This window comes from Arvicanthis niloticus, chromosome 29, assembly GCF_011762505.2.
Source record: "Arvicanthis niloticus isolate mArvNil1 chromosome 29, mArvNil1.pat.X, whole genome shotgun sequence".
Taxonomy (NCBI): Eukaryota; Metazoa; Chordata; class Mammalia; order Rodentia; family Muridae; genus Arvicanthis; species Arvicanthis niloticus.
Window position 1 is genome coordinate 23,602,558 of NC_133437.1, and position 144,179 is coordinate 23,746,736.

The 144,179-nt window shown below is 44.7% G+C and overlaps 1 protein-coding gene and 2 long non-coding RNA genes across 3 annotated transcripts; 1 reads left to right on the forward strand and 2 right to left on the reverse strand.

Moving 5' to 3' along the window:
* Window positions 1-7,411: 7,411 nt before the first annotated feature.
* Window positions 7,412-103,610, reverse strand: Map1b (microtubule associated protein 1B). The gene is made up of 7 exons (XM_076927273.1): window positions 103,349-103,610; window positions 95,129-95,230; window positions 31,745-31,827; window positions 29,184-29,324; window positions 15,206-21,659; window positions 13,187-13,425; window positions 7,412-11,917 (listed from the first exon to the last, which is right to left on the reverse strand). Exons 1-7 carry the CDS (start codon window positions 103,530-103,532, stop codon window positions 11,762-11,764), a joined length of 7,359 nt encoding a protein of 2,452 aa, XP_076783388.1. The 5' UTR covers window positions 103,533-103,610; the 3' UTR covers window positions 7,412-11,761.
* A 151-nt stretch (window positions 103,611-103,761) lies between these two features.
* LOC143440450 (uncharacterized) lies at window positions 103,762-107,752 on the forward strand. The gene is made up of 2 exons (XR_013108139.1): window positions 103,762-103,901; window positions 106,214-107,752. It is a non-coding gene; the product is annotated as an uncharacterized LOC143440450 (long non-coding RNA).
* Window positions 107,753-129,824: 22,072 nt separating this feature from the next.
* On the reverse strand, window positions 129,825-132,788 carry LOC143440451 (uncharacterized). The gene is made up of 2 exons (XR_013108140.1): window positions 132,598-132,788; window positions 129,825-130,426 (listed from the first exon to the last, which is right to left on the reverse strand). It is a non-coding gene; the product is annotated as an uncharacterized LOC143440451 (long non-coding RNA).
* Between the last annotated feature and the right edge of the window lie 11,391 nt (window positions 132,789-144,179).

Sequence of the window (144,179 nt, forward strand, 5' to 3'; positions counted from 1 at the left end):
ATCTGGTGCAGATGGGACAGACAAACAGGACAAACAGAAGCTTCTTTTTAACTCTCTTAATTGCAAACAGGACCACTAACCTGAAAGGTATATTGTTCCTATCTTGGTCTCCTACTAACTTGTAAGGTTTATTGTTCTTATTTCTGTTTTTGGAACAAGTGTGTAGGTGATAGAATTCAGTGCAAACTGTCAGAAGATGGGATATTCCTGGAAACCTCTCTGGGAAAGGGTCAGGGGACTTTGGCCTGCCGTGTAATGTTGCCTTTAAGTAGCATGGGACATCTTTATTCAAGATTGTATCCTTTCATCAGAACTTATGGAAAGAAAGACATTACAATAATTCCAGAACATTTCTCTTTGGGGAAAAGGAGAAAGAGAGTCTTGTCCTCGTTATTTTTACTGTTTGTGGGGCAGCACACTTTTAGCCCTCCTCTATCAGACTAGGACAAGTAATGGTGACAGTCTTTACTCACAGTCCTCACAGATGTGCGGTATGCCAGCATCTTGAGGGAGTGCCATCATTCCATGCTATAAGAAAGGAGACAAAGCTAAGGAACTCCCCTGAGCCCAGTTGCTTGCTGCCCCAGCCTGCACTGTGTCCTCCAGTCAGTCCTCCAATCTCAGACAGGGTCTTCCAAGCTGACAGCATTGATGGGTAGAGGTCATCACCAAAAGTCAGGACTGGCATTCAGATTTATCAAAGGCAGGGTTTTCTCCATTAGAGATCCGGGATCAATCCAATGACAACCAAGGATGAATATTGTTGAAGCATCTTGCTTATTCTTTGGCTCTTAATTTTGCCTTTGTTCTTCCCTCGATACCCCTGTTGCAGTCCCAATCCTTGCTCAAAGGGAGGACATTCCTGTCCTTGCAGGAGCTTGCAAACTCTACCTCCTTAGAGTCTTATGTGACCATATCCCCCTCCTGGGAACTCTCAGCTTTTCGGCCTATTGTCCCTTACTCATGCACCTGTCTCCCAAACCAAGATGCCCTCCTCTCTTACCTGACAACTGAGGCTTCTGCCTGTAGCTATCCTCTGTCCCTCCCACTGATGTCTCCGCCTGTGAGAATCTGGGGCAGACTATCTGAAGTCTTCGAACTGAAATGCCTCTCTGCTTTTATCTCATACCACGACCCCTGTTGCAGCAGCTTATCCCCTGCTCCTCCCCCCTGCAAACCCTTCATCCATACCCTGTCACCCAAACTTGATCTGCAGAATCTGGTTCCTTACTTGCTTCCCTGCAACCTAGACTCCACGGTCAGCCTGGGAGAGCCCTGGTGATTGTATTAACATCTTTTCTTTCTTCCTACACTATTTGGGCCCACTTAGCATCCATGGGCCTACAGTCTGGAGCAGTCTTTATTATATCCTCTAACTGTAGCCCTGAGAATCTGGCCTTAGTTGGGAATAAGGTCTTTTGTGAAGGGTATCAAATTAAAATGAGATTACTGGTCCAATAAGACTAGTGTTCTTTAAGGAGGGCACTGTAAATGTAGGGACAAAAGAAAGGAACAAGAATAGACAGAAGGAAGAAACAAGGTGAGTACGGTAAGTGGAGCAGCCACAAGCCCGTCAACCTCCGAGGATGGCAGAGGCAAGGGAAGAGTTTCTCCTGGAGGCTTCAAACAGCTCAGCCCTATCATAGCTGGACTTCAGACTTTGAGCCTTCAGAATATTCCATCATCTCCTAAGCCCCTCGATGTTGGGTTCTTTTAACAGTAGCCGCGGGCATAACTGATACATCATGATTGGTTTCCTTTTCGTTTGCTTCGGAGCTGGTGTCAGTGTCCGGAGTAATAATTTGACGCTAACTGAATTTGTCTTCATAGTTATGGCTGTCCTCTGAACTTACTGGTCACTGTGGTTAGTGTCAGACTCGTTTTGACGTTAGCAGCCTTGCCACTCACTCCAAGTGAGTCCAAGACCCTTTCACCCTGAGAACCGAGGAGATATTTCCTGCTTTGTCAGGAAAATGGGGCTACGTCACAGAAGGGCCATGACCCTTCTGGACCCCTCACAGTGTCCTGCCCCCTGTCGTGTCTACATCTCCACTCTCTCAAGTGATACCTTTCTATCCTCTTCCTCCTTAACAAGGAGGACTCATTTGTAACCGCCATCCATACTAGCTGATGCTTCCGTCACTGGGAATTCCATTTCCCATTTTTCCGTGGCATCATCCCTACTGACTTCATCCATCTAGGACTGACTGACTCAAATCCCCCTCTATCCCATCATTAATCTAGCTCAACCTTCCCCTCCCTTATGTCAGCAAACAGCTTGAGAGTGTGGGTGCTGACCGGCTGGTGGCTCACTGATTAGCCCTGGGGAATTTGCCTCTTGGCCTTATCAGTCCGCGGTACAACATGGTGTTTCTTCAACTACAGAAAATTACTTCTTGGCGAACTTCTCCACTTGGTCCCACCTACCACCGTCCGACGGACTTGTGCTCTGCCTCACCCATACTCTGTGCACAGTTATTTGTTGAGCATGTCCTGTATGCATCACGCTATGCTAAATGCTATGTAACAGGCAGATATAGATATATAACAGTGATATAGATGCTACCTTCAATTAATTTAGGTTTGGGGGACTGGAGAGATGGCTCAGTGCTTGAGAGCATAGGCTGCTCTTCCAGAGGACCAGTGTCCAGTTCCCAGTACCCAGATGGTGGTGGGTCACAGCCATCTCTAGCGCCAGTTCTAGGGAATCTGGTGCCCTCATCTGGCCTCCTTGGGTAGTCAGGCACACATGTGGTACACAAAGATACATGCAGACAAACACACATTAAATAAAAATAAACCTTTAAAATGAACACCATCCTAGAGGCAGAGGGGGCTGGCTACCCACATCTGTCAACACAGAGCTAAGAAGTGTGAGGCAAAGGTCTAGTGATGGGGAGCTGTAGAAGAGCCTGGCAGGCTGGGAGACAGAAAAACACCAAGGAAGGGGAATACCTGCTACGTGCTTTGAATTAGCCTCTCAGGTGCCACAAGCTGTCATGTGTACATGGCCCTTGTGGGTACAGTCTTGTTCAGAGTAAAATGTGCTCTTGGGTGGGAGGGAAAAAAAAGCATTTTAAATTGAATGAAAATGAGCAGAGTGGGCTAAACCTATTAGAGCCTATAACTGTAGCGGGAAAATTTCCCCGCAAGTTGGGAGGAGCTAAGGTGGGAGGAGTAAGGAGAGGAAGAGGGGAAGGAAGAGGAGGAGCGAGGGCAGAGATGTAGGAGGATGGAGAGCCACGCAGGTATGGAGAGCAGTCCTGGGTAACAACTTATATTTAGGTTAGCTAATTGGGAAACACCTCTAATTGTGTGGGCATATTGTTATTGAACATTACCAAACATATAGAGCCTTTGATTAATATTTAAGCATTAGAGTCTCATTTCCTACCAGGCCCACGTGGATGTCGGGATGGTCTGGGCACAGCCCAGCTTTGTGGAAACAGCATGGAAGATTGGCAGTGCCATCTCCCACGCTGGCGTCTTGTGGGTGGCAGGGTCGGTGTCTCTGGCAGCCTGAGCCACGGCAGCAGCGAGAACACACCTCCGCTGCTCACTCATGGCCACAAGCCTAGGCTAGTCGGGAACATGGCAGCTGATTAAGAAAAGCCAGATTGCCGGGCAGTGGTGGCCTGTGCCTTTAATCCCAGCACTTGGGAGGCAGAGGCAGGCGGATTTCTGAGTTCGAGGCCAGCCTGGTCTACAAAGTGAGTTCTAGGACAGCCAAGGCTATGCAGAGAAACCCTGTCTCAAAAACAAACAAACAAACAAACAAACAAAAAACAAAAAAAAAAAAAAAAGAAAAGCCAGATTGAATGCCGACGGTTTTAAATATTTCCTGTAACATATAACCTATTCACCTTACCAATAAATAAATAAATAAACAAACAAACAAACATAAAAACAAAACAAAAAAAATTCAGGGAAATACAAATGTTTTATGTCCTCTCTGTTGGGCATTGTTGGCACCAACCTTGGCCTTGTGTTTAACTGCCATTTACCAGGCTATAGATATCTGATACAGTGGGACAACTGCAGATTATGAGTGTGGGTGTGTGCCATATGTTCCCCTTCATGTGTGTGTACACACACGTGTGTGTGGGAACCAGAAGCCGTCAATCATGCTCTCTTACTGAACATCAATCAATTCAGCTAGGCTGGCTGGCCGCTGAACTCAAACCATTGAGCATTTCTCTGTCTCTCTCTCTCTCTCTCTCTCTCTCTCTCTCTCTCCTCTTCCTCTTCCTCCTTCTCCTTCTCCTTCTCTCTCTCTCTCTCTCTCTCCTCCTCCTTCTCTCTCTCTCCTCCTTCTTCTCTCTCTCTTCCTCCTTTCTTCTTCTTCTCTCTCTCTCAATCTCCTCCTCCTCCTCCTTCTTCTTCTCTCTCTCCTCCTCCTCCTCTTCCTTCTTCTTCTCTCTCTCTCCTCCTCCTCCTCCTTCTTCTTCCTCTCTCTCTCTCTCTCTCTCTCTCTCTCTCTCTCTCTCTCTCTCTCTCTCTCATACACACACACACACCCCCACACTGGAGTTATAGATGTAGATCTTATTGAGTGACTTAGATTGTGACTCAGGTCCTCATGCTTGCACGGCAGACACTCCACCCACCACACCATTAGGCCAACCCAAGGTTGTGAGAAATCTCCGGCAGCCTTGAGAAGTGAACAGAGTTTAGCTCCTTTTTACCTTCACTGAAAACCTCCAGCTCCGACTGCCTCCTGGTTTTGCTTTCAGTACTGATAACCCAGCATGCTATTTTAAAATTTTTCTACCGCAGCTGAATGGTGCCCACTGAGGAGTCTTTCACTACTGGATATAAGGATCGTTTTTAGACGCCTGTGTCATTTTGGTCACCCAGGTGTGGATGCAGTCACAGGTTGAGCTGTATGCAGGTGTGCCTGAGAAAGAACTCAGGATGTGGAAGTGAGCCTGGCAGAGACACACCCCACAAGGGCTGTCCCCACCTGTTGCTGTTGCCTGGAGATGCTTAAGGCTCTTCTTCATAACCAATGCTGGTGAACTGAGGCTGGGACTATCTCCTGAGCCACCACTCGAGCGCCCTCTCCGTGCGACATTCTGATGGCTATGAGTGCTATGCTTCCTCTGCCTCTGTGGAGTGTGACCCTCTGCTGGGTCTCCTGGCTTCCTGTGTGCACTACTCTAGCAGGCTCATTTTCCTGAGACTGAGTCTGTAGTTCCTGGCATACCAGACAGAGCGGGCTAGGTGTTTCAGCTTTGCTCTGCATGGCTCTTCCCTATCTCTGGGCTCTTCTGTCTGTTTTGGTAGGTAAGGCAGAATATTGCTATGTAGCTCAGGCTAGCCTTATGCTCAGGATCACCCATCCTCTGCCTTGTAAATACTGAGATAGCACATAAGAGCTCCAGAGAAATGGGTACCATTTTGAACCAAATGGAACCACTGAGAAAATGAGAATATTCATTTTGATTTCCTCCTTGCCCTGCTCCTCACTGCCATGGGATTGAACCCAGGGCCCCACCCTTGTTCCTCTAGGCTCTTATGAACCATCCTCAGGGCAAGTTTGCCACCCCCCTTGGAGTGTTAACCCCTCCCCATTTTACTCTGACTGAATTCCCTGAACGCATCAGTGGCACTGGACTTTAAATTCCATGAAGACGGGGGCTTTTACTTTCTCAATTACTGTATCCAGAGAACAGTCATCACTGTGAGGAAAGCACTTATGTTTATTTACTGAGGAACATTTCCTCTAAGACTGAAAGTCTGGGGACCGGGCTGTATCATTCTCCCAAGAGAATGCCCCACAAGGAAACCTCTGTGGGTGATTCAGACTGAGTGAATCTTGTCAGATAGGTGTTTTATGGAGTGGGAGAGCATATCGGAGTTATCACTGACTCACTTGTATTCTATTTATCTGTCTCGAAGCGGACAACTAGGAGGTGAAGACGCTAGACGCCTACACCAGCATCCCAGCAAAAGCCTGCATTTATCGATTGTTCACAGCCAAGTGGCATAGTAAACTCTTTACCAGCATTGTTGTATGTAGCCCCTAAGAACGTGGTGAGAACTCACGTCTAACCTGGTTAAACATCTCAGAGGGCACAGGAGAGCATACTACCACATACCCCCAAATCCCCCTGGTCCAAAATATTAATAGTTCAGAACCCCTGGCTAAGACCTATGGCCAGGGTACCCAAGGGACTTCCTGAAGCGATAGAGGTTAGACTGGGAGAGCAAGAGGGGCTTTCTTTTCTGAGTGAATATGCATATGAAATACATATGGCAGGAACGTCATTATTCTTTCTGAACAAGATTCCTCAAGGAAATGGGCAAATGATGACCTATATGAATGTCCCGCCCAAGTGTAACTAGGCTAGAAGTCTAGAGTCCCCAAATGAAGATGCTGTTGCATGACCACGGGAGTCAGGGGCTCGGATTCTGCGGGCACCCAATATCCTGACTGGGTGTGGCTGAGCAGAGGTAACTCATCTCTGAAGTGGGCTCAACTTCGGCTTTAGTGAATCGTAGCAGCAGAAAATGTAATGTGAACGTGAACTGACAATGATAAATATTGTAGAATCCCACTTTATAAACAAGGGCCATGAGGAAGGCTCTCGGGGCAGAGTAAATCTAGAAGCTTGCCTTGTAGTCTAGCAACTTCTGGGCTCAAAAATAGCCTTTTCTCACTCTGATTTGGCCTTTGCTTATGGCCCAAGATACTTTTGCCTGTGCAATATTGAGGAAATTAAAAAAAAAAAAAAAAACCAACTTGTGGCAATGCTTCTCAGACCATGTCAATTAAATACCTTTAAATATTTACTTTAAGCAAGACCATTAGTTATGTCATGTGCTTATTGAGAGCGGGTACACATCAGATTCCAGATCTGCCCTCGACATGTTCAGAAAACAGGGAGTTTATTCTTGTCAAACACATCTGGAAATAAATTCCCATTATGAGATTTACATGATGAATCAAGGGCTATGGAGAAAATCTATATAAGATTTATAAAAAGAAACTTGTCTTTTGATTACCTAATGGTAGAAAAGCATTTGCTCCTCCCCCCCTTCATCTCCAGAGTTCAAAATAATTAATACTTAAATACTTAAAACATCCTTAGGACGGTCTACCACCACATGAAGGTTCTTCCCATGTGCTAGGTCACTGCTGGGGTGGCTGCCTCCAGGGTGTGGCTCACCAGCCATCAAATGCCCACTTGATTACAAACATCTTGTTCAGAAGTCTCTTTCTTGTGGGCACAAAGTCCCTCCCCTGAGGAGCTATTGGCTTGACTATAAAAGACACCAAAATAAGTTTCGAAAATCAGCTGGGGTCCTCTTGGCTGACCACCCATAGCCAGGGAGCCCACCATGAAACACGTGATCCTGGAGGCAAAGTCCGAGTGACAAAGGAGCCAAAGACGTCTCAACACACGAGTGAACTTTTGCCACTTTGTATTTTATTGTGGAACTGAGTTTCTGTTTTTTTTTTTTTTTTTCCTTTACATCAAATATCCTCGATAGAAGAGGGGATATTGCACACAAATATCATAAAAGCACTACATATTACTTTCACTGGAAACTAATTTTTCTACATTAGATATGACTGGATAGGATGGAGGTGATGCAGGGTTATAAGACATAATACCATACACAGCTGCAGACCGACACAAACACCATTCAGAACAAGAGAGAGAGTGAGCTTCTCCACAGCCGGGTTTAGGACTGCACGCTGCCTGCGGGCGCATGCGGGAAAGCAAGGACCGCAGCAGCGCAGGCGCCTGAGCGGAGCCACTTCTCCAGGGCTCCTGTTTCGGGAGCTCCACACTGCGGAGAAGCCGATTATTAGCTGTTGTTTCCCTTCCTTTTCAGTTTTTGATGCTGCCTTTGAAATGAATTCATAAAGTCCCGGGTTTTGTTTTGTTTTGAAATAGTGAATAGTTTTGATACCAGGTGAATAAAACCTAATTGCTACCAAAGCGGTGCTCATCCCTAGGCTGCTTTTGGTGTGTTGTTCAGCTGGTTAAATGACAAAAGCTTACAGTTCCTCTCACGTGGAAACAGAATCGGTTTCTCCTAAATCTCAAGTATGAAAGGAAAAAAGAAGAGAAGGAAAGTCATTATCCTAACTCACAAATGTCATTGCCAAGCAGGGACCTCCTGTGACAAATGACAGAGGAGGTGAGAAAAACAACTCCGGAATTGTAGCGCCGCTCCAGGAGCTAGGATTTGTAACAGAAATGGGAGGTGGTAAAATTTCCATTAGCAAATTGATTAAATTTATAAAACGAGTATTAGAAAGCTCCTAAATTTCATAAGCTATTGGAAACACTTAAAACATTCATATACACTGGGGAAACCATTCACTATGATAGTGTAACGCTAAGAAAAAAATTTTTTTTTCTTTTGAATTCCATGGAAAATGGTGTTTGGGGCGAGGGGTCGGTCACTGTGTCCAGTCCCATCACAAGACTGAGAAAGCATGCATGGGGTTCGGGGTTTGGAAAAAGAGGACAGAATTGGTTAAAATTGAAATGGAGGATTATCTCTAAGATTTAGTCTCTGTAGATTTTTGTTTACAAACACTACCAAAAAGGTCATAATCGGGAGTGCTAGCTCAATAGAATTCCATCATTTAAACAGGGTGGAAACGCCTTCCACTCAAATATTCAATCTATACAATTGAATTAAGAATCGTATGCACAAATCTTCTAGAAGTCTGTGTCGGTTTTTAGCTCTCACCACAAATGTACGCGGTCCATTGTGGTGGCTACCTCTAAACTAATTGTGTGCATATGGAACTAGCAAGATCAGATTAGCCACACAGGTAGGAGAGGTGCCTGGGAGGTCAGGAAAACCACCCATAAAGCAAGTGTACTTCACCCTGGTGTCCTGGGCTCCGTAGCCATCACTAAGGACAGGGGGTTGCAAGAGGATGCTGTCAGATTGTGTAGGAATCAGAGCCAGTGGATCAGTGACAGTTTTGAAAAGTATTTTCCCCATTAGATTCTGAAAAAAACAATAAGAAGTATGGGGTCGAGTGGTTACAACTGAAGGCTGGCTATGGCCCTTCTAAAGTATTTATATTTTTTGTAAAACAAAATAATATAAAGGCTAAATAAATTTAAGCTGGAAAAATGGAAAATAACTCTCCATCTTCTATGAGAGAAAAGTCAACCAGAGGTCTGGATTTGGCAAGAAGGCTAGAAACTGTTTCTCTTCTTGTGTGTTATGTGGACCAACCCAACAGCTACTATTAAGTCACTATCTTGTGTGTATTCAGCTTGTCTGATGAAGTGAGAAGCAGGTGAGCTTACAGTCAATGAAGTCCGTTTTCATCACAACGGCTTTTCCATCAGATAGGACGTTTCTGTACCTTTAACGTGTCACTCTTACGGGTTTGAAAGAAAAAGGTAATAAATAAAAGCTGCATTCCTAGAGACACCTAACAAAAATAGAATATTAACTTTCTTTAAAAAATTAAACATTTTGAAAATGTGATTCACAGCATTAAGTAGACTGCACGGGTCCTCGGTGAGGGAACCCTGGAGAAATATTGTTTAAAGCCTCAGAGTAAACAGCAGTGCGAAACATATACTTCACGGACGAAAATAAACTAAAATGTCAATTTTGAAATAAATAACTAACATAGAAAATAAAATGAGGCTGTTGTTCACTACGCTGTAGATCTGCAGGAGACACAGTGTGACCGAGCACAGCACAGCTGTCACTGAGAGGTCTGCCACCTCTGAACCCTGGTACGCGGACTTGCTGCTTGAAACTTGGCGAAAGTTCTCCTCATGGTCTGTCGTCTCAAGTCTGTGGTTCAGTGGTGACGGCGACGGACATTATGTCTGAACTCTCTACACGGTGAGCACAGGAGTTGAGAATTCATTTGTTTTTAATCTATTATTTCTTTCACTGAATGTTTTCCAGAAAAGACCCCCCCCCAAGCAAACTGATGCTGGGGTGCTTCTGAACTTGGCTTTTACCTCATGGTGAATAATCTTGAAAGGAGGAGGGGATAGCACTGGGTAATGCCCTGAATAGTAGCCTACCCTGCCACCTACCCACTCCCAAACAGCACAGACTCACACTCTCACAGTATGAGAGTAAAAGGGTGGGAGGTACCACCGTTTCCGGTAGTGACGGTTTTTTAAATAAATATCACGACTTCAATATCAGACTTCAAATCTTGCCAGAACCTCAAAAAACTTCAATTTTTGTCTTACAAAAACACTTAAAATAATAATTAAAAAGAGACCATCGCTTCAAATTTTTTCTTTGCTTTTTCCTGTAAATGAAAACATTTGTTAAAAAGTTCATCTATGAAAAGTTCTTGCGTAGCTAAAAAACAACAAAAACAAAAACATAAAAACAAACTTCTGTACATGTGTTCCCGTGTGTTGAAATTAATGGAAAATTAAATAGGCAATGTAAGACAAAAGAAGGCAGATACTGTACACTTGCTGAGAACTTCTTCCACCGTAAGATTCACTGTTTTCCTGGTTCTGATCATAGAAGCCATTTCAGTCTTGAACTTGAAGCATTAAAAAAGCTACAAAAGGTGCAACGTAATTGGCTAAGTGGCCACGGGTTCATCAGAGTGGTGATGTTGACCAAGCATGACTCTTCACTAAGCCATTGGGCCAATCAGATAAGCTTCTCGTACCTTCCCTCCCCACACGCTCCTTTACCTGGAGTATCTACAATCCTACATGGATGCTTTAAAAACTTGCTGCCTCACATTAAAAAATAAGTGCATCGGGTATCTTTGTACATTCAAGTCACTTCCTAAGGCAAAATGTCTCCCGTGTGCACTGCCAACTGCTTTGGTATTTGCTTCAGTTAACTGGGGTGGACTTGGGTGTTGCTGCATGCAGGTTGACTTGGTGTGGACTTAGGTAGACAAATGCTGGGAGCATGCCTTAGATCAACCTACTCCTGTGTTTGAAAAGTCTGAGAGTTCTGAATGGGGCTCAAATCACTCGCTCGTCCAGTCTACGCTTGCTACATTATGCCGTGTACAGCCTTTATAAGCAAAGGCGTTGAATTAAGGCGTGAAAGATCTCATGCCCTCGTAACAGGCTTCATTCATTCTGCTCTTTAGAAACATGCTTTAGGAGATTAAGACTCTTTCTGATGACTCTGACGATAATGGAAAACTCCACCTGTGTAGACCACAGACTAGCTGTGGTCTGAGAAAATGCAGATCTAGTCGCTGGTGTCTTCTCTATGCCCCATCCTGCCCACTCCTTCTCCCTGGGCATCTCATCAGAACTCTCCACCTTTGTCTCTTGCATCCTTTTTCTTTCTGATTCTTCCTCTCTCTCACTCTCTCTCTCTCTCTCTCCTGCAGTCTCTTTGTCCTTCTCTCCCGCCTCTCTCCCTCCCCTCCCGCTGACTCTCTCTTTTCCTCTCTCTTTCTCTCTCTATGATAAATGCCAATACCTAGCAGAAGTCAGTTGGGTGCGCGAGTGCATGGCTTCCAGGTGTTCAGCAGAGATGAACGGGGGGGGGGGTGGGGGGTGGGTGGGTGGGGTGGGGGTGGGGGTAGGTAATTTTGCAGTAACTTGAAATCTATCGTGGGAATATGGTTACTTCCCTTAGCGGTCGGCAAAAATTGAGAAATATCAGTGACTTGCATCACCATGACACAGTATAGCATCTGGCAGGTAATTGTTCAGTGACTTAATTAGATGAATGGACGTTCTAGAAAAGGTAGTTTCAAATTCAAGAATTTCTGGAAACACAGTTCAAATCCTGTGGTGTGGGCCGGCTGCGGTTTCTACAGTTCTATCTTGCATGCAGGGAAGGACTCGTCTTGCATGACCACTGTACTACTGCTTGCTAAGACCATGATGTTGAGATCCTGCTGCTTCTCATGGGTCTCCTGGTACCACTCCCTCATCACCTCGGAGTCATGTGTTGGGATCAGAGTCACCTACAGAGGGGGAGAAAAAAATGTTTAAAGAGCAGCAGGGATAGATGCCAGGAGTCAAAACAGAACAAGGTGTCTGTTGGATCACTAGCAAAAGGTGACAAAGGAAAAAAAAAATGTTGTTTTTCCTGAAAACTGCCAATGAAGTTTTCAACCAAGCTGTAAAAATTAGAAGGTTTTTTTTTTTAAATCTTTATTTATTTTTATTTTTTTGGGGGGGGGGTCATTGAGGGGAGGAGTTGGAGCCTAGAATCTGAATCACCTAGGAACTTGTGGTTCATTCATGTAAATTTCACCAATGGTTTTTTTTAACGCAGCAGTGTTGAGAACTGTCTGGGTTAGGTATCGTTTCCCACGTTTCCATTAACATGGGGCATATGCAGTACAGACTATACTCTTACTTAATGCAAGAAGTTTTATATTGTAGCTCAAACCCTCAGAAGCTCGCCCGCTGGCTAGAAAACAGAGACCGTGGGCTACAGGAGTAAGAGGACTGATCGGCACTTCTCACGTGAATACTGTGGAAGTATCAGAAAGAAATCTTTCTTTGAAGATGTGAGCGCAGGCTGCAGAACCATAAATCAGATAACCAGTGATCAGAGCCCAGTAGGAAAATGGAGGCTGGATGGTTCTTAGCCAGCCCTGAGGGGCTGGAGCTTAACAATACCCTGAGAGACAATGGCACCACTCTGGAATTTCACCTGGAGACTTGATCCTCACACACCTTGCCCTGTGACTATATTCCTAGCTTCAGTCTACTGGTGAAATACGAATGAGCAAAGACAATTCCTTAGCAGCAACTCCACAGGCTCAGGACAACTTTGAGTCACACATACAATACTCAGAATGGGTAGGGGGAGTGGCAAGGGCAGGGACAGCAATTCATTTTAGGTTATTTTATCGATGCATGGACTGCCTCCACTGCCACTGATAGTGAACCTGTCAAGAATGCCACCTTGAGCTATCTTGGCTATCTTGGGCTAAACTGACCTTTTATTTGAATTTTTATATGAGCTGCAGATTCCTAGCTGATTTAGATTCAAGGTTCCTACTCCCCCCCTCAATGAGGAAAAGAAAAAAAAACTTTTAATTTTTACAGCTTGGTTGTGGTTCCTGGAGAAGATCAGTTGAAGACTTCACTATCGTATTTCACATGCAACAGGTGCCACACGTGGATCCTCCATCACAGAGATGCCTGTTTAAACACGCTTCCTTCTCTTCGCCTCTAGAACTAGCTCAAATGCAGCTCAGACACGGGCCTCATGTTCTTACCTGCATGTTGCTTCCCCACTGAGCCTTCCCTTCCAGCAAGGCATCCAGGACAGCCCGGCTGGGCTCCTCCGCTGCAGGGTCGTTCCCACTCACCACGTAGTAAGATGACCTCACCCTCTTGAAGAACTCAACATCAACGTTCTTGCTGCTGCTGTGGTTGGGAATATAGCATAGGTCCAGGTACACGGGAAGGCCTGGAGGCACGGCGGACGACTTGGCCGTCTTAGTGGATCCTGGCCCTTGATAACAAAGACAAAGGAAGGGACATAGCAGTGTGAAGACTCGGACACATGCACGGATCCTCAGCTGGGGCCTCTGGACCATGGAAAGGATGGCAGGAGTCCTAGTTCCCTGGCACCCCCATGTAGGGCCTCAAACACTAGGAATCAGAGAAATTATACCACGCTTGTTTATCAGCCAATAGGAGACACTGAGAAGGAGACAGCATCCTTTCACAGACAATCCATTAGGAAGTAAAAAGAGTTGCCTGGACCTTTAAAAGAAAAAAAGGAATTAGTGCCAGGTGGTAGTGGCGCACGCCATTAATCCCAGCACTTGGGAAGCAGAGGCAGATGGAGCTCTGTGAGTTCAAGGCCAGGGTGGTCTACAAAGTAAGTTCCAGGACAGCCAGAGCTGGTACATAAAGAAATCCTGTCTCTAGAAAACCAAAATAAAAGGCCGGGGGGTGGGGGGTGGGGGGTGGGGTGTTAACTAAAATAGTACTCTTCATCCAAAAGATTTAATGTGTATTTTAGTTTGAAAAGCTCCAGAAGACGGAGGCTCAGCCTATGGATCCTGATGCTATGTGGAACTGAACAAGTAAACATGAATGGACCGATACGTTTTTCAACAGCAAGAGATTTCTGATCACCCATTGAAATTAATTTAAAATCAGATGTAACGATGCATGGGGTTTGTGGTCATGCTTGCAGCCTGGCTCACATAGCTCCATGGCAGCCCTGGTTCTGGTCCCACAGTGTGCCTGCTGCACACTGTGTGGCTGTCCTACTGTGCAATGCAATGGACGGGGTCTTAAACACACAACTCTTGTAGAGACAGAAGAGTTGAATTATGAATTAAGATTTCTCATAATTCTCTACCATTGTGTCAGGATGTATCAAACTAGTGTGTCTTTGGAGTGGCTCAGGCTAGAATGTCTGATTTAAAGATAAAGCTCTGCTATTTGAGTTGATGACTTGAGCTACAGGGCGAAATGTTGAAGAAATTTGAGGTTACAGCTGGGAATTAATCTCCAATAATTTTGGAAACGGCAAGAACCTACCTCACAAAACAAAATAAAAGTCTCAAGTCATCCCTGAGGAATGGAGACCACTGGGTATCAGTGGCAAATCAGGAACCATCAGACATTTCTACTTAGCTCCTGCTGAGTAGAATTCTGGTCTGAAAAAGATCACGGTGCTAGCAAGGTTACAGGTAAGAAGGGGAAACAGCTTTAATGTTTTCCTCTTTTTCTACTCCATAGTTATTGGTCAACTGGAATTACACTGTTCACGAGCAGGTAAGAAAACACAGACGTTTCAATGGGCAGATATTACCTAAATGACAGGGTTTTTTTTTGTTAGTTTGTTTGTTTTCAAATCTGTCTATTTTAAAAATTTTACAGAAGAAATAAATATTGGGCCTAAACAAAATTCTAGGTTTGCCAGGGAAACTCTGGTTTGCAATAGGCCTTTGGGGAGCTCCTGACCTATCACCCCGATGTGATTTTTAAAGTCAGCCTGCCTGAAGCCTCCCAGAGCAGCCTTCTTACTTCTGAAGGTTTGTGACAGGCTTGCAGCAGCTATCCAGAATGACACCAACCCAGCAACCCCACCAGATAGATCCCACCCACACGGGCCACATACTCTGCTATCTCTAAGCCACACTAGGCCAGGAGGTGAAGCTTTACATTGAAAGAGGAAGGCAGAGGAAAGGTAGAGGAAAGGTAGACCATACTTTCTGGTCCTCCCAGCAAGAAGACAAACAGAAGTAGACGGGCTTTCGGGTGACACCGCCTACCTGCCGTTGCGGTCTTCGCTGATTTAGATGCAGAGGCGTTGGCTGCATTCTTAGTCTCCTTGTCCTTTTCTTCTCCACGTGCGGCTTTGACCTCAGGAGTGGTGGAGGTCTTCGTAGCTTTTTCCACGGACTCTTTCTTCTTGGGAGAAGCCACTCTGGACACCTTGTCAGAGGATTCCTTCAAGGCTCCTGGTTTGGGGGAAGCTGCTAAAGGCTTGGACTTCCCATCACCCTTTTTGACAGGTGAAGAGGACTTGGTCTTCGTGCCTGGTTTCTTTGTCTTGGTCTTCTCCTTCAGGTCCTTCTTCAGAGCCTTGCCTAGGTTCTGGTCAAGAGCCAAGGCCTCTGGGTCCACCATGGACACATCAGGGTGGCGAGGAGAAGGGCTTCGGTCTTGCATGGGGGCTGGAGGTGGGTCCATGTGTTTGTATGTGACGGTTTTGTCCGTGGGGATGGTTTCTGACTCATCTTCAGAATCAATATTGGCATCGGCTGTGATGGAGGGGCACTCTTCCGTCTCTGGGGGAACATCAGAGTCTGTCTGGGATGGGGCTGACTCACTGACTGAGGTGGGTGGAGTTTCATCGCATTGTCTGCCCTGTTGTTTTCCTCCTGAAGGTGGCGGGGCTCCTCCAGACTGAGTGAGGGGCTTCTCGGATTCTTCAGTGGGCTCTTCACCAGCAAACCACTCGAGAGGGTTTGGATTAATGAAGGAAGGTGAGAGCTCAGTCTTGGGATGCTTGAATTCACAGGAGGACACTAGACACAAATCAACATCCTGGCGAGCCTCTGAGGGGGATTTCTTTTCTGTAGTGTAGCATCGGTCTGAGGTCTCATAGGAGTATGTGGATGCCTGTGGGGTCTTGGGGATCTTCTCCATGGTCTCGTAACAGTATGCAGAGGTGTCTGGACTTCGTGTTGTTTTTGTAGTTGTCTCATAAGAGTAGCTTTCGGACTCAGGGAAGCTGGTAATTTTCTCAGTGGTTTCATAGGAGTAGCTACAGTCACCAAGTGTGTGGCCACCATCCTCAGTGTCATCGTAGCCATTGCTAATGTCATCCAGGAGCCTTCTGGACCTCTCGGTCTTTTCATAGGTGTAGTCACTTACTTCAGGGGTCCCTGTCGTCTTCTCACTGATCTCATATGAATACCCACCCTCTTCAGGGGTCCGGGTGGTTTTCTCAGTAATTTCACAGGCGTAGCCACCATCTTCTGGGGTCTTGGTGGTCTTCTCAATGGTCTCATAGGAGTACCCACTGTCACATGGGGATTTTATGGTTCTCTCTGTCTTCTCATAGTAGTAACCGCCCACATCGTGGGTCCGGATGGTTTTCTCGTGAGATTCATAGTCATAATCTTCTTCATCTGGGGATCCAGTGGCATTCTCGGGCTTTTGATAGGCATAGCTAAAGTCACCGGGTGTCTTCCCTCCGCTGTCCTTCTCCACACTAGATGTAGTCAAATCTCTATCCAAGGCCAAATGATGTTGCATTGTATCAAATAACACTGAGGAGCGGAAGCCATAGGGCTCTGCCGTTGCTGCATCTATTGGCGGAGAAGAGGAGGTTTGGTGAGCGGCCGCACTCTCTTTTGTTGCAGAGGTAGAATCTGAAAAGCCAGGTGAATATAAAGGTGAGGACTCTCGTGGGGTGAGCGGAGAAATATCAGATTTTGGTGAGAGTTTCTCTCCTTCCAGGCTCTGCACATTCTCGGTTGCAAGTGATGCATATAAAGACATCTCTCTGGGAGGAACGACATCAGAGAGAGCATCTTCCTGAAGAGGAGAGGCTATCTGAGAAGGGGTATGAGCAGAAGAGGTGGACGGGGAAGCCTCCACCTGAGACACAGAGATGAGCTCCGACAGATCATTATCCTGGGCATAGGATGGCTCTTCCGTTGGCGGGATCTTATGTGACAAACTCGAGTCCTGGATATCAGAGGGACTATAGTCCACTTCGGTTGGCCCATTTTCAGTGATGTGAAGCATACTAGCACCCACAGTAGGGTGATCTGGAGACTGCCGACTAAAGTCCATAGCAAGAGAATGCTCAGGGGATTCCTGGCCAAATTCAATAGACATTGAAGATTGTTCAGATCTGTGGTCTTGAACTGGTGTCCTGGATTTGGCTGTCTTAGGGGAGAAGTCTGGAGGAGAAATCGACATTGGCCTAGGGTACTCTTCTTTAGATGGAGACATCTCTGTTTCCTGGAAAGTGGTAGGTGTTTGCACCACAGAAACCGACAGGGAGTCGTCAACCTCTGTGGAATGTGGAGAGCCCACTTCAGCATGCAGAGAAGGAGACACGTCATCTGTGGTTGGCTCTGGAAATGAGCTTGTAGCCACAGAGGCAGTGGAGACTGAGGCCACACCCTCCATGTGAGAGTAGGTGTCTTCTGCCACACCCTCATCCACAGGTGTGGCTGACTTGTCTGAGACAGTGCCTTCTGAAATGGACATCTTGGTGTCTTCTTTGAAAGAGCCAAACTGACTGACATCTACTTGTGTTGGAGATACATCTCCTCCCAATTTCCTTTCATCCAAAGCCAGAGCTGATTGAGAACTCATGATTTCAACATCATTGGTTTTCTTTTCTGGACCAAAGTCTTCCTTTATGGGTATGAAGCCTGTGCTTTTTTCTTCCTGTTTGTCTTGGTAAAGACCAGTAGAGGTCAGGTCAGAGACAGGGCTTTCTTTGTCTGGGAAGCCTTGCTTTCCATTCTTCCCTTCAAAGGGGCTTTCTGAACGTCTGCCAAGAGCATTGCTATCAGCACTTAGAAAGTCTTCATATGCGGACTCAGATCCAATAAGGGGAGGACTGCGTAAAGGAGACAGAACTTTCTCGATAGGAGACTCTGAATCAGGTACAGGTTCATCCATGGGGCTTATGGATGACGCTCTGTCATTCTCATCTTTGTCCTCACTGAATTCAAAGCTCACTGGAACTGTCTGCGGCTTTTCAGTGACTTCTGTAGGTAGGTGACTGGACTTTTCATCAGTGGGAGATTGGTAGTAAGGTGTGTGTCCAGCACTGCCTGTCACAGACTGAGATGGCGACACTACTTCCAAGGTCTTCTCCTCGGGACTGGCACAATGTTCTTCAACTACTGCTTGGGTCACTCCAGGGGACACCGACGTTGCCTCTCCTTCTGCAGAGACTTTAATCTCATTGGGTGTCAAAGAGAAATTCACGCTACGTTCACCCAGGGGAGTCTTCTCTATGGGTGATGGTGGAGAAGGGCTCAGGGATGGACTCTTGGCTGGGCTAAGTCTCTCATCTGAAACATCTTTGATGTCCAACTCAGCACTGGCTCTCACTTCTTTCTCTTCTGTGCAGTAAGCATCACGAAGAGCAGACTTGCTGAATTTGTCTTCTTCCATGGACGAAGGCGGTGATATGGTAGAGGCAGAGGCATTGTAGTCTTTACCATCAGTGGCATCTGTTTTTGAGCCATCTGACAATCCATTGAATGATGCAACAGCAGGTTTGGAGTACTCCTGAGAATACAGTGAAGACTCGTATTTGGTAATGTTTACAAACTCCTGAGATGGGGACTCTGTCTCCTCATTGTTGGTCTCGTCACTCATCACATCACGAGGAGTAGACATCTCATCCATTGGTGTTGGCTCACTAGATATCTCAATGGTAGACTGAGTATATCCAGAGGTGGCTGTGAATTCCTCAGGCTGGTCTTCCCGATTCTCCTCATCTGAAGCAGTGGCCTCGCTCTCAGAGCCTCCAGGTAGGGTCTCATCATGAATTGAAGATGCAGGTTCTCGGCCAGGAGACTGGACTCCAGGTTGCTTGGCCGGTGTGCCCAGGAATCCATATTGCTCCTCAGTGACTCCAGCCTCCGCAGCTTTGTCAGCCACAGCCATCACATAATCTTCAGCCTCAATTCTGTCCGGCTCATAGTCTTCCTCCCTGGCATCCTCTGCTTTGTCCTCCTCATCGCCTTCCTCCTCAGATTGTTCAGCTTCTCCTTTCTCAAGCACTTCATCCATGTCTTCTTCTGCCCGGTCGTCGCCACTGGCCACAGACTCCCTTTTCTCCTTGATGTGCACGTCCGCCTCAGCCTTTGCACTTTCGTCATCTTCTGTGGGGCTGTGCTTAGAGGCACTTCCGCTCACATTGTCTTCCCCATCCTCTTCGGGCTCCTCGGCCTCCTCAGTTTCTGCCTTCTCTTCATAGTCTCCGGTCTCTGAGGATTCTTCAAAACCAGCTCCTTCATCTTCAAACTTCTCAATGTCATCCTGCTTCTCAACTGGCTCCAGCTCCTCAGGGGTTTGCTCACACTCTCCCTCCCCCTCGGTTGTGGTGATCCCCTCATCAGGTGACTCAGCAGAACCTTTGCTGACTTCTGTCTCTTTCTGGATGACGTAGGCTTCTTCCGGCTCTGTTTCCTTCAGTTTCTCTTCATCTTCAATGAGCTCCAGCTGAGGCTTGATGTCCTTGGCCACATCAATCTCCTCAGCCTTTAGCTCCTCAAAGTCCTTGGTTAGATCCTCAGGGGATGACATAAGGGACCTCTCAGCTTCAAGTTCTTTGGCAGGACCACTGGCCGCGATTCCAGCTGCCGCCACTGCCGCAGCTGTGGTGGCAGCAGTGCCAATAGCCGTGGCAGCTGCTTCCGTGGTCTTGCCTTCCTTTTTAATGACCTTGACCTTTCCCTTGTCCTTGAGTTTCCCGGCAGCAATAGGCTCCTTCTTGGTGGACTCTTCTTTCTTGGCTACTTTTGGTTTTAATGAAGCTGGTTTCTTTGTGTCTGACAGAGGAGTCGATTTCTTTATGTCTTTGGAGATCTTCTTGATTTCCTTTTTGGGTTCCTTGTCTTCCTTCTTGGCTTCTTTCTTTTCGTCTTTCTTCACCTCCTTCTTGGCGTCCTTCAGAGGCGTCTCCTTCTTCACCTCCTTCTTCTTGATCTCCTTCTTCACATCTTCTTTTTTTGGCTTCTCGTCTTTCTTGAGGGGTGTCTTGTCTTCCTTTTTAGCCACTTCTTTCTTGGGCTTCTCCTCTTTCTTTTCTTCAGGTTTTGTCTTTGTTTCCTTTTTTGCCACTTTCTCTTTGGTGACTTTGGGTTTGCTCTCAGTGGCTTGCTTCTCAGCCACCTCAGCTTTTACCGGGGACTGCTCCTCTTTGCTGGGCACCTCCTTTTCTGTCGCTGAAGGCTTACTTTCTGTCTTGACCGGCTTATCTTTTTTCACTATCACTTTCTCCTTGCTTTCAACTTTGGGTGTTTTCTCTACTTGACTAGCTTTTGTGACTTCAGGGGCTTCCTCTTTGGACTCCTTCCTCACCGATTTACTAGGAAGTGGTTTTGTGGCTGGCTTCAGACTCTCTCGGCTGTCAGCCCGCTGTTTCAGTTTGACCTGTTTCACTGGGGGGGTGGACACCTGGCCAGTGAGATCTTTTTGGGTGGCCAGTGGCTGCTTTAGGAAGTCTAGATGTTTGAGTTTCTCAAGTCCTTCTAGGATGTTGTACTGGGTGCTGTTTCCAGGAAACAGAACCCGAATGATTTTCTCAGCAGGGTTGGCTGGATGCCACACAATCAAAGACGAGACTGAAGTGAGATAGGAAATTGGGATGTCTACTTCTTGACCATTGGGCAGGATTAGTTCGGCCTTGTCTTTGTTGGTGCCAGTCCACTGTTGCATAAAATACTGCATTTCCTTGCTGCTTTTGACTGGGTTCAGCACATACATCTCAAGTTTACCCACTCCCATTTTCTGGAAGAGGATGACAGGCTCAATGGTATTGCCTACACTTCTAAATAAAGGCTCTGGTTTCATGGACAGTTTGTTTAGATACTGGAGGGTGAAGCATGCTTCTTCAATGCTTCTCTTCATCTTGATATTGGGTTCTGGGTTTTTCAGATTTTCAGGTACATTGAGAAACACAACCCCCAAGTCAGGGGAGATGAGGTTTTTCATCCAGTCACTGTTGCTGGTGGAGCCCTGGGACCGCTCCTCTTCCAGCTCTGCGATCTTACGCTGTAGCATGCTATTGATCCCAGGCAAATTGTCATCCCCAATGTGGGTGAGCAGGATGGAGTCCACACGGTCCAAGTGCCGGATGAGCTTCCAGAAGCAAGACTTTCTCTCTGACCCCCCGTTAATGAGCATGTTGAACCCATTCACTGCAAACAGGGCCGAGTCCCCACGGCCCCCTGGGAAAATGTAACAGCAAGGCTTGGAGAGCTTCAGAAATCCGCCCGAGGTCGGGGGCTCCAGGATGTCAAAGGGAGAGGGGACTTCTACTGACTCTGAGAGATACTCGGTAAACTCAGAAAGTCCCTCCATTTCTGGCAAGATAGAAGCTGAGTTGAGCTTAATGTTGATGAAGTCTTGAAGATTGTGTCTGTCAAGGTTGGAGTTCTTCCAGTCTCCCTCCTCCGGGCAGAAGAGGGTGAGGCTGGCTTTGTTGGCAGGGTGGGTGGTGCTCAGGAGCTCCCCAATCTAGATTTGCAAACAGAAAGAAAGGGAAGAAAGCATTAGTGAGGTCATCACTGGCTTATCATCTCCATCACTGCTAGTTATTATAGGATCACTGACTTCATATAGGACTTGGCCCCAGAACTTGGGAGGCAAATGCAAGTAGTCCTCTGTGAGTTCGAGGCCAGCCTCGGCTACAGAGCAAGTTCCAAGACAGCCAGGGCTACACAGAGAAAACCAGTCTCAGAAACAAACAAACAAAAACCTGACCATTACTTGGCCATGGTTCTGATTACAATATTGAGAAACTTGAAGGTGGACAGCCTCTGTTCTGAGTCCCCATATGTACCCTCTGCTACCTGAGGCCTCTGCTCTAGGAGCCTCTCCCTGTATGTCCTTGACCAGGAACCCTGTTCCAGTTCCAAAACTAGGAACCATCTGGGTGACTGGTGTTTATATCACAATAGTTATAAAATAACTTGAATATCGCCTCTGGGTGTTTGCCATGCCAAGATGTCCTTTAACAAATACTAGACAATCCCAGGAGAACAGCTATCCATCATTTCACCATGGGTTAGAGTCCTTTCCTTTAGCCCAAGTCAGACAAAAAGCCAGCATGGAGAAGAAGGTTGGTATGAAGTCTCGACACTAGCTAAAGAGCTATTGGCAATTGATAGCTGCTAGAAAAGGGATAGCTAGTTCTCCTTAAAAGGGTGTGGCCCCTTACTAAATAGACCACACCCAGTGGAAGGCCATACACCCAAGAATATATGGGCAGCATACACCGGAGAAGGAGGGTTTGTTTGTTTGTTTAAATGAAAAAGAGGATACAAGGTTAACTGGTAGGGAGAGGGGACAGATGTGGGAGGAATTATAGGAGTGAATAAATATGTATGTCAAAGTACATTGTACAAAATCCTCAAAGAACTAATAAAAAATAAATAAAGCCTTTGCTTCTCTTAATTCACTGGGCTTGTCAAAAAAGGGCCAGATCAGTACATCTGAGGAAACCAGGTGCGTCTTGTTTCTCCTTTCAGAATTCAGTAGACATAGGAATAAAAAGTGCAGTGGGTTTGGTTTTGTTTTTCCCTCTGGGAGGCAGGTAGTTACTGGTTACCCACTGCTACAACGAAATACTAGGTTCTGTCACCCACGCTCACCGTGTGACTGGCCTAGCAGACCCTCTGCAAATAGAAATGCTCCTGATGAAGCCCTGATAACAAAGTAGCTGGGCAAACCAGTGGCCACGTTCACTCCTTTGTGTAAGTTTAACTCTAAGGTGAAAAAATAAAAATAAATAATTCCAAGGTGAGCCGCTCAGCTCTCTACATGATCTCAATGGATGGGGGGGACAAACTGACTGCGACTGAATCAGATCTCATTTGGCATAAACATTTTTTTTTTTCAATATGCCCTTCAGTACTTCCCATGGAAGAAAATATGGAAGACTGAATCAGGACCAAAACAACAAGTATGGCTTACAGAAAGTTTTCCTTTCCAATATCAGGGCCATGTGTTTTTATCGGTCTTGACTCAGCAAAGGTATACCATGTCATAAGCCCCAAACTTCTGTTTCAGCAGATCTCACACATCAGCTCAGAGGTTCAAGGGAAAAGGGCCTGCATTCTGATACAGATGATTCAGGGCCAAAACAAATGTTCATTTCTGAGCCACTGGCTCTGAACCCTTACCCTTGGCTTCTAGTCTCATTGAGTTCCAGAACACTCCATTCCAAGGCTATGGCTGTGAGGGTATGTATGCAAAGACAATGTACAGAACTGACAATTTCCTACAGTAGATTGCAGGGGAGCAGCCATTTTTGTTCTGTTAGACTATCCATCATAAATTGATGTCATAAAATACCAAAATAACAATGCTGTGTGCCATTTTCCTCTGACTTAATCATCTTCCATAAACCAGTTAAATGTCAACTCGTGTTTTGAGAACTAAGAAAACTAAAACAGCAAATGGCAAACACCCATGGGGGTAAAGGGAGTCACTGAATACAATATTTCTTATAACCGTATCCTTAGGGGAACTTTGTTCAGATTATTTGCTGGCCAAAGCAAAGATGAATACGGTTTTATTCTTATTGCATTTACTCACTTACCTATTTATTTATTTGTTGCCCATGTATATGTCATAGTGTATGTGTGTGGAGGTTAGAGGGCAACTTGCTGAAGTTGGTTCTTTTTTTTTATAATGTATGGGTTCTTGGGGGTGGGACGTCAAATGCAGGTTGACATGCTTGGTAGTAAAAGTATCTTTACCTATCTCATTGGCCCTTTAAATAATTTCCTACTACATTTTATCTATTTATTTTAAAATATAGTTTCTTGTCCAGTAATTGGCATAGACTCTCCTCACCACAATTTCAACATGGTAGGGCTCTCTCATTCCTAACTTTCACACAGCGCACATGAGAACTATTCACACTGTGCATTGTAGGGTGGCAAACCAAGGATAATCCAAACTGCCACGTCTTTCACAACAAAAATTTAAAACTAAGTTCAGTTCATTTTAATCTCTGAGATCCAGTCTAGCTGAGCTGAAGCAAATTGGAGGTCTAGTCTAGCTGTGTGCATCTGGGATTATCCAGTCACTAACTTAAAAATGGTTTTTTTTAAATTTATTGATTTTGTTTTATGTGTATGAGTGTTTTGCCTGTATGTGCAGTACTCATATGCCTGGTGCTTTTGAAGGGCAGAAAATGGTATCAGGATGGTTGTGGAGCATCAAGTCAGTATTGGGAACAGAACCCTATTCCTCTGGAAGAGCATCCAGTTCTTTTAACTGCTGAGCCATCTCACCAACCCTTCACCATTAGCTTTTTAAATGAAATATATAGTCATAATTCAAGGAGGAAAGTAAGAAGACTTGAGAAATATCCTACTTTCTACCTCTTTACTGTCTTCAGAGAGTTCCTATGAAATGCAGAAAATGACTCAAAAAAATCTGAGTAAGTCGGGGAGCATGAAAGACAACCAGGAGCCATTACTGCACAGAAAACTATGATTTAAGGAGACCAGAAAAGAAAGCCTTCAGCACTGCTGGACAATTCTCTATCCAGACAGGGAAAATTTAATCACTCTGGAAAAAACATCAGCATGCTGTATGCAACAGACAGAAGCACAAAGACAAGAGTTGGAGAGAGCCAGTTAAGGAGACAGATGGGATAGGCTAGGAAGTAGGAAGGATATCACAACATCCTTGGGGCTACCCAACAGAACTAAAGCCTCTGTGTTTTCCCATGGTACAACTCTAGGCCTGTGAGATAAGCATCAGGATGAGGACAGGAGTCAAGGGCAACAGGTATCTTAAGATACCCAGTCCGTGGTGATGCTCAATCCACACCTCGGCAGTGAATGGAGAGACCAGTAAGGCTTGACAATACTGGCAGTAGTAAGGACATGATGTCTAGTTGTTTGAAACCCAGGCAGCTTCCAAATGAACCGGGAAGCCATGTAACAGCAGCCACACAGCAAACCCTATTAAAATTAAAGTTTTGTTATCTTTGCTTCCCTGATGGAGAACCAGGCACAGTACACAGTACACTAGGTTATACTGCACTAATTTTGGACAGTTCAATACATGCCGTCTCCCTGTAGCGGTGACAAGTGCCTGCCAATGCTTATCAAACAAAGGTTGTTACCATGGTTCTCACAAAGATGGATGGTGGACATGAGTGGGAGTGATACTGGTTTGGGATAAGATTGTCTCTTTTGTTAATTACCTTTCCTGATTAAATGCAGGCACACTGAAAGAGGAAGGAAGATACAGGAATAAACGGCTTTACTGGATATATTAACAAAACAAACTATAATTTCTAAGCCATGGACTTCTAACTACATTTTCCTTTTTGATTGAATGACCTCCTTAGCTGAAGAGGAAATACTGTAGACAGAGTGTCTCTGGGCTTTGGCAAGATATATAACAGGGTCTTGGGACCGTGTGATAGCAGAATTACGTGGAATTATAGGCAGTGGTGTTCCTTAGTGTCAACCAGGAGGAATCTCTGCAGCAGGTTGCTCCAAGTTCATTTCTCTGCTGTTGAGTACTGACTGGGATGAAAATGGAACAGACATGCTTGTCAAAGCTGCGCATGGCTTCAAAACGAGAGGAGTGAGGGAGTATGGGACAGTGGAGCTAAGGTGTTTAGGAAAGCTGTGGACTTAGGACATAATGGCAAGGCAACTGTCAATAGGGTGGCATTCTAAAGATTTAAATGTCAGGTTCAACAGCCAGCAGATAAGGACGGGCTTGGAAGACGCAGCTTAACAACAATATCCATGGAAACGCTGGGGGATTTTAGTTGACAATCAGACGGATTTATATGAAGCCAAAGAAGCTTAAACTTGAAGGTCCCTTACTGGCCCGGTCATCTACTGAAGTACCATACTTAAAAGGTTTATTAATAATGGGTTTCCTTTTCTCCATATTATGTTAATTTGCAGAATGCCTCAAGGCCCATATTTCTTTTCCACTGACACCTAATCATGCTTGGAGAACATTTGAAGCTTTTAGACTTATTTATTAACCGGACTGAGAACTGCTCAACTTGCTGACTCTGGTGACACTAATCTGGTCAGATGATTTCTGGAAAATGAGGCCTAGGTTAGGACAGGACGGCTAACAAGTTGTATTTATTTATTTGTTTGTATTTATTCCTCTCTCATTCTCTCTCTCTTTCTCTCCCTTCCTCTCTCTCTTTTTTTTCTCTCTCTCTGTCTCTCTCTGTCTCTCTCTCTCTCTTTCTCTCTCTCTGTGTTGATGCTGGTTGTCAAAATCAAGGTCTTGGGAATGCCAGGCAAGCACTCTACCACTGAGCTGTATCATCTCCTACCTGAATTGTGACACTTTAGAGAAACCTGATTAAACAAACAAAAGTCCAGAAACAAGTCCTACTTGCTGGACCCTTCTCTTTGACTCCAATCTCTAGAGTTTTTTTCTTAATGCTTTCCCGCTAGAGTTAAGCATCTGTCTTCTGGGCTTTAAATACCCATAGTATACAAATGGATTACAAATGGGTATCTATCATCAACTTAGAGTTTCTTAGCTCCAGAGTCCACCTGTTTGATAATTCCAAGGTGTCAAAGAATGACAAGTTCTGAAAACCTGGATATTCTCCACACTTACTGTGACAGCAAACACACAGGGCCTTTGCATTTAATAGATAAGTAAAAAGAAAACAGAAAATACTTACTCTAGGGGATGGGTGGGAAGGATGCTGTGAGTAAACTCGGGGTTAAAGTTCCTTCTTGAAGACACGGTGAAACAGAAAGAAAAGCCTTTTCTATGGGAAGGTTGAAAATGTTCTTGGAAATGCTTGGTTTTCTAACGTTATGTTTTCTGATTCCTTTTAAGTTGACTAGTGTGTTTCCAGGGTTGGACAAATGGAGCAAGACTGAACAGCAAGTGACCTCAAAGGAGTCATTCTGCAAGACTTCTTCCAAGGCAACATTGGGTAATCATAGCCCCAAATATGAGTATCCATTGGTCTGCTCTAGTGGTTTTTAAACATTTTTTATTAATTTTGCCTGCATGTCTGTCTGTCTGTGTAGTACATGCATCCAGTGCACTTGGAGGCAAGAAGTTGTTGGGTCCCCTGACACTGGAGTCATAGAAAGTTGTGAGTTGCCATGTTGGTGCTAGGAATCAAACCTGGATCTCTGGAAGAATAGCTGGTGCTCTTAACCACTGACCCACCTCTCCAGTCCCTAGTCTAGTAATTTTTAATCCACCTTAGCTCTGTAGCATCCTCTTTTCAATGTTTAGGTAAAAGAAACACAGGCTGGGGTCCTCTGGTTTAGCGTGTGTGTGTGTGTGTGTGTGTGTGTGTGTGTGTGTGTGTGCATGAATTCCACCACCCCCCCCTACCAATGATCTAGTCTATTAGAGAAAATTGTGGAAGGCCTTTCTCATGCACTGAGTATGACTTCCTCTGAAGAAGGTGGGGTAGGAGAGGAGAATATGACCATCCATGGTATCTATAGTGGCTGGCGGATGTAATAACATGCAAGCCACTCAGAACCCACGTTTATGATTACAAACCCTGGAGAAGTTGCCCCTTCTATAGAACGTGCATTCTTTAGATAAGGTTTTCTTTTTCTTCATAATTAGTGGTAAAGCTGGGCACATGCACAGTCCACTGTACAACATCTCCATTGCCAGGACTTTTAAAAGTGATTTAAGTGGCAACTTCATAAAAAAAAAACCATTCTTCATTCTCAAAGAGGGGATTACTCGGGGCCCAGATGACTGGCATATGATACCTCCTTATGCAGAGTCTTGGTGATGATAAAATACTTTTCCTTACACATTTCCTTTGTTTGGCTTCATGGCAAAAACACAAACCTATCATGTGGCCAGAAGGAAAACTCCAGAAAGGAACTGCAGAGCTGTACAGGAATGCAGGAAGGCACCATTGTGCATGCAAATGAGCCAAGGTTGCTGAGGGCGGAGCTGATCTTACCAGCCTTGTCACTTGACCGATCAACGTGACATTGGCCACGATAGCACGATCCCCTTCCTGGGACAAGATGCTGACATCTAAAATGCCAGACAAAAGCCCAAGTACCTGTTGTAGCACATGATCTACGAACAGATCTTGAAAAATCTATTATAGGGACTGTTCGACAATTTCCCAGCATCCCTCCAGGGGAGAAAAAAAAAAAATCATAGTTCTTTCTCTGGCATTTCAGGGCAGTTGAGCAATGTGGCTGTGATATAGCAGGGCATTTGGCTCAGCCCTGGGGGAAGAGGAAGCACAGCTCCAGAGAAAGACACAGGCAAGCTTCCGCCTTAAAGTGGGAAGACAAGCCAGCTGTGAGTGAGCCCAGGGGCCTCTGAGCAAGGAGCCACTTGCCAGCCAGAGATCTTTCTCACTCTGGTGAGCTGGTGCTATTTGCCTCCAGGTACAGATGACCTCACACCCTCTGAAAGAACTGGGGCTCCACACACTGAATAAAAATGTCCCTTTTCCACACTTCCTTGCTGTCTCCCTGACCTGTGTGTGGAGAGGGGAAACTGTTGTGCTATCTCTCCAGGGTTTTCCTGCAGCCTCTAGGTGAAACCAAATGAAGCTGGACAGTTTGCAGAGAGGCCAAGCCACAGAGACCTCTCTGTGAAGTGTGGGGCTCAGGAAGACTGAATGCTGGGAGTCACATGGATGGCCCTTCCCAGCACAGGAGACACCAAGGCTGCTATCTCAGGAAGACAGATCTAAACGGCTGCAGTAACTCCTGGAAGTGCATACCTCAGTCTACTGCAGACCCCACCCCAGCTTCTCATACTGCCTCTCTCTAAATACAGGGTCCAGTCATTAGAAGTAAGAGAAATTAAATTTTGATCATTCAAATGTGCTCACACTGCCCACCGATATCTCCTCCAGCACAGTGGTGGAGGTTCTAATCATCCCTCAATTGTAATAGTAATCTAGCCCAGGTCTAAGCAATTTCAGATCATAGTTTCACTTATTTCAAAGAGGCCCCTCCTACTACCGTCCCCATGCATCCAAACAGTAGCCCAGACACGCTGTGCGAAACCCACCTCTTGATCGGTGAAAATCTCTATGAAGTTCTGGAAGGAGAAAGAGCCAGATTGGAGAATGAGCTCTCCAGTGTTTTCAAAGCACTGTCCGGTAAGTACCAGCAGTTTGTGGCGGGCAGCGTCAGTGATCATCAAACGCACCTGAAATACAACGCAGGCACAGAATAAGTGAGGAGTGGGGAGCAAGAGCTGCCCCCCCCAGCCCCCACCCCCAGTCTCAGGCAGTATGACAGAGTCTGAAGATTAATACCAACCAAATGCATTCATTTCAAGTGTCTAATTACTTCAGCTGGGGGAAAGGGGAGGGAGTGTTGGACAGAGCCCTGTCTGTAGGAGTTATTCATAAAATTAATCATTGCGGTTATTAGCGTGCTGGTGAATACCATGTTAGAGTTTTGCTTCAACCCCAAACAGCAGTGCTTGCCGACTTTCTCCCCTGGGTTTCCTCCTCTTTTTAAAGTGGTCTTCACAGCTGGCAAGCATTTGTTGCCCAGCTGTTATAAAAGTATCTACTAGCAGCCTGCAGCCTACATGTAGCCTCTGAGGATATGCCACTCCAGGTGCCCCAGCTAGCCTCAGAAAAGACCGTTTCCAAGTAGGCCTCAGGTTCCTACTCAGGACTCCTTCCTTCCAGTCCTTACAGAGCACACCACAACAACTGCAGACTCCAGAGCTTGCAGCAAGGTGCTTGACACTGAACAAAAGAAAAGGCGACCCCTGAATGGCAATCCAGGAAACCGAATTGAAAATAACTTGTGCTAAAGAACCTTTGCTGAATTTTCCGTGGCCAAGGTCCTACGCAGAAGCACCACCCCTAGCGCCAAGGTTCTGAACCCAGTTCATGAATGTTTAGCACACACTACGTGACCTGCATCATGTTCTGCACCAGGAAAAATTCAAAGCTAAATAAAGAGGTCATGACCCCTGCCCAAGAACCCCACAGGCCACTTATGGAAAAGCATGCATACCTAAGCAGTTGTCTTAGGCTTACGTGGTCCACAGACTAGCTTGATACTTCCAAAAAAAGGTTTCCCCCCCCCCCTTCCTGTCTCACAGCTAGGCAGTCTCCCTGGGCACACACTAGCCCTCCAGCTTTTAGGTGACAGAAAGTGCCATCCCAGTGTTTTCTGTGACTTCATGCCTTATTGGATTGTCAGAGCTGTTGCAGGCAGAAGTAGGTCAAAACAGGCCCGATTATGATACCCACAAACCAAAAGCAATAATATAAGTGGCAGCAACTAAGAAATGAACAATCAGACGTGGTGGATGTATGAAAAAGGATGCCACACGACCGTTGGAAGGTGTGTGTGGGGGGGGGCCCACATGCTACAACATGACTGGATCATGAAGCCACTAAGTTAAGTGCCACAAAAGAGGCCACATGTTGTATGATGCCATTTGTATGAAATGTCTAAAATAGAAAAATCCGGAGAGAGAAAATAGGGGTTGCCAGAAGCTAAGAAGCAGTGGAGTGACTGCTAATGGGTTTAGGAGATTTGGGGGAGTGACAGGCACATTGTGGAGTTAAACTGTGATGCTATCTCTTCAATTTTATAATAATTATTTTTTTTAAAAAAGCAAACACAAAATTATATACTTTCAGTGAATAGAGTCTCCGGTTTATAAATTGTATCCAAATTTGAAAACCTGTATAGTCTGAGTTGCTAAAGCACTGGCAGAAGACACCCTAGGCAAGGATGCTGCCATGGCCTTTGGCTACTTAAACGTTCAGGAAGTAACTCTGTCTCCAAGGTGGTGGGAGAGGAGTTCTATCAACACTTGCCTGAGGGACCATGGATGATGCTCTTGGCTTCCGCCAAATTCTTATGTTAGGGTGGGTCCTGAAATTCCCAGTTACTCTCTCTAGTAGTATTCTTATGTGATGCTAATGACACAGCAGCAGTGGCCAGCATGCACATCTCAGCCACCATGTGCCACAGTCTTTTCTAAGCCCTGAGCACTTCAGAGAGCATTAAGTAGGAACATTAAATCCAGGGGCCATCGTGATCTCCTTTGCACAGAGATGCAAACAGAACAGTAAGATAACTTGACTGAGGTCAGCGGCTTCTAAGTGGCAGACCTTGGATGATGAAGCCTGGTTATTTGATCTGGGCTAGAGACCATGTTTCTGATGCTTGTACTGGCCCTCCTTGCAAAGCTGAGTGGTGGCCTGAATCGCTCTGAGCAGGGATATTACTGGGATGATCGTCTTCTCTGAGTTCCATCCCTGTTTGTGCCAGCCTGGGGCTTGCCATCTATTTCCTCTGCTACATTCTCGCTCTGCATCCTGGCAACAACATACCCAGCGCATACTCCCATTCTATACCCCTCTACAGACATGCTTCCAGCTGGCACTGTCCGCTGTCTCCTTATTTGAAAGAGGCTTCTGGTGAGCTTGTGTTATGATACTGGATGCAGAGAAGCAGGCTCTGGGCAACAAGGAAGCCTGGGACTTGGGACACTTGTACATCTCTCTGCAACTCCGCCACCTGTCTAGTCCCTCTGATCAGTGAAGCCTCCATTCTTTGAGGCTCTAAGACCTCCCAGAACCGAATACTCACCTCAGTGCTGACTGCTTCATCTGAAGGGTTGATCAGAACTACTGTTTCTAAGACGTCACTTCGGTGATGAAGAATCTTTTGTCCTGAAGGCACAAAAAATACACAAAGAAGAGGCCTTTAGCTTTTCCAGATGAAAGCAGCTTGTCTACTTCTGGAAGGAACAGCAGAGAAATTTCCAACTCAGATGTGGCCCCGGAAACTGGGAAACACAGTGGATGCTACTGAGCTCAAGGGTGTGCACACAGCAAGCTGAACCAGAGCTGGTGTAGCCTGGGGCCCCTAGGCGTTTACACTGGGTCTTTCATGGTCCAGGGCTAGGCAGCCTCCTGACCCAATGGCCGGGTTTTCATTGGAGACCAGGGAGGGGTGCCAGGAAAACTCAACGGGGCTCTTGACATTTCCTTTTTCATGGTAATTGGGGATGTTTCTCCCCAACGGCCTTTCTTCTGGTGAGAACTGCGCGGAGATTAATTAGGAGCCTCATTGTGAAGTGAATGACGGCCAGAAACCCCGGCTAACAATTAACCGAGCAGCCAGAATGGCTGTCTGAGGCAGGCTTACGGTCTGTTGGGGTATTCACTAATTAATTCACTTGCTTGTAGGAAAGTGAAGAAACCGTGGGCAAAAGAGAAGTGGAGGGCAACCCTCCCACAGGACAGGGTGGCCAAACTACCCCACAAGACAAAAGTGAGGGAGAACTAAAAAGGTAAGGTGTGGTTTGAGATGAGGGAGTCTGCTTAAGAACGCTCTGCAGGACTCTTGATATCTCCTACTCCTTATAGGACCATCCTGTGGCTGGTCAGCCTCAGGCTTAAGTCAGCAGAGACCTATGGATTGCCTTCTACACACATTACCCTGCCTTGACAAGGAGATGAAAGCCATCTAGTGAATGTGACCAGAGTCGCTGATGTATGCTTTACCGGCAAACAAGGGACAGAGAGGGGTGTTCCCTAGGAAATGTGGGAGGAAGCCACGTGGTTGGGAGGGAGAACATGCCTGCTGTTTGGAAGTACAATGAAGCTTGGAAGACAGGAAGAAACAGAGGAGCGTCTGAGGGAGATACCAACAGAGAAAAACAGAAGAAAAATAGATCTAGGGTTCTTCGAAAAGCTAAAACAGAATCCCGTGTGACACCACAGTTTAATTGGTTGGTGCAACTGAAAGCAGAAACTTGAACAAATATTTTGTGCTAATGTTAATTACAACATTATTTTAATAACCAAAAGATAAAATGACCCAAGTGTCTGGGTTAGATGTGGTTTACCCACAATGAACTACTAGTCAGGCATAGAAAAAAAAAAAAAATCAAGCTTTGCTAATGTTACAAAGATGAACTAGAACATACTACATAAAGAAAAAAAAAGCTGGACACAAATGAATAAATAAAATAGGATTTCATGTCTATGAAATACTTAGAATAGGTAAGTTCAAAATAGTAATTACCAGAGGCTAAAAAAGGGGAAATTGGGGAATATTGCTTAACGGGTACTTTTCCATGTTTGGGATAATGAAACATTTTGAAAATGTAAGTGATGAGATTACATCAACCTTGTCGATGTAATGATCACTCCTGGGTTGTAGACTTAAAAAATAGTTAAAATGGCTAAATTTTCTTTATACATATTTTATCACAAGACGAAGAATCAATGTGACAGACAAGTAATCCCTGAAGAAAATACTTCACATGAGCACATGGTATATGCACTATCTCAGTAAAGCCATTAGAAAGGTGGCAGTTCCAGGCCTGACTCTGCTACAGATTTCCCCTTTGTATTATCAAGGAGCAGAGAAAACAGAAACAGCTGCAGAGCGACATTCTTACCATGTCACCATTATCCATCATTCTTGCTTTCCCTTACAGTAATATTGACCAGTAAACTTTAGGGAGGCAGAGGAGCGGCCCAAACTAGGCAGTACTGGTGCCAAGCCCTGTTCTGAGACGTATGCCATTTCACTGAATCCCATTAACAGCTCTCACGAGTGGTACCACAAGCATGGCTCACTACTGAAGACAAAGAGTTGACAGAAGACATCAGTAGCTCAGGACCCCACAACAAGTAAGTGGTCAGGCCAGGGTCTGGTCCCAGGTTACCCAGGTCCAGATCTCTTCTGATGATACCAGTTATCAGAACTTGGCTTTAGCAAATAGGATATCAGATGCTAAAGAAGAGTTAGGGGAAAAAAACCAAAAGACTAAAACAAGAGATGAGCTTAAAGAAGCAAGATGTCAGCAGAGAGTACCGGGTGGTCGGGCAAGGCACAGCACCTATACACAGCAAAGTAAAATTAAATAGAAACATGAAATGTCCTACTGCGAATGACCAGTCAAGAAGAAATCCCAAGTAAGAACAGTGTTAACTACTTGAGCAGGCAAAGACCCGAGGCTTAGGAAAAAGATGCCAAACCATGGAAAACACAGTTCATTTATCATGAATGCTACATTTTGTAATTAATTTAAAAATTGCTTTTGGGCTTTGGGTTGTTTTCCCCTTTGACAACCATATACACTTAAAGCTAAAACACAATTCAATAAACAGATGATGATACAGTGAAAAATTACACAAATCCATACGATCGAGTGGTCCTTCCATCTGTGGCCTCCTCGGAACAAAGGTTTGGGATCTGCGGTGACACAAACGCCAGGCAACATGAAGCTGACACTTAAATAAACGAAGGGCTATTTCTTCATCGTGTCCTTGATGTGAGTGCGCAGAGCACCAGAGAGCGCAAGACTGGGTATGACAATTGCCATTAACTGTGCTCTGGAGGAGTCACAGAAGCGAACTGAAGCAAGGTTTTGCAGAAGCATTCCCCTCCCCAAGAGTCCCTAATGGAGTCAGAGCCCTTTCCTTGCAGCTCACAATGCTGCTGACTGAACCCTTCAAAAGCGACAACAACCAGCACAGCCACACTCCTGCCCACACAGCACACCCCAGCCCTCCCCAGAGAGGTCTCCAGCTGCTCCCTGCCAGGAGCTTCTTACCGTCCACCAGACACTCTCTTCCTCTTTGGCTTCTTCTGTTGCAAAGCAGAACAAATGCCAAGTAGCAGCTGCTGGTCACCTCCACACTTCCTAAGTCACGTTTCAGAGCAGTCTGCTCAGGAACTCAGCTAATGATGCCCTGTCCATCTTTGTAAGAACTCGGAGGAAGGACACTGCCAATGCATGTGCACCAAGATGCCTTTTTGTAGAGTTGATTTGAATGAAGAAAGGAATGTAAAGACAGAGAGAGAGCTCCCAGTCTTGTCTTGGCTGGAATGCTGTCTAGATTCAACCATAAGACCGAAGGTCAGGCCTCTCCAGCATCTGCCAAGGAAGGCAAAGGCTGCGGCGGAGAGACCTGTCAGTTGCCCACACCCAGCATCTGTGGGTGCCCACTCGCTCTCTGGCAGCAGGCGGGCTGTCTGCTCAGGCAGCTGAGACTCTCACAAAGCTGCATATCTGGGGAATGTTTCACACTGGGAAGAGGGCCAGGCATTCTCAGGGAGAAGTCACCACCCTTGCCTGTAAAGGTCCCTATTCAGTTGCTTTAGGAAAATAGTTCCCAGTCTCTCCTCACCCGCTAGTCTGCCCTCCCCATAGATACCTCATAAAGAAACCAAGGGGTACCCTATGAATAGCTAACCCTCCTCAGCCTTGGGGAGGCTGGACATGGAGTGATGGAGTTCTGTCAGTCCGTTTTCATATGAAAAAAAGTCTTTGAAGTCTTCCTCAGAAAATTCCACATAGCTGTGTGGCTCGACCTGGTGAGGCGGGGGCAACAGAGAAGGCTGCTGTGTGACAAAGGGGTCTGCTCCACTTCAGAATCAAAAGAGAATGAGGACCCCTTGAAGCAGCAGGGCCCTTCAGACAATGGGGCTTTTGTCTGTGGTCTCCTAGAGCTGTATTTGAAATTCAAACAGTCTATACTTTGCAGTTATTACTGGGATTTTTTTTCCCCCTATTTTTAAAATTTTATTTAATTGGATCTACATGTCTTTTGAAGTTGGGTTGTTTTGGTGGTTTCTGTTCACATCACATCTAGGTGATTTCTGAAATCTTTTAAGATAAAAAAAAATGATGTTTTCATGCTTCCAGGTTAGTTATGGATCTCTTCAGGGAGTTTAAGATTTTCCTCTCAGCATGGGTGTGACACACAAAACATAGGCACCCTCCTGTGGTTCAGAGGTGGTTCATGGCTAAATTCAGGCACACTCATCACCGAGGACAGCGACACAGAACCTGGGCTGGGATACAGCTCAGTCGGCATACACTAAGGCCTAGGTTTGATCTCCAGCACTGCATAAATCTGTCATGGTGGTGCATGCCTGTAATCTCACTGCTTTGGAGTTGGGGGCTTGAGAATCAGAAGTTCAAGATCATCCAATTTAAAGCCAGTCTCGACTACGCAAGACCCTGTCTCAAGAAAAACAAAATCTAGAATCTCTTTTTACACATGGGTGACTCTTCACTCCCAGAGTAACTGGGAGAGTGAAGCATCCTTGCTGAGGCCAGAGAAACTACACAGCATCCTTGGTCCAGACTAAAGGTAGCTGAACAACCGCCTGATGAACACAGGACTACTAAAAAGCTTTTCTGTTGTTCTTATGAACACAACATCAACCTTGAACTCCCTTTCAATAATTACAATGCAGAACTTTATTTAAACAACTTCAGTTTAAACTGTCTGACAGAAGATAAAGCAGGACCTGAATCACAGACAGCCTAGATGGCGGTCAGGGAGATCCTACAAGTCCTTGCTACCCCATTCCTTCCCCTTCTTCTGACATTTCCCACGATGTCATGCCTTTGCCTTCCTCCAGTCTTTGCTGGCTGAATACTAGAGTGACTTTTTGATAAGGTACCCAACCTTGTGAACTCAGACCAGATAGACCCCATTGTGAAGATCAAAAAATGTCCTAAACTTAGGCTGGGAAATGCTTGGGCTAAAGACAGCCTGAGCTGCTTAATTAAACATAAGGTCTGATCAATCAAGGACTATGAACACCCTGGATGTTAAAGCAGGGAGGGAGGCAGGAAGAATTTGGACAGACCTTCACTCTCTCTCTCTCTCTCTCACACACACACACACACACACACACACACACACACACCCGCCCCACTCCTCCATCACAGTAGGGCTGTGGAGGGGAAACCTCTCACCTCAAACCTTTGCGCTCAAAAAAGTTTAGCTAAATGGATAAAAGGAAGAATCAGGAGCTGTGCTTCACAGTATGGAAATCCCAGCCCTGCAGTCAGTAGTTACCTATAGGTCTCTAGGCTGCTTTTAATAACATCTTTTAATTTAAAACCACAACCAAGCATCCTTACTCTAGGAACCCACATAATATGCAGGGCAGATGTGTGGTCAGTGTGAAGAGAAACAGAGCTGGTATGGAAGGAATTAACACTGGGAGGAGAGCAAGCCCTGTCTTAGCAGGAGCTGTGGCCAAACTTCCCTCACAGGGGAGAGGTGATGCCAGCAAGTGAGGATTCTGTGAAGGGCCCAAGGTGATAAGTCCCCTGTGAGCCTCTGCCCCCACCTGTGTTTCTAAACAGGAAAACAAGAGAGTATGGGTACATATAGGTTATTAGGAACAGGACTTCTTAGAGGCTACAGTTTGCAGAACCCCTCCCCCACCCTACCTGCCCACCCCCACCCCAAGACCCGCATCCCATTCAGGGTTAGAAATGGGAAGAAGCACCTAGAAGAGAGGCTGAAGCAACCTGGGAGCAAATAAAGCCACCTTCATGTTCCCTAGAGCAAGAAATCACCTCAGCCTAGAGAGACATGACCACAAGGCAGGGCGGACACGAAACCCTTTAAGGCTGCTTCTGAGAAGCTTGAGAAAACAAAGGTGCTGAGGGACTGGATATCTCCTGATTGCTGGGATCCCCAAAGACCAGCCTTGGCGTCAGCACAGAAAACAGAAAGCCAACTGTTTATCAGGAAATAATATGGCTTTCCTCTCGAGAGACAGAGCTGCTTGCCTATAGGGAGTTTGATTTCTCCAAGGCTCTCTCTCATCGAGTCAACTTGTTCATCTCTTCTGACTTATCTGTCTAACCTAAGGCTTGGGAAAGAACTTCTAGCCTGGTATCTGAGGCAATAGGACCGCAGGTAAAAGGCAGCCCAAGCATAATCCAGTGGAAAGATGGACTTTATGGGCATGGTGAGTAAGAGAACCTTCCATGTGGGAGGTGTCAATCTGCTTGGATCACAAACTAACTACAAGACTGAAAGTCCATCCCAGGAACACAGCAATCAAACCTTCAATGTGGAGAGTGATTTAGGATGGCTAAGCACTCGGTCTTGCAGGTGGAGACTGTGTTTAAGTCTCCTAACACTCCTAGGACAGCCTGAGTGTAAACATTCTCCACTCTTCATGGACTACAAACTTGAGGTCTAATGACTTGGCCAAGGTCAGGGATGTGACAGTATTCCTTTCACTCCTTCTCCTGAGTCACTCACCCAAAATAAAGGTTGCCCAATTGTAATACCAACACTTCCCTTTGTAAGAGGTTAACACACAGTGTGGGCCAGCTGAAAGCCATCCAAAGTCTGCTGGATGGCGTGATCAACCCTCCTACAGGTTGTTTCTGCTGAATGGTCAGCCAAGTTCTCCCCCATCCTCCCCCTCCCCACCCCCGATAGTCCCAGAAATGAGATTTCTTTTCTCTTAAAAATAAGTTTTTGTTTCTTCTCTGAGGCATGTCCTTGAAAGCCATGTTGTTCTTCAAATTCTGGCCATTTAGTTTTCAAGAGAATTAAAACATCAAGTCCCACTGTACACAAATCCGGGGCACATTCTAAATAATCAATTTCAACGTAAGTGAGACGATCTGTGCCTGGGAGCAGAGTGGCTTGTTTTCATCACCTTGGTTTTAGAGTTGCAGGAAATTCTGTGATTTGAGTCTGTATCTCACATTCCTCTCTCTTTCCCTTCCCTACACTCCCTTGCTGTTAACTGTCTTCTTTTTTCCCTGTCATTGGCTGTGGTCTCATTTTCCATGGCTGCTAGGCCTTTCATCCATCCTTCCCTTGGGCGCTCTGCCCTCTTGGACTTCATGTGTTCCCAACCAAGAAACAAATAACTAAAGACCCAACTCCCAAGGTTCTCTCTGTCCCAAGCTGGTCCAAGTCTGGCTTTGCCCTGCTGGTGAGAGAGTCCTTGTTTTCCCATATTCCCCCATGTCTTAGCTGAGCGTCAGGACAGGACTTGCAGGGGTAGGATGCAAGGCAGTGTTCTTACTCACTTTCGAAGTCGTCTGCCATGTTTGTCTCCCTCCTCGGCCCTTCCTTAGTCTCTTCATTTGCTTTTTAATAACTTCCTCCTACCATCACCCCCTTTTTTCTTTCTCTCTTTATTCATGTGTAATTACATGTCTGCACATATTTATGCACAGGTATGTGGAGGCAGGAAGAAGGTACTGGCTCTCCTGGAACTAGATCTGTAGATGGTTGTGAGCTGCCGGCTTGGGTGCTGGGAACCGGACTCTAGTCCTTTACAAGAAAAGCGAGCACTCTTTCCCCGCTGAGCCATCACTCTAGCCCTCTGGTTTCTAGGCCTCAGAGTTTTACTATGTAGCTCAAGCTAGCCTCCAACTCACGATCCTCCTGTCTCATCCATCCTCTTGAAAACTTAAGAGGGTAGCATTTGCCACCACACCCCACTCTTCACTAGGTTTTCAAAGCCTGGAGACAAACTGTCTGGGCTAGATGTGAGCAGTGGCAGAAGAAAGAAAAAAACTATCAAAAAAGCAGATAAAATAGGCTCCCCAGAGGTCACCTAAAGGAAAAACAACACTCACTGTGGGCACTAGCGGAGACTGACAGGATGGCCTGAGGTCCCATCATCAACAACACATGGACATCGCAGGGCACATCAGGTATAGATAGATCTGTCCTGTTCAGGCTCACCAGAACCACATCAGGTTCATTAAAATGGATCAGCACACATAACACATTGCAGTGCTCCCAATGTGCTCCTCTGTGTTTTTCTGTTTAGCCTGCTCCAAGCCTCTACAGCTACTTCCCTGGGCTGAGATGAGGTGGGATCTAAGAGCTCTCTCTTTCTCTCTCAAAACAAAACAACAAAACAAAACACCCAACAACAAACAACAACAAAACCCCCGACACAAAGGAAAATCATCTAGTTCCTTATGTACCAGCATGGAGTTCTTTCCTTTACCCAGAAGATGTAAGGCCTCCTCCCCATGAGTCTCCTGAGGATTGGCCACTCACATGCTGGATGTAATCTGAACTTGCCTCTCTCACATGGGACACCTGAAGGAACCCTGGTCTTTTTCCCTCTCTTCTCATTTTATCGAGAAGGAAGCTTCAGAGAAGGTCAGACCCTCGTGGCTCTACAGACCCTAGTTTAGAGATGTCAAAGCATTTTCTATGGATACTGGGGACATTTTTACTGGGGTTGGGCACCAAACACTAGCACTGCTTTGTATTTGCAATGCACTAGACAGTCATTTTGGTGTTTCTTTTCATGTTGTTTCTTCTACATACATATCATAAAAATGTATCATTGTAATCCCTCCTATTTTACAGGCAGAGAAGTTGAAGCTGAGGGGCCATCTCAATCACACAGATACAGTGAACTGTTTAACCAGGAGTTCAATCCATCTGGTTTCTGACCCTCATTTCTTTCACCAGCCTATCTGCTTCTCAGAATGTCTTAAGATTTTAAAATTAAATTAATTTTTTCTTGTGGTGCCGAGAAATGAACCCACGGTTCTACTACTGAGCTACACTCCCACCATGCAAGGATTTACTTTTTAAAAAATTATATTTATAGCTGGGTGTGCTGCACTCTAATCCCAGCACTTGGGAGGCAGAGGCAGGTAGATCTCTGAGTTCCAGGCCAGCCTGGTCTATAGAGTTAGTTCCAGGACAGCCAGGGCTACACAGAGAAACTCTACCTAGAAAAACAAATAACAAATAACACACATATAATATATACATATACATTTAGTGTGAGAGAGAAGTTGATGTGAGATATCTTTTCTTAGATTGAAGAATAATTTCAATCTCTGATAAATAATATTGGGGCCTTTTATTTTGAAAACTACCTGCTATGTGTTAGTTATGTGAAGAGTTAGTTAGAACCAGAAAATTACTGATACCGGCACTTTCATCTTAAAATTACATTTTCTTAGGTTTTCACAATTAGATGTAATTGCTTTTGTGGTTGTTGATTCTGGGATCATTGTTTGTTTGTTTGTTTGTTCTGTGTTGCTGAGTATTGAATGAACTAGGGCCTTAACCATGCTAAGCAAAAGCTCTACCACTGAGCTATACCCCTGGCCCTGTTCAAATTTATTATTTTGAGAAAAGTTCTCATTAAGCTGACCAGGCAAGCCTTGAGCTTGTGGTCCTCTCCTGTCTCAGCCTTTTGAGTACCTAGGCTTTGAGGTCTGGACCACTAAACCCAGCTAGACTTTCTTGAGAATAAAGTTTCAGAGAGTTTCTTAAAATCTTAGCGGCCCTGCTGCCATTGTTAAAAGAAGCATTTCCTATTTGTGCAGATAATGTCAACTGCCTATAGAGGACAGATTTGCTGGAATTTAATTCAGGCAAATCAGCAGGCTCTTCATAAATGAAGCTCTGGGGTTAAAATGGGAGTGGACACTGCCTCTGTCCTGAAGGGAACACAGTTTAATGGGGAGCCCTTCTAACTCAGAAAACCTAACTCTGAAACACTGTTTTATACACAGCAGGAGCTCAATCAATATCTGATAAAAGGATAAATAACAATGGCTATGATAGATTGAATATCTGCCCTAGGTCAACATTGACCTAAGTTCTTTAGGTCCATTATCTGTACGAATGTGCAGTTGCGACCTGCCAGGAAGACATTTTACAGATAAAGACAAGGAACTTGAAGCTCGGGGCTGTGACTGTCCCTTGGAGTGAGGACCAGAGTCAGTGGTCAGTCTATAGAGTCAGGTCAGGTACAGGGATACCATCTTATTTTATTATTTCATTTGGTTTTTTTTTTCCCCAAGACTGGTTCTCACTATATATAGCTCAGGCTAGCCTCAAGCTTGTTATTTAACCCAATTCATCCCCGAACCCTCAATCTTCCTACATGATTAGTCTCCTGAGTGCTTGAGATTACAGGCAGAGCCACCAAGCTCAACTGTGAGGCACCATAATTAAGGTATTAGATTGGGGAGGAATAAGGAGAGAGAGAGATAGTTGGGGGGAGTGCAGATAGCCAAGAGAGACTGATAACAGTGAATCACATGGGTTATACTGCATTTATCAGCCCCATGGGCTGCCCAGGTAGCTATGTCCAGTATAGACAGAAATATGGATCAGAAGCTTGGGTCAGATCAGGGTCTATTTTTAGCTGATGCTGTTGGAGAGTGCTTCATGCTTCTCTTTGATTACAGTCTAGAGAAATGCCCATAATTAAAGGGCAAGCAAAGGCAGGAAAAGGCTGATGGAGACGCTGGAGAAAACAAAGGGGAGGTGAACTCCCAACCCCTTCTGCATAGTTTCACCTCACACAAGGTAACCTGTAACTGCAGCCTGGTCTAACGGTGGATTCTAGCCACCTCTGCATAGAATTGAGGCAGAATTAGTCCAGACACCAAATAACCTAATGAGAATTAATGTCCAAATTCAATCTCAAACCCTCTTGCTTTGATCTCCACAGATATGTTAATAAACAGGCCTGCCAAAATGGGCCAGCCACCAACGTGCTTCATAAAATTATCCTACCCATAGACTATCCTTGGACATTCTGATTCAGGAAGTTTCGAGGGCCTGGGGCTCTGTGCTTCTGTAGTCTCCTAGGTGATTCAGATGGCTCTGAGTTTTCTTTAGGAAACAAGACAGTGTGACAGTGACTGCTCTGGGGATCAGCAAGGACACAGAAAGTGGCTTCAGTAACAGCATCTCTACATTGTTCTCCTGTGTCACTTGCCCAGTGTCTCAACATAATGCTAGAATTATTTCCTCTGGGACAAAAGATGATCATTAAAAGCTCAATAATGTTTCCTACTACCTACTGATTCTCAGAATCCATCAACATGTTTATTGGACATTTAATTTGCCACCCAAAACTCCAACCATTGATTAAATCCAAGGAAACGGCTGACCTTTAAAAAATCCTCCCCTGCTCCTCTCAGAAGCAAATTAACGTGCTATTACTCATCCCCAAAGCCATCTTGTCTGCAAAACAAAAACTGTGTTAGTTCTTACTAGTGTCTGGCTATTGAAGGGGAAAAAAGAAAAAAGGAAAATACCAGTAGAGGAGACATCACAAGTTAAACAGAATCAAGTAAAACAATCATCCCACCCTGGGCCAGTCTTTGGTTCTAAACCATGGAGAAATAGCATGAACTGGATTGGGTTTTCTCGTTTTTGTTTGGGAACAGGATTTAAATTATGCCAGGATCACCTCAAAGTCACTGTGCAGCTGAGTTTGAACTCTTGATCTCCTGCCTTTACCTACCGGATGCTAGGATTAAAAGTGCGCACCCCTGTGCACTTGTAAATCATTTCTTCAGTGCTGGAGATCAAATCCTGGGCTTCGTGTGTACCAGGCAAGTGCTCTACTGAATGACCCATATCACCAGCCTCATGAGCCAGAATTTGTTTTCCTAGGAAAAGTCAGGAAGGTAAAACTACCTGCAATGTCAGTAACCGACCTAGTGGCCTGTCAAGAAGGGGCTTCTTAGGTTCAAGATCTTAACCTAAGAGGATGAGACTCAAAAGACTGGAGACCTGAAGTTGACTTCCCCAACTAAAGTGAGGTCCCAGTTGCTACCATCCATAGCAAGTGACATACAGTTGGCTCTGCAGGCTCAGCCAAGACAGTGGCTCTCAATCTGTAGGTCAAGACCCCTTTGGGAGTGTCAAATGACCCTTTCATGGGGTTGCTAAGACCATTGGGAAACACAACTATTTACATTACGATTTACTGCAGTTATGAAGTAGTGATGAAGATAATTTTATGGTGTGGGGGTCACTACAGGATGAGGAGCTGTATTAAAGGGCTGTGGTATTGGGAAGGTTGAGAACTTACAAAATCTGGCCATCTCTCATAGTCTCCACCTACTTCTAGGGAATTGGGGTTTTTGTTGTTTGTTTGGAGGTGGGAGGGTTAACTTATCCATGTAGACCAGCCCAGCACCTCCTTTCTCACCCATGTGGTGCCTGCATTCTTAGGTCATGGCTGGATGCTTGGCTACTCAGACAAGCACACTGGTTTTCGATGACCACGGCCTTCCCTCTCCAGGAGCTGCTGAAGGGTGACAGTCGGCGTACTACTGGGTTCTTCGGTTCTTTACACTAAGTTGTACTTTCTGTCTGGGGAACCAAAATGCTAGGCATTGACTACCTGCAGCTTAATTAATCAACTTATCTGAGGTGGGTCTGAGTGAATGCCAGGTGTTCCTTCCATTTTAAAATATATGCTCTTTAAATCCAAGGTTGGGAGACAGACATTCGTGGTCTCTGCTGCATTGGCAGGCTCCACCTTTTCCTGGGCTAAGCTCACATATAAAATGAAAACGCACATTTGCTCGTGTGTTTTCTTCCTTACCCTTGCTCTCTTCTTTACTCTGAGGAAGTAATGGGTCATATACAGTTTACCTCTCTACACTATATGTTATCCTAGACAACTGAAAGGGGCACCATTTTAAATAAGACCCGATGAGCTTTCTGACCAGGAAGCCTTGGGTGGGTGTTTTTAGCCATTCTCCATTAATTTGTGTGTTTGTATCAATAAGCAAGGTCTTTTTTAGCCATGTCTGTCCTAGAACCCACTATGTAGGAAGACCAACTTTGTCAAACTCACGGAGACCTATCTGCCTCTGCCTCCCATGTCCTGGCCTAGTGTAGCCCTCTTTTAAACTCTGAAGAAGACCACACAACAAACTCACAAGTTAACTGTTCATATGGGATCTCCAAAAATTTTGAGACAGGAAATGCTCGGCGCTGTGTATGAAGTCTTTCTTAACAAACACAGAAAGTGAAATCCAATACAACGACTTCTCCAACTAAATCCACCAGCTCTCTTCGCCCAACTGAATCCAATCTGGTATTTAATAGCTAAATATCTATGGATTTTTTTTTTTTTTACCTGAACTCTGATCATTTTAGTTTTAAAAGAATTCAATTCACAAATCTCAAACGCTGGACCCACTGTGGTGAAAGCAACAGTACACAGAGGGGCCGGCAGCCAGGGTCGAATGAAGCTGTGGAGATCAGAAGAAGCCATTTTGCAAACCCCATCCCCTATTTCCCTTTGTTCCTCCTCTCTGTGCTCCAGACTCTACATTGTGGCATTTCTGCTTTGCCTCTGGTTTTGGAGCTTTCATACTGAGCATTTCTCGTGGAAAAAAAAAAAAAAAAAGAAAGAAAGAAAAAAGGAAAAAAAGGAAATCTAGCAATTAGCATACATTATGTGACTGCACTAATCTGGCAGATGCACAGACACGTCTGCATGGCAGAGCAGAGGCCCTGTTTTGTCTTGTTTCCTGGCCTGCCCCGCCCAGCTCACAGCCTGGCATTTGCCAACTGGAGATGCCCACCCCTTCTCTTCCTCTGGTTTTCAGTTCCCCAGCCAGCCACTACAAGGCCTTCCTTACTAAGTACTTAATGAGGTTTTAATTCGGCTTTGGGTCTGGAACAGGGCCAGCTACTGCTGCCGGGGGCTCAGATTTCCCTTTAAATATAATCTGAGAATAGTCATAAAGACAAGCTGGGTCATCGTTGGCTTCCTGGGGTGGGGAGGGGTTCCTGGGGACGGATTCCCTGGGCCTTATGTTATCACTAGACCTTGTTGCCTTTAGATGGTAAAGGGAAAGGATGTTAGGTGTTTAGTGAGGAAACTGCTTCAACCTTTCTAAGGCGTACACAGCTCTGGGTATCAGCAGACCCAGGTCCAGTTGGGAAAGAGAGAAGTACAGTGCATGCAATATGCATTGGGCCAATAATCATATGCAGTTTTATAGACACATGTCTACCATATAGCAGGGTCCTGGAATATTCTTCTTGCCCAGACCCATTAGAGCTATAGAGGGGTCCAAGTGCTTTTCTTAACTCCCTGGACTGTGGTATAGATGATGAAAAGCTAAGTGAGTCTTAATGTGCTGAGATATAACTTTACATGGTATAGCTTTTCTTATACTTGCTCAGCCACGGTTATTGTGTTATAGTCTAGAATTACAGAGCCTAGGACTGCAGCCAGAAAACCTAAGTTTAAGTTTCTTTTGCCAGCTGTGTGAGCCTTGAGCCTTGGAACAAGTGATCTCGAGCCAAATGAAGTAGTGGCCATAATAGTGCCTATTTCTAATAGCTGGTAGAATATCAGAGCTATGGAAAAGATATTTTCAATATCATGATTTCTTCTGCCGAGGACCACTGGTGCCCAGTTTTTTTTTTTTTTTTTTGTTTTGTTTTTATCTCTCTCTAAGGTACTTCTTGGCACACTTTGCTACCTCTTCTTCCAAAATGTTCTGTTGGCAGTGTGCATCATGCATGTGAGTGCAAGGGTTCTTGGAAGACAGAGCGATTGGATCACCCTGAAGCGAGCGTTAGAGGTGACTGCGAACAAAGTCAGGTCCTCTGCAAGAGCAGTGTGTTCTCTTAACCACTGAGCCATTGCTCCAACCCACAGAGATCGCCATCATTTTTTTTTTTTGCTCATTTCTTGTCAAGAATGAGGTCTGACTTGGACAAGAGAGTTGGCATCCAGCAACGAGCCAAGGTGTCAGTAGAACCAAGGAAATGGTCCCATCCAGCTTGTGACCAGCATTCTTTACAACTACAGGAAGAAACCCAGAACAACAGGAAAATTAGTGTCATTCAAGATGTCCCAAAGACTCTACTCACAATGCTCATGCCCAATTCACACTCTGAATTCTAAACAACAGATGATGTCTCTCTCGTCATAACTACCTCCTTTGCTTATCACTACCTTTCACATAAATTGTGAAATGCCTCCTACCTATCTTCTTAATCCCCAGGTAGCCAAACCAGTCTATAAACTCTGCCAAAAGGATCTTTCTGTATATGAATTAACTTGTGGTCAAGAGTTCAACTTTGCAAGCAGACCTCCTGAGTTCAAACTCAAGCTCTAGGGACCTGTGGAAATAGCTCAGTAAAAGCGCAGGCTGGCCAAGCATGGAGAGCTGAGTTCAACTCACAGATACCTAAGTAAAAAGCTGGGTACGCTTGCACATGCCTCCAACTCCAGATCTCAGAGGGTTTGGGGACAGAAGGACTGCTGGAAACTGCTGACCACCAGTCGAACTCCAAGTTCAGTGAGAGACCGTGTGTCAAGAAAATAGGGCAGAGGGGCTAAGGAGATGGCTCAGTGCTTAACAGCACTGGTTGCTCTTCTAGAGGACTGGAGTTCAATTCCCAGCACCCACATGGCTGCTTACAAGCATCTAAAACTCTAGTTCCAGATGTCTTCTTCTGATTCACGAGCGCGCGCGCGCGCACACACACACACACACACACATGAATTGCAGTTTAGCTCTAGTTTAACTGGGTTTGTTGACTCTAAGAAAGTTACTTCTTAATAACTCCATCTCTATGTCCACAAAGTGGTAAGGCTGATAGTGCCTACCTTGCAAGGTCCTATACAGAGTAAATGCCTTCTTAGGCAATGTGCAAATAGAAGAGAGGAAAAATAGTGTTAGCACAACGTGAGTGGTCAATCTAACCTTAACATTTCCTTATGGACTTGTGGTAATTTGAGAGAAAATAGCCCCCATCACCTCACAGGGAGTGGTACTATTAGGAGGTGTGGCCTTGTAGAAGGAAGTGTGTCACTGGAGGTGGGCCTTGAGGTCTTAGATGGTAAAGCCAGGTCCAGTGTGACACTCCCTTATTGATGTGTGTTGTCCAGATGTAGAACTCCCAGCTACCTCTCCAGCACCATGTTGGCCTGTTCCCAGCCACACTTCCCACCACGACAATAATGGATTAAACCTCTAAAGTGTAAGCCAGCCCCTATTAAATGCTTTCCCTTATAGGTGTCAGATGGTATCTCTTCACAGCAATAAAACCCTAACTAAGATGGACTTCAACATGGCCCTGCAGTTCCTAGTCACGAAAGTGTTTCCAGTACCTTCAAGATGCAGCTAAAGTTTTTAACGTTCTGGCCCAGAAATAATCAGCTGAAGGAGGAAACTACTGCCATCCCTGAAGCTCCTCTCTGTTTTTACACACAGTCAATCTAGTGAACTCCTGTCTTCCTGTGCACTTGATTGCTCCTACACATCCTGCAGGTCTTGCGGAGAGAGCATCTTTCTGGAAGGTATCCTTGTAGTGCTTGGTGCTTACTCATAAGTCCACAGATGCCACACTAGTTCTTCTACTCTGGGGCCAGAGATCTGATTGCAAGACAGTGTCTGGTGCTTCTTACAAACACAGGACTGCCTCTTAATGACATATTGCTGGATCAGACCTCAACCTGCCCAATGGGAGTATCTTGGGCATGAGGGGTCCAGGCAAAATGAGAGCCTGTGTTGTAAAGGTTGCCAGCTGCCAGCTGGAGGGCTGGTGGCCACGAACACCTACCCTTTCAAATCTAAGCTTCAAAGTTGTCCCCTTTCGAATGAAAGATGTAACCTATCAATGTGCTTCTCAGACTTGTAGCTTGAGACAATTGTAAGACAAAAAAATAAGAAAGAAATAGTTCTTGAAAGTGAGAGAAGAGAAGACCTCCGGCTAAGAGAAAAGCAGGCAAGATGGGGAGCCGAAATAAAAAATATACAAAGTAGAAAGCACAGGGGAAGGAGCACAGGTCAGTGTGAGAGGAAATGGGCAGCTGGGTAGGAGGCTTCCTTGTACTTCCTGTTAGGTGTGATATTCAACCCACCAAATACTACAGAGCTGTCCTGCAATGCGGGGGAGTAGGGACCAGCAGAAAATGGCCACCACCTTCTGGCACGTGCATACTCTGGAGGGAACATGAAGCTCTTAGGGACAGAAGAGAACCACCATGGGAGGACTTGGGGAAACTTTCTGAGTGAGACGGCACTATGAAATGCTTAACAGATGGGGGGGAGGGGGGAAGCTAGGCAAGAGGCAAGTGGTAAAGCTGCAGGCCCTGGGAAGCATCCTTTGGGTTGGAGTTAGGCAGTTCAAACAGAATTCCTGCAGCCTCTCACCCAAGAAATGGAGATCTGTATGGACAGATTCTGTTTTCCAGACTGTAGGCATAATGTTTTGTGCACCGTGTAAAGGTTATCGCTTATTCAACCTCTGATCTCTCTGCCCTCATGTCTTGTTTCAATCCGGACGTGGCATTGGAATCTCCTGTCTCAAGTTTGTGAAAACAACTCTTACCATTTATTCTCTGCCTTGTCAATAAATATATGATCACCAAGTGGCTGGGCAGAAGAGAGAATAGGACCAGGCTTCCGCCAGCCATGGAAAGGGGGAGGAGTTTCAGATCACCAGGAGGAGAGGGTCCGAGAAGATATCAAGAAAAAAAAAAAAAAACTGAAGCCCGAAGAGCCCGATCAATAATAATATGCAAGTTTCGTGGGTTCGTGGCTGGGAGGGAGCCAGATTAGCATATGGGTTATTATAGATCATTTAACTGCCCAATATTGAGGTACAGCTTGAGACAAATTTTGATTTTTCTCTGTGGTTATTGGGGACAAGCAAAAGTAAAGAAATACAGCTGCCAGATTAGTCTATTCCTTATATGAAAAAGAATTCAGTTTACAACAGACAAAGACACTAAGATTCAGAAAGGCTGGCTGTCCAGTAGCATACAGTAAGACAATGGCAGACTGACGTCAGGTGTATGTATCCAGATCCTCACGGTGTCCAGCACAGCCGCTGCAGAGGCTAAGCTCACTTCTACATGACCTGGAATCTTTTACCCTCTGTGATGGGACACCTCCCTCCTATTCCTGCCTTCTGTCGCACGGCAATGGGAGCACTAAGTTAGTGATAGCACCTCAAGCAGCATGAAAGATGCCTTTGATTCTTAATCTAGCTATTTCTCCAATTCCTCCCTGGCAGCCATGACTGAGCTGCAAGAGAAGTTCAAATTCAACGCTTAGGTTACTAGTTTGGGTTGGGACCCAAACAGCAGCATGGGTTCTCATCCACTTGGCTAAGGCTGTTGGCTTTAGAGCTGGCCACTTGTCCGGCCTTTCTCTTTGAAAAGGAACAGCTAGAAAACATAATTGCCTGCTTTCTAAGCCATTTCAAGGGGATGAAGAAATGGCTCGGCAACTAAGCGCTAACTGCTCTTGCCAGGGAACAGAATTGGGTTCCCAGCATCCACGTTTGGCAGCTCACAACCATCTGTAACCCCAGCTCCAGAGGATCCAACACCCTCTCCTGGCCTCTGAGAGTCCCAAACATGCTTACAGAGCACAGACATATAGATACAGGGACAACACTATTTTATACATATAAAATACAAATCATCTTTAAAAGGAGATCTTAATAAGCAACTTTTAGTATCTTTCTGTGATGCTTCATGCTTGGGTTCTAGTTTTCAGAGACCCCTTGTGGCAATCTGCATCAGATGGATGAAGAAGTCCCATACAACACACAAGATGGCTTCCAGCTAGGTGATAGTCTCCCCTCAGCAATACCTGCTGTGCTAGAATTAATATCCTACCCATGTGCTTTCATAACACGCAAAGGGCCCTAAGTCAAAAGGGAAGGGATTTTTAATGGTGATGAGTTTGTATTTTTACCCAAGTCAGATCACTCAATCCTGCCAGCAAGCAGGAAAAACCCAAGCCTTGCAGAGGTGAGAGAACCGATGTGACGAAGCAAAAATTCTATAAACAAAATTATACTTCCTTAGAAATTCTTCAAAATCACACCCTAGAGTGATGTCATGATGTGTGTAGCTGCAGGGAACAGGCAACAGAACATCTCAATTTATAAAAAGCTTTTTGGTTTTTGTTTTGGGTTAGCTTTGTTTTCCAAGTATGTCTTTCTCTTAAACTCACTTTACATTCATCTTTCCTCTGAAGAGTCAGAGAAATGGGGAGGAAAAAAAGGGGGGGGGGAAGGCTTCCAATGGTCTCAGAGCCTTTACGTCAGAGATTTTCAAGGTAGTTACTTTGAAAGTAGCTCTGAGGGAATTTTTTTTTTTAAATGTCCTTAAATTGTCACATTAACAATGCTTTTCACAGGGGAAAATTGCTGCCACTAACTTGGTTGTCTTCCTTTTCCGCACAGCTTGGCTAGTTGGCTTTCAGCACTCGTGATCACCGGCTATTAGCTCTCTAGTGCCAGACTTGGTGCCTCAGAGAATGTGGCAAGCTCGCCACACTGCCTCAGTCCAGACCCCTCAGCTTGGGAGCATCAGCTTGTCTCGAGGCTCTAAGCTCCATCTCAATTCTGATTTTCCAACCCCCCTCTCCTCATCTTCTCTTATATCGTTAACAGGATCACTGTGAGCTGAGGATAGAAAAGGGAGGGCTTAGAGTTAAGGACATCACACGCCTCCCTGTTCTCTTCCCTGTTCCTTCTGCTGTAGATAGATAATATTTCTAAAGGCACAGACAGCTGCCATTTCCTGGCAATTTATTAATTCTTGGTGTATTGTAACATCAGTTCCACTGGAGCTTCATTGTATTGATGGGGAAAATGAGGTACAGGGAAATCGAGTGATTGGCAAACCTGCCATTAAAGTGGCACACAGAGTACCACTGGGCCAAATGCTTTGGCTGACACGGGGTTGGCTCTTCTCTGTCCCCTGACCTAGGGTTCTTAAATATAGAGTCTCAACACTTTAGGGAAAGCTACAGGTTCCCCTACAGGACCACTGTGTTGCCCGGGCCTAAGGGCATCTCTCAACAGTTGTATGATACAAAGAGTGTTTAGTAGTAAAACCAATGGTAACTGTACTTCCAGTTTTTCTGACTTAAAAGAAAAATCGCCCATCTGTCTCTGGGCCAAGGCTAGACCCACTCCGAAGCTTAGGTGACACTGTGAGGCCCAGGACAAGTGAGCCTTCACTGATCTTCATGATCAGTCTGGCTTTCTCTTTAAGATGGAGAGACAGACTCTCCCAAGTTATACCCAGGACCCCTGACCTTGTAGTAGAAAGGGAGGGGGTCCTGTTGGTTTGCCCTATTCTCAGAGTGCTAAGAGTTTTCATAGGTCATTTTGTGGGTAAGGAGTGCTGACACAGCATTCTGCTGTGTAGCCTCAACAGACCTTGAATTCACAGCCACCACCCTCCCTTAGCCTTCAGTGCTGGGACTGCAGCAGCATCACCACATCCAGCTTCACGGGTCCTTGATACTCTCTATATTTATCTCAAGGAATAGGACTGGCCCTATTCAGTCTACTAAAGGCTTACAATGATACAGAATAAAATGATGACATCTTTAGACTACTACACTGATACAGCGGAACAATCACAGGGACATTTACGAACTCTTCCTACCTCAAAGGAGTACAAATAAAGAAAAAATAAGGTCTATTTCTAAAGAGTGTAATCAGGGAGTCTATTTCCAGCCTACACTCGTTGTTTAGATAATAGTCATGATTGTTTAAATAACTCCAGCTATTTCTAGCTGGGCAAATAAGTATAGGCTCACAGAAAAATATAACATGTAGTAAAAGACCTATGCTACCACTGCTCTTGATTAAAGATGTTACTTGCTTTTATGTCTTTTCAGAAATAGCCGGTAAGTGACTACAGGAAGTGTTTGGGTTGGGGAGGATTTATTTAGTTCCTAACACACGCTGGGAACCTCCCCTTATGCTTCATCCGTAATCTACAATAAGAAAATCTTTTCAACTGTCTGCAGGTTTCCATTTATGCTGGAACTGGAACTGGAAACCCAGAGAAACGGGGAAACGAAGGAATCGCTAAAATGCCTTTCCTTACTCAATTCAAAGACACATTTTTCTGCCACCCATAAAAATCCCCAAACTTGGGGTTGGAGAGATGACTCAGTGGTTAAGAGCACTGACTGCTGTTCCAGAGGTCCTGAGTTCAGTTCCCAGCAACTTCGTGGTGGTTCATGATCATCTATAATGTGATGTGATGCCCTCTTCTGGCGTGTAGCCATACATGCAGATAGAGCATTCATAGACATAAAATAAATAATAAATCTTTTTTTTTTAAACCCCCAAGCTTACACTGTTTTATTATAAAAGGCACTAGCTAAAGACAGGTGAAGGCTAAAGCGCCAGTTGGGTTTAATTCTGAAGGAGCCCCACCCTCTCTCAGCTGAAAACAGTTTCATGTGGACAGAGGCTCTGTGTAACAGACTCCTTCCCACATCTCAAGTTAAAATCACGGGTAAGTCCTGGATCTCACCTTCTTTAGCCCCAGGAAAGTGACCCCTTTATAATTAGGCTCCAATGTGAATTTAATATGAAATACTTTAACTCCTGGGGCCCCTGAAGTTCCTGCTGAATCTTTACAAAGGTTTCCTTTTTTATTTTCATCATCTGATGTGTTGGAAGCTTCCTCTAAAATCCATCAGTGGCAACTTTTCCTGGCCATTAAGAGAAGGAGAAGGCACTTTTCTCCAGGGCACAAGTTGAGTCACTGGTGCAATGGAGTTTACCACCAGATGGTCAATGTCAACATACATACGCATAACCCAGAAAAAAAAAAAAAAAAAAAAAAAAAAAAGACGGCCCAATCTAACGATGTGTCAGCCCACTGGATCCTGGATGGTTTTGTTCTTTCTAAAGTCCAAAGAGGCTTCAAAGGACTGCAAAGAAGAAAAGAGGCACAATGACCAACAGACTCCATTCTGACTAATTCCTAAACTCTCTTGAAAGAAAGTTCACTTCTCTGTTGTCTTTTACCAAGAGCTGACTTACTTTTCCCAGTTCTGATTGAAGAAGGTTTCTAACAGGAGTGAACTTGTCTTTGGAGACTGGCTGCTCTCAGCTCATAATTCAGTGTTACAACTTGCTAGACTTGACCTTGGGTTATTTCATCATTCTGGACTTCGGGTTCTTCATTGGCCAATGTTAATAGTACCAATTCCTAGGGCTGCTGAAGGGATCAAATCTGTTTTATAAGGGGTCTGGCATTCGGGGAGCTCAGTGCAATAGGTTAGCTCCAAAGGCTGTGGTAACTAGTCTTATGTGTAGTGCCCCAATCTCTTTCTCCAGAAATGAGCCCTTCAAATCCCAAATATACATCTTTATATGACTTCATTGACTAGGGCTGGCAAGATGGCTCAGCAGGTAAAGGCACCTCACATCAAGTCTAATGACCTGAGTTTGACCACCAAGGCCGACACAGAAGAAAGAGAGAACTGAGTCCCAAAAGTCATCCTCTGGCCTTTTGCACAAGTGCATGCTCATGTGCACCTATATACCCACAATAAATAAGTGGAGATTAGATAGATAGATAGATAGATAGATAGATAGATAGATAGATAGATAGATAATAGATGGATAGATAGAGATAGACAGATAGATAGAGAGATAATAGATAGATGGATAGATAGAGAGATAATAGATTGATAGATAGATAGATAATAGATGGATAGATAGATAGAAAGATAGATAGATAGATAATAGATGGATAGATAGAGGGATAGATAATAGATGGATAGATAGAGAGATAGATAGATGGATAGATAGATAGATAATAGATGGAGATATAGAGAGATAGAGATAGAGAGAGAGATAGATGATAAATGGATAGATAGATGGATAGATAGATGACAGATAGATGGATAGATAGATAGGTAGATAGACAGACAGACAGATGTTTAAGAAGAGCTTCCTTGGAGCTCACTCCTGTTTCCTCCTTCAGCAAGGCTCCATCATCACTAGCACACTACACCCTAGTTTCCCACCCATGAACATTTACTTCTAAACTGTTGCAGCAGCCAGAGTGATGGACGAAGTCAGCAGCAGCTTCCTCTTGCCTGGGTTGTACCTGCTGTTCATTTCCACTAAGCACCAGTTTTGCACCTCCCTTGGCAGTCACCGAAATTGCAAGCTGCTCTTATTTTTCCAGTCCACACAACAGCAGTCCTTTCTGAACTCATCACCTTCCAAGTCACCACTGAAAACCTTGCTCATTCAGCCATGTGGCAGCTTCCATGTACTTATGCGTCTCCTGCTGCTGTTAGTAAGGGGATCCAGTCACAATGTCTACACACTCCTGTCATTCTCCAGCTGTTTTAGCTGTCTGGACAGTTGGGTATAGCCAGGACAAAACGGAAGGCTAAAGCTGATTTCGGTTTCATCCTTAGGAGAGCCCCACCACTCCTTACTAATCCATCGTTAGAGGACGGAGGAACGGCTACAGGCAGAGAGCGAGGAAGAGCTAGCATTTACTAACTGCTTCCAATGTGCAAGTCGACCTTAAAGGTGTTTTGTACACGTTTATTTCCTTCACTACCATTCATTCTCCACTCACCTAGAAGTATTTACAGGAAGGTGGGAATTGCCTTTATGGAACTCAGTAGGGGATGGCTACAAGTCTTAATGTGAGGGTCCCTCCATCCACAGGGACCAATCATTTCTCAGGAATCTTATCAGGAAGGTGAGGCTGGCTACTCATTATTCCCCATTCTCAAGGGACCAGGATGAATAATTTCACTTAGTTCTGCTGTCCACTTGCCAGAGAGAGCCACTCCCTCCCGTGAAGTGGAAGGCATCCCTACCCTTCAGACCCCAGCTGGCTGTCCCCAGCATTCTATTTCCATCTTGTCTCTTAGCTCCCACACCCCACCACAGCTACAGCTGCTGACCTGGGTCTTGCCGCTATTTGCATTCCAAATAGGCGTATTACAAACAACAGGCGCAATAATAAAATTGGAGATTTGTGTTTAGCCGCAACAACAAAGCCTTTGGTTAATCCACAATACGATAGGAAGATGGGAATGCGGCTCAATGCTGGCCCTTCGCAGACTCAAGGGAACCTGTGGGCGACTGGCTAATCTGGGATTTCCAAACTGAATGAAAACATCTTTGGGTAGGAAAGTAGAATCAAGACAATGAAAAGGAAATTTGTTTATCTGCATACAGCTTCAATTAAAGTCAGGCAACCATCCATCCATCTGTTTAACCCACATTTTACTAAGTACTGGCTAAATGCTGGTCCTAACCCATTGGGTTATTTTGGGGGAGCTGGTTCAAAATCAGTTCCCTTCTACAAAGAAGCCAGCAGTGGTATGGTAGAGAAAAGCCATTTCTAAGTCCGAGGTCTGACCCACAACATGCTGCCTCTGTCTTGTGACTTACAAAGTCTCTTTCATAGATCTGTGCTCTCATCTGAAAAAGGAGTGAGAAGACGAGACAGAAGTTTGGGCTGGCTGCTCTGAGAGTCCCTTTCATGCCTTGAGACTCAGCTGAAGCTGCGGGGGTCATTTGGTCTTGCTCTGTGCTCTTCTGTATGTTAGAGAAAGTGTTGCGTCCTTACCATGCAATGAAATTCATGACGTCCAGAACCACACATGAGTCTCTTCTTGGTTTCTTTGTATTCAAATGTGAATTGGGTCAGTTCTTATCTAAGTAGATGAGATTCAAGTGAGGTAACCTACAAAACTCCCATTGCGTCATACAGCTGTGAGCTATTGCTGATACCCTGAGATTTAACAGCCTTCTTAGGATCAAAAGTCCACAGCTTGTCTTTCTGCTGTCCCCAAGCACCTCTACCAGATGTACGCTTCGAAAGAGGAAATAAAAGGATTTATTTATCTTTTGTGGATATGTGGTTTTTCCTGCATGTATGCATGTGTACTACACGTGTGCCTGGTAATCCTGGAAGTCAGACAAGGGCTGGGTTGGAAATGGAGTTACAGATGTTGTGAGTCACCATGTGGGCGCTGGGAACTAAACCAGGTCCTCTGTAAAGGAGGACTCTGTGTGTGTGTGTGTGTGTGTGTGTGTGTGTGTGTGTGTGTGTGTGTGAGATACTGCAGACATCATGTGAGGCTCAGGGAGCCTCATTTGACTCTTTCCATGTATCACACAGCACAAGAACATCAGGTGCTCCTAACCACTGAGCCCTCAGCCACTCTGCTTACCAGGTTTCTGGATTTAGTGCCAGTTAGTGTCCAATGGCTGTACTGTGCGCCATACCATTCTGTTCACAAGTTACTGTTTGAGAAGACCTCTGCTTGATTTTTGGTTTTGTTTTGTTTTTTCCTTTGAGAGGATAAGACTTAGAAATGTCTTGCCTCCCTCAAATGAGACATTTTGGACCGAAAAAAAAAATCTGTTATTTTTTTTTCTTCTTTTGTTTCTTTTTCAAGAGAAGGTTAAAAAAAAGTTTGGCACAGAAGGAGCAGAGGCTAAAGAGCAGGTCAGTGTGTGTCACAAGCCAGCTCTGCCGTGCTTCGTGGGACTCTCCTGCTGACTTTAGTATTGTGCAGAGGATGAAGAAACACCAGTGTTTCAGAAAATGGGGGAGAGAAAAGTGAAGGATGAAAATGCTGGGGGCTGAAATCTCATGGAGCCAAAGCCTTTAACGGCCTCTTGAACACGGCCCAGAAGTGTTGCTACTGAAGGCTACACAAAGGCTGTAGGAAAAGCAGATGAACTGCTTTAGAAAATAGTTCTAAGTGAGCACTGAGGGTACAGCTGAACATCAAAGTCATTCCCAATGCTGCCGTTGGGAATGTGACACGGAGAGGCCCAAATGAGGCTACCTGAGCCTCACATGACATCTGCAGGACCTTACACACTTACACACACACACACACACACACACACACACACACGCATACACACACGCCCTCTGTGTATATAGATGAATACTCTGTCCTATTTACAGAGAGATATTTCACCACACATGTTTGGTTTTAGGGTAGTTTGTTTTTAGGGTAATTATCATGTACTTTCCCAGGACAGGGACGCACCAAACCACAGCCTCAGCAAGTCACATTCCCCAAGCCGACACACTCTCACCAAGTCACCCTGTCAGCCACTGTGGTTAAGTCACGCCATATTAAGGGCCTCCAATGGTGTTCTAGCTCCATGGTGTAAATCCAAGCTTCTCAGTATAAACTCTTTCCCGTCTTGGAAGCTCCCAGAAGCAAAATGTAATAACAAAACAAACAAACATGGGGTTGTGACTCTTGAGGAGTTTACCAAGAAAGTCTGTGAGGCCAGATGACGTGTATAAACTGTTTAGAAAATAGTATCCACTACTACCCAGCCAAGCATGGAGCCGGTGAAGGGATACACTACAAGGGACACAGAGTGGGGCTACACCTCCAGTCACCAGATACTCAGGCTTCCTTGAGTAGCTACCATCGTCTTCATGAGAATATCCAACCCACCTATGCTATTTACACTATAGAATTATCTGTTCCTTGCAGCACATTGCTGATACCCACAAACTGCACAGTGCTCCTGTGTGACTGTTAACCTGAAGTGTGAACTTGACTTGGTTAAGGACTAACTGGAGGAATAGGTGTGCCCGAGGGTGTCCTAAATAGACTGGTATGTGTGTCAGTGGACTGAGTGAGGAAGGCCTGCCAGTATGGGCGGCACCAACCTGTTAGCTGGGGGTCTCCACAGAATAAGCCAGAGAAAAGGTGAACTTTTCTTTGTGAATGTGTGTTTTGCCTGAATGTTCTGTCTGTACAGCACATTCATTTCTTGTGCCTACAGAAGGCAGATGATTTTCAACCTGTGGGTCACAACCCCTTTGGGGGTCCAACAACCCTTTCACAGGGGTCATCTAAGACCATCAGAAAACACAGCTATTTACATTATGATTTGCAACAATAGCAAAATTATAGTTCTGAAGTAGCAATGAAATAATTTCATGGCTGCGGTCACCACAACGTGAAGAACTGTATTAAAGGGTCGCAGCATTAGGAAGGCTGAGAACCACTGTTGTAGAGAGGGTGTCAGAGCCCCTAGCAGTGAAATTATAGAGGGTTGTGAGGTGCCATGTAGATGCCGGAAATCAAACTCAGATCCTCTAGGATAGCAGCCAGTAATCTTAACCGCCGAGCCATTTCTCCAGATTCTTTCTAACCTTTTGAACTTTACGACACCACCAGTGGCTCCTGGGTGTTAAACTTTCTGCCTTGGAGTGAGAATTTATTGTTAGATTCTCTAGTTCCAAGGTTAGCCCACAGCCATCCTAGTGTCCCCAGCTTGTTGTGGAAATACTTATCTTCCACCATTTTGCAAGTCAACTTCCCTGAGTACATCCCCTCTCACAGCATGAGGCTATGTCTACAAATATACAAGCAGGTATATCTTCCCGTCCCTCCCTGATTGGTTCTGTCTTTCTGTCGATATCTGACAAATTCAACTTGGATTTCCCAGACAAAAACTTCCCAAACAAAGGACACCTGTCAGAAGTGCAGCCTTTGGCGGGAACTGGTGGGTGGCTCGTTAAAGCATAGGGAAGGCTGCTCACATTTGAGCAAATGATCCTGCTCAGTTCTAGTGAAATCCCTCGAGCGAGCCGATCTGGAGGTGGAGGGGCCCCGTAAACATACAAGAGCATCAAAGCCCAGGCTCATAGAGGCTCTTCACTCTCTGGCTGGAGACCTGCTTGTGTCCTGGGAAGTCCTGCCTGACAACGTTTATGAGCTCAGCTGGGCAGGGTGCTGGTTAGCAGAAAGATAGACTTCACTCCTCCTCCGGCAGTGCTCTGACGCTCTCCCCAACCCCCTGCTCCTGGCCAGGAGCCGTCTGTACTGACCAAATTAACTACAACTTGTGAAATGGCCCTTCTCTTGTGAAGACACTACCTCTGTGTCTGTTTATAAATAGATGAAGTTGTTAACAGCACACTGGAAAAGGACCAAAACCAAAACACTCAGCTGGTCCAAAAACATGTCAGCCTAACATCTCTTGGAGGGATGCCTCTAAGCATTGTACATGAGTCCTGGGACCATCCCAATTCCCTGGACCTAACTCGTGTTCTCTTTGGTCATGGAGACACTTCACATACATAGTTTTAGAAACTGATGGTGTGTGCTGCACTTGCATGTGACAGAGGGGTGAGAGGGGGCTGGGAACAGGAGACAGAAATGCAATAAATGAATTCCCCAGAGCTAGAAGGCAAAATGAAAAGGTAACAAAGATTTTACACAAACAGGATTTTGTTTTTTTTTGCTTTTGTTCAATATTCTAGTGGTTTTTTAAGCACACCGATGAATCATATAGAAGTTCTAACCTGCAGATTGTGGTTAGAAATGTTTTCATTTTTCAATTTTTTTTTAATTGAGGCATTTGTTATTTATTAAGACAGATTCTCACTCTGTAGCCCAGGATGAGATCCCAGGAGTGAGCCACCAGGCTACATTATTTATTACTGTTGGAAAAGCATGCACTGAAGGTCATCTTGTCGGCATATGTGGAAAAGGTATTATTATTTCTTTCTGTTGTTTTATTGGGCATCCTAAAGACTGAATAGTGTGAGCAAAGTGTCTCTGGGAGCAAGGACCCCAGCTCAGAATAGGACCCTTCTCTCCTTTGCTGTTATCCAAAGCCCAGCAGTTTCCAAGCAAAGGGGAAGGGATTCCCTTTATCTCTTTGACCAAAGGCCAACAGAAGTGACCCAGGAACACAAAGCGGGAAGGAGCTCCTTCTATCATGTCTTCAGCCATCAGCCAGGGAACACTGCTGTGTGTGGTCCCCCCCACACCCACCCCAGCTCCTTTCCATTGTGTCCTTGTAAATAGCCCCTTGTGACTCTAGGACTCGGTCACTTGTGGCTGATTTGCTTTGGGTAAGATTATCACAAAGATTGGTATCCAGAGATACTGAAAAAAAAAAATTAACAAACTAGCTGTAAACTTTAGCCAGTGAAAAACCTCACACCTGGACACGAGTCGGTAAATGATTCTTATCAAGTTCAATGTGGTCCCTGAAGATCTGTGACAGTTTCCTGCAGGGAGGATGACATGGGCTTGGCAGATCGGTACCCTCACTCCCAGGATCTCCTGTGAGAACGCTGGTCAGGCAAGCAGCACAGCCTGTTGCTAGGTAACAGAGCACAGCTAGCATGTTACCTCATGTTTGTAAATGGCAAGGAAAAGAAAGACAAATCTGTGCAAAAAGACCTCAGCAAACACAGAGGGAGCGCAAACAGGAGGCAGCTCAGTAAATCTTTGTCTATAGTCTGGTCAAACTTCACAGAACCAGACAACAGACATATCCACAGTGCAATTTCCTGACGATGTTTTGCTTTCTTATTATATTCACTCCTGGGGCCTTAGACAAGCTTTCTTCTCAGACTTTAGACGGTCTTGGTCTCCTTGTGGTTCCCTTGATGGAACCATGTTCCCAGCTTCCTGTTCCAGCAAGATCAGCAAGTAGTAAGCGGGAGGCACAGGGGACACAGAGCCCACCCTACCTCTGAGGGCATAGCTGTATGGTGGATGCTGTCTTCACTCAAAGTGTTATTTCTACACTAAAGTTAGAAACTTGTCCTTCACAGACCTGCTACTGGGTAACACAAGGCTCAAGGGTATGGAGGAAAGATCCATGGAAGAGGGAATTGCATTTCCAGATTCAAGAGAATACTTGCCTCATTCACGAGTGGCTCCACTCCCAGAGGAAACCAAGTATTCTTTATGTGGATTCAATAGGCGGGCATAGAGTAACTGACACATACCATGTCTTGACTTGTATGTACCTGTATGAGTCATGATCCAAATGGCATACGGAACTCTGCAATGGCCTAAGAAAATGTCACGGACAAAGCTGGAGAAATCTGTATTTTTAAATAATATTCTGGGAAGGCTGGTTTCTCCAACAAAAAGCAGCCTAGCGGAGCCAAAAGCCACAGTAGACAGAAGAGACAAGAACACTGTCACTACGACTGTCTCTAAGTTTAAAATTACTCAAAAACGAGACTTTAAGAAAAAGAGTCCACCTGAAGTGTCTAAGGTGATCAGTCACACAATTATATACTGGTCGGTACTTATTATCTAAATAGTAGCAGCAGGGTTTTAACCACTCAGCACTGCCAGATTAATATCAAATTTATTTCAGCCTCACAGCTAAGAAGTTCCCTTTAAGCTTTTTAAAACTGCATGTGTGCCCACTGTGAACATTTAAGATGTCTCAGATGAAGCAACAGCTAGGGCGAGTGTGGCCACTTACCCAGGAGCAGTCTTTATGCACTGTCGAGCAGGCCCAACATCACTTCTCCACAAGGGCAGTTTTCACAAAGCAGACACCCACATCTTCTGGGTCTTATTTCTTCACTTCATGTCTCTGGTAAGTGACGTCCCTGCATTAACTGTGCACTTTCTTCATGGTAGCCTCTCTGCTCTACCAAGCTCTATTCCACCACACCTGACCTAACCCAGTGCCAACTGTCACATGGTTAAGACTCACAGAGTTACGATGCCACATTATTGCCCCAGAGATGGCTGAAGGGACAAAGCCGCCCTGTGTGTCTACTTTTCTCTGGGCTTAAGTTACCTCTCACTGGTAAACAGGTAGGAGATGCCATCCTACGGGGTTTGTGGCCACGTCAGCTCATAGCCAGTTGGTGACACTAAAGGTAAAACACACAGCATCACCAGAAAAGAGGTTATAACATAGGAGTGCAAACTGAAAGTTGTGTTCAGTAATACTGATGTGAAAATACTGAATGAATCTTGCATCCGTAACTAATATGCATTAACCAACAAAGAGCTAGGCACGGAGTTCTAGGCAGCCATGATGTTGTCCTACACAAGACAGTCTGTTGACATTGGCGCCAAGTCAGCATACATGCTCAAAACTAAGTGTGAGTATGTCTCAGCTCAACTTCAGGAGAATAGTTGAAAAGTTAGACATGTAAAATATGCAAATGACCTAGACCCAGTTCTTATTGTAAAAAGAGAGATGAGATGTGGATACACACACACACACACACCACACATACATACCACCCCCACCCCCAAGGCCAACTCCTGAAGCTAACTTTATGAACTTAATATTTATAAGGATTAAGTGGCTGCATCAATATTTAGAAAGAAAATGAAACTGGAAGAGGTGAGCTTCCAGGGATAAATTTCAGTTTGTGCTTGAACCACGTCTTACTTCCTGCTTGGTCTACAATGCGTACCCATACCTTCCCCTCCCCCACCCTGTACTCTAGTCCAAACATCCCACTGTTTCCATGGTTCCAAACAAAGTCCTTAGGAGAACCCATGTGGACCCATTGAATCAGAGGACTCTACTGTCAGCTCTCTGGAGACATAACAGCAATCTAGCTGGAAAACCAAGTTCTCCAGTCTTCAAACCCTGCACCAGAGTCTCACTCAAGAGATAACAATCTTGCCAACTAACTACCCACCACTTCCTGTAAAATTCAGGGCTCTCCAGACAAGCACGGAGAGTATGCCACAAAAACAAATGACTATTTTGGAAAAGGGAAAAAAAATCTGAGATTTTCACATACCACCCCTCCAAGCTCTCAACAGGCTTAACTAACATATTTTTTTTTCCAAGAGGAAATAAATCGGCTGGTTAAAAACAGAACATCTCTTTCCAAGTTATTTTTGAAACAACAGTGATTCTCAGGACTTCAGCAGCCCACTACACTCCCAACCGTGTAGCTCTGTGAAATCTAAAGAGGACAAAAATGCTGCTGGGATTTCCAGAGAATTCAACCAAAAGGCAAAGTGTGATGAGCCAGACACTGTAGTGGATGCTGGTAGTGAAACTAGACGCAGCCTCCGCCCCAGTCAAGGGTGATGCGATAATCAGATAATCACGTGGTTTGTGGGACCCTCTGAAAATGCCTGGCAAAACTATCAGGGAAGGTGCGCTTCTGAAGATAAGGGTTCTCAGGTACGTCAGAACTAGGGTAACACCCTCAGGTACCATTTCTAAATGGTCCCATGTGGAGATTGTCAGACTGGTGGACCAAGAGCCCTGTACCTCCTGACTCTGCCTGGGCACCCCACACTTTATGTACTGCTCCTCAGAACCTTTTTCTCCATCGCCCCACACACCCTCCTACTTGCCCTTTGATTTTATTCCTGTCTCATCATCTCACAGGAATGTTCCCAGCATCCAAGGTGGCCTGAGGCCACAGTGATGCTTAAGACTCAAGCCAGAAAAGTTGGCTACTATTGAGCCTGTTACAAATGCAGATTCCTGGCTCCCATGCTGACACAGAAACTCCGGATCCTTACGGAGCTAACTGCCCCTCTGCCCTGCCACATGATTCTGATACATGCTTGAGCTATCCTAGGAAGTCTGCTGTTGATTTTAAAAGAAAATTTAAAACTACTGGGGTAATGTCTTAGACATCATTACCAAAGACCTCTTTCCCTACGCATGCCCTACTGTGGGTCCCTGGAGCCTCATGGCTTGCGGGGCTGTCTCCTAAACTCTCAGCAGAAAGGGAGGAGCAAGAATTCTAGAGTGCCATGTAGCCTCAGAGTGAGATGGACACTCCACAGCATAAAGTTCTGAAGAGTCTTCAATGAACTAGGTAGCTTTGTGAAATACATATTTGATTAAGATCCCCATCATAAAAATCTTTATTTCCCTTTAACTACTCTACAGTCTATAGGGAATCAATGTGGAATCTCTGTTATAAGTGGCATTAATACCTTTATAGCCAACTGGCCTTGCATTCAGGAAACTTACGAGTCTTTCCTCCTCTGTAAGGAAAGGGAGTCCTGGAGACTGCAACTGAACTCTGCTCTGCAGACACCAGTGGAATATCACGCTAACTTTTTACTTGAGCTAGCTAGAGGCCTTGTTTCCAGCATGTGACTCTGTCAGAGATGACCATAAGCGAGAACCTCACCTGGTGAGTCCATCCTGCCGTCAGCAGGCTTCCCGGCAGCGATGCTAGCTCCATTCCAATGGAGTAGCCCCAGCTTTCTCCCTTGACATGAATTACGTGTAGCCCTACCTTCCCACCTGGCCACCAGAGCACACCACTAATCTGCCACCCGTGGTAGGAGGAAGGAGTGAACCGGGACAAACGGAGTGGGCACAGTCAGCAGTGACCTCTGCCAGCCTTGCACTTTGACCTTTGGAGTCTTGCCAAGGGCTGGTGGTCTTTGGCAGCCACTTCCCTCCTCTCTTTGGGTATCTGACGAAAGTGACTGGCTCTGGAAGCCCTAGTTCCTGGAAGATGGGTCGCTGGAGCGCAGAGAATGGGGAACACATGAGCTTTAAGCTGTTTAGCCCGCAGACAAAGCCAGGTCTTCCAATGCAGCTTTCTCACCAAAAGTAGTACTGGCCACTTAGGTATAAGCTTGGATATAGGGGATGCTGAGACAGAGACTCTGACAGTATATGGCCCAGGCTAGCAGTCCTCAGTCCTGTCTTGGTCTCCCAATGTTGGGACTGGGATTACAGATGTGAACCACTACACGTAACAGAAATTCCCTATTAAAGACCTTCCCAGAGGTTATCTGAGAGGTTTTGGAATTGAGATCTTCAGAGTCTAAACTTTATCTCTGCTACTTCTTAACTGTGGGACCTTGGACCACTATTAAAACAGCCTGTGCTTTAGGTTCCTCAGTCAAACACTCCCACACCTTCTGAGCACTTGGTGAAAGTCACAGAAGTTTTGTTCTAGCTCTCGGCAATCAAGGCCGAGGGTACAGTTCAGTCAGAACACTTGATTAACACGGCCTAGATTTGATACTCAGCCAATCAACTTGATGTAGTGGCTTACATCTGTAATCAAGAAATAGAGGTGGTGGTAGAGGAGGAGGGGAGGAGAAGGAGGAGGAAGAAGAGGAGGAGGAGGAGGAAGAAGAGGAGAAGGATCAGGATCAGGAAGGAGTTCAAACCACACACTAAGCTCCAGTCCAACCTGGGCTACACATAAGAGCCTCTCTAAAAAACCCCTGAAAGTTGAAAAAGCCAAAGGTGCTGACATGGGCTTCTAATTCCACCAGTGGGTGGGGCTGAGGCAGGTAGGAGGATTGGAAATTACTGGCCACTCTGGGCTGCACTTGGAGACAAGTCAAAGATCTTCAAAGCTCTTCTGAAGGCTGGCAGCTTGACGGAAAAGTGAACAACCAAAATTGTCTCCGGGAAAAGACAGAACCTCTCCCCCAGACTGTGATCCTCTCCCAGAAATCCCTAGAAAGATGGCCTGCCTGAAATTATTTTTAGATTTAATGAAAAAGGCAATCTACTTCAAATTAGGTGAACTGGGTAACTGTGCTCCAGCCCTGGGGCACTATTCGGATGGATTGCTGACTTGGTTATCATGCTGGGCTGAAAGAAATTGATTTAAATGAGCTAATGAAAAATTCAGTCTTCGTCCTCACAATTAACACCCCAAAGCTCCAGTAGCTCAAATCAACAAATTACTTTCTTGTGAGAGAAAGAAGAGTGTGGACTTAGTACAGGTAGCTCTTTCCAAGTCCCCTCCCTGTAAGTTCCTTGTTTGGGAGATCTCTATTCAAACTACGTGTCCTTTCCTACACCTCCATTTCAAGGTCTCCCTGGACTCCTGAATACAGCTAATGGGTGTATTTTGTGGGTCAGTACTGGACCCAGGAGGAACAGTACACTTCCTGCAGAAGAAATCGATGACATTTCTGAAACATCAGGAATGGGTATAACCCAAGATCTAGAACAGGATCCTCTGCGGGGGGAGGGGGAGACTCCCCAGGCACCTTCTAATTAGCGAATGATTCAGGATCATGCAAATTTCCACCAACACTGCCTGCAGCCAACAGTGATACTCCCCTGCTCCTCAGAGACTGAGATGCCTGGAGTCTCAATAGAATCTTGTCAGGTGACATGAGGCCACTTTTGAGTTGTGCAACATTTCCCTTCAAAATCTTGCTGATTGTGCAAACACTGAATAATTACACTGATTCATGTATTATACACAACGTTATGCAGAATGACAGCCCGTTAGCATTGCCACGTCACTAATGACACCAGCAAGCTCGTAAGGCCGCCATCCATCAAGAGAGGAAAAGATCTCATTCAGAGTCATGACAGGTGCATTGACAATAGAAGCAGGACTTTTTTTTTTTTTTTTTTTGATATGTGGGTGGATGCTAAAGATTAAAACCATTAATATATGAGTATCATTCTCTTTGTGCTTCTCCAACAGTATTTTCTTTCAGCAAAGAAAAACAAAAGTTGGTGCTAGACAGCTGACACCCTGAGACCTTTCTATAATTAGTAAACACGTCCCACTGAGGTTTCTATGGCTTTCTTTAGAGGCCAGCGTCACCCTTGCAACAGACTGGGAGCTTAGTCTGCACAAAAGTAATTTCTCAAAAAACACTAATAAATTGAACTGAGAAGGGAATTGATGCCAAACAGTGCCCCCCATCCCCACCCACCCCCAGCTGTACTGAGAATGACTTTCACCCAAACAGAATAGAATTCACAGGAAGCTCCAGAGATAGGCAGGGACAGACCCTTCAGCACCACGCACAAACATCAACAGTCTCCGGCAGCTCCAACAGCAAGAGAAGAGAGGGGTCTGTGTCCTACCCAGAAGAAGGGATCCATTCTAGCACCTCTCCTACACAGCCCAGTTAGGGCCCAGACCACCCCTCAGCGCAGGATCATGTGGCGCAGATTCTCCCTAGCACCCACAAGCCCTCAATGTGAAAGAACTAAGCCTAATGCTCCGGGTACCAGAGACTGTTTATCTAGCTGTGTTTGATGCAAGAAACTCAGTTTAGAATTGAGTTATTTAATGACATGTCAGGGTGAAGGCTCGGTCGGAGCAGGCCAGTGTAGAACCCATCCAGCCAAAGTATGTGACGTTTGAGGACTTCATGCCAGGGAGACCCCCTGGCAGCTCAACTGAGCTCAAGTCGAGCACTCTTCTGCTTCTTTAGTCAGGAGTCCTTAGAAGCTGAGTCAGCTACTTGGTTTTGGGGTCTACTGCAGACTCAAGAGAGGGTCATAGAAGGAAAGTGTACTGTATTGACTGGTCTTTCCCCCAAAGTCACATCTATCTAGATCTTCAACATGTGACCTCAGCTGAAAGTAGGAGATCAAACAAGACTAGGGGGAGCCTTAAAGCAACAGTCGGTGTGCTTATGAGAAGGAAAACAGGGGACTTGAGAGCTAGCTCAGTGGTTAAGAGAGCTTCTTGCACTTCCAGAGGATCTGAGTTCAGTTCCCAGAACCCACATGGGGTGGCTGCCACCTGCCAATCTCAGCTCCAGGAGGTCTGACATCCACTTGCAGGCTCCACAGAGGCCCCAACTCAGGCACACACACATATAAATAATAACAAATCCTTAAAAAAAAAGAAGAGAAAACAGGCACACACAGGGAGAAGGTGGCATATGGCATCAGAGGCAGACACTAGAGCAGTGTTTCTCAACCAGTGGGTTGTGACCCTCAAAAGAGCATCGGAAAACACAGATATTTACATTATAATTCATAACAAGAGCAAAATTACAGCTATGAAGTAGCAGTGAAGCTAATTTATGCAGGAGGGTCACCACAGCATGAGGAACTGTATGAAAGGGTCGCAGCACTAGGAAGGTTGAGAACAACTTACACTCGAGGGACTGTTGTACAACCAAAGAGAGAGACAAGGGGCCACCCTTCAGATGAGGACAGGAGCAGGTTCCCAAAGAGTCCTAGAAGGAACCAGACTCACCAACACCTTGTCTTGGACTTTCAGCCTCAAGAATCCAAGACATAAACTTCCCTTTCTTGTAAGCCACCTGGTTTGTGACATTTTGTCATGGCAGCTTAAGGACACATAGAGAAAGTTCGGAAAGAAACTTCTGTAGTGTGGTTCCTGGGGGATCTAGGAGGGAGATGTTTTCCCTCCCTTCCTTCCTTCCTTCCTTCCTTCCTTCCTTCCTTCCTTCCTTCCTTCCTTCCTTTCTTTCTTTTTTTCTTTCTTTCTTTTTCGAGACAGGGTTTCTCTGTGTAGCCCTGGCTGTCCTGGAACTCACTCTGTAGACAGGGTTGCCCTCAAACTCAGAAATCCACCTGCCTCTGCCTCCCAAGTGCTGGGACTAAAGGCGTGCGCCACCACTGCCCAGCCGGGAGATGTTTTCAAAAGACAAATGAATTAAAGAACCAGATCTGGGATCGACCTGTCTGGTGGCAAGCCAGCAGATCCGCTGGTGATGGAATGATGTCATCCAGTGGTCATAGTATTTATAAAGACAACTTTGAGTTGGTCATTGAGAGGGTGGCTTTGGTGCAGAGTGGTCTATCAGGGTATCCCTGGGCTGCCTTACTCGTTCTCCTAAAAAGGAAGTGTGCTTGTTTTTGTCTCACACTAGGCACAACACTCTTACACTTGGCATCTCAACAGGGCAGTAAATTCCATTATTACTAAACTCTTGAGACTAAACTCTCATGTTTCCTTTCTGGAGGGAGGAATCCCAAGCAAGTCGTACTGATTATCTATGAAAGATTTCTCTATACTTTGCCAATATCGATATCTTCTTATAGCTACTTGTGGCAGAAATTTCCCTGCCCAATCTATTTCAACTAAGAGTACAACAGGAGGCCTGTGATTGGACAGGGAAAAGAGAGGTGGAGCTAAGAGTGGGGGAGAGAGATGCAGGAAGAGAAAGAGGGCAGCGGACAATGGAAGTGGACGTGGATCCACGTGGCTTTAAGTAGCACAGGTAGATATGAAACCAAAAGGTTAGGATAAATGGGATAAATGGTCTAATCCGTGTTGGCATCTTACCACTATCAATTGGCCTTGAAGTTATTGTGTGGGCATCTGGGATATGAGTATTTATTGATATATAAACTTGATTGGTTGACTATAAGCATTAAGAGTTTGATTTACCGGGTGATGGGTGTGGTGGCTGATCACGGGGTAGACAATTGTAGCGTGGGGCTAGCGTGGCTGCGAGGGGAGCCCTGGAGCTCTGGACCACCAAAGAGCCTGCCAAGATGGGAACACCCGGCTGACGTCAGGCAGCCTGCACCAGCCTGACAGTGCCGGCATTGGTGCAAAAACGTGGCAGCTGAGCTGGCAGCCAAGCCGGACGCCTCTTTTTTTAATACCTCCCACTACAAGTACTCAACACACACCCTAAGAACACCACTAAGAACCATCTATTAGTATTCGGATCTATCAAGGCCACAGCTATCCATATTCCACTGTAAATTTCATCTTCGAAAAACCTTATTTCTGGTGGGTGAGCTAGGAAGTCAGAAGTTGTCCTCAAACCACTTCCAAGCTCTATACCTCAATCTCCCTCCCATCTAGAAAGAAAGAAAACAGGAAGCTGGCTGCAGTAGTGCATACTTATAATCCCAGCATTTCAGGAGACAGCACGTCAGAGGAGCACTTCTAGCTGAGGCCAGAGAATGGGCATGAGTTTGAGGCTAGCCTAGGCTACATAAAGGGTCTATGTACAATCTGGGAAATGTATCTCAACCCAGTCTCAAAACAAAATGAAACCAACCAAACAAACAAAAACAAAACCACAGCAGAAAATTGTTTCATCATGAACTGTATTACGTATCAGATGGTGTATACCAGTTCTGCATTGGTCTTAAGATTCTTCCCTTCCACAGCCTGTACCACTCAGTTTTCCTCTTTATTCATAATATTTTAAAATTGCATTTAAATTTTTTTAAATGTATATGAGTGCTTTGCCTGGATGTATCTCTGTGTACCACATGCATGCCTGGTGTCTATAGAGACCAGAAGTGGGCATCAGATCCCCTGGAACTGGCATTACAGGCAGTTATGAGGCACCATGTGGATGCCAGGAATCTAACCCAGGTCCTTTGGAAGATAAGACAGTACTCTTAACCTCTGAGCCTTCACTCCAGCCCCCTAGAATAACACAAACACACACACACACACACACACACACACACACACACACTTGCTAGGAGGGAGTATGTCATGGCACATGTGTGATGGTCAGATGACAACCCTACATGGGTCCGGGGATTGAACTCAGATCATCAGGCTTAGTAGCTGGTACCTTTCCTGTAGGCCGCCAACCTTATGCAGCTGAATAAAACGGCACCGCAGAGTTGACACGGCTGACTAAAACTGCTTCAACTCTGCGGGCCAAGGGCGCACATTTGCGCGAGCCAGCCACTCTGAGGCGGCAATCCAAGATGGCGCCTGCCTAGGCTCTGGTAGGAACTACCAGAGGCCTGCGCATGCACAGTTCAATTTGGCTCCAGCCCCCTCCCGAAGGGGGCATGCAAATGAGGTACCACTAGGGTACTACGAACCTGACCAATCACCCCCTCCCGGGCGGGGTATGCTAATGAGTATGCTAATGAGGCATCGCAAATTGACCAATCGGACACCTCCATGCGCTTTGCCACTCCCAGGGCTGGGGGTATATAAGCAGCCCATTCTGGGCATTCGAAGCAGTCTCCCCAAGAAATCTAAAAGAGCGCTTCTAATAAAGGCTGTTGAAAAGGATCTGGTTTGTCGCGTCTTCCTTGCTGGACAAGCGGGGTGAGACACTTTCCCTACTAGGTCATCTCAATGGCCCCAATTAATCTTTTTTGTTTTTAAATTCAAACTTGTTTGCTACCTCTTAGAAGGTGGAAGGGTCATGGGGTCCTGTAGGCAGAGCAGCCCACTTGTGAGTCCATCAGACAGGTGAGCTGGGCACAGAGCCAAGGTGGGGAGGACCACCAACCAGCCTGTCGCTGGGTAGGGTCTCCTTTGCTTTGCCTTGTCAGCATTTTAGGATTTAGGGGTGGGGGCGGAGCTCCAGAAATAACAAAAGGCGGCCATTACGGAAGTACTTGGCAAGGCATCCCAGCTTTGCATGCTCTCTGCAGGGCTGTGCTGGGAGACAGGCAGGTCTCTCACTGAGGGTTCTTGATCCAAAGACACAAGGCACAGAGGACGGGCGGTCCAAGCAGCAGCAGATGGATGGAAAGTTGCCACCTTAACGCAGAATCAGGGTGGGAAGGACTGGACAGTGTGTTTTCTTCTTTATCTAAGCCTCTTAGTAACACGGTACCCACTGCCTCGGGGCTTTTCTTTCTTTTCTCTCTTTTTAAAGAGCGTAATCTTTTTACAAACCAAACACAAAAATAGTCTCAGAACCTCTCCTTATAAGGCATTTCCAAGCAGAAGGACTCTGAGCATTTCTTGGGTTCCGTGGAGGAAGTCCTAGGGCTTGGTCAGACTTTCTGACTGTGACATGGGAACAGACCTGGTGACTCACGTAGGACTGTGTCTGGTCTTTCAGAGCCACAACAGGTCAGTAGGAGGAAAGGTCATGCTCCATTTGTCCCTGGGTAAGAATCATGATTTCCAAAGAACTCCCTGAGCCCAGAGGTCAGGTGCAACTGTTGGGACAGACTCTGAATGGTGGCTCTGGAGCCTACTTCTAACTGAGCAACGGAGGCCATCACATTCCTGCTGATGAGTTGAAGAGCTACCCAGTCCTGCTCAAGGACCAATAGCCACTTACCTTCTGGAGCCCCAGTGGTTACTGCTTAGCTCCACCAGCCACACTTAGAAGTGACCAGAGGTGTCACAGCAATTAACAGATGAAAAGAGACCACTGAAAGAAAACTGCATCTTTCCTCTATTGAACCAAGTCAAAATGCAGTGTCACAAAAGACAACATGTGTAAACAAAACCTCACAGACAAACCACAAGCAGAAAGGAAAGCAAAAACCACATAGAGGAACTTGTGTTAAGAGAGCGGTGTAAAGGATTGTGGGTAGAGCACTTGCTTCGCATTCATGAAGCCTTGGGCTCAATGCCCAGCACCAAAAAATAGATAGACCCGATATTCTTAAATAAAAAATAGTGCAGGTAGCTCTGAGAGGTAAAATTGTGCTTCTGGAAGCAACCATACACCACTGCCACCACCACCATGGAGAGGAAGAAAATTGCCATCAACTCTGACCATGTGGGGAAAAAAAAAAAAGCTAAGATTTGAGAGGCTGTGGTTTTGTTCTGAGTGTCTATCTTGGACTTTCCTTTTCCGAGCCGATTCCAGTCCAGCATAGAAGTCACTGTGAACAAAGGGTGACAAGTAAGCGACTTAGCTCTAGGCAGGTAGCCCTGGGTGGAGGCGGGAATGCAATCATTCACTGTTAGTATCTGTGTGGCTGCTCTCACGAAGCCACTGGGTGAGTGCAGGTGCCCAGCAGCCTGCCATGTTCAGAGGGCTTGGCACACCTTGTGACTTCCAGAGCATAGAGCAGGGCACATAGGATGCAGCAGGATCTTGTACCCCCCAACTTCACTCCTGCTATGGCCTGTTTTACCCCCATCATGATCTTGTCTCACACGCTCATCTGCCAACGACACTTCTTCCCACCCCGTTTCTGTTTCTCTGCAAAGTGATTTATAGGTACTATTTAAAGATTGTCCTAATCTATAGGCTTTGGGTGGGGGGAATCTCTCCACCCTCCATCCTTTTGCAAAGGCTCAACGCCAATGGTCTTTCAAAAATGAGTACTGCAATAGCATGAGCAGAACCAGTGGATTTAACTTGCAGTCAAGTCCAACAGGCTAAAATAACACTGATTGCAGATAACAGAACGTACTACAGGTGGCAGGAAGAGGCGCTGCCAATGTTTAGTTAAACTTTTGCCTCAGTTTATGTAAGTATGACTCATCATGTGATTTGTATATTGGGGTCAAGGTAAAAAGTTTGTAAGACATTCCTATATAACGCATTTCTGAATGTTGTCTTTTGTTTTGCTTTGTTTTCGTTTGTTTGCTTTGAGGCAGAGTTTCTCTCTGTAGTCCTGGCTGTCTTGGAACTTGTTCTGTAGACCAGTCTGGCCTCAAAATCAGAGGTCTGCCTGCCTCTGTCTCCAGAGTGCCAGGATTAAAGGCGTGCACCACCACTGCCTGGCCCATGAATGTTTGTCTTTAAGGTAAAAAAAAAATAATAATAAGATTCCTTGAACAGAGAGAGCCCTTCTAATGGAGCAGCTACAATGGATGAAGATCTGCTACCTAAGAAGTCTCACCTCTACCAGAGATGAGATGCAAATTAGTCTGCGCTCTATAAACCCAAGAACCATTGTTAAATCACACACTGCCCAGATTCTGTGACTCTCTGCTTTCATCTTGTGATCGATCCCCAAGGGAGAACTGAACGGCTTTTTTTTTTTTTTCCTGTCAACTATGGTCCTTCCAAGGATTATGTCCTGGAAAGATATAATTTTATTAATCAAAAATGCCTGGGCCATCAGGTGTGGTGTCACTTACCATCAGTGCTCTTCAGCCCCAGCACTCTGGTGGAGCACCGGGTGGAGCTCTGTGAATCTGAGGATAGCTGAGGATAGCCTGATCTACAGATACAGTTCCAGATCTGCCAGAACTATGTAGGCTTAAAGGGGGGAGGGAGGAGGGAGAGAGAGAGAGACAGAGACAGAGACAGAGACAAACAGAGAGAGGGAGAGACACAGAGACAGGGGAATGTATAACCTCAAACTGGATCCAAGAATGTAATGAGGAAGGAGGCTCCCACTGCCTCTGCACTGGGCAGTCATCTTCAGAATCACACCTCACTGTGCAGGGCTAGACAGTACCAGAATGCCAAATTCCAAACAAAAATAACCATCCAATACTGGGAGAAAATTCAGAGTTCAGAGAGTCTGGTGACATGCCCAATGTCGAGTACATAACGTACCTACACGCAGCCAGAGCAGAAACCTAGGCTCCTGGTGCCAGGCCCAATCGACTTTGATACAGTTTCAGTAAAGAGGCTGCCCAGTCCCAAGGGCACAAGATCTCAGAGCCCGTTTTTTTCTCTCATAGCTGTTTTACGAGAATCTACTTGAACCTCCTTAACTCGGGCTGACATCGTGGCTTTAGTGCTGTATCATTACATAAGTCTGAGGTTTCTGAGGTTAGGGTCTGAAGAGGTTTTTAAACCTCTGACTCAAATGTGCTCGACTTCCCACACGACACAGAGCTCACTACTGAATCTCATTTCCATGAGACAAACAAGGTGGGGAGTGACTCATGTCTCAAATGCTAGGCTTATCATTTTCAAAAAATGCTTACGGCTTTTCCTGATTGTAAAGTGACACCTCACTACTGTACGAAGCGTACAGACTACAGAGAAAATATCCATGTAAATACCTGGATGATCACCCACATTAAAGTCTGGGCATTTTGGAAAGACAGACGTTGTTTTGATCATTATATTGAGACCAAACTGTAAACAGCCTTCGTGACCTTTGCCCTTCCCTCACAGCCACCACGTGTCCAGTGATGCATGATTTCTAGTGTGGCCTCAGCACTGCATCCTCCTGCTTAGTCATAATTATTTAAACCATTCACTAATGCGGAGAATTTCAGGTTTTTTTTTTTTTTTTTTCCCTGAGTTTTTCACATATATAAGTAGTAAGATAGCAAGGCATTTTAATCTAATTTTATGCACATCTCTGCTTATTTCCATAGACTCTCAATGTCTGGTATGGATCTATTAAGTCAAAATGCTTACGCACCTTTACTACCTGGTTTTTTTAACCGAAATTCCCATGTCAGAAAGGCCATTTGTATCTAGAAGTAGAACGGGGAGCACTTGGCCTGTGCTCTTTGCCAACACTGTGCAGAACTATTTTCAGAGCCATGTGGTTCGCAGGCAAAGCTGCAGCCTCTCGTATTACTCGTGCTGCCTCATCTACAGAGCTCGTGTGGTTTTCAGAGGTGCATAGTGGCGTATATATGTGTCTCTCTCGCTACCAATCGCTTGTGCGTATATAAATGGAACATTCATACCATATGCCCATTTTAAATGTTTTATTTAGTTATTTCTAAGAGCTCGTTATTAAATTTTTGACTATGAAATTCGGAGAGAAATACTTTCAGAACTACTTTCAGTTGTATGGCCTTAAGCCATGCCACCTGCTGGTAAACAGCTGAAGAGTTGCTAACAACCACTCACAAGGCCAAGGTAGTATATGTATGGATGCCTTTCCCACACCAATTATTTTAATACTAGATACCAAAGATGAACAGCAGATTTAGAGGCTTTTATGACATTCTGAAAGTACAAGCGAATGTTATGACTACAGATCTCTGATCACATTCAAATACTAGGGCGGGAGATGGCGGAGGCTTCAGCATGCCAGACCGGAAGGGGAATGTTGAGTTCTAGTTCCTATCACAGGAACTTCTGAAGTGACTATTGGTCATAGGTGTGTGAGCCCTGTTTAAAGGAGTCATAGTAATTCAAATTTAGAATTGTGTAATAAGATGAATGAATAAAGGTGCCTTCAGTATTTATTTTTATTAGAAACATCTCCAAATGAGATTAAAGCCAATGCTTGCAGGTAGTTAAGGAGAAGTTGGGGCAAATTGTGGTGAAAATGGATCTTACCAGCTGAAGATCATAAGGGTTTCACGGAATTCACCCAGAAAGTGCAACTTAACTTGGGGCTCACATAAAACCGTAGCTATGGTTCACGTTTACTGGCTCCAATCTCCTTTGGGAGCAGATCTAGGAGAAGTAGTGTGTTCAAAGATAATACAGAAACATCAGCTGAATACAGTAACTGGACCAATGGTCATTGATTGTACTCTGATACATGCAGGTCTTTAGCCAAGGGTCAGAGCCATCTCTGACCTGTCTAGACAGACAGCAATTGAGTCTAGCTACCGTCTTTATAGGAAGCTGTGCACGGAGGTGTGCTGAGTTGATCTCTGGGGGGCTGTGAATTATTACTCAGTCCCTGGGAGTTCTGATGTAAACCAAATGCAAGCTATCACAAGAAGCTCGCCAACTTAGGGCCGTGAGCACAGTGGCGGAGAGGTAGCTCGATCCTCAGGTAGCAGATGCGCACATTTGAGCCTTCCTACAACCAGGAATGAGCAAACACAAATACTTTGAACCAGGTACATAGATTTTTGAACAATAAAATTAATGCAGGTGCTTGAGAGGGTAGCTCAGTCGCTCCTGTAGGCATGGAGCCCTAAAAACTGAAAACAGCTGATTTTGTTCGTTGTGTTGGGGGTGGGAGGTGGAATAACAACCTCCAGACAAGATTTTCCCTGTTAGGTTTGTTAGCTTGAACTAAATGAGAAAAAAATTAAGATCATAGTTTATTTTTTAAAAACTGAGTGTGGGTCTGGGGGTAGATGAAGAACCTTATGTGGTGATAGTTATCTACGATCCCAGCACTCTGCAGGTGGAGGCACATAGGAGAGCAAGGCTAGCCTGGGCAACATAGCAAGATGCTATCCCAAAGGCCAAAAAATAACAACAGAAAAAGGGGCTGAAAACCTAGCCTGGACACACCCTGATCCAGAAGAGTCTGGCCAGCAACTGAGCAAACAGAACAAGAACTCCAGCCAGGTTGGCTCAGAGCATGTTCTGGCAGATGGTAATGGCAAAATGACTGTGAAAAGCAATCAAGGCTATTTACCTCTCCCTAGCAACTGGGCAAGGAGGTCTTAGGAGGCAGAGTCAACCTTATCCCAGAAACCCAAACCATGGGTGAGCCACATGATGGCCATGTTGAGAGCTTAGAGGACCACAAGTAGGGTAACGGGGAAGATGACCCTAATGTCCCTACAGCAACCTGGGAGAGGAGGATGTGGCCATCACCAGACAGTAATTTCAGCTCTCTAGAGCAAGTAATGACAACCGTTCTGTAACAGCCTTCCCATGATGACAAGGTAGGAGAACTATCCGCATTCCAAGTGACCCAAGGAGTACTGTCAATTGGAGTGGAAGCAACATCCCACCAATGAAGAAGAAAGTTCCGGAGAGACTGAGATGAGAGCCCATGTCTGAAGTCAGATTTGGTGAACCCCCAACTCTGAATGGAGCAGAGTCCAAAGACCAGAGCCAGTACATGGCCATGGTATCTCCCTTCTCCCCATTCTACACAGGGGCAATGTGACAGGTGACCTTGACAGTATAGTATTTCTAGAACCCTCAAACACATCCCAGGGTCCATCCAACCACATAGCCAACCCAGAACTTCAATTGAAGACCTTTAGTCAAATTAATAGCATTCAGAATCTTACTAAAATCCTAAAACATCACTCATATAAACAAAGCCCAGCTAAAGAAAGACCTGAAGAGCAAACAAAAAGCTGGGCATGGCACTGACCTTTGACCCCAGCACTTGGGATGCAGGAGGATCTCTGTGAGTTCGAGGTTACCTTGGTCTACAAAGGGAGTTCCAGGACAGCCAGGGTTACACAGAGAAACCCTGTTTTGAAACCTCCCTTTCTCCTCCCCCCCCCCCCAAAAAAAAGAGACAAGGGAAGAAAGAGAAGTAGCTGACCAGCCACCTTCCCAGGCAGAGCAAGAATAGGATGGAAAGATGAGGTATATGTATGTAATGGCATTCCTGACAAGAAAATATGGTCTGGACCCAAAGAATCTAAATGCTAAAGAGAGTCTGGGTTTATAAATTCCAGAGGCCCAAGTGCCCAAATGTTTTAAACACTTCAATTTCCAAACAAACCAACAACACCCCCTACCCCCGCCCCCACCCCCAATTTCAAAGGCCCTCTAAGGCAGGTGGCCCTGGATCTCACAGTCCCTGTGTCTTCTCCACAAGGAAAGGGGCCAGGGAGAGAGGTTTTGTCCTTTAGGTGGTGTCCTACTCTCAGAACCCTAGCCTGTTATCTGAACTGATTTTAGGGAGTGAAAAACGACCTCTGATATTTGCCAGACTTCGACTGTGAGGTACAGCTACTGAGGCTGGTTAGTTAATGCCACTGCACAGGTGAGCAGGCCAAGGCTCTGGGTCTGCCTGATGCAGTGCCCGGGGTACCAGAGCTAAGCCAGGCTGGACTTGGGCCTAAATAACTCTTCCAACTCAGAGCTCTCAGATTGCTCCAAACATGAAACAACTTCCCCTGCCCACACAGAAAAGGATTTTCTTACTTTTTAAATTATTGATTTTATTTCTCTGTATCCAAATCTATGTTTACATTTGTTGGAAGAAGTGAAAAGGGTTGATAAACTCCAATTCGGGCTTAGAAACTCTATGACACCCAGCTTTCGCCTTGGACCCTGACGTATTTTTCTGTCTGGGATGACAAGAACTCTATCCTGAAACATAACAAATTGGATTTGAACATCCTCCATCCACACCATCACGAAAAAACAAACATTTCAGAGACGGATGGGACCAGCTGCCTGCATCTCAGGAAACCCAGCTGTGCCTTGCTTTTTTTTTTTTTTTTTTTTTTTTTTTTTTTTCTTCCAGACCTATTTTCTGCAGCAGGTCCCAAAGCCATTGTAGGCTCTGAGAAGAATGATACTCCTCCTCTGCTTTTGTAAGGCAAGGAGGCGATTTCCCAGGCATGCTTTGTGTCCCTGTGATTCCACTAACTGATAGAGCTACAGCTTCCATCTCTGTTCATTTGGCCTGAGTGTGTGTGTGTGTGTGTGTGTGTGTGTTTCTGTGCTTTCAAGGTTTTTCTCTTCTTTTAAAAAACTCCTATGAAGTAAGACAGGAGTTATTGGTAACAAAATTTATCAGAACCAAATTCTTCTTATCATTGGGGAAAAAAAAAAGCCAGTAGACTGTCTCTCTTCATGCTAATACTCTATTTGCCATGCAATGACATCATCCTTTGGGGAGGAGGTGGGTGTGGACAGGAGACAATGTAATGTCTGCTATAATTACAGGGCTTACTATGCAGGATCAAGGAGGTGGATGTGAGCTACAGGCAAGCCCTTCTCACCGGCAGGCCTTGGAGGGGGCTGGGGAGAGGGGGTGGAGTTGGGGGAGTACAATGGGACACAGTAATGCAGTGTGGGGTCTTGCTGTGGCAATCCCAAAAGGAGCAGAAATCAAAGGACCACACTGGCCAGCCTTCATTTTATGATGCAAAAACATCTCCCAGAGACCAGTGAAGAAAAAACTGCATTTCCCCCCATTGAGCCCCATGGAACTGCAGTGCCTCAAAAGACAACACGAACAAGTATTCAAATACTCACAAACAAGCACAAACAGAAAAAAGCATTTTAAAAAGCACTGCTACACCATACACACACAACACAAAATACCTACACAGCGCCTGGCTTACGGATGATGTATTGATTTATCTGAAGGCAGCTAATCTCATCTGCGTCATGAACGTTAAATAACATTTATAAGTCCCTTTTAAAAAAACGCGGGTTTTGAGGTGTTATCAAAAGACGACAAGACAGTAGTTAGCACATTTTCTAACCGTGGCCTTTACAGAATGCCTTCATTAGACAGGATTAAAGAAGCCAGTGGACTGCCATGGTGGCAGACTCAAACGGTCTAATATGCCTTGTCCGAATTTATGCATTCTCAAGCAGTTCATAAAGAGCAAGTCCTAGAGTGACATAGAGAACTGACGTGAGGCCTCTTTGGGTAGGTGGCAAGGCTACAGGAAGGGACTGGTTTTTTGAACTGTACCGTTAGGAAGACAGGGATCTGTTTCAAAATGGGCATGGTCTTGATTAAACAAAGAGAAGTTAAAAAAAAAAAAAAAAAAAAAAAAAAAAAAAAAAAAAAAAAGACAATTTGGTTCCAGGGAACTTGGAGCTAATATTGTAAAAACAACGAGAAGCTCAACGTAACCACTTGCACGAGTGACGCTACACATCACTGTGCCGAGTGGCCAAAGGTACAATCAGTTTGAACAGAGTCAGGCTGCAGCAGCATTCCTCGATTCCCTGGCACTGCTTAGCATTTCCCTGAAGGGCTGAAAGCTCTCTTCATCACTACAGCTATTTTCCCTTTTAAGAACATGTATCTGAACACCTGAAAAACAGAAGATAACATTCTTGGTGAAATATTGGTTTACAGTCCAAAATGCCTGCATATTACATCAGAAAAGGACACTATGCCAGGGTTCAGTGCGATGTCACAGCACTGAGAGGTTAAGGGTAGACAATCCCTATCCCTGTAAGTTAAAGGCCAGCCTGGTAAGACTCTCGCCTCAGACAACAACACAAACAATAGGATGTTCTGCTAATTACCATGGAGCAAGTCAACCTTACTGGAGTATTTTTAAATACACGAAAATAAATGAATGAAAACAAGTGTGCAACTCCCTCTTGAAAATATGGCTTTTGAATCATCTTAAAGATTGTAACATGGTGACAGCTTTGAATGGCAGATTTCCACAAACAGACATTCTATCACACAATGACTGCTTCAGCTTGGGCTGAGTTAAAGAAGTGGGTTGACATGGAGACAGACAAGAATATGCTCTTTTCCAAATTCATGAGTGTTTGAAGAACTCATGAAAAGACATAGACCCATCACTACTAATGACAACAAACATGACCATGGTGATTTAAAGTAAACCAGTGCCACGCAAAAAGATACAGTGATGGGGAGGGAGGGGCGCTCGCAGGAGAAGAAATGCATACAAACAAAGCAGTTGAAGTATACATTTTAGCATGTTTCTCCCAAGGAAGAAAGCGGCATATTAATATCATCATTTACTATGGCCTCATTATTTTCACCTTCTACATAGCCTGTAGCACCCTGAATACTCATAAATCCACTGTGTGTAGAACAGGGACTTCGGGAAGGAATTTAGGGCACAGAGAACTAACGTTATGACATGGAGTTTTTCTTTCTTTCTTTCTTTCTTTCTTTTTTTTTTTTTTAAAGATTTATTCATTTAATGTACGGAGTACACTGTTGCTGTCTTCACACACACCAGAAGAGGGCATTGGATCCCATTACAGATGGTTGTGAGCCACCATGTGGTTGCTGGGAATTGAACTCAGGACCTCTAGAAGAGCAGTCAGTGCTCTTAACCGCTGAGCCATCTCTCCAGCCCCCAACATGGAGTTTTTCATTTGAACCTGTGTGCTCTGGCCTTGACTGTTCAGTGTACTTGTCCTTAACTGTTCTGTCAGACTCAGGAAGGCTGGAGAGGTTTGGACTCAGTCCTTTACACCTGTCTGTAACTCTAGGCTGCAGGACATATTTCAGGGGAAACTGGTCTCATTTCTTGAGGCTTCCTCCTCTTAAGAACCAAAGAGAGCTGAGTATAGAGGAGGCTTCTGTGGTCAGACAACCTGGGTAGGATGAGAGTTTAGGAAAAGTCCGTGTCAGGGGAGGCAGCATTGAGTAAAAAACGACTCAAGGTGGGGGATCTTGAGATTCCCCAAGGCTATGCAACCTTGCCTGTTGACAGATGCTGGGCCTGGATGGGCATTTTCAGATCCAGGGAGAAAACAAACAGAACTCAAAATGGGACTTTAAAAAAAAAAAAAAAAAAGGTCTACAGGACAGGGTAAGATGAGTATTCTTGCCTGAGAGTTGGTGGAAAATTACATATATATATATATATATATATATATATATATATATATATATCCCAAAACCCTTTGTTTTTAAAGGAACAAAGCAGAGTTCTGGAAAATAATGGTATCCCCAAAATAATTAGACATATTCTCTATGAAATGATACAGAGCTATCCAAAGTTGAGAAAGCTATCATGCAAGGAAGCAGCACCACCCTGACCTACAAAAAGCACATAACCAGCCTGGCAGACACTGCAGCATCATCACTTCCTACGAACCCTGTAAGCAAAGTCAGGCAAGAAGATGCTGGGAAGAAAGCACCTCTGAGGACCTCTCAGAGCACTGTGGTTTCCATACAGCAGAACCCCTGGAACAATTACAACCAAAACCCTTGAGTTCTGATGCCCAGATGTTTGCACTGGTTTCTTTCTCTGGGCCCAGGAGTTTCTGCTGCCACCAACCACTTGCTACTAATCATGTGTCTCTAAAAGTGGTCAGTGAAAACTTGTGCCAGCCTCTAGCTTTTTTTTTTCTAACATCTCAGCAGAATAGTGTAAGGCCTTATGAGAAATATTAACACGTTTATAGAAAGATCTTAAGTAATTTCTACTTCCTTATTCCTACTTCATATAAACACACCTTGGCTTGACCCATCGGCTATGCTCATAGTTAACAGTTACGGCTACCTTTGTGTAGAAAGCATTTTATCAAATCTATAAATGTTCTGCTATTTTTTGATAACATCAACCAATAGAAAAAAATGCCACTAAGTATAAAAGGAATCTTAGAGATAAAGTTTAGAAAACATTGAAGTTTACAATGTATCCACAAGAGCACACTTCTACTTAGCAGGGGTGATTAAAGGCCAGATTCTCTACCCCAGGCCCATCTGTGGAGGGCTCTGCCCATCGCTCTCAGAAGTTGGCTCTTGGCCACTTGTTTTTCTCACATCTCTGAAAGTTGATAGTTTGTAAATAAATATACAACACCTTCATGTTTAAAGGAAATCTATAACAAAGAAACCGCTGATAGTGTAAGTAATGGCGGCACGTTTTCATTTTTAACATGACTTATTTTCTACTCTGTAAAGTGACTGTAGTTTATTGAGCCCGTGACTCCTCATGACTTCATCACCTTGTCGGCCTCCTTCCTGACATTACCCTCGAAAGCTCTTTAACTTAAAGCCTCTTTGTCTCTGTGGTTAGGCTGTAACCGCATTGCTTCTTTCTCACAAGACATCTGGGAAAACAGCAGGATCTGAAAGTTAGAATCCTGGACGTTTTCATTCTGAAACCTGCTCTGTGATTAATTTGAGGTCCTGCTTTTACTTACTCAAAGTGTGTTTTTGTTTATTTACTTTATTATTTCTTTTCTTTCTGAATTGTAAATTGGAACTTCTGTTGTTTTTGTTTCTAACTAGTTTCAAATTTGCAAGGAGTTCTGTTTACCATGCATACAAAATCCATTTGCTGGGTAGTTTGCTAGGTTGCCAGCAGCAGAGGGTTTAAGGATAGAATCCTATTTCTAGATGACCCCATGGAGTGAGTTAACTTGATACATTATTTCATTTGTATTTATACACTGGAATGACATTCTGAAGGCGCAAAATAATCTCTGTTCTATGTGTAAAACAATAAAACAGAAAGCAGACAGGACATAATAGCATAACTGACCGTGATGTAAGGCTTATTTAAACAACAAAACGCTGACCTCATGCCTAAAAATAACCCAAACCAACATGATTTGTAGAAAACATGACTGTGATTGAAGAGTAGGGAGACATGCTATTTTAAAAAATGAAATGGAAATACGAAAGCGAGAGAGAAGCAGATGACATGGGGGTTGTGTGTGAATGAATGGTATGTATGCACAAAGGCACAAAGCAAGAACAAGGGACAGTCGGGGGTGGGGGGGGAGGGGCACATGGTACACTTCAACAGAAAACGTTTTTCTCCTAAATGGGAGTATATTCTAAATCACAATTAAGAAGTATATTTTAGCAAACACATTGATCAGTGATAGTTGGTTATCGTTATCAATTGCTATGTAGTGTCCCAGGAGCATGTGCTATACTTTCACACAAGTAACAGTGTAGAGGGGTTTTCATCAGCATGGCCAGAAACATGTTATGGTTCACTGTGATGTTATGGAATCCCTCAAAAAAAAAAAAAACAACAAAAAAAAACCAAGTGTTTCCCAGATCCATAAGGAGCTTGTGCAACCTCTGTTGCTTATGCTCATATGATGCATAACTGTAATTTACAAGCAAAGGGATATACCCTTACACACTTCACACACACACACACACACTGAATATAAGCAGAAATATAAGTGGCTCCAAAATTACCCTTAAAAATTCATAAAATTTAAAGATATTTTAGGCAACACACTTTTTTAATACAACTTCACTTTTCATTCACTTTCAGATCAGTGGTTCTCAACCTGTGGGTCACCCCTTTCAGGTCAAACAACACTCTCACAGGGGTCTCTACCAGATATCTTGCATATCAGATAATAACAGTAGCAAAATCACAGTTATGAAGTAGCAGTGAAAATAATTCTACGGTTGGGGATCACCACAACGTGAGGAAGTGTATTAAAGGCTCTTAGCATTAGGAAGGCTGAGGACCACTGTTCTACATCTTGGCTGGATTTTGTGTTTAGTGGCTTCTTACAGGATTGTGTGGTGGAGAAATCAACTACACTTTACATTACACTTTCACAGAGAAGACATATGGGAAGGAGAGCTTGGCTGGGGCTCTGTGGCCCCTTCAGTAATGCTGCCTGCAGTCCCGTACTTCTAATAAGTGACAATACTTGCTTAAAGGGTGAGCTAAAAAAGAGAAAGATAAAGACATCTCATCCTGTCTCTCTCCTCTCTGTTATCTCTAAAGACATCACTCTAGAAGGGAGAAGAAAGAATATATTCCTACACCCGTATTTACTACAAATAGTTTATATCTTAGATTGACATTTAAAACTGATTTAAGAATTCTAAGTGAATTCTGAGGTATTTGCCTAAAACAAACAAACAAATATACAACAACAACAAAAACCCCGACTGTATCATTGCATTGTAAAACTTGGGGAAGAATAACCCCACAAAGGGTTATCAACAGAACCTCTGAGTGACTGACCACCACACTGTTATCAACATACATTATCACCAATGGTGCTAGCATATAAATAAATAATTCTTTCGAGGTTCAGTGTGCTCTGTATGGTTTCCTGTGGACACACAATAATGTCATCTAGGGTTGAATAAGTAAATTAAAACAAGCTTTTAGAAAAAAAACAATAATCAAATTAGAGTTGGGACAACTTGAGCCATTACCTTAAAGGCCTCATATATAAGCCAGGCAGCCTTGGTACACACAAAGATAAAGGCAGGCAGATCTCAGAGTGTGAGGCCAACCTGGTCTACAGAGCTCCCTCTGTAAACAGGGAAACCTTGTCTCAAAAAACCAAAATAAATAAATTAATTAATTAATAGACTAATAGATGATAGATACATACATACATAGATAAATAAATAAGTACATGAATGAACGAATGAATGAATACAGTCTCAGATGGCAACAGTCAGTCACAAGCCATATTACCATAAAAATCACTTTTCCATCTGGATAACCCTGGCTTTCTGGTAACGATCACCTGCATGCACATTGTTGGTAATAATCTGATTTGATCATAGCTCCCCAAGGGTATTTATATCTGCGTGTACTGGCTTGTTAAATTATGCCCTGTTAATTGACGGTTCACATGACAAGATACGCATAGCTGATGATACTCATTAAAATGCAGGCCATTCCCAATCACGAGCAACAGACGATGTGCCTGGGACTTTTAACACACTCAAACTACACTTAATCCCCGAATTTATAAGCTGCAATCCTCCGGCCTGCTTCCAAACACTTGTGCATAAATACTTACTCTGAGGCATTAAGTAGCGCCCACGTGCACGTTCTTGTTTGAATGGGAAAAGACAATGACATTATTTCCTATTTGGCGTTGTGTAGATAAGAACACCCACAGATCTGACTTTTGAAATACTTTCCACACAGGTGTCTGCTGTTGTGCAAAATACAATTAAGTTTTGTCTGGTTCACACTTTCTACAGGGAGAGATAGAAAAAAGGCTGTATCTAAGTCCCTGTCCTGGAAAGTCGATGCTCTGGGCATCTTAAGGCTGTGACGATTTCCTGATTGCCGGTCCTAGTAGATGGAACAGGCAGATTTTCTAAATAAAGTTTCTTTCATAGACCTTTTAAACTTGGTTTTAAAATGTATTAAGGGGCTGAAAAGATGGCTCGGGGTTAACGACATTGGCTGCTCTTCCAGAGGACCCGGGTTCAGTTCCCAGCAACCACATGACAGCTCATAACTGTCTATCTATGTAATTCCAGTTCCAGGGGATCTCTCTCTCTCTCTCTCTCTCTCTCTCTCTCTCTCTCTCTCTCTCTCTCTCTCTCTCTCACACACACACACACACACACACACACACACACATATTCAGGCAAAAACACCAATGCATATAATAAGTAAATAAAATATTCTTTAAAAAGGAAGAATTGGGCGTGATTGCATGCACACCCCTTTGATCCCAGCACTTGGGGGGCAGGTGCAGGTGGGTCTCAGTGAGTTCAAGGCCAGCCTGGTGTACAAAGTGAGTTCCAGGACAGCCAGGGAGGACAGCCAAGGCTACATGGAGAATTCTGCTCTTGGAAAAACCAAAAATAAAAATAGAAACTAATTAATTAATTAATTAAAATGTGTTAAGCTGGGCCAGACGTAGTGGCACATGCCTTTAATCTCAGCACATGGGAGGCAGAGGTAAATGGATTTCTGTTCTACAGAGCAAGTTCCAGGACAGCCAGGGCTGTACAGAGAAACCCTGTCTTGAAAACTCAAAAAGCAACCAACCAACCAAACAGCCAAACAAAACATATTAAGCGGGACGGAGGACAAGCCTGTCTGCATTTCCTTGTTGGGACTGTGGTAGCACTCATCGCGTCCTGGGTTACAGAACCCGGAAGTGGGCTCAGCAAACAGCTTCACTCTTTTGCAAACTGTGTTCTGCTGAAGCCCGATCCACAGTGGAAGGGACTGGTCAAATTTATAATCAGTCAGTAAAACGGAAGCAGTTTATGCAGAGTAATTTATGCTGCTACATAAGAAAGACATGGCTGACAACAGGCTCCGATGTATCCAGGCACACTGCACGCGTCTTTCAGAACCCTCTGAAGAAGGGAGCCAGTCCTTTCCAGCACAGTCCACTCTAGCCCGAGGGTAGTGAACTAGCTATTTCACACTTATGTCATGGAACTCTGCTCAGTCACTGCCCTGAGTGTCTCCCATTCTGTAGCTTCTTCAGCACTCAGAATGAAGACAATCTGGAAATGAGGCATCTACTTCCAACCAGAGTTTTCTTACATCATTTCCGGCCACGAATCCTTAAAATAGCTATTTCCATCAATGAACTGAAGGACTTAACTTTACAACAAAGTTTCAGACTAGGGAACACTTGAGTTGGGGTTCAAAATTTCCCAGGCCACAAAGAGGTTTCAACATCTATGTCACAAACAGCATAGATCATATATTTTGGACCATACTTATGCACATTTAAAGAAAATTTTAAGCATGTCTTCAATGAAAGAAATTTATATAGGTCTCTCTCACAAATTTCTGGTCTGCATACACTGTAACCTTAGCTGTCTTGTTTATAAAAATAATCAAAGCCAACTTTCAGGGGAGGATTCACCAGCAAGTCAGCTTACTCCAGCAGAGTTCCAAACCTAACTGGGCTTGCTGCATATGTTTCAAACGACAGACTGCTTGACAATGGCATTGTTTCAAAAGACAATGTAAGGAGACTGGCTCCTTTCCACAGGATCAGAATAAAACTCTCTCCTTCTGTCTCTGTCTCTGTCTCTGTCTCTCTCTCTCTCACACACACACACATACACACACACACACATACACACACACACATCTTTTCCTACTGAACTACACCACCAACATTCTGAATTTTGCACTGAGTAACTCCTTGGAATTCTAGATGCAGAAAGTCACTCCTTAATCTAACTAGGCATCCAGTGCATCTGTCCAGTGCAATTAACTGGCAGTTTGCACTGGTCTTTTGCAAGCACTGTCTCCCAGCTAAGAGCTTGAAAATGTTGTAAAGACTTCACAAGATGGCTGCAAAGCTGCTCACTGTATCAGTGCTGTTCACCTACATGCAGGACATAGCCCATCTTTGATCTTTTCTATCAGTTCTTGTTTTATTTTTTTCCAAATGTGATTTTTTTTTTCCTGAATTTCAGGAACCCAAAGGCAACACTGTGAGGCGGGGGCTCAGGGCCAGGTGTGGTATGCTGAACACTTAGTAGTAGCTACTCCATCTTACACTAGCCTTGTTAGGTTCCCCCAGGAATCTCTGCATTTGGGCCAGACATTCAACAGTGGCTGTTCTCATGACTACTAAAATTCCATTTTTCTTAAGGAAAGATGGGCTTAAGAGCAAAGGGCAGACGTAGGGCTTTTCCTCCATGACAATAAGGGCAGTTCTTAGGATGCTAGGTTTTATCTCAGTCCTTCTACATCCTGTGGCAACAGCAGCAAGCCCCATCTGAATCTTTTAAACTGAGGTGTGGTGCACTCTGGGCTTTGAGTGTTTGCTTTGAATCACATACTTCTTTTAAGTCCCATACTGACCCTTTGTCTTATTTTCTGTAACCATTTGTCTCACTACTTCTAAGTGCAGGCAATCCTTTAAGCCCTGGAAGAGTTTATTAAAATCACATTATTTTTGTCTTATTTGTGTTGGCAGCTCGTTTTTAAGGTGCCTCCCTGGGGGGAAGTACTCCCTACTTTCCCACATGTCTCCAGGACCAAGGAAATATGACTTCACACACAATAGCCATCACCCTCAGACTGCAGTGAGAAAACAAAACCGGTGAGCCCTGGAGTACGATGTTTGGAGATACTTGATGGTTGCCACGGTAGCGTTTAATGAGTCTTGGGTTGCTGCTGGGGGCGGAGTGCTGGTACCTGGGCAACCTTTGTCATCACAGGTTGGAAAGATCAAAACACGGAGCTTGTTAAGTTTTCCATTTCACTCCTGGTCTTCAGGAATAGAGTAAAAAAAATCTCTTCTCTCTTTCTCACAAACACAATTTGTAAATTACGGAAGTGCTTTCTCTGTAAAGTAACAGTGAGTTTTAAAGGAATGATGTCTCTTTCCATCTAAATTATGAACAGCAGGGATGTCGTCTCCCACATTATCCTTCACCCCTCTTTGCTTATTAATAGGTACTCAATACCACATGCCTGAAATTCAAGAAGCAATCTCTCAGTCTGTGTTTAATCTATCCCTCATCTTCCAGTCTTTCCAGCACATTGCCACGAATGCCAGACATGGACCAAAAAGACCCCAAAGGTGGCTCTAATCAGGTGTGAGACTGCGGGCCTTGGCAGTTCGCTACTGTTGTGTGTTTTTAGACCCTGAGTAAAATCACGGCACTTTAACCCCCCCGAAAAGAAGGAAAAAATGCATGGAGGCCGCCTGCGATGTCCCCTTGCTGAGCAGTGACAGCAGCTGCTCGGGAGTGCACTTAGCTGCACTTAATGAACGGTTACTGGCATGCCCTTACACCGTCCCTGAGCCCAGGCAGCCCACTTCCTGTCACAGTCCTGCCTATGCTGGTCCGTATGGAGTGGTTCCACAGTGCCCATTAGGACCGGCTTGAGAGCCATTACTGTCGGCAGACTAAAATATCCTTTCAACTTAGGTTTAAAAAAAAAAAAGTGAGATGAATAGTTATTTCTAGGTGGTGTGAACAAGCCGTCATTAACTCCCTGGGGGATGAAGGCGCCCGAACACAGCAATGACATGGTGGTTTTTTTCCTTTATGTTGGCCACACCTGTGCCAAAGGAGGGAAATCACCTAGTGTGATAGGGTGTGAAAATAGAGAGCCACTGAAATTTCAAAGCGAAGAGGCAAGCAGATCTCGGAGGTATCAAGCCTCGTGCTACAGACTCCACAGGACTCTGAACGGTGTGGCTTTGGACTGCTTTGAAAATGGCAGGCTACGTGCTGTGGTCTGGGCTCTGCGGTTGGAAGGGGACAATAGGACAGGGGCAGGTAGGGGCAAGGAATAGAGAGCAAGCAGGCTGCCCACCCTGCAAGCAGCCGAGGCAGGCTTGAGGAGGAGGGCTGGTGGAGGGTAGGGGTTTGTGATAAAATAACTCTTTCCCAGGCAGGGGCCATTTCCCTCAGTGAGTCTGGTTATGTCATGAAAAATAAGGTTGTCATTTTAATGAGCGCCTCTTGCCATCTTGGACAACGACATAATGAAAAAGGATAAAGGAGCCATGTGGGCGTGTGGACAGGGACCCTACCCTGAGTATGTACGTAGGACAGAGGAAGCAGCCGGACAGAGCCTTGCCTAACCTGCAATCACAGGTTCCCTGAATGGTAAGTCAGTCCCTTGAATGCAACAGGAAGATGTATTTATGTGCCTTATTGCTTAAAGGCTGAGAGCAAGGCTGAAAAATACATTCACGACTCTCCACGGTAGAGCAGTGGATATACTCTAAGCATACACAACTAAGTCATAGCTCTGTGTGATACCCATGAGGAGACACAGAAATGGGACAAAGCATAACCGAGATCATGGTCGAATTTTTTTTTTCTTCTTACAACTCTGCAGGCAAATGTTAGACATGAGACCTCAAATCATTGAGGTGAAAGGAAGGAAAAGCCTCGCCTGACTGAAATGTAAAGGACCGGTTTTAATTCTCCAACCTAAACCAATCTCCGGAAAGGATATTTTTAGCACAGACCTACAGATGCTCACCTGCGGTTTGTTTATCTTTCATCCTCTACAGGAAAGGCACGCGTTCTTAAGCAGAACCGCCCATATACACATTTCAAAATCAGTTACGGACAAAAGAAGGCTTTTTGTGAATGTGCTCTAGTAGCTAGGAGCAATAAAACTAACGAAAACACGCCAGAGTTGTACTATTTATTCAGCTGACTAAGAAAGCAAACCACAGGAAATGTGAGTCTCTTAAAATTGGCAGACACTATAGTCACTGGTGGGTTGAAGAGAGAAGAGGAAGCAGCGGTGGATGGAGAGGATGAGGTTTGCAGGGACTGGGTCATCACAGTAAGGGAGACAGCTAGGGCTATCACCCTGTATCACCATCCTTGTTTCCGGCATGGTAGGCCATGTTGCAAATGGTCTAACCTCTTCTCTGACTCTACTCTAGCACTGTCTTCATTTTGCCCAAAGAACTGAGGACAGGGCTGGAAATACAGTTACGACTAAATGAGAAGGTTCTTGCCACCCCCAGACAAAAGACGAGCTACGTGCTTTCTGAGAATGCCAGTGGCACCTGCTTCTGAAGATCATCTTTACTATAAATTAAAAGTCATTACAAGAAGGAAGCCAGCCACATATCTGAACTTGATATTTCCCACAGACGATAATCATCACCATACACACAAGTCGCGCAGATTTGCCTTGTGAAGATGGGTGATGGCTACTCGTGTCTATTCAGTTTCCCAGGAGGTAGGCTGCAATGTGGCCACACACATTATTCAACTGGTCTTCATGACAATGTTATGAAGCAGAAGAAAGCATTCTGACTCACAAACAAACAAAAAAAAAAAAAACTGAGACATGAAATGTCCAAGTGTCCAAGGTCATTCAGAAAACACCCTTGATAGGGCTAAGAACACATGTGGGGAGCTGGCTCCAGAATCTGTAACTGTATTGTAATTGTCGATTACAATCTGTAAATTGTAATCTGTACTGATGGCAAGGAACAGGCTTATCAAAAATTTCAACCATTTTAAAGAACAGAGAAAAATGACAAAGTGAAAAAAAAAGAGGATTGAAACTGGTGTTCTTTTCCTTTGTTTGGGGATCTCTCTCTCTCTCTCTCTCTCTCTCTCTCTCTCTCTCTCTCTCTCTCTCCCTCTTCCTTTCTTCCCAATACAGGCAATTATGAGATACTGTCTATGCTCTCAGAAGAAGGTAAGTTCCCCTGTGCACCAAGATCTACAGTTAAACCTGGGAAAGAAGCAACAGGAATGAAAGTGAGTCGAATTCTATGCATCACCGCTGACTTGAGCTTCCATAGAACGTTTTGTAGATTCTTACTCCTGGAGACCTGCAACAATCACTGGAGTCCACTATCATTAGGGCACAAAAACCATATACACGGACAAAAGCTTTATGATGGTGCGTGGATTCAGAAAGAGAAGGACGTATGAGATAGTGCTCTATGTCGCAAAAACTTAGCTGCAGAGCTCTCTCTCTTGAGTGAAAGACTAGGTTGTTCTCCCAGGACTACTGTGCCTATCAGTCCAGTTCTCACATGGCCAGAAAGCTTTGATGAGGGAAAATCCCACAGGGAATGGCCTTGGTACACAGCAGGAGTGTTCTGAGTGATCTCAAAAGCCAGTCCATGCTCAGCTGGTTTGAGATACTGGCATAGACTTTAGTTACTTAGCAATCTAAAAATCACATAGTGTAGTGTTCTACAGGATTTCAAGTTCTCTGGACAGACGTTTTGAAGAGCTCACACTGTGCCAACCCACCTATGTACAGAAGGCAACCTACATTCCAGGTCCGGAATGATTATTCAGAGTGATCTTGAGTGAGACCTGATTGGCCTCCCAGTGAACTCCAAAGCCACAGTACAAAGTCTAAACTAGCATGAGAGTTAGCTCCATGTACATGGTTTGCCCCATCAATTCTTCCTATATGACTTCTGATTCCTAAAAATAACAAAAGAAATAACAACCGACATGAACATACAGCAGATCTGATTACCATCTGAGCCCTTGTCTTCCGAGTCTCAGAGGATAACCAATATCCTACTGTAATGCGGCTAACTATAAACTTACCAGACAAAATCAACCAACCAATGAGGGCGGGGGCAGGGGGAGGGACCCGTTTGATGCCTAGGGTACAGGACTTTATGCCTTCCAAGAAGAGAAGTGTGACAAAGGTCATGACTCGTCTTCACAGTGTATGGCACGTGCTAGCTTTCATTTAAATAGTTTTAAAGGGACTCAATAGCTCTGTTGTTTTTATGGACTCTATCATTCATTTGATTCCCTCTCTCTAAGTAGACTTAGATTCTTGAAACTCTAAATGAGGGCAATTCCGCTGGTTCCACTGTAACCGGGGTGAGAGACACAACATGCTTTTTACTGCGTTTCAAGCGAGTGGGGAAGAGACCACTAGACTTGAACACACTTGGAATTCTCCAGCATGTTCAAGAAACTTCACCAAAGGATCGTCTTACAATCTCCATCCACCCCAGTCTGGGTCCTTACCCTCTGACCTCTTTCCACAGCACACCCAAGACTGGCACTGAATTGAGCTTTTGTCGATGCCAGGTTGAGGGTTTTGTTAGCAACAAGCTCTAGGTTTTGGATTAAAGATTTTGAATTTGGGGGCTAGAGATGCAAATGTCCCAAACCCCCAAATCTCCAGCATCCAAGAATTTTCTGATCTCAAACCTTTTACATTTATCTTATGTAAATACTTAGAATACTTAGTACAGTCTCACTTAGGAAACTTCATGGCTCCACAGGGGCGCCACTGCCTCAGCTCTGCTCAGAGGGAAGCTGGAGCCTGTGCAGCCTCGAGAGGGACAGTCCTAACATTAACCCACTCTGCAGCTGGCTAGAATGCTAAGGATGCTGTATGCCCAGAAGGCAGTCCCCAAACCAGCACTGAACACTGCACTGGCATTGCTAGATAGGTGACCCACTCTTAAAGCAAGAGGAGGGAGGAACAGGGTGTATCAGGCTAACATGGCAATTGAGAGAGATTTCTCTTTCTAATCTCCAAGCCTTTAGCCTGGAAAGAGTTAATTCTTCAGCAAATTTTTTTTCCAACCTTTCATTTTGCAATACACATTTGTCATCCTAGGAAGGCAATCCAAATATGAAACGTATACAATGAAAGCCACATGTGTGTAAAAGAAAGAAAGAAAAAAAAAAAAAGGTCTTACAAAACAGAAAGCCAGAACGACCTCCAGAGAAGTGACAGAAACTTGGCGTTTACTTGTTGGAACAAACACACTTGTTGGCAGAGGGCGCTTATCTTCTGTGAGATGGTTACAGAGATTTGCAAGACAGAAAAATAAAACACAATGACCAGAGCGAACACCTTAAGCCGTACCTAGCCTTTATCAAATTATGTGCTGATGGTCCCTAGATAACCTCCCCTCCCCCCAAACCACACCCACCTCATCCACCATCTTCTCTACGTTTTTTAGTAACACCTTCAGTTCTCTGCTGGAAAGCTACAGTAGAGGGTCACTGGAATGGATGGGTTTTATTCTATTCTCAAAGTCAAAAGGAAAAAGCAGGGGGAAGTGCCATAGCCATATTACCAAGTTAAGAGTGACTCCTGAAGGCATTTACATTTCATACAAGCGGTTTTGACTCTCAGTGCACACGGGGTAGTGGAATACAGTCTAGTCATGGAAGAGAGACGAACTCAGAGAAAAGCAGCATATAGCCAGGAAACTCTTGATTTTATATAAGATTCAAGTGATAGTCAAGAAATAAAATGTAGTATTATTTCAATGGTAACCATTTTGAGAGACACACCTGAGTTTAGAGAGTTCAGGAGCCAGAAACTGCTCTTATTCTGCCCGAATGGAACCAGATGGCAGAAATGCATAGCTCAAAAAAGGAGGAAGAGATGAATCTGCATAAACCATCACCAAAGCCCAGAGATGTGGGCGGGCACATCTTCACGGAGGGAACAGCTTTACATATGACCAACGTTTGTGTCCTTACCTTTGCGTCTCTTATTCTGAAAGCAAGGCTGTTTTCACGGCAGCTTGGACCATCAGGTTTTTCCCCACACTAAGGAGCTGAAAACATCTTTTGTGTCTGAAACACCATGTATCCTTTCCCTTTCTTTGTGTCCGAAACACCATGTATCCTTTCTCTTTCTTTGTGCCTGAAACACCATGTACCCTTTCTCTTTCTAGAGAAGGGAGGTGGAGGATCGTAGGAGCACCCAATCTGTACTCAGAGCTTTGAGTAGAATTGATACTGAAGTAGTCTGTAATCCCTTGAGGTCAGAGTACATTGAAACCCAAAGGGAAATAAGCTGGACTTTACAACCTCTCTGAAGAACCCACACCATAAATAATCCACATGGTGATCACTTAAATTCCACTTTTTCAGGTTGTAGCTGCTGGTTAAAGCCATTGACATAAATACAAAGAACCTTCTAACCATGAGAGGAAATTTCCCAGCCAACCGCCACTTCCCTCATCCTGTCAGGAGCTAGGCTAACACTGAACAGAAGACTCACCTGGAACTTCAGGAGAGAATCTTGCGGAGTGTCGAGATACGAAAAGTTTGAGTTCTTGGTCCAAGTTGCACTCGATCAGGTTTGTGTCCCATGATCGGATCCCTGTGGAGGAAAAGGAAGACAGTTGGCAGGCTTCCCGTGAGTCATCTCAGAGTGGTTTGGAAAGCATCCCCATGGACGTTTCTCAGGCCTTTCTCTGTTGGGTTCCTTGGCTATCGGTGGATGCTCACAAATGGGAAAGGAAAGACCCCTCCCTTGGGACACAAGGGAGGGAGAACTGACTGTGAGCCTGGAGTTCCGCCCCTCCTAAAACGTACATGCAGCAGAGCTTCAGGCTGGAAAGCAAACAGTTACTAGGAAATGACAGACTCAAGGCAGGCAGAAGGCACAGAAAATGGCAGTTCTGGCTAACAGGCCCCAGTCTACTACCAGCTTCTTCCAATGCCACCACTAAGTGGCCAGTGTCAGATGCAGGTAGGATGGACAGCTGCCATTCAAGCCTCGATCTTTGTTTTCCAGAGGATGCTTCTTGCAGTGTGGGTGTGTGATTTCTCCCGTTCACTGGTTTCTTAACTCCCCCTCCCAATATCAGTCCCAAATTGTGTGGTCTTTGATAAGCAGGTGGAACCGAAAGTTTGGCCTAGGGGTCCTATTAGTCAATTTAATTTATTTACTCAGTTGGTCAGGGAGCACTTTTCATTCACAATTGTTGAATTATACTGATTTTTTTTTTTAATCCAGGAGGACTTTTAATACTTGATAAAACTCTGGTAGTTTTGGAGTGGGCATGAACTTCCTTGCATTAGCCTGGAAGGAGAAATCAAGGACCAGAGTAACCCACAGTCAAGAATCAGAATGATTGTGGTTTCCAGTACTGACCATACCTCCTCCATCTCTTCTGTACTCCCCCCTCTCCCTTCTCAACCCAAAGGAGATGTCTCAGAGGGAACACGAAGAACATCAAGTTATGAGAACCCTGGACAGAGGCCAGGAAAACTGTGAGTCTCAGAAACCCAGACAACATCTGTGTATGTGTGGTGTTCACATGTATGTGCATGCGTGTTCAAATGCATGTGTACTCATGTGTATGTGCTTAGACTGCTCAGGATGGAGTCAGTACACAGCACCAGGACTGAACCCTGGTGTGAACAGCCCCGACTGCCAGGAACCACTTTCTGAGCCAACAAATATTTATTATCAAACTCCTAAGAGAGAGGCTTGAGCCCTTAGGTGTATATCTGCAAGAAAACTATCTCTAACCGAAAGTCCGGTGATCAATGGATCAACATTGATTGATTAGTATTTGTGTCAGCAGCCTAGAGGGTTTACATGACAGTGCATGAAACCCACCTGTAAACTCTCATGTATGCCTCCATTTACCCCTGTATATATGTATATACATATACATAATAAATATGTATAGCACATATCTTAACTATGTGCCATAGTTTGATTAAAGATATATTAGATATAGATCCTTTAAAAGATTGTAGAGCTCAGTTTACTATACAGGAAAAGATATCTTCAAATTCATTTTCTCTCTCTTTTTTCTCATATTTATTTATTTATTTATTTATTTATTTATTTTTTATTTATTTTGAGACAGGGTCTTACCACATGGCCAAACCAGCCCAGAACTTGCTCTCACTAGTACAGGTGGCCTATAAACTCTAACTCTGATGCCCGAGCTTCTAGATTAGTGGACAAAGACCTTTTCCATCAGAGGAACCTTCTCAAACAGCCATGTGCCCCTTAGACAGAGGGAGAATTTCTCACAGGAATAGCGGGGAAGATTCAGATGAGAGAGAGTTAACGTTCCTAAGGAGAGGCTAAATTATAAGGGAAAATTTTATGAGTCTCCCTGGAAACATTAAATGGCCTCAGTTTGCATTTGTGCTAATGGAATATTTAAATTTTAACAAGAGAGGCATGTTGAGAGTTTGTGGGTCTTTTTAGTGGAGAAATGATAAATGGTTTCTTTTTGTTCCCCACAGAGCTTGACAGGTTGAGAGGTCTGAATTCATTAGAATATTTTACTTCAACATATACACTCTATACTAGCCTCGTGCGCAAAGCCATTGAGTTCCTGTCGGAGTGGCTTAATTGGGACGGTTGACAGAGCTCCATTTTGTCTCCTGGCTTGTCAAGCCAGGTCAATAAGTTAATAATGAGACATATGTATTTAAATTAAATTCATACTATTTTTCCATCTTTGTTCTAAGTAACGCCTAAATGGCTGCATTATTTGAATGACTTTGTCTGGGGTTGGGCACCCGCTTGCTCTTGCGCTGATTTTTTTCCCCCTTGTCACGACGCCAGTGGTGAATTGTTCATTTTATATTCATTTATGTCTTTTACATTTATGATCTGACAACAGAAAAATGCTAAACTTTAAAAAAATCCATTAACTTGATTTTTTTTTACTTTCTTTCTTAAACCAGTAGACAGTTGGTAAAAATAACTTCCGGTGTGTAAACTGCCAATGAAAGAAAAAAAAAATTCAAGGTTTTCTCTTTCTAAGAGAGCAATTTCCAGTCAAAATATTTCTTAAGGATGTACAATTGGTGCTTTGGTTTATAAAATAAAGAATATATAGACTCCTTGGTTACTTTAGTTGGGAATGAACACCTTGGAGCCTTATCCGTTTTAGAAATAAAACACTTAGTAATGAGTTGGTCCCTTATGTTGGATATTGCTAGTAAAGAGGGACATTCGCAGTGAAGATTGACTGCTCTTGACTGTGTTTCCATATCTCCCCTTCCTTCCTAACTGAGAGCCAAAGCTGGAGCCCCTGATGTTGATAAACCCTTTCCACATTCTTCCTCTGGACTCTGCAGCCAGAGAGGGAATACCTGGGTGTTGTTAAGAGGTTCTGAAGGAGATTCTGAATCGGGGAGAACATTCTGTATATTCCTCATCCCCTTTTCTGAGTAGTCTCTATTTCTAAGGGCAAGTTGAGGCTTTGATTTTGTAGCCATCTAAGAGGATCCTATATATAGGTAATCCTTCCTGGATTACCCAGGGGCTAACAACTGGAGCAGCTGGAGGTAGTAAACCTGTGTTTCAAATGCCTGGCTAGGTTCAAGGGGGTATCGGGCTCTGGATGCTGCTCCAGGATCCTGGCTCCGCCCTGGGAGGCAGGCACTGTCCTATGTTCCTCCCAGGTGGACAGGAAGCATCAGACCGTCTTTTCTTTTCATTTCTCTCACCCCATGTGGTAGTGATGCACAAAGAAGAAGGCATGCACATGGTTTTTAACAGAGGGAAAAGGAAGGGGAAGAGTATTTCACAGCTAATCGGGGTGAAGAAGGAAGACGTGTATCATATCCTGGGTCTTCCAGCTGGATTATGCAAAGCATACCCTGATCTTGTAGGAGCATTTTACTTAATAAAACCAAAGAGCACCTCTCCTTTAGTGGATGAAAACTGCATTTTTCTAATAGAAGCAGCAGACCAAAGAAAGGAAAATGAATGGACCACACCATGCACGTTGATGCTCGGACATTCTACACATGTGACAGCTACTTTGACAAGTTATTTTCTTCAATGGGCTTTTGAATATTTCTTATAAGTATCTGAATGGTCAGCCTATAATCCTATGATTCTGTTTGGAAAACGACACTAGAAGGTAACTTGAACCTAGGATAGAAGCATAAACCAGAGAAGCGGCTAAAAGGAAAATGCTAAGAGGCTTTTTAGAGAAAAGATTTCCCAGCTTTCCTCTGACCTAACCTTTGGTTTGCTTTTCTCTTTAACAAAGCCAGTAATTTAATGTTTGTCGTATATTCGTGAGTAATGCAAACGATATCTTACATGGACAGTGCACCATTTTAGAGCATTGGCAAAAAAAAAAAGAAAAGAAAAGAAAAACAACCCCTCAAGTCTTAGATATCATCTTAGAATAAAAGCAAATAGTCATCTATAAACATGTATTTCTGAATCTAAAAGTTAGAAATTACTTTTAAAAGTAATTTACAAGATTCACAACACGGCATTGATGTAATGACCTTCCTTTTGAGGACTGACTAGCTTGTGTCTCAGCTAGGCTCACAGAGCCCTTAGTGGTAACACCAATTAGGCAGCACAAGCAAAAACCCATCTGCCTCCTGACTTTGGAAGTGTGAAGATGAATATAATAAATGTAACACATTCTAGCATCTCTTTGTCTCCAACCATATATGGTTTTCACTTTTTTTTTTTCTTTGCTCGAAGAAAATGAAAATTAAATCCCCAAACCTTTCTGGGTTCTTCATCTTCTTGCTTACAATTTTGGATAGAACATATTCAGTAAAGTGGCATCAGACTATTACAATGTAACCAGCTTAACTCACATCTAAAGACCCAAGGCAGTGGACATCATACTTGTCTATCTTCTCATAAGCACATCTTGCTTATTTCCCATATCACCTAGAGGAACAGTGGCCTTCTCATCGTAATTGAAAGCATCAGACTGACACTTAACATCCATTAGATGGCTTGGTTTCTTTAGAAAGAATGGTACGAACTGATGAAAATTCATTGTACCATGCTTTAAATTTCAGTCTGATGGGTATTGTTGTATAGAGTCGAGATATTAAAATATACTCAGATGCCAGCATTTTGCTAAGAATAAGGATATCAAGCTCCCTCCACATTGGGGACAATTAGGAAGGGACAAATGAATCAGTTGGTGGTGCCCCTGATAGTTTGGGATCAAGTTCTATATAACTGTAGCTGAACCAGTGCAAGTGAGTGCTGTTGTTTGAAGCTCTGGAGAAGAAATGATCAACCCTGACTCTGTGCTTTTGAAATACAGCTGAGCAAATAAGAGTGAGCATTTTTCTTCCTTGGTCTCAAGAAGCGCTAAGCATCCACACTGGGGTGTTTCAGGCCTGTTGGTTTGCTGCATTATCTACCATCCCTCTGTAGAAATCTACATTTATTTATTTATTTATTTATTTATTTATTTATTTATTTATTTATTATTTCCTTTCCTGAGTGCTCTGGGTGATCAATCAGAAGGCAGATATGCCAGACTCCAGGGTCTCCAGCTACACAGTGCCTCAGTTTGAATGGGAAAGGGAGAGGAAATAAGAAAGGCTAACAGATGAGAGAAGCTGTTTTCCCAGCCCTCAGGGAGCTCACAATCAGAGCTTGAGCCTCCTGGTGCAGCTTCTTCTTGCTTCACACAACATAGCCTGCAGGCACCAGCAACAATAGCAGTGGCACCATAGTGACCTCTGGAGGAGGCCCAGCTGGGATCTGCCAGCTGAAGCAGCCATGGGCCCTGCCAAGGAAACAGAGCCTGCCTGCCCTGTTGCTAAGTCATCTCAGACCCGCTGAAAAACTGGAGAAGCAGGATTTTCACTTATCCTTGAAACCCGGGCAGAGTGAGCTGCATCGGAGACCCCGGGACTCAGGAGAGCACTCTCTGGGGGACCAGCAGCATCTGTTACTCCCCTGGAGGGAATGGCTCTGCTCACACACTTGGTTGATTCCTAATGAGATCGATATAACCATTTCAGAAATCCATGCCCATCACACACACCCCCCAAAAAAAAAGAAAATAGAAAGAAAAAAAGAAAAAAAACCTGACCAAATTAGGGGATTAAAAATCAGAAAAGCATGGTGATTGCAAAAATGAACATTAGGGTTGGTGGGTGGGGTGACTTCTGGGATTCTAGTAAATGGCTGTTTCTTAGCTGGACAACACAGGTGTCCTCACTTTGTGACAATTCAGTGAGCTGTTCCTCTATGGGTTGTGCCTTTTCCTCTCTCTCAAATGCTTTCTTTCTCTCTCTTTCTTTTTTCTTTCTTTCCTTCTTCCTCTCTCTCTCTCTCTCTCTCTCTCTCTCTCTCTCTCTCTCTCTCTTTTCCTTTCTTTCTAGTGTTAAGAAATTTAGGAGTAAATTCTAGCAAAGCCAGGACGTACAGCACAGAATCCCTTGGCTGCATCTATTTTTTCCTCTAACAGAAAGAGACTTGAGTAAACCCTTGACCGGAACACCGAAGGAAAGGCTCAAACCCAGTAACAAAGTGGGAAGATAAATGTGGTGGCAAGGTGATGGCTGAGCCTCCTCCCTGCACCGAGAGGTGCCCATGAGCAGATGACTTGTTAAAGACAAGGTCGGGAAAACTGCCTGCTGAATCTGTGATGTTAGCCTGCTGGCACTCCCATCTAGACCAGATCACGCAAGTAGTGACACTGCGGTACCGGTTCTCCTGTCCCTGCTTTGCTCCGTGACCTTGAGTCTGTCCCTCACTCTTCCTCCCTCACGTTTGTCCGCAAGCTCTAAAAATGGGCGTGATGATTCCTCTCCTGGCACCACAATGGGTGATTCTGAAAATTCTGGAGATGAAAAAGCACTACTTAATGGATTATTTCCCAGAAATATTAAATTAAAAATGATTTTAAAACACCTAGCCATTAATTCTCATAACAGCCACACCCAAAGCCAATACTTGTGAGTTTTTCCAAGGAGAAAAACGTTCAAATAAACCAAGTTTGAGGAACAGATCAAAAACCCGTAGTCTGAAAATGAAGGATTACTGAGACGTTCAGAAAAAAACATTCCACTTCTGAAATCTCTTATTCTTGATCTTCCCCTCACCTCCCAGATGAAAAATCACGACAGGCTTTCTGCTCACTTTTTTTTTTCTTTCCTTTTAAGCTGAAAGGGAAAATCTGTGCTTTAAAGTTAAACAAAAGAACCGGGTCTGCAACTCCAGTCCCCACCCTGAAGCCTTTTGTTCTGGGGACAAGTGGCCATTTCCAAATGCAGAGGCAGGTGACAAGCTTTTGTTTATTTGTTTATTCATCTAAACCAAAATCATTTCATCCATCTCTTATTGGCATGTGGGAGGGAGAGGGAAAAGAGGGCTGCGTGAACGCCCTTTGTCCGCCTCGGGCTGCCGTAGAGACCGCAGTGCGGACTGCACCACGCCCACCAGCCGGTGTCTCCTGGCAGAAACGTTTCAGCACCACCCCAAGAGAATAGAGGCTGGAGCTGTACCCGGACCCGGGGACTTCTGCCAGGGATGAAGTGAAGGGAGGGATGCCGAGGGGGGGGCGGAATAAGGCAGAGGCTAGAGCTGCCCACCCGGGGGTTGGGGAGCGCAACAAAACCGCTTACAGCCAAAGGTGGGCGCAAGGCTCAGGCAGAGCGAGCTCCGTGCCAGCCGGGGGCGCCGCAGTGCGGGGGCAGGTGCGGCTGTCCAGCGCGGGCACTGCGGCAGGCCGGGTGGGGCTGAAGGGCGGGCCGATCGTTGCCCGCCCAAGGCTGTGCCCTCCCGGACCCTCCCAGCCCCGCCCAGGGCTCCCCGGGAACCGCTATTCCGCTACCGCAGAGCCCGTTCCTGGTGCGCGCAGCAGCCCAGGAGCTGGCCCTACCCTGCCACCCCCTCCTCCCATTCAAGTTATGGCTCCTGAAGCTGCGACTTTTCAAAGAAGCTCACCCCCGCAACCTGGGGTCCCATTGTCCTTTCTGAAAGCTGCAGCCAGGACCTCAGGGGCAGGAGCGAGGTCGGGCTTCGTCTAGAAACAGAGTGTAGACGGGTTCCATGCCTGTATCCTTGGGGGCTGGGGGGGGGGGGGGGGACCGGGCGTGGCCCTAGGACTAGCCTAGTCATTCCCAGGAAAGAAAGGATCGATAAGTTTTAAGTCTGAAAAGGCATTCTCCGTTCTCAGAGGGTGTGTGTGTGTGTGTGTGTGTGTGTGTGTGTGTGTGTGTGTGTGTGTGTGTCGGGGGCGGGGAGCACGAGGTGACTGTGATAAAGACGATTCCTATGTGGGCCTTGGCACATGGTGTTTTGACCCCAGGTTATCGGGTAAAGGGAGTTGGGTCCCAGCCCTTGGCTAGGGAGAGAGCGGAGCTGAAAGAAGAGGCTTTGCTAGGTTCACCCCACCCTTTCTCCTCCTGAGGTTGCGGTTTTATTATGGCCTCCGCTCCGCTGACACCTGCATTTCACTGAGCACGAGAGGAGGTGGCCAAGTCGGCGGTAGCCAGGGACCCAGCCAGGTGACCCATCCCTCAGGGCTATTATAAAGATCCTCTTTCTAGGTCTCAAATAAAATAATTTAGAAATTAGCTCAGAAAAAGAGTCCAGATGGAGTGTGGGAGGTGGCCAGGAGAGGCGTGGGTGCGGGGCGTGCGGGAGAACAAGGTGGCCGTCGCGCCCTGGGTGGGGTCGTGCTGGCGCGTCTCTCCGCTCACGCCCCTGGGGGGCCTCGGGACCGCTTACCCAGCTCGATGTTGCCGATGGCACGCCTCAGGTGCTCTTCGGTCACCGTCTCGCCGACCACCACCAGCAAGTAGAACTTGCTGTCTAGGAAGCGGTGCGACAGGCTGGGCGAGGTGGACGCCGCCGGGTTGCCGATGCTGCCCGATGGCTCCGGCTCGGTGGCTTCCACCACCACGGTCGCCATCCTGCCGGCTCTGCTAAAGCCTGGGAGAAGTGTTCCTCTCCCGCCGCTCCTCTGCTCTGCGGCAGGAGAAAGGATTATCTCCGAAGGTGCTGTCTCTGCTCCGCCCCCTGCGTCCCCCCTCCTCCCGGCGCGCGTCGCCTCCCCCTCCGCCCTCTCCCTGCGCGGAAGAGAGGAGCCGGGAGTGAGAGGCCGGGGAGGCGGTGCCGTTTATATGGAGACTAGGCTAGGAGCCTGGGAGGAAGAGGAGGAGGAAAGGACCACCCGGCACGTCCTCGTGGTGGCTGCCTCCACTCCTCCAGCCTTTAGCCCAGGGCTGATGTCATCTGCAGCAAATCATTTCGCCGGCGGCCCGGAAGCTGGAAGGACGAGGTGTGTGGACAATGGTCTGGGCAGGGCCAGGAGCCAGGCTCTGGGGGACCCAAAGAACTCTGCTGCAGCCCCGAGGGGTCCTGCAACACCACCCTTACATACACACACCTTCCTTGCCCCAAACCATCAAGCTGGCTGTACCGGGTCGTGGGGATGACTTCCTGTTTCAGAGCGGGAGTATGTCTTGAGATGATTGTACATCTTCAGGCCTGTGCCTGTGTCCCATGCACGTGAAGTCAGAATTTGAGCAGCTGCTGCAGTCACACACAGTGGGCGCTGGGTTGAGGGTACCCCGCCCAAGAACACAAACCTGTCTTCTTGACCTTGTAGACATAGAAAGGCATATTTGTATATATATATATATATATATATATATATATATATATAAATAAATAATCAGGAATACTTATCACCTTCGCTTAAAAGAGACTTTCCAAGATCTAAGCCTAATTTGTTCAGACTATGGAGTCTAGTCTGGGAAGACTAATGCTGAAAAAGAACTGGCCTTTGGTGCTCATGGGAAATGAATGAGAAGAAGCCGACATATTATGCTAGATACAGATTTCTTTTCTTAATATGCTGAACAGATAGCATCAAGCATAACAAAGAATAGAGAAGATACTGTCTCTGCCCAGCAGGGTTACAGCGACTATAATGTGCTTTTCAGTTCCTTGGGGGATACACAGGCAAAATTATTTTGTGTGACAATGATGTCTTTTAAGATGCATGTAGCTTTGGGAGTTTTTATAGCCTCTGTCTATATTTAGAAGAACTTATAATAATGTTTCTAAAGGCCATCGTAAACATTCATTTCTCATAAATCTAATGAATACATTTCTGTATTAGGAGAGAAGAGTAGGGCCAACACCTTATCATCATAAAAACTGGGAGTCGTTTTAGGGGACAAAATAGATGGAATTAGATGGAATGGGAAAATAGCCTTTTATCTTCATCTAATATAACTAATATTGGAGTATATACTAGTTTTAATTTATATTTAATATAACATACTAAATAATAGTTCAGTGTATACTAGTCAATATACCTTTAACACTGGAGTATATACTAGTTTTAAAACACCAACTGGAGGGGCTATAGCTCAGCTGGTAGACTTCAGACCCATGCCAGCACCATAAGGACTGAGCGATGTAGTTCCAGCACTCAGGTGGAGCAGACAAGGAGGATCAGAAGTTCAAGGTCATTCTTGGCGGATGAGTTCAGGATCAGCCTGGATGCATAAGACTGTGTTTAAAACAAAACAAAACAAACAAACAAAACCTATTGTGAGTCTTTTACAATGACCCAGTGTCTCAGGTGTTGACTCCCATGATTTACTTATCCTAGGCCTTTTTGCTCCGTTTCTTTCTTGAAACCTGGCTAGAAGGCATGGGTGAGCCGCCAAAGACTGCACTAGTCTGACCAGTGGTGACTAAGGATAATGTCTGACCTTTGACACTAGGGGTCTGCAACGAGCTTGCTGCAGAGACTTGGTCACAACTGACCAAGTTTAAATAGGACATCCAGTTTACTCTTAGGAAAGGACATCAGGATGATCCGTGGTGGAGGTGAGGAGGTGAAGAGCATCCTTCTGGAGATCAGCCATCAGAATGGCTTCATCTAGTGAGTTTTCCTCCGTTTCTCTGAACCACCATTAGTCCTTTACGTATACAGGTGTTTATGTTACTTTGTGTCACAAATTCTTGTGGAGAGATTGTTTGGGGGTGGGAAGATGGGATTTCTGCCCACAGCTGCTTAAGTTTCAGACCATGCTTTGTTGCCTCCATTTCTTTGGTCCTGAGGTAGGGCACGACATTGTGGTGGAGGAGCTGTGCAGTGGAAGGGCTGTTCACCTCCTCGCAGCCAGGAAGCAAAGATGCTTCTCCTTCATTCTATCTGGGCCCAGCCTATGAGGTGCTGCTGCCTACATTCAGGGTGGGTCTTATCCCATTAGCTAATCCTCTCTGGAAACACCTTAACAGACATATCCAGAGCTGTGCTTCACTAATAACTTAGATGTCTTCCAACCCAATCAAGTTAATCAAGTTGATATCAGTGTTCCTTTACCTCCTTAAATTTATTTTGGAAAAGAAGTCCATGTTTTTGTGTTCAAGGAAGTTCATGTCACAAATAAATAGGGGGCAGCCCTGTAAATATACAGAATGAAAATAAGATAATAATTAAATTTCTACTACATACTGTAACTATATGCTCAAGACTGAGCCTGGGGTGTGTACTATCTAAGATAAAAAAAAAAATAGAGACGCACTGCAATATCCAAACACCTAACTGAATTGTTCCATATCTTGCAATAGATTGTTGGATAAAAGATGCAAGAAGCCAGTGAGATGAAGGTACTTGCTGCCAAGCCTGGGGACGTACGAAGTTCAATCCCAGAACCCACACAATGAGAGGAGAGAACAGACTACCATCATTGTCCTCTGACCTCCATCCACATTAGTTAATTAATTAAATAAAATGCAATAGAAGACAGAGCTTCTTCCCTGTGGCGCTCTCTCCAAGAAAGCCGTGACCAGGAACCATTCCATTCTTCGCCCACCCTTTGCAGTCCAGGGACATAATGTCAGAACGCAGACTAGCAATGGCTACTTTACGTGAAGTCAACTAACTTGGCTCTTTTTTATGTCCAGTCCCTTTGTTGCAGGAGAGGGAGGAACTGGATCTTTGCTACTGTGTGAGGGAAGAGTAAAGCATAGACTTCAGAAGCGCTTAGCCTAGCAGAGGAACAACATAAGCATCAAGGCTGAATAAATGACACCCCCACCCCTACTTCCTTAGACAATGGAGTAAAAATAGCCTTACAAAATGTTCAGGTGACCCCTCCACCAACACTTCTGGGAGAAAAACAAAAATGAAACCCAATAGGGTCAGCCCCTCTTCTAAATTAGAAAAGTCCCCACACCCAAGACAAAGGAGACAGTTGTAAAAAGAAAAAAAAGAAAAAAAAACGCACCCATAAAGAAGCCTGCCCTTACCACCAGCAGCTATTTGTTGACTACACCTGAGTACCCCAAAGGCTCTGCAAACTGCTTAGGTTCCAGGCCGGAAGCATCTTTACCTTCTAGAGCTGAGCTCACATATCTGTTCCATTGAACAGTAGCACCGTCTATTCCATACTGCAAGGTGGAAACCCACAGACCTGGGACCCTTCCCCGCACGTGCAGCCAGCTCTGCAAGTGCAGCCAGCGCTATGTGGAGTCTGCCGAGTCTCACTTTCACCTTCTAGACGTCTCCTCAACCATCCACTTCGATCCATTATTACAGCCCTAGTCCTCGACATTATGAGAGATACTATATATAGGTTAAAAAAAAAAGAACTCTGGTGTAAAAGTCTCCTTCATCCAGACACGTTGGCGATGAATTGGGGGCCTGTAGTCCACTGACACTCCCTGAAGTCATGATTTATTAGCTGTGTGACTTTGGGCAGGGTTCTTAAGCACTCTGTCCTGGTCTCTTCTTGTATGTAGTGGCAATGAGTACCAGCCTCCTGGACGTGGGGCCAGATAAGGGTTGGGGTCATTTGTTGTTGCCATGCTGGGGATGAAACCCAGGGCTGTGCGCCTGGTAGGCAGGCACTCTGGCTGATTAAGGTTCCATCCCTACCCAAGGTTTAAACAAATACTTAAAAATGTCTTTTATATATGTAGTAAGCAGTCAAGACAGATTAATTGATGCTTTATTGTTACTTACCATTTAGTATAGGCAATTTCAAACATGTATAAATTAGACAAGTTAATGTAAGATTATAATGATTAGGAATGATGTTTTTAATACTTTACTTGTTTAAGTCAAGGTCAAAATAGGTACTATATATTTAAATTTAAATCAACCAATTGTTTGTTGCGTTTGTTTGTTTGTTTGTTTGTTTTGAGACAGGGTCTTTCTACATAGCCCTGGTTGTCCTGGAGGTCACCATGTAGACCAGGGCTGGCCTTGAACTCACAGAGATCTGATTGCATCTGCCTCCAGAGTGCAGGGATTAAAGGATTTTGCCACCACACCCTGTTCCCATTGTTAATCTTTACTCTGTGTTCCCCAATGTTTCTTACCTTCTTTATAATGTTTTTGTTGAAGAAACATTTGTCTTCAAGAGTTTCACAAAGTCTGAATTTTGCTGGGTGCATGAATACTTCGTTACTGAATACTTCTCTGTCTCTGGAGATTTTTGTTTCTTTTTGGGGAGATCTAAGCTCTCTATCAGAGGTCTTGAGGCAGCCTCATTGGTAGAGTGCTGCTCCCCTACCAGAGGTGAGGCCCTGGATTTGATCCTAGCTCTTGGAAGGTAGGAGGAAGAGAAACAGAAGTCCAAGGTCATCCTCAGCTGGGTAGCAAGTTGGAGGCTAGCTTGAGCTATATGAGACACTTGTCTCTAAGTCAGTTAATTAATTAAAAAATTGACCAGATTTGATTGTTTGGTTTTTTTTCAACTCTATTTCATAGATGATAATGACTTCATTTTATGATTTTCATTAGGTCATTACCTAATTCATTATTTATTAAGAATTTGAAAACTCTGTCAGGTGGTTGGGGGTGCACACCTTTAGTCCCAGCACTTAGGAGGTAGAGGCAGGCAGATCTCAGTGAGTTTAAGGCCAGCCTATTCTAAAAAGTGAGTTCTAGGACAGCCAGGGCTACACAGAGAAACCCTGTCTCAGAAAACAAAACAGGACTGTGAAAATTCTAATATTACAGTATTTTATTATTATTTGACAGCAAGAAGACATTAGGAGAGCCCTCACCTTGTCAGTTGGTTAGCCTAAGGTACAGTTTATATAGAAAAGCGGGGCAAAGGACAAACACATGGCTCCTTCTTTACTAATTTTCAACATTGTTCATTCTGTACCATTCTTCCAAAGCAACTGGTATTTTTCTCTCATTAAGGTCTACCGTTGATGCCTGGGAGGCTGCCTCCTGTGGCCAGGCAGGAACTCCAGTGGAGCAATAGGGACACCAACCCACCCACAAAACTTTTGACCCAAAGCTTATCTTGTCTACAAGAAATGCAAGAATTGGAAACGGAGCAGGGAATGGCCGACCAATAGCTGGCCCAACTTGAGACCCATCCCATGGGCAAGCACCAATCCCTAACACTATTAATGATACGCTGTTATGCTTGCAGACAGAAGTCTAGTAGCATGGCTGTCCTCTGAGAGGCCCCACCCACTAACTGAGTCAGTCAGAGGCATACCCTACAGCCAAACAGTGGGTGGAGCTTGGGGACTCTTATGGAAGAATAGAAGAAAGGATTGCGTCCCCTGACCCCAAAAGGGGATAGGAACTCCATAGGAAGACCAACAGAGTCAACTAACCTGGACCCTTGGGGCTCTCAGAGACTGAACCACCAACCAAAGATTATACATGGGCTGGATCTAGGCCTCCATGCACACATGTAGCAGATGTGCAGCTTGGTCTTCATGTGGGTCTCCAACAACTGGAGCAGCAGCTATCCCAAAAGCTGTTGCCTGTCTGTGGGATATGCTCCTCTAAGTGGGCTGCCTTGTCTGGCCTCACTGGCAGAGGAAGTGCCTAGCCTTGAAGAGACTTGAAATGCCAGGGTTGGGGGATAAAGGGGGGGGGGGGGGCACTGGCTCAGAGGAGAAGGGGACTGGGGAGAAAGGAGGAGAGAGAAGGATTGTGAGAGGCGGTGACTAGGAGGGAGGGGCAGTGAACAGGACGTAAAATGAATAACTAAAAAATTAATTAATTAAAATCTACCGTAGAGCTATTGTTCTTACTGATATTCATTTCTCCCGCCTAGCAGTCTACAGAGTACTCCACCCCCTTACCTTGTATCATCCTCAGAACCTGGATTTATCTGTCTCTCTAAGGAGCCCACACTGCTTAATTAGAAATAGGACTTAGAGAGAATAATTTTGACCATCTTGGTCCTCACTTTCAGTAAACATATATAAAGGATCTATTTTTTTTTTTTAAAGATGAAAGACACTAAGGGTCGACACTAACACAGATCAAGGCTGCAGGGGTCTGCTTGTTCTTCATCTTGATCCTACACCTGGGATTTCAATTCTCAAAGACGACAAGGACAAGATTAGAGCAGCAAGCACCTCCTCTTTGCCTTATACACATAGTAGCTATAGATTTAAAGATACAACACTTTTGGCAACTGTATGGTTACTAAAAGACCATTTAAATATTGTTTGCAGTTGTTTTTGTTTTTAGCACGTATCACAGTAGAAAACTGAAACACTCAGCCCTCAGACCCTGGAATGGTCATCCCTTTGTGCTTTCCATCGTTGTGAACTCCACACTGTCGGGATAGTAGCAAGATACCAATATCAATAGGATTACTGAAAGCAGCTTGCAATTTCTTCTGGCAATTTCTTTTTTCAATAGCTATCTCCCCAAGGCATACAGTTTTATGCAGTCTAATTAATTAATTCCTTTTTATAGGATGATGCCATTAACTCAATACATAGATTCATTGGTTTCATTTGCAGTATTTCTGAGTTGAATTTTAAATTTAATTTTGCTTTATAATTATAAATATATGATTTCAAGGTCAAAATTTATAAGACAATTTGTTTCCAGATGACTTCAGTCTCTACTTATAACCCCTCTACCATGCTCCATGACTTTCCTTAGAGGGGCTCTACCTATCTACCCACTTCACCCTCCACCTCACCTACCCTCCCACCCCACCCCAACCCTGATTGCCTGAGTTTATTTAGGCAATCAAATACAGGACTGAGGGTGTAGCTCCTTGGCCAAGTGCATACTTAGCTTATACACAGGCTGGATCTAGGCCTCCTTATAATGTTTTTGTTGAAGAAACATTTGTCTTCAAGAGTTTCACAAAGTGAAATTTTTTTTTTTTAATTTTGCTGGGTGCATGAATACTTCGTTACTGAATACTTCTCTGTCTCTGGAGATTTTTGTTTCTTTTTGGGGAGATCTAAGCTCTCTATCAGAGGTCTTGAGGCAGCCTCGTTGGTAGAGTGCTCCCCTACCAGAAGTGAGGCCCTGGATTTGATCCTAGCTCTTGGAAGGTAGGAGGAAGAGAAACAGAAGTCCAAGGTCACAGAGGTCAGTAGCCCTGCCAATGACACAGCAAACAAAAACAAACAAACAAATAAAACAACAATAAACCCATAAATGCATACTACCTAATAATATATCCTGGTGTGAATTTCATATATATATATATATGTATATATATATATATATACATATATATGTGTGTATGTATATATGCATGTGTGTATGCATATATGTATATATATGAATGAGGTATATGCATATATGTATATAACTCATTCTTTTTTATTGCTACAGAGTAACCCATTAGGTTTATATATAAGTTACTGATGAATCCATTGTTGCTGGACATTTGAGCTATCTCTAACTTGATTTATATTATAAACAATATTTGTATCAGTTACTTTTCTTCTTCCTTCAACAAAAGCAACTTGAGGAAGGAAGGACTTCATTTTGGCTCACCGTTTGAGGGGACAGTCTCTCCTGCTGGGGAAAGCATGGGGAAAAGATCAGTCCTAGCTGTGGAGGCCTGAGATAGCTGGCCTTGTGTCCGCAGTGAGGAAGGAGAGAGAAGGGATTGCTCACACTCTGGTCAGCTTCTTCCGTTTTCCTTTTTCTTCGTTTTAGGACCTTGCCTGTGAGAAGATGCTGACCCATGTTCAAGATGGGTCTTCTCTGTTTAGTTAAGCCTAGGTGAAAATGTCATACAGACATGCCAACCAAAGATGGCTTTCAAAGGGTTTCTAAATCCTGTGAAGCTAACAGTCATCACAGTAATTATTGGCATTGTTCTCTCCCTTTGTAACAACAGGGTCACCTGGTTGGCTCCCACATGTATACTCTGACCCTCAGCCAGTCTGTGATCCACACAGCACAAGGAGAATGATCTTACCTGATTTACCTGATTGGTCATTTTACTCCACTCCTCTTGAAATCTCATATTGTCTTTAGAATAAAGACCAAACTACTACTATCCCTCCTTATCCTCTTATTCCTCCTCCTTCTCCTCTTCCTTCTCTTCTTCTCCTCCTCCCCCCCTCCTCTTCTTCTTTCTTTTCTTTTGTTCTGGTGTGTTGGGTTTTGTTGGTTTTGAGACAGAATCTCACTACGTAACCTTGGTGTAGACCAGGCTGACCTCAGACTCCGAGATCCACCTGCCTCTACCTCCCAAGTGCTAAGATTAAAGGCCTGTGCCAATATGCCTAGCCCAAGACCAAACCTCTTAACATGGCCTACAAGGATCCCCAGAAAAACTCTAGCCCCTGATTATTTCCCCTGGGCAACCTGTAGTCCAGCTTTGCGCTTGTCTTTCCGCCTCAGCCACCCTGGCCCCTGTTGAGCTTTTCCTTCCTCCCGGTGTAGACCTCTTTGCCTGGCACTGGCTAGCTCACCTCTTCTAGTTAATATGGCTTGATTCTACAGATGTTGCCTCTGCCATCACTTCTGTGGGGAAGCCTTTCCAACTAACCTTTTTATATGCACTTGATCACTAAGCCTCAGTTAGTACTTAATCTATCACCTATATGAGTGATTTCTAAAATGTTTGTCTTCTCCACAGACTCTGTGTGGGTGGCTCTCTAGGGTGGGTGAAGGCCATGTCTTTACTTCAGATGGCTCCCGAGAAACACACACACACACACACACACGCACGCACGCACGCACGCACGCACGCACACATGCACCAAACCTGCACACACACACGCAAATACATACCAGCTCACTTCAGTGCTCCTAGTACCCCAAGTAGGGTCTGTGTACATTTAGTAGTGGAAAAGCTTCTCTGATGAAAAAAAAAAAAAAAAAAATGGTGGCATCTGTGGGTTGTGTCACTGTGCAAAGTGTTGACTGCATGGCCTTGAGTTAATTCCCACCCACATGCTAAGCACTTGATAATGTGGAGGTTTGTTGCTGTTTTGAGTTTTTAAGAAAGAACGACTACAAAGCTGAGTGAGTAGAAAGGTGAGGGAGGGAGGAGCTGGAAACAGTTGGAAGAAGGAAAAAAATATTATCGAAACATAGTGGATGAAATTCTTAAAGAATGAATACAAACATTATTTAAGTTTGGGATGATTCTAGAATGTAACTCAAGGCCGCTTTTAGCAGTGAGGACATAGCCTGTGTTTGCCCAGCAGTAATTTGCCTTCCCAAAGTCTAAGCCTGCCCGCTGTGGAAAACAGCAAAGTTTGGGAAGAAACAAAGAAATTAGGGAAATGATTTATAATGTACAAGCTATTAGAGACAAATTGAATAGCATTCTGTGCTGCGTCATTGGCAGGGCTACTGCTCTCTGTGGCCCAGTTGCATTCTCTCTACGGGTACTTCTGTAACTTCAGTGCTCATAACCTCAGCTACAGAGAAGTAGCTTACACTCACTCACATTCAATCATGCTTGCCTGGGAAAGTGCCTCTTCTTTTGGTAAAATGCAAGGGGGTGGGGGGGTGGTGGTGGTGGTGGTGGAGGGGATGTATCCTCATGAGGCAACTGTGGTAAAATCCCTTTTAGCTGCATGAACTGGCCAGTCTTCTTTAACGGTATGCGAATGGTCAACGTAAAACCTCACAACTGGATAGAGCACTGTTGTGTGTGTGTGTGTTTACACACACATATACATGTATGTATGTATGCACACATACGTGTATAGAGCTGTGCACACACATTTGCACATTTATACATGCATAGACACAGCTCCTCCCCTTAGTCAATAATATTTTACAATGTTTTTTTTTTTAAATAGCATTTCTTTTTTGAAGCTTTCTTCAGATATGTGAAGGTCGGCCTCACTTACGAAACTCCTGCACAGGAAGCCACAGTCTGATTTGTCCACCATTCTTTCTTCCTCCATCTTCAGCAGATCTCTGCTTTCTTCTAACTGACATGACAATGGCCATGTGTCTATGAGGGTTCGGCTCCTTGGGCACTGATGGCTGGAATAGAACAGATACGTTAAATGTGCTACTTCATCTTAACATGGGCGGCCTCCTCCTGTCAAGAGACTCAAGGGAAGTCAGCTGCCGAGCTCCTGCCACATCACCACCTCTTCTCCCAAACCACAGTATGAGTCGTAACAGATAAATATACTCATAAAAAAAAATCGAGAGTTTTTATTTGCCCTCACCTATGAATCTTTTAAATCACATTTCTTCCCTTTTATTAATTAAACACGTGTTCTTTAATATGTCTCTCTGTTCTTCCTTTTGGATCGCCAGCTTCTTGTGTTGTTATTGTCTTGTTTTTGATAACTTCCTAAATTTTACATGTGTGTATGTATACCACTAGAGGGGTGGGGGGTGAGGGTGCCATGGCACACACTTTCAAGAGGTGTTTTTTTTCCTCCTACACTGTGGGTGCTGGGCATTGAACTCAAGTCGGTTTGGTACCATGTACCTCTACCTGCTGAGCCATCTGGCTGGCCTGTTTTGTTTTTGAGATAGGATTTGATGCAACCTAGGCTGGCTTAGAACTCACTATGTAGCAGAAGATGCTTGGCTGAACTATTGGTTTGATCGCAGGGATCTCAATGCATCTGGATAAGTAAGTTGTAGGAGGAGGTGCATGGTTTTAGATTGGGAGTCGTCAAAACATGAGGCAGTAAGATTTACATACACAAAGGAACTCGGCGCGTGTTGCAAATGTTTCCTCTCTGTGTTGGGCTTTGTGTTTTGGTCCATTTCTGACCGATGTGAGCTTCCTAGTTCAACCAACCTTATAAGGAAGAAAGTTTTCTACTTACGAGTTTTTAGGATATATCTTTCTCCAAACCTTAGCATTCTACTATTTTACAGAAATATTCATTAAAAGGGTATCAGGAAGAAATATTTAAAATTGCCCAAGAAGAATGGTTTGGTATTTTTTATTTGTTTGTTTGTTTTTTGTAACAGACATAGACAGAGGACAACCCCCATGAAGGGACAGAGTGTGCAAAACCAGCCAGCAGGAACACACGGAACTCACCCCTGAAGATAGCTGATGGTTCTCTCCTTCTATTTATATAGGAAGAAATGACAGTGAGCTGAACAATTTGTCCTTCACATTGCTGGGGTGCTTCTCCACACACCCTCATCCTCATCATGAAGAACAGGCATCCCTGTTGCCTCTGAACAACACAGAGTTCCTTTGTGTGTGTAAGTCTTACTGCATTGTGGCTGTCTTGATGATTCCCAATCTAAAATAGCAGTGCTGTCGTTAAGAACAAATCAGACAACACAAACAACAGTGCAGCCTATGGCATTTCTCTCTGCAGGGCGGAAATGCTTCAGAAATTGCTGAGTCATGGGAAGCACATTTGTAATATTGAAAGATGTTGAACACTTGACTCCTTTAGAGTTTGTGTCACTGTGTACTCTAGCGGTAGCAGACAACTGGGCTGCTTCTCAACATACGAGAAGTTTTCAACCTTATTTGTTCCAGTGTTTATAGATAATAATAAATAGTATCTCTACGATTTTAGTCGCTGTGTGTGTGTGTGTGTGTGTGTGTGTGTGTGTGTGTGTGTGTTGGTTGTAGGTGCACATGTGCTTGCAGATACACATGCAGATGTGCATGGGGGTGCGCAGGGTCCAGAGGTAATTCCTTGTGGCTTTCTTTGATCACTTTCCTTTTCGGTTTTTGAGACAGAGTCTCTCACTGAACCTGAAGTCCATCCATTTGGCTAGACTGGCTGGGGCTTCAACAACTCACTTGTCTAACCCCTTACTGCCCCAATGGGGGGTCATAGGCATACACCACCATACCAGGCTTCTTACATGTGTTCTTGGGATCTGACCTCAGGTCTCTGTCATCCACAGCTATCTATCCAGCCTGACTGCATTAACTTATAAGGGAGACTGAGCGAGTTTTCTTGTGTTTTCAAGGAGCTGTATTCTTTGTCCTCTACTGACATTTTGATGGATGATTTGTGTTTTTCTTATTGATTTGTGTGTGCTCTTTCTATATGAAGGGAATTAGCCATTTTTATGGTATGACTTGCAAATATTATTTCCTCAAGCTAGCATCTGTCCTTTTGACTATTTTGCAGCTCTTGCCCTGGGGAATATCATTATGCAGCTGTTTCATTTCTGGCTTCTGGGTCCTCTGTTGTACCTGGGACTTAAAATGGCCTTGCAAATTTTTAGATTATACAAGATTTTCCTTGGGTTTTGTCCAGTGCTTTGAAGACTTAAATATTTAATATTTTGGATTTATCCAGATGTTGACTGAGATCTATTACTTTTCAGTTCCTAAGTTCCTCAGCACTTTGCTGATGCAAGATTTTTCAGCATGATGTAATGATTCCATGCCTTATCTTTCTCCTCAATTGATTTTAGGATCTATGAGAGTGGGTTCTTTGCTTTTATGCTTTTATTTCCCCACTTGCCTTCTGCCCACTTCAATCCCAGCCCAAGTGTCTTCAGATGTCAGCAACCGGGCAGCTCCGACTTGGCTGCTGCCCACCGCCAGGGGAGGTAAGATTCCACCTGAGTTGAGATGAGGCCTGAGAGGGAGAACTTAAATGAGGTTGGGAAGTTCTTATCCAGTGCCTTCTCATTAAACTCTGGCTCTCACGCAGTCCGAATGCCAAGTGAGTCATTCTGACACACCACGCGCCAAAAGAATGAATAACGTTGGAAATAGCCAGGCTTGCTTGAAGCTGGCTTTCTCAGCTTCCAGTGCATGCAAGCAGCCACCCAGCCCACAGCAGAGCAATAGCCACCAGTTTGTAGCTCAAGCACAAAGCCAAGCTGCGGGTACAAACGTAGGCTCCCTTCTCAGGGTGCCAGTGGCCACTGGGACAGTCTTCGCAGCTCACAATTGGAATGGATATCTCTGGCTAACTGAGAAATCTTGAATGAGGTAAAAGGTGTGCCTTGAGACTCTAGGGGTAACATGTAGGTGGCACCAGGCCGGGCTAATGTCGCCTGACGCTCACTAACACAGCAAGAGCACCTATAATCCATCCTGTGTTGTTTCTGGTGCCCCCCTCGGTAGGCGTGGGGGGAACACAGTTGGATCTGACTTTCTCAAGAAAGTAAGACACCCAAAAACATGGTGTCAGGCCCAGAAAAGGAGCCAGGTCCAGATTGTAAAAAAGAGTGTGAAGGAAAAAGCAGCTACATCCAGCTGAGGAGACCAGGAAAGTTCAGAAGGAAGGGACATGGCTGCCATCAGAACCAAGGGCCAGAAGGCCACTTTCAAAAGCTGTTTAGAACAATGTAGATGGGGTCTGGGAGGGAATGTTGACAGAATAATGCCCCTACCATAATCCCTGTGTCTGTACATGTCATTTTAATGCAGTGGTTCTCAATCTTCCCAATACTGTGACCCTTTAATACAGTTCCTCGTGTTATGGTGCCTCGTGTATGATGCCCAAACATAAAATTATTTTCATTGCTAGTTTCTAAGTGTAATTTTGCTACTGTTATGAACCGTAATGTAAATATTTTCGGAGAGAGATGTTTGTCAAAAGGGTCATGACCCACAGGATGAGAACTGCTGTTTTAATAGTGAGGATTTTTGCAGATGACTGAGTAAAGGATTCTGAGGTATGATGATGTCTTAGTTAGGGTTTGAATGCTGTGAACAGACACCATAACCAGGCAACTCTTATAAAGAACAACGTTTAATTGGGGCTGGCTTACAGGTTCAGAGGTTCAGTCCATTATCACCAGGGTGGGAATATGGCAGCATCCAGGCATGGTTTAGGAGGAGTCTGAGGGTTCTCCATCTTCATTTGAAGGCTGCTAGCAGAATACTGACTTCCATCCAGCTAAGACTAAGGTATTAAAGCCCACACCCACGGTAGCAAACCTACTCTAACAAGGCCATACCTCCTTAATTGTGCCAGTCCCTGGGACGAGCATATACAAACCATCACAGATGATCCTAGTAAGAGTTAATCATTGTCAGAATCAAAGATGTGACCATAGAAGAGAGGACAGAAGGATGGGGGAGGGGAAGGGAGCAGAGGAGGGAAAGACAAGACTGAGATCTGAAGATAGGGGGAGGGGGTTATCAACCAAGAATGTAGGTAGCTTCTGGATGCTGGGAAAGGTAGGGAAATGGATTCTCCCCCTGTTACCCTAGAAGGAACAAACCCATGCTGACACTCAGACCTGAGAACTGTTTAAGAATCGGTATTTTACATTGCCATGTTTGCTGTAATCTGTTACACAGCAGCAGGGCACTAATGCAGTGAGTTAGACATTTAGACCACTCTTTACATCAGTGTGTCTGAAATGCCCTCATGTAGTCGAGATTCTGGCCAGCTTTGCTAAACCTGCCCGCCCTGCAGGCTGGGTCATGGGCAGTATAGGGTTGGAGCTTCCTGCAACCAATTCCTTGCCATTTCTCACCCTTGAGCTCCTTGCATGAGCAGTCAGGGAACTGGGCATCCATCCGCCCTCTGCGTACTATGAGGTTCAGTAAGAGCGCCTGAGAGTGCTGTGAACAGTGATATAGTCAATGTTGTCCAGATGAAGACTGGGTGGCATTGCTCAAATTCATGGTCATTAAATATTTGATTTCCCGTTAGATGCTGTTCTGTAAGACTTGTTATTTGTGAGTTAGTTACTTCCCAGATGGACTGTGTGTGTGTGTGTGGGGGGGTGGGTAGTGAGTGGATGTGTGTATTCGGGAGTGTATTTACTTTTAAAAAAACGATGAGAAAACGGGAAACCATATTAAGATAGGCAGATGAAAGAAGGTTTCTGGTTGTGATAGAGAAAAAGAGTCATTAATCTGTCCACTCACACATTCTTGAATCAGTATCTTTAATAAGCATCTACCATGTGCCAGATACTATGTGTGTCCTAGGAGAGACATGATGAGAAAAAAACAGATTTGGACCAACACCCATCAAGCAGGTATAGGAAACAGGAAAAAACGGAGAAGTGGGTATTTTAAACATTCTTCTCCCTCCCAACTTTGAGGCCAAATTGACAAATGTATATTTAGTGTGCACAATGTGATGGTTTGATTCGCACAGCATAAAACCATTATCACCATCAGATAACATAGACATCATCACACATATTATATCATGTAGGGAGCTTTCACACATACACATGTGTGCATTTACGCGTGTGTGTGCATGCCTGTGCACCTGCATGCATGCATGTGTATGTTGTGTGTGTGCATGCATGCATGCATGTGTGCTCATGCATGTGTGGTATGTGTGTGTAGCTTTAAAAATTGTGATGCTACAGGGTCCATGTGGAAGATGGTAACATCTCATGTGCCCATGGCACACTGTTTTTCTGTGCACACTAGGCAGCAAGAATAGAACCACCACAGTGGACATAGTATAAGAAAGATCTTCTGGCAGTGGAGCATGACGTATCTGTATAGCCCAGGGTGTGTGTAATTGCGCCTGGGCTCCTTGAAGCCTTAGGTGCCAGGCTGCTGGACTGGCTTCTCAGCATCTCTGAAAACCAGCCCTCAATTCCCAGGATGTAAAACAAACCCAGTAAAGTCACAAGCACCATTGACAATAGGTAGCATTACATCTCCAGGAATCAGGATGAAATTGTCATTGCTCAACATTTTAAACAATATGCTTTCCTGGCAGATGGGAAAATTGCCTACTTTTTAACTATGTCCAATTTCAAAAGATGACTGATAATTAGCTTGGCTGCAAACAAATAAAACCAAGCAAAATAAAGAGCAATTCATTTTGTTTTGGCTTTATTGAAATAAGGTTTCTCTATAGCTCTCTTAGAACTCACTATGTAGACCAGGCTGGCTTCAAAGTCACAGAGATCCTCCTGCTTCTGCCTTCCAAGTGCTAGGATTAAAGACTTGCAGGACCAGGCCCAGCATCAGTAATAGTAACATTATTCTAATAGTAATGAAACATGGATGAATAAAACCCTTGAAAGTGACAGGGCTTTGTCATCTGAACTCAGGGCCACTGTATTTTGGTAGAAAAAAAGTATCACCCTCCATACATCTAAGTAATCGCCAAAGATGCCCCTAGCATATGGCACAGCGTGGTGCGATAGCTCATCCATTGCTAGGTGAGGTTGTCAAGCAGGCTCCTCATTTCCTAGCCCAATCTCATCCCATATTAGTGGCAGGACAGTCTCCTTTAGCTCCCTCTCTGTCAGCATCCTCTCCTAAACAACAAAGAAATGACATCATCTCTATGCACACAATTCAATCACCCATTCATTAAGTACTGGCTGTATACCCTTGGGGTATCAGACAAGAGGCCAGTTGCTGAAGATACAGTGTATTTAACTACCAGGTGGGTTATTTATTTGTTTATTCATTTATTTACTTGTCTATTAATTTAATCTTAAAAAAAAAAAAAAAAAAACCCTACTGTAAGATACAGGTGATGGTGTCCGCAGCTCCCGAATAGATGTTAGTTTTAAGGTAGTTTGTATTTGCTCTGATGTTGGCTGCTTCATTTTTGGTTTTGGCAAATGCCTTAAAAGAATAAATGATATTTCACATTCTAATTACCTATTGTTTTTGTTTTTTATAGTTCTCAGGAGCCATTAAAGATGCAACAGATGATGTGGAAGACAGACTAGCCAGGCATCCCGTATGTAGACTTTCAGCTTAGCAGGTGACAAGCCTGGGCATCGGTCTCTGTAGAGCCTCACAAAAAACTTTTTAAAGGGAAATAGAAATGATTAGATCAGGGTCAGCTTCCAACCCTTGTTATACGTATGTGCCTATTTATGAACTGTTTATGCAGTCAGTACAACCTAATTCGCCACAAACTTTTCCCCTGCAAATAACCATAATTAAGCTGTGGGTTTTCCTCTGGACCCTTGATGTCCTAACTTTCCCCTTCAGCATGCCATCTGTGCTGGCTGGTCTTACGTCACCTTGACACAAAGCCAAAGTTATCTGAAAGCAGAAAAGTTCAATTGAGAAATATCTCCATAAGATCCTGATGTAAGGTATTTTTTTAGTTGCTGGGGAGGGCTCAGCCTGTTGTGGGTGGTGCCATTGCTGGGCTCATGGTCCCGTATTCTGCAAGAAAGCGGGCTGAGCAAGCCATGGGGAGCAAGCCCAGGCTGCCTCAGCTTTTGTGCAGGTGAGCCTGTTTGGAAATCACTTACCTTCATATTTCTGTGTTCTGGCCTCTCTGGGGAGTGACTGAAAGGTATATAATATTTGCTTACCCACCTATATTCAACCATTCACAGGCTACGTGCTACCAGGATGGGGCAACCACACAAAGTCACACATATGATCTCTGGACCCAAGGAAATCCCAAGACAATGTGACTTTGGTGGTACCTCACAAAGCTTGCTTTTTCTGGAAAATGAACTATAAACAACAGTACCCCCATGATTCCATCCCTGTCTAAGAGGTAGGCACCTCTTCAAGCTTACATCATGTATACCCCCCAACCCCATTCTCTGCTGTCCATCTCCCAACACACCAAACCTAGTCTCACCCCAACCTCACCTATACAAGACCCTCTACGGTGCTGCTGCCTCCTACTCTTCCTGTGGGTCTTACCTGCAGCAGGCTCCGTCATGATTACCCATCTACCTGTCACCCTGACTGGGGAAAAGATGGCTAGTATTCTGGTATTAGTCTTCTTTTCTCCATCCATTGGGTTCAGACACCAAGATGAGCAGCTCATGCCAGCAGGAGACCTGTTAGCCGCTGTGTCCTGTTACCCTACCTCCCTGTGTGAAGCTGCTCAGAAAACAGGACAAGGAACTTCAGAACAACAGAGGGCCACCTTCAGAACATGGATTTTATATCTCTACCTCCCACAATGCTACTCTTAGAGCTTTCCGAGGGACCCACCTCCCTTGTTGAGACTACACTGTTGAGTGCTTCACTACAGAGGTTATAGTGTGGGGAAGGAGTTCAAAGCAGTTTTTCTCATAGCTGGAATTTAGGTCTCCTGTTTCTGTTCGCTTCTCATCTCCCTTCCTCTACCACTGTGAAGCACTCAGTGTTTCCAAGTACACATTTGGGGGATGAACTACCTACCACAGAAATTAGTCTTCATAGAAGATAGCATTTCTACTTATGGTGCTTTGAATAAAAGTGACCATCTCCTATAGGCCTGTAAAGAGTGGCACTATTAGGAGGCATGGCCTTGTAGGATAGGCATGGCCTGGTTGGAATGGGTGTGGCCTTGTTAGAGTGGGTGTTGCCATTGAGTAGGTGTGGCCTTGTTGGAGGAAGTGTGTCACTAGGGGCAGGCCTTGAGGTTTCAGATGCTCAAGCCAGGCCCAGTGTTTCACTCTGTTCTGGCTGCTTGCCGATGCACATCTACAGCACCACAATGGCCTGCATGCCTCCATGCATCCCAACATCGTGACAATGGATTAAACCTCCAAACTATAAGCCAGCCTCAACTAAATATCATCTTTCTTAAGATTTGCTATGGTCATAGTGTCTCTTCACGGCAATAGAAACCCTAACTAAGATACTACCCATTTAATCTAAATCCTAGATCCTCCCAGTGACATGGCTTTGTGTAAGGCTCCCATTCTCCTGGGAGCAGGGGATGTTATGGACTGAGGTGCCTGCCTCACAGAAGGCAGTCAGAGAGTGGCACTTTGGTAAACCCAGCTCCAGTCTTGGCTGAAGCATCCATCTCTTTTGGGTACTAGGGATGCTGGTCCCTTTCTCCTGGTGCCTCCTGCATCCAGGGGGCATCCTCTGCAGGCTCTACTCACACTTATCTCTTCCTTGTTCTGGTCCTGAGCACATATTTTCTCAACATCACCCAGTGGTTTCATGATTCCACAGCTGGCACACATCACCTCTTCACTGAGCCTTTCCTGGATCCTAGGGACCCGAGAATGGGCCTTGCTGCTGTTTGGATCCTGTTGCTGGCTCCCAAATATTCCTTTTCTGGGAGTGTTTTTATCCTTATATTATTGCCATTAACGGTTCTCCCTGGCCCCAGTCTCGCTAATGTTGACTCTTTCAGAGGGTGAATGAACCGAGACTCTTTTACTTGCTTCTCCAAACTCTATGGCAACCTAATGAGAGGAAATCTCTTAGTAGACTGTAGACAATAGACAAGAAGTTCCTCTTGGCCCCAGGGTGGAAACTATAATCTTCTGAAGGCACCAGTGACCCCTGCAACCAAGGTGACAAACAGAGGTTCCTAATGTACACTGCTTCTTGGAGTCACCAGCTGAAGAGGTGAACTTGTGTGTGCTGTAGTTTTCTGCTCTCTAAGATGGAGTGAAAGCACTGCTTGCTCAAAGGACTATTGAAAGGCACAAAACAAACAAACAAAACCCAACAATACCAACTAAGGTGCTTAGAACAGGGAGTCTTGGGAGCTTAACCACATCCTCTAGTGATGCAGGGAGTGTCTTCCCCTTGTGTTGGTGCCTCCTGGGAGGGTCTGTTTGCATGGGTCTGGTGCCCAGTGTGACCAGTCTCCAGCATCACTTTATGACAGGGTAATCTCAGAATGTCCATCGAGGCTTCCTGGGCATTTCTCCAGCGCTGTTCCACACTCGGAAGCTGTCTGTAGGTTGAGGTTACAGAAAGAATATGCAAAGACCCCTTTCCCCCAGCTCTGCAGCTGCAGCATCCAGCCTCTGTGCCGCCTCAGCTCATCAGAGCCTGACCTAAGCGATCAGTTTGAAACCATCTTCCATTTCTTGCAACTTCCATATCTGGTGTTTTCATTAAATGCACTGTTCCCAGTAATCACAGATTTTACCCTTGAAATAACCCTCATTTATCCATGCTCGAGTTTGCTCCATCCCCATTTTTTTTTAAACCAACAGTGTTTTTTCTTGATTTTGGGGCAAGCTTTTCAACCAGACAGAAATTTGATCCTAAGGATTTGCTGTTTTTCAGTACAGTTTCCACCCCTAAAAGCAAACAGTATCATTCATGACCTTGACTTGTCTTTTTTAAATAAAACCAGATTTTAAAATATGATCTGATGGAGCCTCTTTGTTTTGTCTGTCAAAAATAAGCTGATCAATTACCAGTTATTATGTGTGACTGAAAACAAGTCAAAAGGCTATTTAGCCTTGGAACTAACATAAGAGACTCAGATAGGATCAGGGACTCAAGGCTAGCCTGGGCTAACTATCAAGACCTTGTTCGAAACAAACAAAAATTAAAGGTCTGAGGTCTGCCTGTCCTGTGAGTTTGTAAGTTTAAGGAGGCCAGTGGATCCCACAGTGGTATCTGTCTGATTCCTTTTGTGTCTCTACTGTTTGTGTGCAGTTTGAGTCAAGTGATATTTATTGAATGAATATGTAAAGTTTTAAATGCTAGTCCTTTACTAAAACAAACAAACAAACAAAATAACAACAAAACAAAAAACCCCAACCAACAAACAAACCCTGCCAGACACAGATCTTTATTCCCAGATTGAGGCAGAGGCTGGCAGATCTCTGAGTTTGAGGCTAGCCTGGTCTACAGAATGAGTTCCAGGACAGCCAGGACTACACAGAAAAAAACCCTGTTTTGAAAAACAAAAAAAAATTAGTAAAATAAATTTCTGAACGCCAATATGTTGCATTTTTTAGGGTTCTGGGGACCCTGTTACCTAAGACTGGAAAAGAAACATTTGTAAGGAGATAAAGTTGCTACTCAGAGAAGCAGTGATTTCCAGGCACTGGGCTGGCCAGAGCTAATTCTTCCTCCTGTCATGACTTCTAGCCCATCTGATTTGTTGAATTTCAGATACATACTCACTGGGGAAATAATTCACTGCAGAAATGTTAGAAGCTATAAATACACAGACACTAATCAAACCCAGAGGAATAAAAACCTAACACAGGCTAAGCAGAGCCCCCATCGGAAAGCCAATCGGTTCATTAGAAGCATTTATAAGATGGTAGAAAAGATGATTAAATCTGAGCTAATCACAGCCTTGGCATTTTTATAGAAATAGTCTGTGTACACGGCAAAGGAGTTCACCGGTTTTATTAACCTCATTACTCAGTGAGTTGAATTTATGAAAATCCAGAAAGTCGATAACAGTAATTAAGCTTAGGAATGCGACAAACCTGTGAATGTCTAATGTTGGTGAGCCTGCGGGCCCAGGGCCAAAGGCTTTTAACCACCTGGCAGGGGCTGCTTTCTGAAAAGAAAAAAAGAAAGTAACAGAGGGGTGGGAGGGTGGGGGAGTGGGGGGTAGGGCAAGGACAGGAAGGGAATAATTTGATTTGCCTCCAGCCTTGGAGTTATCCCATCCTGTCCTCACCACTGCAGCCTATTGCTTCAGTGCTGGGGATCATTTGATTACACTGGAACATCTCAGCTGCCCATTTCCTGGGCTCTGTGACAGGCCAAATGGACAGGAACTGCCCTGGCCGTTCAACCCTTCCCTCTCTCCTCCAAGGCCCACCAGGGTCTTCCCATCAGAAAGCAAATCAAACCTAAGAAGGTGGGAATCAGAGGTGGGGTGGGAGGGGGAAAGAATCCACCTCGGGGCTTGTTCCCCACTCTTTCCTGTTGTCCTTCTTGGAGAATATTGTAAGGGGCACCCATGTCCGATGGGTCTTCACAGAAGGAAGATTTCCCTCATTGATGTCCAGAGTGCAGAGGATGCTGTCAGTATCTCTTAGAACACAGCCCTTCTGTGTGGGGAGAAGGTGTCTCTTCTGGGGTAGAGCTGACGAGCAGGGGGATCTTCAGATGTTCTTGTTTTTTGGAATGCCTTTTAAGTATTTTATCTATTTTATCACAACTTACTGCAATCCATCATTCTACGAGCACCACCACCACACGGATCTGTGGCAGCTCCTATAGAAGTAGAAAGACAGGAAGACATATCACCAACTTCAGAGAGGCTTTGAGCCTCTGCGGAGGAGCGGATTTGTGGGTCGCGGTGGCAGCTTGGAGGAAATACAAGATGGAGACGGAGATGGCAAGAAGGTCAACCTACTGTGTGTCTGAAAATGGCTTCCCGGAAGAAGAGGGACGGACAAGGCTCTGAGCTGGGGAGCTCAAAGAGGTCTCGGAAAGCAAACAAGTGGTCCCAGGGCCCTGGATGCAGTGACCTGTGGAGGAGAGTAAGGGGACCCCAGCCAGGTAGGCTGAAGGTCAGAGACCATCATCTATCCTGGCCACACTGAGAAACCTGGCTTAATCCTGCGTACAGTGGTTAGCCATGAAGGTTTTAGAGTACGAAATGGTTTCAATAGCAGACATATTCTAAGTGACCACTCTGGCTGACATATGGTGGAGGACAGAGAGGGAAGGCAAAGAAGTCGAATAATACTTTAACAGAACTCACAGGAAGATGTGAGGGTCTACTTTCAGGCCAGTTGAGGACATTGATCAATCACCAGCAACTCTTCTGAAGGACAAAGTCCAACTTGGTTAGCATGCCTGTGGTTTATTGTTCTCCTCAGAGGGACTCTTCCTGTTATGAGAGAGCAGGAAGCAGAGAGCCTGGACCAGAAACTCAGCCGGCTCACTAACACTCAAGCCTCACCCCTGGCCCTGGGTCTGCCAACCCGGCTCATTCCCAAAAGGTTCCACAACCTCCTCAAATACCTCCACCCACAGGGGCCAACTGTTCAAACACGTGATACTAGGAGGGACATTTCACATTCAAACCACAGCAGCATGGCTCAGGAGGCCCCCATCTACCCTCTCCCTCCACTGGCTCGAAGTCAGTGTCTCCGGCCTTCTTCTCCCACAAGCCTCTAGAAGCCCAAGTCTGCTGTGCCCCTCAGGCCTTCGCGCATGCGCCTCCCCGCAGCCTCTGCTCTTTGGTCATGATGAAGGTGATGATGTCGTGATGATGGCCGACACATAGATGATGTCGTGATGATGGTCGACACATAGAGGTCAGTCGTGAGCCTGTCCCTGTTGCAAGTGCTTGTTCTTTCTAACTCTTTTCCTGAAGACACTTCAAGGTCTAAAAGTGGGGCGGGGCCTTTGCTCCTCTTCCATGAGGGGCTGGTACCACAGTCACCAAGCACGGAACTAAGAGTTCGAGCTCAGGGCTTTTGGCTCATGCTAGTATCCTTGAGGCACACACGCAATGGTAACTGAACGTCATTACAAAGCTCTAACAGTGCTATTTTCTACTTTGGCTGCATGTTTTTACATCAGTGTTATTAGGAAAAAAAAAATCAAAACTCTATTAACAATGACCAGGAAATGACTTCAGCATATCGTGGATTCAGAAATGCAGCAGGATTTCGTTCACCTTTGGCTGTAACCGGGGCATATGAAACAATTTCCTGGCACACAGGAGAACATGATACAAGTTTATTTAGTGACTCAGTGGATGCAGGAGTTAATGGAAATGTTGTTCCCCTTTGGGCTCGCTTCTGCCCTTTTTTCTTCAACCTACCAAGATGACAATCTCCCTCTCACAGTGTGGCCTTTTCTGCTTCGATGGGTCTTCATGACAGGTCACAGAAGACACCTCGAGATACAAGAAATGAATCTAAATGCCGCTGCTTCCCCAGCACGCTGGTTGCTAGTCTTCCATCCATCGATGGGTCAGATGTCGCAGAGGAGCAAGCTCCAGAGCGAAGCCACGGCAGATGAGAAAGACAGTGCTTTCCCGCCTTGTGTCTTCCCTTCTTGCTGGTGAAGGTGATTCCAAGCATCTAGGAGTGTACTGAAGAGTCCTACTCAGGAGGTAGAGTACAGCCATGACGAGGGGGCAGACAGCATGAACGGGACTTAGAAATGGAACCGAGGCACACAGATAACAGTCACTCTCTTGCCTGCTCTATCAACGTGAAGAGACACTGAGACACATCCTTTAGGGAATACAGAGCCTGTCACTCAGAGGGAACCAGCTTCACTCACAGATTATGTTCCCAAAGTTAAGAGTTAGAATTACGCAGGGAGTCCGGAGGACAATCAGTGATAAACAGGAAGAAATAAGACAGTGCTCAAATAGAAGTAAAAAAAAAAAATGGGAAAAAAGTAATAACTTCAAATGGATAGTTCTTCACACGGGGGTGGGGGGGGAATCTAAGTTTTGTTATGGCACAAATGGATGCTTTTAGCAAAAATAGAAAATTGAGATCAGAGCAAAAAAAAAAGCCACTCTGAGAAAACCAGTTTTACATTTTAAGCCACGTCCATTCTGACTTGTGTGTGTAGAACACGTGTTTGTTTTCCTAGGTTTGAAAATGAAGTCATACTTATATGCTGTTTCTGGCCCAGAGTGGATATAAATTTTGTGACTCTAGAGCTTTAAACACAGGGAGGCTTTGAGAAGATATTTTAAGGTTATGAATGCAAACACACTGGGGAGAAGGGCCTTGCAAGTGGAGGGTTCTGGAATTTAAGCTCTATTATTTTGATGAATAAAATAGAGCACTCAGTAAATTCTTTTACCTCGTCCCAGTTGGGTTTATTTGTTTGCCCATTTGATTGTTTTTTCCCTTTTGAGTATTAATGCATACTAGACATCCATTCACAGTACACAGGCTCCTTTCCCCTTTCAATTTCATAAGATGACTTCGGAGAAGATTAAAGTCAATAATCACACACTGGGCACCTAGTGTGTACCCAGGGTCGACTGAGGAGATTGAAAGAACCATGTCAAGTCCTCATCCAAACAGGAATACAGCAAATAGGTGGGGCGGTGAAACCCGGGGAAACCGGAAGAAAGCCTCCACCTTCCCTCGCTTCATCACCTGCTTTCATTGCTGACTTCAGAGGTGCTCCAGCAAATCTGCACGCCTTATTAGTTCTGCTACCCAGAATACCTCCGATGTATGGTCACTATGGTAACGAGGGCTTGTTCTTGGAAACCCGAAGGTCTTCTTTATCTATCTCAACCCAGTTAAATTATCTCTCCTCTCCCTCTCCCTCTCTCTCCTTGCCTCTCCCTCCCTCTCTCCCTTCCTTCATTTATTTAGTTTGCCTTTCGGCAGGAGTCTGCTGAGCGTCCCTTTTCACTCTCAGATCATGCTGATGCCTCTTATAATCTGAACCTGTGCCCTTTGATGACCTGCAGAGTTTGCACAAGCTCAGACCACTGATTACTTCTGCTTATCCCAGAGACCATTGTTTTCTATACTAGAGACCACCCTGTCTTTATTCCTTTAAATCCTAGCCTCCGGGAGCTAGATTTGGGGGTGTGGGGTTCTTGCTTTCTTTAGGTTGGTGACCCCTGAATAAACTAGAACTTTTTCATTTTTGCAATCAAAGGCTGGCATACAGCTTGGCATGGAAGGGGCTTTATTGGTAACGTAAAGAAGCCCAAAGGCTGGCATCTCCCGATGGCCTGTGAATTCATAGAGTAGAAAAAGGAGCCCCAGAGGATCAGCATTCAGTTGGCTTTAGCAGAAGACCTGCCCAGAAGCTCCGTCTGGAAGACCAGCTCTGTAGCAAGTGGTTGCACCCGCCACCGCTTGCTACATTCAAGCCTCTTCTTTACTCACTAAAGCGCATGCTCCAAGAGCCTCTCCTCTAACAGTACGGCTGATGGAACTCAGTCCTGAGCGCTATCAAAAATAGATGTCATTATGACAATGATATGAATAATGTAGTTCCAAAAATGGGGAGAACGGATTTGAGGATTAGAATTAAATATAGCTTGAATGTTCTTTAAGGTTAATCGCCAACACTCCGAGTTAGAGGCATTTAATCATTTTCTAGTGCATTGTGTATAAGGCAAAGGGAACTATAGCCAGGGAAATTCAGTGGCAGCACAGAGCAATGACAGTGTGTTTTCTGTTTTAATGTATTTGCTCATTTGCTTTAAAAACAATGCCAGCACAATCCCATTTAAGTACACAGATACACGTTTAAGCTGTACTAAAATGCTAATTATTAAAGTTTACACGCGTTTAAAAAATTCTGTAAAGTGATTGAATTCTTTTTAGCAACTTCCAAGTGGCTTGTGTGGGTGCAAGATTCTGGAGACCCAGTTCTCAGATGACAGTATCATGGTTCAAAAAGAATCTGCTGGAACCTGTCTCCAAGTATATTAGCCACTTTTCTATTTCGATGGTAACAAACAAACATAATGACTAAGACAGTTATGGAAGAAAGAGTTTATTTGGCCTTATGGTGCCAGATTAGGGTCCATATTGGTAGGGACAGACAGCACAGCAGCAGACACAGTGGTGAGAGCTGAGAGCTGAGAAGTCACACCTCAAAACAGAAATGGTGGCATCTCTAAACTCTCAAAGCACAGCGTGTTAGTGAGCATTCTTTAAAGGAACTGAACTGACAGAATGTATTGGAGTAGCTGACAGGCTGGAGTAGCTGACAGGCTGGAGTAGCTGATAGGCTGAGGTCTGAGTAGTCCACCAGTATCTGTCTCCTGCTGGAAAGGTCAAGGATCCACAGTGGTTGTTTAGTTTATGAGCTTAGATGTCTCAGCAGTCCTGACCAAGTGTGGGAGTTCCAGGGAAGATCTAGACAGTTACCAGTTTTCACTCCATGATGGAGTCCTCAAGAAATAGCTTCTAACTCCAGAGAAAGCATGCCTCAGAAACAGCATAGATGAACTCACCAATGAGAAGGAAATCAAGCAGGCAGAAGGTAAAAGCTTCCCTCTTCCACGCCAGCCCTTTTCAGTGGCTGCCTCCAGAAGGCACGGCCCACACTTGGGGTGGGTCTTCTAACCTCAGATGAGCTGATCAAGAAAAAGTCCTCACAATTAAGCCCAGACACTTGGGTGTTAGTTAACTCTAGATGTAGTCAAGTTGAGAATCAAAACTTGGTCATCATACCCACCCTAATGACACACTTCCTTTACTGAGACCACACCCCCTCAATCTACTCACACAGTACCACTAATTGGGACAAAGCCTTAAATACCCCAGACGATGGGGGACATTTCTCATTCAAACTGAAGTATTTACTAAAGTACTGTGGATAGAGAATCTACCTCGAGTAATTAAAAAAGAAAAAAATCTCAACTAATCTCCGTGCTCAGACCAGATTTATGCAACCAAAGACAAGAAGTTATTGTTCAACATTAGAAGATAGCATTAAAAAAATAAAGAGCAATAGTTCATTGATATAACGGAATACTGCATGACAAAATGAGAAGGCTTTTCAGGTATCGGCATCCAAACATCTCCAAGATATGCTGCGAAATGATAAAAGGCAAAATGCCAGACATGGTGTGCTGTAGCTGATATAGAAAGTCGCAAAAATGTTGACTTGTCACGAAGGACACACAAGAGGACAGTAGGTGGGACAAGGGAAGGATGGGAAGCTTCACCATGGATTCTTTGGGAGGCATGTACTCCCACCTCCAGCCCTGGTATTAAACTGGGGGCCACACGCTGGGCCCACACAGCATAGGCTGGGCAAGGGCTCCACTGAGGAACCCCACCCCCACTCTCCTTTTATTTTGCTGCAGGTTCTCCCTATGGATTCATGCTGGTCTTGAGCTCACTCATAAGCCCAAACTTTGACTTTGTGATCCCTCTGCCTCCCACCGGGCCAGGCTCGTTATGGAATTTTGACTCAAGTCACTGTATTCTCTATTCTAAAAATAAATAGAACCCGAAGTATAAGTTAATTACCACCCAACGAAGCCTTGCCATTTCTTGAATACAATTTGAACCTGATTTTTAGCCTAGAAGTCAGATGTTTTCACACGCTCTCTCAGCTTGTCCTTAGAAAAATAAACCGTGGGCAGGGTTCCATCTCGACTTCCCCTTGAAACACGACCCTCTTGTTGCACAATTAACAGGAAGCCTAACTTCAGGGGATAGTGTCTTGATCCTTAAAAAGGAGATTTTTGCTTCCTGGATCACTCCCTTAGGTCTCTCACAAGAGGTTCCAGCAAGAGAAGGCCAGCTGGACTCCAGGTCAGCTCTCTGAACTGTGTAGTGATTAACACCTTTCTCCCCACCCACCTCCACTTCATGATGGCAGGGGGTAGAGTTGAGCTCAGGAAGTGACTCTTGGCCATCTTCCTGCCTGGGTGGAGGTGCCATGAGGCACAGGATGTGCTTACAGCTGCTTAGCCCTCCAGGGTGGGAAGCTCGTGCATTGAGGAAGAGGGGCAAACTATGTAGGGAATCTCTCAACATCAGCTGTCAGATCCTTTAACCATGGTTGGCTTCTCCTTGCTTCTGCTACATGATTTTTTTAGGAGAAGTCTCCCAGGGAAGAGGCAGAGCCTTATTCCTGCTCCTTCTGGGTGTTGTGGAGGTGAAATTGTGTTTCTTACAATATCATACGTACTTAAAATAAATAGCAAAAGGTGACTGTCAGTGGACAAGAAAAGACTTTTCAGCTCATCAATAACTGGACAGGGTTATAAATAGGCACCAGGAGCCACCGCAGAAAAGGTTCTCAAAGTTCCAGGCTGTGGCAGGAAATGGATTCGCTGGCTGATATCTGAAAACAACTCAGAGAGACATTTTGGGCTTCAAAGAGGCCCCCTAAGACCTTGGTCTCCCAAATGCCCTTGCATTTCAGTGACTGTCAGCAATATCGCACTCAGAACCTGGAAACGATGCATTTCTTGAGAGGTATATCCTCTTCCTAACACCCCCAACACTGATGCTCACAAAGATGGCCAGCCCCCAGATGACAGCACAAAGCTGAAGTTCAAGTGAGCTGTCAGGATTCTCTCCACAAGAATGCAAACACCAGCTCCCCCAAAAGTTGAAGGCGGTGGGCCTGAAGACAGAGGCAGTTAACCTTGGGGATAAAAAGAAATCGAGGAAGGAAAAAAAAAAAAAAAAAAAAAAAACCCACTCCGTATTCTGCTTGTCACAGCGTTAATAAACCTCAACTTGGTTCTCAGACTTCTCATTTGAAAGGTATAGACTCACAGCTTACCTGACAGGGCTCTCAGGAGGATGGAGCAAGATAGTGGGCACCCGTGAGGCACACAGCTCGTCAGTGCTGCATGGTACAAAGGATCTGCTAAGACCAGGGCTTCGAAGGAAGCAGAGTCGAGCTGGGAGAAGGCCAGGTCAGATCATGTGTTATTCTTGCTTTGATTTATTCTAAGCTCAGGCTGGTCCCTTCCTGCTGGGTCTTGAGAAGATTATCCCCCACCCTGCAGGCTGTCACTTCAGTGTGAGGCCCCAATCCCTGTGCATCTAATAATTCAGCTGTCCCTGTTTATCAGTGGCTCCCACCACACTGTCAAGCAGGCTATCCCAGAGCTGATTTGTGTCCAACCAGGCTGTAATCGACACAGTTATCATATCATAAAACCAAGGTCACGGGAAGGTGACGGTGGGTAAAGAATCTATTAGGCTCAATGAAATAATATGAATAAATCATCTTGATTTAAAAAAAAAAAACATGACTACAGGAAAATGCATAAACCTAAACAACATTTCACATTTTTATGGGATTTTATGACTTGCTTCTTGCCCTTTGAACCTGGATGCCTTCCCAGCCCCTCGATTTTCAACTAGTCTGAGGTGCAGTCATCTATTAACTGCCATAGAAATTCTATGGAGAATGGTTCCTAGAAAATACTTAAAGGACTATGGACTATGGATGTCTTTCAGTCAGATTATTATTTTTTTTAAAAATCTATTTGTGTGTGTTTGGTTTGTTAGTTCTCTTGAGAGAGCGTCTCACTATGTAACCCCTCTGCCAGCCTGGAATTCACTCTATAGACGAATCTTGTCAATAAACGTGAAGTATGGAATCGCAGGCATGTGCCACCATGTGTGCTATTTTCGTATTGCTTTTTAACTATTTTTTATTTTTATTACTTATTTTTAATATTTTTTGTTTCTATTATTTTTATTATTTTTCGTTTCTATCATAATATTTTTTGTTTCTATTTTTTTAAATATTTTTTGTTTCTATTATTTTAATTATGAATATGTGAGAGTAGGTATGCGCGGGTGCCTGCAGAAACCAGAAACATCAGATCCCTCAGAGCTGTAGCTACAGGCAGTTAGGAGCTGCTGATATGTATGCTGGGTCTTCTCCAAGAGCAGTAACCCAACTGCTGGACTGTATCTCTAGTGCCTTATTTGTTTGCTTTCCGTGTTTCTTTGTTTTGGTTCTGAGACAAGGTCCCATTCTGGAGCCTGGGAGCCTCCTGCTGCAGCCTCCCAGGGTGCTGGGATGATACAGGTATGCCAGCACACTCAGGTCAAGTAACTCCTTAGTGATTACTTGAAAGAAAGAAGCTATTGGTATGGACTTTATATTGACTTACAAGATTCGTTCCTTGAGGAAGGTTTCTAGCAGTTTCCACATCATGGTAACGATGCATTCAGTGCTGTGTTGGAGGATGGGCATCTTATCTTGGAGTCAGCACAGCACTGGATCTGTTGGACTTCTCAAAGGCCTCCTGAGGCCCACTAGCAGTAATTTAAGGTGGCCCTAGCTCTTCCATAGCTGCCCCTCCTAGGGCTGACGTGATTAATGGTCCATAGGAAGCACCAAACCCAGATCCACAGAACACAGAGAAACTATTGGGGTAAAGTTTGGGGGCTCTGGGTTGCCTGGATTTTGAAGACACACCAGCTCCAACAAGGGGAGCCTGCTTGAGCTGTTTTCTACTTTGTCTGATTTAGCTCTAACGATTCAGCTTGAGTGTGAACCGTGCAAGGAGAGGGCTTCCCTTGTCTTTCTGTTGCATAATAACTAGTCAGTGTTTTCCAGTTCTTTCCAAGCCCCAGTCTCTGAGCCCATCATCTCCTCTAGGCGACAGCCCTTTTTGTTGATAAACAGCAGTGATTTAGAGATGATGTCTTATTTGGAAAAGTCCATCATTGTGTACCAAGCACTTTTGTGCGTATTTGTGAGAGACTTAGAAGCACATTGTACGTATGCTATTACTGCCCCTAAATATTTATATGCGCATCCACCGTTTAGAGGTATCTGGAGGCCTTTATAATTTATTTAAAAAGCTGTTCTAAATTAATCCAGCAGAAGGCCAATATACCAAGACAAATATAGATCCTAGTCCACCTTTGGTCAACCATGTCCCAGAAAGATAGCAATTGCGTAAATAAATAGCCCATAGTGGCAATTGCTCCGCCCACTTACCTCAGCAGCACAGCAGACAGATGCCTAAGCATTTTAGCTGTGCACAGCACTTTTCCTTGAATATGTAAGCAAAGAGTTCACATCTGAGGGCTTGTTTTAAGGGATGATATCTTCCCAACTCCAGCCTTCCAGCTTATCAGGATTCAGACAAAATGCATTTCGTCCTGTGCTAGCCCGGTAATTCCATCTTTGCAAATAGTAGCAGATCAATCATTATGTGTCATCTTTGGAAGGATTTCCATTTCTTTAAGGCATTACCCTTCAGGGCCTAGGGATGCCTAGGGCAACAGGAAGGTGTGATTCCTTTTTCTCCTGGTAGGATTGTAGGTGAGAAAAATGACAAGCAGGGCGGGTTTTCTCTGGGTGGCTAGACATCTGAGGGAATGTCTCTGTCTGTGTAGCATCTGTGCAGAACTGTTTGAGGAAATGTGAGAGCCTGTGAGAGACACAAGCCCCCTAGCCTTTGATATAGCTAGCAGTTTAGCATGCATGACCTCAGTCATATTTCATGTGGTTGAAATAATTTTGAAGAGAGGCGTTCCTGGAAACTTAACTATGAGGAAAAATAAACATATCTATCTTCTTCCTCCATTTCACTGGGTGTGACCGCCTCCACCTCACAGCTCTTAAAGGGATAGAGGGGAGTTTTCTTTTTTTCACCCAGAGTTAAAAACCTTGCCTCCCATCACAATGTAGGGAAGATATGTGGTGAGTATGGGGAAGAAAACATGGCCTAGGTTTCTGCTCACTCCTACAGAGGTAGGACTGTGCCTGCAAGAGCGGTGGTGGAATATCAGCAAGGCTTCACAGCGCGCTTAGATTAAAAGCCACCCTTCATTACTATAGTGCTGTGCCTTCACTTAAGAAAAATACAGCGGCAAATATTCTCAAAAATGCAGGAACTTGATTTTGCAGAACATTTGAGTGACTACTGGGTAATCTCAAAGAACTCGGCATCTGGCGGCCTTACACTATGTGCTAGCGGAACAAAAAAATGTGTTCAGTTGTCGTTTTGCACACGACGTAACTAGTAGACAGACCACCTACATCTATTTTATATATATATGTATATATGTATATATGCATATATGCATATATGCATATATGCATATATGTATATATGTATATATGTATATATGTATATATGTATATATGTATATATGTATATATGTATATATGATGTATATATGTATATATGTATATATGTATATATGTATATATGTATATATGATGTATATATGCATATATGTATATATGATGTGTATATGCATATATGTATATATGTATATATGCATATATGCATATATGTATATATGCATATATTATATATGTATATATGTATATATGTATGTATACATATATATATAATATATATATGTATATATGCATATATGTATATATGTATATATGTATGTATACATATATATATAATATATATATTATATATGTATATATGTATATATGTATGTATACATATATATATAATATATATATGTATATATGTATATATGTATATATGTATATATGTATATATGTATATATGATGTATAATATATATATATATAATATATTATATATATTATATATATTATAATATATATTATAATATATATATTATATATATTATATAATATATATTATATAAATAATATAATATATATAATAATATATATTATATATTATATTATATATATTATATAATTATATTATATTATATATAATATAATTATATAATATATATAATATATATTATATAATATATATATAATATATATTATATGTGTGTAGTATTTTTAATACTTATATAAACATTACACATAAAGTATCATTGCAAATACTCAAAAAACAATATGGAGTTTCCCTTCACTGAAGCTATATTGAGTGACTGAGGCAGAAAAATGTTCACGTTCTAGCAGAATGAATCATCTGCCGTTAGACTGACTCTGCTTAACCTTCGCTCGGTGACGGCTCCCTGGATGTATGTGCAGTGAACATCAGTGCTCTGCTAACGACTCTTTCACACGTCACGTCCGTGCTATTGATCTGCTTGGGTCCCGGCTCACTAAGCCCAGCTGCTCCCTGTTGGCAGGGAAAAGATGCTGACTAAGCAGAGGGAGGAAGGGACCAGCCACAGAGACCAATTCTTTCCTGTCCACTCAGAGGACTTATGTGATCTCAACACTGGCTACTAAAACTGCACCATGAGCCTCCCCACGAGAGAGGATTGGAAAAATAAGTGTTATCTTCTACCTTGGCTTCACAATATCAGACCCTGATGACCCAGGCCCTGTGTCTATCTCTGGCTCCTCCTATGTTCTCTGAGATCTCACAGCAAGGCAGAAGAACTTTGCTTGCCTTTGTTTTTTCTCACTGAGAAAGTAAATATCAGAGAGCACGCTGGAGAAAATTAGGCGGTACCCTCCTCACTGAGGTATTGTGAATTTAAATAAGAACATGCCAGGGGAGGGTTTTGTATGATGGAATACCAGCCTACCATTTTAGAAAGTGCGCAAGGCTGTTGTTGCCATGGGTATCTGAGCTGATGAAGACTTCATTCAAACTGACAGGAGCTCTGCAGAGTGAAGAAATAATATTGTCCTACCTACCCTTGGCAGTGTGCTTAGTCTCTGTTTGAAGGGAGAAAACGTAGAGACCCTCTTCAGTATTTGCCTTAGAGTTCTCCAAAAGCAAGGCATCTGTTGTTCTTCCAAGGTCCTGTCCTGTGTTTGTGTGTGGTATTAGGGATCAAAACCAGGTTCTCTCGTGTGCCAGGCAAGTATTTGATCACTGAGCTACAACCCCAGTTCTGGTCTCTGAATCTGTGATCTGCCATGTCAGACTGTAGCACCGTGTTTCTCATAAACTTAGAAAACAAACAAAACGAAACCAAAAACTGTTTTCAGCTGGTTTGCTCTTTGCGTGGCTTTGTGTGGGACAGAAAACGCATGTATAAGTTTTCCCAAGACATTAACCTGTTTCTGAAAGGGGATGTGAGCAGACCCAGCAATTGCAATGCATTTCCCTCTTCAGACTAGAGGCAGACTTAAGACTGTGTTTCTGCGCCATAGTGCAGATGCCTAAAGACCAGCATCTAAAAATAGAACCAAGGCTTATTGGCTGATTACTATGTATCCCCTGTGAACAGTTGCTGATTGAAAGTCTGCTGAGATCCTGAGCCAGGGGATCATTGTACTCATACCCCTCCCATTTACCCCACTGTATATAGCTCAGGCTTGAGAGTCAGTTTGGAGCCATGGTCCCATGTCCTTGCAGCTGAAGAGATCTGAGGGGAGGCATGTAGTCCTCTCTGATGTGTTTATAAAAAGATAAAGAGATATAGAATATGTTCTGTGGGTGTGTGGTGAGGTATGGGGGAAGGGGATGTCTCAGCGGACCCATGCTGAGGCATTTCTTACCCCTTAGGGACCAGTCACAAACCAGTATAGCATAGAATTGAGTTTATTCAGGGCATGGAGAGGGGAGTTAAGAGGATAGTAGAGGCAGAGAAAGGCATAAAGAGAGAGGGGAAGAGAGACGGGGGGGGGAGAGAGAGAGAGAGAGAGAGAGAGAGAGAGAGAGAGAGAGAGAAAGAGAGAGAAAGGAGGAGGAAGAGGAGGAGGAGGAGGAGGGAGGAAGAGAGAAGTAAAGGTTGGCCATGAGCACATGGAGAAGAGGGGGGAAGAGAATAGGGAGAGGGTGGGGAAGGGAAGAGCAAGAGAGCAAGAGAGAGAGGAGGGGGCAAGCAGCCTCTTTTATAGTGAGTCAGGCCAGGTAATTGTGGGGAGGAGCATGCCTGGTTGTTGCCAGGTAACTGTGGGGTGGAGCTTAGACAGAATGCTAACACACCCTCCTCTTATTCAGGCATTGGATCCAATGCTTTTCAAACAAAGATGAGTTCTGAGGACGTGGTTAGAATGTGGTGATGGCTTTGGTCATTTGATTAGAGTAGCAGGAGTGGATGCTGTGGTAAAAGAGGCAGAGGCACCAACTTTCTGCGTTGCCCAGGCAGTCCCCAGAGTACCTCGCTGCCTGATGACACCAAGTGTCCCCAGTGCCTCCAGACTCTGCCACACTTCCTGAGCCATTCTTCTTCCTATCCCAAGCCTGTCTTCCCTTACGTTAAGACGGTTCTCTCAGGCCATAGTCTTCTCTTTTAGAAGCTGTCTGCAGGCTCATTTCTAGCTGAGATCTAAGTGAGGTCTTCAAGGTAGGTGGTCTTAACTCGAGGTGTAGTCTCTCGGGAGCCAGTCTTGTCAAGACGCAGATGCAAGTCCTCTTGCTGATGGTATTCATCACTTCGGGCTCAGAAGAGTCTTACTGATAGGCATCTGACAGCTGTATCTCAGCCCTGAAGTCCTGCTTGCTGGTGCTGCTTCCTCTATTTCCTGGTCTCTCATGTCTGGCCAGACTTCACTATTGACCCATATGCTGCTCCTTCCTGGCTTAGCAGATGACTTCACCTGTTGGAACCTCTGGTCTCTGGTCCCCAGTCCTGTTAGTATAGTACCAGTTCTGGCTCTCCCAGTGCACTTGCTTCTGTACAGTCCTCATGTATGAATGCAGTGGGTTTTTCTTCTAGACACATGCTTCTAATTTTATTATTATTTTATTTTATAGTGGATGTGCAATCTTACAGCCCTTCCCAGCCCCTGCACTGTCATCTATGTTTCCTGTTCCATTCTCTCTTTCTCCACCCCCCTCTCAGTGCTAGAGACCAAACATACAACCTTGCGTTCTGTTTTCTTTAACTACATAATTTTTAATTAGTACATTGTTTTCTTATTTCAAACAATCAAATAGCACTGTGGCATTTACAATAAAATGCAGCCATTTCCCTTCTACCGATCCCATCTCTTCCAGAACTTATCAATCTGGCATGGCATTCCAGAATGTACCCAGACGCTTCCCTATGACATATGCAAATATCATCTATAAACTTGGGAAGCACGAAGGGTAGCAAATGGTCCTGTCTCAGCAGCCATGCAGTCTGTCACGTTGTGAGTCTTGTCTGGGTTGGCGCTCATCTGAGATGCCTTTTCTCTCTGTTTATGTTCCTTATCTGTGTTCCCTGACCTGCTTGCCCGACCTTCCCTGGAGTCTGAGGCATTCCGCTGTTCTATAGAGCTCCCTGTTTTTCTCCAAGGTCTACTGTGCTGTCAGCAGCCTGGTTTCTACCCGGCTGGCTTCCCATCATCTCTCTACTCACGTTCTTTCTGGGAACGGAGTCAGAAGTCACATGCTCAAATATTAGACTGCAGCACAGAAGTGGATAATTCCAGCTTCCCCTGGGTACTTTGGAATTATCCTTCATGACATACTTTAAGTGATTTTCACCTCATCCCCAATGCCCTCTCCACTCTTTTAGAAATACTGTGTAGCCCTGACTGGCCTGGAACTCCCTCTGTACACCAGGTTGGCCTCGAACTCAGAGATCTGTCTGTTTCGAGTACTGAGATTAAAGACATTAGTGTGACATCACATTCTCCAAAAATTTAGGAAAAGACATTTTTTACAACAACATTTCATAATTCAATAAAACTGGCTGGTTAGTCTTCCAGCCTAAAGGCAGACACTGTCCCCTTGGATACACAGTTGATCAACTGATATGTGGAAAAATCCCACTGAGAAGCAAGAGCTAAAAACAGAATTTTGAGAAGCAATGAGTCATGGCCTAAATGAACAAATACATTACATGATAAATCAAATAGAACAGAAATGCCAACGAAACATCCATGCTGGATTGAGGTCATTGTCTCTGTCTCGGGACAGTAGATGTTTAAGGGTCCCCAGGGCTACTGGGGTCACAAACACAATCTTTTCTCCAGCTTTATTTTTTTTATTTATTTATTTATTTATTTATTTATTTATTTATTTTTTGGTGGTTCTCTTCTCTTAAAAATGTGTTCTACAACCCCCAACACACACACACACACACACACACACACACACACACACACCAGTCTAGGCTATTTTTCCCTCTTTAAATGACTATAAACCTACCTTTCAAATAAACAACTAGGCTCTGTGGGTTTACTAGCACCACATCTGTGCTAATCCCTGATCAGCCTGCGCTTGCCCCCTAGACGACCTTGAGCTCCTCCTGCTGCTTGTCAGTCTCCAGTTACTTCCTCAGCTGGAATCACCACCAGCCTCTTCTGCTCTCTTGGGCTGTCAACAGATAACTGAAAAGATGGGGAAGCCACAGGCTAAAAGGAGGCGGCCTCGGGAGAGCCAGGATAAGACACAGACTGGTTCCTGCCGGAAAGCTCTGAATTCCAACTCCGGACCCATCACAGCCGTGGAACCCAGCGTGGAACCCCTTCCCCACACCGTGGAACCCAGCCTCTACTGGGTGTGGGGAGCGGGGAGGAAACAAGGGCTACACAGTCCATCTAGGCAGGGAGAATTATTCAAAACGGGTCAAAGGTCAGTCCATGCTAGAAACGGACGAACATCTCCAACAAACATGACGGCATTTAACTTCTGTGTTTGAATGTGGACTATCTGACAGGCCAGAATTCTCTCCTCTGGAGGTGCTGTGCCTCCTCAGGACTGCTCCTCTGCTCTCTTTGCTCAGAGTCGGTTTGACGCTGCTGCTTGCCCTTTCTCAAAGCTTAGTGTTGTTTTAACTAGGTTTCCGGAGGAAGGACAGACTTGCTTTGGCTTCAGGTTCAGAAGGTTCTTTCTGTCCATGGTTATGTGGCATCTTGATGGCAGGAGCATGTAGCCATCCTCACAGCAGACAGGATGCAGGCAGAGTGACAGGATGGAACCTGGGACAATATTGTCTCGATGATGTCTCCCCAGTGATTTACCCCTCCCAGTGAGGTCCCACCTAAAGTGTTCAGTGGCTCCCTGAAAGTCCTGTCAGCTGGACCAAGCATCCAAGACAGGAGCCTGGTTGCGGTGAGGGTGGGGGTTCATATTCAAGTCAAAACGCTCTCTTCCCAAACAGCAAGTTAAGGCAAAAACTTCTGTCAATACTTAAAAGTTTACAAATATGCAACAATCTCTCTTCAGCATTGAAATATAATGACATATCAGATACGACACTTACATATAGAATATACTAAGAAACTCTCAGACATTTCACAGGATTTCAGGGTGCAACGGACTAAGGAATGCTGGAACCCGAAGTTTGGAAGCTGAGGCTGCTGCCCTGGACCTCGGTCCTTCATGGAGTTGCAAAATTATCACTCTAAGAATGTAACCTGGCTGTGTGTGTGTTGGGGGTCAGGGGTGAGGGGTCGCCCAGAGACCTGCCTGTTATCACACAGAACCGGTGGTCCATAGTTACACAGAGACCCACCTATTACCACTAAACACAGCTACTGGAGGGGAGAATGTCCTCAGACCCTCCACCACCATGCCACACAGGCAGGCTGTAGACACCTAGGGCTGTAGGACCCGTTTGCTGCCTCACTCCGAGGTGCAGGCAGAGGAGGTCATTCAGAGGCCCGACAGCAGGAGCCACAACGATGTGCAAGTATGTGGTAGACAGATGGAGAGAAAAAGAAGCTGAACAGTTTGAGCTTTATGAGGAGAGATGGAACTGGCGACGGGCGGGTAGAAAGGAACAGCCTGTTGTGAGCAGTCAGCCCCGCCCCCTGAGGCCGTAATGAAGTCCCAGTCTATATTGTCTATGCGGGCCATGTCTGGGTCCCTTGTCATGCCGCTTCAGAGGTCAGTGTCAGTATCCATAGCTCATATAACCAATACAGTCCATGCAGGTATCCCTGGTCTGGGCAGCCACCTTGGACCGCAGATAAGTCCAAGTATCTCAGTGGCGGAGGTACTCTGGAGAGCTGTCCCTACCTCTCACCAACTGTAGCACAGGGCAGTACAGTGGAGCTGGCCCTGGTGGGGGGAGGGGGTAAGCTGGTCCCGAGGGTATGAGAGGGTGAGAGCTGATCCAGCCACTTGTGTGCTGTGAGGTGGTTCAGGCACAGAGGTGAAGAGTGAGGGAGAACTGGCCCACCACTCATCTGCCATGAGGTGGCCTGGGCAGGGTGTGTGTGTGTGTTATATGTCATACCCCATTCCCCGCCTGTGGCAGTTGGGAGAGCTGGCCCCAAGTCATGGGTACGTGAGAGCTGCAGCACTCTGGAGAGTGGACACTGCACCTTGCCTGGGCAACACAGTGGGGTTGGCCATGGTGGTGAGGGCATAAGGGTGGGAAAGCTGACCCTACCCTGCCCCCTGCTAATGCGGGCATTGGGTGGGCTAGCCAGGGCAGTGCTGGAGAGATAGCCCTGGTGATGTGGTGCTGGAGAGCTGGTGGGCTGACGAATTCAGCTGCCACCCAGGCCCAGATCCAGGACTTTGAGGTGGTCCACTCCAACATCTACCCCAGCTATGGATAGAGCCTGTGAAAGAGCAGGTCCTGCTCATCCAAAACTGCAGGATCTTCATGACACAGGACAACAAAGGATAACCGAGAGGAGTCCTAGTGAGGATCCAGTATTGATGAGGCAGCAGAAGCCAAAGACCTCAAACCAGACCAGTGACTCAGTGCGGTGAGCATTTTGAAAGATGTGTGGACAAAAGGGCACATTGTGGGACACACTGTGATACACTGTAGCTTCCACAATGATGCTGTCTATGCTTTGTTTTGTCTACTTTGTTTTTTCTTTTCTTTTCAAGGGGAGGTTGCGTGGACAGAGGGCTGACATGAAGGGATGGGGAGATGAGTGGGACTGGGGTGCGGGATGTGAGACTCACAAGGAATCAATTAGAAGCAGAGAAAAAGCCTCTCATACCTCAATTAAAAATATAAATTACATGATTTTAAGATAGGTGAAAGATTTGTGTACGTTTTCTCCAAAGAAGACATTAATGGCTGGTAAGTGCATGAAAACATGCTCAACTTTAGCCTTTAGAGAAATTCGAGCAAAACCCACGAGATACCCACTTCACATAGGCTACAGTGACTCACAGACTCGGAGGGTTCAGACTATGGTCTCTTGGCCCAAAATACTCAGGCAGAAGATCATTGTGGTGGGGCTGTGTGACAGAGAGCAGCTGCTCACCTTAAAGTGGCTAGAAAAAAAGAGAGAAAGAGAGAGAGAGAGAGAGAGAGAGAGAGAGAGAGAGAGAGAGAGAGAGAGAAAGAAAGAAAGAGACAAGACCCACCCTTTCCTCCACTGCCCTAAGACCCTTCACCTAGTGACTTATTTCCTGCAGTTAGGTCCTGGCATTTTCAGAACCTCCCCCAAGATAGTATTGCTAACTGGGATCCAAGCATTCAACACAGGTTTTATATTCAGACCATGACAACCCTGCTATATCGTCTGGGCTCATTCTCCAGGAAGCTTTGAGGGGTATGTTGAGGAAAAAGCAGCCTTGTATGAGCTGGTCCATAGTCTTGAAGGAGTGGGAAAGAACACGCACATTGC

Excerpts from the sequence above, each read along its gene's own strand:
- Map1b (XM_076927273.1), bottom strand. The coding sequence starts at position 103,532 with ATGGCGACCGTGGTGGTGGAAGCCACCGAGCCGGAGCCATCGGGCAGC. Across the intron at positions 95,231-103,348 it reads CATCGGCAACATCGAGCTGG|GGATCCGATCATGGGACACA; the intron begins GTAAGCGGTCCC and ends TTTCCTCCACAG. Across the intron at positions 29,325-31,744 it reads ATGAAGCAGTCAGCACTGAG|GTGCGTTTGATGATCACTGA; the intron begins GTGAGTATTCGG and ends GTTGTATTTCAG.